This window comes from Aedes aegypti, chromosome 2 (genome assembly GCF_002204515.2).
Source record: "Aedes aegypti strain LVP_AGWG chromosome 2, AaegL5.0 Primary Assembly, whole genome shotgun sequence".
Taxonomy (NCBI): Eukaryota; Metazoa; Arthropoda; class Insecta; order Diptera; family Culicidae; genus Aedes; species Aedes aegypti.
The window spans coordinates 109,699,822-109,844,000 of record NC_035108.1 but is presented as its reverse complement, the minus strand read 5'-3'; the positions used below and the strand labels follow the sequence as shown (position 1 = coordinate 109,844,000).

At 39.1% G+C, this 144,179-nt stretch overlaps 2 protein-coding genes across 2 annotated transcripts; one reads left to right on the top strand and one right to left on the bottom strand.

Annotated features, from left to right (window-relative positions):
* The first annotated feature begins 43,558 nt into the window (after nt 1–43,558).
* LOC5567751 (palmitoleoyl-protein carboxylesterase NOTUM) lies at nt 43,559–113,565 on the top strand. Its single transcript, XM_021841911.1, has 5 exons — nt 43,559–44,928; nt 104,487–105,018; nt 105,082–105,378; nt 111,277–111,483; nt 111,548–113,565. Exons 1-5 carry the CDS (start codon nt 44,869–44,871, stop codon nt 112,558–112,560), a joined length of 2,109 nt encoding a protein of 702 aa, XP_021697603.1. The 5' UTR covers nt 43,559–44,868; the 3' UTR covers nt 112,561–113,565.
* Nucleotides 113,566–138,465: 24,900 nt separating this feature from the next.
* On the bottom strand, nt 138,466–139,916 carry LOC5567750. Its single transcript, XM_001657607.2, has 3 exons — nt 139,618–139,916; nt 138,857–139,117; nt 138,466–138,780 (listed from the first exon to the last, which is right to left on the bottom strand). The coding sequence occupies exons 1-3, from the start codon at nt 139,852–139,854 to the stop codon at nt 138,469–138,471; spliced, it is 810 nt and encodes a 269-aa protein (XP_001657657.1). The 5' UTR covers nt 139,855–139,916; the 3' UTR covers nt 138,466–138,468.
* Between the last annotated feature and the right edge of the window lie 4,263 nt (nt 139,917–144,179).

Here is a 144,179-nt window from a genome sequence, read left to right as displayed (position 1 = left end):
CGGAACGGGCACGATGAGGGGAAGACGAAAATCGATGCTCGACGCCATTTTGAAATCCAAGATGGCGGCATCTGGTCAAGGGAAATTGTTGAAAACCCATGCAATATGGATATTTTCGGAACGGGCGCGACGAGGGGATGACGAAAATCGATATCCGACGCCATTTTGAAATCCAAGATCTTGCGTATTTTCGTCATCCCCTCGTCGCGTCCGTTCCGAAAATGCCCATATTGCATGGGTTTTCAATGATTTTACTAATCCGGAGGCCGCCAACTTGGATTTCAAAATGGCGTCGGATATCGATTTTCGTCATATCCTCATCGTGCCCGTTCCGAAAATACGCATATTGCATGGGTTTCCAACAATTCTTACACTCCTGAAGCCGCCACATTGGATTGCTAAATATGGAATTTAGTTAATTTTCTATACCCATCGTCCAACAATTTTTATTATATTTTTATCAAATGATAAAGATAGAACTTCTATTATTGTTATTTGACAGATGTTGTACTGATAGTATCATCATAAAAATTTTTATGATAGGGATACTATCACTCTATCCTTTTTCTCTGATAGGAACCATTCTCTCATTGATACTATCAGGATGGACAAGAAGTGACAAGAAGTGGCTGAACTGGTAGTATCAGTTGTCTATCAGATAGATGATAGTATCATCGTCTGTCTGATAATTTTGATGCCTGCCCGTGAAATATATTTTTGCAATGAGAATACATATTTTTTTTAGCCGAACACATCAAGTTAAATTGCGAAATTTGTTCAAATATAAATGAGGACTTACGCATTTTTGGCCAAATCTCACCCCAACGACGGTACTTGCACATTTGTTTTCAATGTTCCACGATTTTTTTCTGGTTTTCTGGAGAAAATCAGAATAGGCCCTTTGCAAATCAATTTACTTATGACTCGACACAAAAACATCAACCTCTGATTGCCTGTAGAACAACAGGAGTGTTGCCAAAATAGTTCAACTATTAAAAGACGTATCTTTTATATGTTTCTCAGTATATTGAAGATTATGCCCTACAATCTACTAATAAGAAAGTATTAAAAGGCTCAATTGTAACCAATGCATGCTTTGTTGGCTAATTCCAATAAACTAATTAGTTGTGTTCTATTTTTTCGGTGAATTTAAATCGTGAATAATAAATACACCCCAATTGAATATGGTTTTCTGACAACCTAGTCCAGCAATAAAAATTCATTGCCGAGGAAATCAAAGTGCATTAATTTAAATTTGTGATTTAAAGCATAAAAAATAAGTATTTTCGAGTGCTTTATATACAAATCAAAAGTTCAATAGTGCATAAGTGATCGGTGCGTAGCTTGTGTGAAAAAATTGGCATTGGAGCTGAGAATTGGAACTTTTAAAGTGGTGAGTTTTTGTAAGCTGTTCTTGTGTTGTTTTATTCGGCAGCTCACGAATGACGATAATTTCGTATGCATTTATTTGATTTAATGATAAAACCCATATTATATAATATTTTTGTGAAAGATGTGATTTACATGGAAGATTATAGTTCAAGGAATATGTTGAGTACATTGAAGTTAACTCTTGTTCCATAGATAAATTTAAACAAGGACGATAAATTAGTGTTGCCGAAAATACCCTCAGGGTGCCGAAGCCATCATTTACCCTATTTTCGATCTGGAAATACGCGTTTTGCTCCGTTATTGGATCCAAAACAAATGGTAAGCAATCTGATTCGCGTTTAATATCGTCAATCCTACTATAGCGCACTTTTTTCTCTCTCAATAGATATAATCAAATCAAATCGCTGCCGTTTATTGCCTCGACACACTAATCAACATCGGGAGAACCGGAACTAGAAAGTGAGCTGAATCGTGTCAATCAAGTGCGTCGTCCCTATGCCTGCTTGCAAAAGCATCGGTTAAGAATACCGGAACTCCTGGAACTGATATTGCAGCTGCTGGATTGAGGTGGAATGATGTCAGGAAGCTGTCGGCTTGGAATCCTCTACTCAGAAAAAAAAAATCATCGGGTCGTGGGTAAAATAAAGAATTCCAGTGATACAAAGGCTAATATATGTGAGAAAAAAGTGCGATTAAGTGATCAATAATAATATTAATTAAAATAATAAATGCAGTTTTTATTTGTCCCAAATTAATAGTGAAACAAGTGATATGTGTTATTGAAACCCAAAAAAAAAAAAATACGATAACAGCGAAATTGTTGGTTTAGAAATGATACAAGTTTGTGACTGATTATTTGTAGACTGTTAAAATTTGATTAGGTTTTCGGCACGCATCTAATTGTTTTATTTTCTCTAATTAAATAATTTTCACCACACTTTCTTTTATGGTATTAATGTAACAGAAGAGTGCAGTATGTGGTTAAAATACTGTTTAGTACCGTAAGCCAATAATTACACATTAGAGTGATGCAAATTTTGAAATTTTTACTCCCCTATGCTTAAACGATTTTAATTATGGTAAATAGCATCCTCCCAAAATTTGAAGTGATTCGGAAGAAATTTGACTGTGCACACGCCATTTGAAGTTTATATGGTGATTACTATGGAAAACGCCAATCTTTTGTGTTCAGCCCTCTTACACGTCATCATAATATTTTAGGTAAAAGTGAACACACTCATCTTATGTGAAAACTTCCCAGCTACAACTTTGTCAAAGACCACTTTTTGATTGGACCTCACGATAACTTGCTATTCTTCATCATAAAGTTGGTTTGCATGTAGCATGCTTCACCAACTGTTCGGCAGGCAACAGTGGTGCTCTTGGTGGGAAGCATAGATCAAAGTAATCCAGGCTACTATGTTCTACAGCAAAATAGCAGTGTTGCTCTGAAAGTAATTGAATGATCATCTCAGCACGATTTGGACTTTGTTATCAATAATAACAAAAAATCCTTACGTCCCATCGAAATACGGTCTTCGGCAAAGTTGTAGCTGGGAAGTTTTCACATAGGATGAGTGTGTTCACTTTTACCTAAAATATTATGACGACGTGTTAGAGGGCTGAACACAAAAGATTGGCGTTTTCCATAGTAATCTCCATATAAACTTCAAATAGCGTGTGCACAACCAAATTTCTTCCGAAACACTTCAAATTTTGGGAGGATCATTTTCATCATAATTGACATCGTTTAAGCATAGGGGAGCAAAAACTTCAAAATTTGCATCAGTCTATTACACATACGTTATCTGGTTTTTGAAAATGAATATGGTTTAACTGTTCATACACTGTTTGTCTTACATTGGAGTTGGCGGAAAATGGATGGTTCAGCTACAGTTTGGTAAACCGTTCACGAAAAAAATGTTCGGGAAAATCGTCGTTTTTATATGGTTACATAACTTAACCGCCTATTCCCCACATTGTTATTTTCTCATTTACCGTTTACCAAACTGTGAGAACAGTTTGCCGTACGGGCGATTTATTGCTATTTTGCCCTGTATACGAAATTATTAGGATGCGGTCGCAAATTGTTGTGGACACTACGGGAAACTGTTCTGATATGGTTCATAGTTATGCGGGACGTGCTTTGTGTTTGCATATAGTAGTAAGAGGGAGTCAAACATAAATCTTCTCACTACTACAATTGCAGGTTTTATGACGGGGAAAAGTGATGGTTTAAATTGGTCACTTTTCTTTCCAATACTATTCATCTTATGTGGCCGTAGGAGCAAAGGAGCAGGACAACAACTCAACAATACGGGTGTCGCAGGTTCGAGACGCAAAATGAGGAATTTCGTCATCATAAAACGAGGATCAAAATGTGGCAATTACAAGTCCTCAAAAGGATGAAAACACTACCAAAACGAATATGTCTGATACGGAGAAGTACTATCTGTATCATTATATTTCATTTTTTGCATACTATAAGAGGTTTCCGTTTTCATTCATTAATGTATTTACCTCGTGTACCAGTTGCTTGGCCGCATACGCGAAAGCTCTCTGGCTGCGTACGCGAAAGCACAAAAAATTCGCCCTAAAAACCTGGCGAATTTTCAAATAATCGATTTTTATGGGGCTTTTTTGGACTAATAGCATTAGTTTGGACGCAGATTGACGCACATAGCGATTTGCGATTCTGAAAGGACTATTTTTTCACTTTCAAATGTAAGAAGAGCTTTTGGCCAAAAGCGGTCTATTGATTTTTATGTTTAAACTAATTAAACCATAAAAATGCATTTTATAGCTCCTACTCGAAGCATCGGTCTGTTTTGCCGGTAAACAAATTAAACAAACAAATGAAAATGATAAATCATGATAATAAGGAAAGGTACAACTAATTTATAATCAAATCTTTACCTGTATTTGTTGAACCAGACATTTTTCAACAGTTCTCACTGAATTCACAGAGTTTCTAACAGTTATAACAGAATTCAATAATATGCACTGAATTTAAACTTCTGATTCATGTCCAATCGGCGTTCACTGTTACAGTTTTATATCAAATCAGCAAATACTTTGTCTGTATTAGTATAAGTGAAATTTACATTCACTATAGAAGTGTCAGCACACATATTATTCTCGATAGTTTTTTTTTAAATTTTGTTCCTACATCATAGAAGAATTTGTATAACACGAAGAGGATTTTTATTAGCTATGTCGCGTATCGCGAGATTTTGAAAGGAACAAATACATTACATGGTAGCGCCACAAATGAAAGTTGCGTAACAAACGAATGGCACCGTTTACAAATTACGTAACGCTCTATGGAGAGTCAAAAGTTGGGTCAAACGTTATGACTTAAATAAGAATAAAAAAAGCATTTCCATGCTAAGTGAAGTTTGTGGGTGAGGTAGTATATCAAAAATTATATACATGGTCATAACGTATCAAATCCTACATGTTATATATGAAATAACGTTATGAAAACGAGAGAAAAGTCGTAAAACCGTAAAAAAATGATTTTTTTTGGATTAACTTGTTTAAACATAAAAATCAATAGACCGCTTCTGGCCAAAAGTTCTTAGTGTCATTTGAAAGTGAAAAAATAGTTCTTTCAGAATCGCAAATCGCTATGTGCGTAAATTTGAGCATGAGCATGAGCATAATGACCGTACAATTCGTAGTTGCTACTCCGTGATTGACCAGAACAATCGAAGTTGCACAGGGAATTTATGAATGGGGCTTGGGCTTAGCTTACCATTCTTCAATGTGCACAAATCGAGAGCTCAAATTTTAAAAGTCAATAACGGCGCCGGCCACGTGTTTACGGTCATCGGGGAAGGGAAGGAATGTTAGTTAGACAACCGTTGTTACTAGAGACCGAGTATACCTCTGCATCTCCACAGTTGTCATGGAAAGGATATTGGGTTAGTGGGATAAGGTAAAGATCTGGGAGTCACCAATGGTTGGTGATGCGATCCATGATATAATCACGCCTAATCGGATTTGCGATGAAATTCGATAAACGCATTGTACACCGAACAAGTGTTCATCACTCGCCCACGCAAGAGCAAGCGACTCGATCAATAGATCAAACACTACTAACGATCCGCGGCGCTATTTCATTTCACTACTCGACCGACGCGCGACATGTTTGATCCTGCCCTCGTCACCCGCTCCCGCAGGAGCAAGCGTCAAGGTCGAAAGATCAAACAGAACTCCAAATCGCTATGTGCGTAAATTTGCGTCCAAACTAATGCTATTAGTCCAAAAAAGCCCCATAAAAATCGATTATTTGAAAATAACTATTTTATCATAAGAGATAGCAAGTTGAAATGTTCAGCAAAAACATGTAGATTTGGTAGTTGAACAATTTTGTACAAGACACGAAAAATGTCAAAAATTGTAGAAAAAAGTTATACTAAAATTTTGATTTTTAAGGGTCATTTCAAGATAAAATTACATATCTTGTAATGTATAACTGATAGAAATTTGGTGTCTTAGACAAAGTGTCTTGAATTAACATGTGCTACAACTTTGCTGAAGACACCGACCGTCTATCTCGAACAGGTAAAAAAATATATTTTTTTATCTCACTTTTAGGTGATTTAATCACCTGGCCGCTAGTATCAAGAGAAGCGCTTTTACAAATCAAGAAACTTCTCTGAACAAACTTTTTCACTAAAACCAACAGTTTAGACGCTATTCTATTTCGATCACAAAATCGGCAAAAAAAAAATTGTGGGTTGGTTGTCTAATGTCAGAGGCGCGTTTACATTTAAAACCATGGGTAGGACACGTTGGCAAATATTTTGTGCACAGTGAAGCTAAGATAAAATTGTTAACCCTGGACATCAAACGCAGATATTGAAGACCTCTTGCCTGAAAAAAGAGACCTAAAAGGAATTAAAAATAGGTCGCAAAGATACCAAATAAGAACCAAGAAAAGGAAACCTATTAGGAGCCAGTACATAAGAGTTACTAACTCCTTCAAAATTTTAACCATTGATTCATCCATCGATATTCCTGGGAAAACCTCCAACATTTCTAGAGATTTTTCTTTAAATTGTTTTTTAGGATTTATATGAGATTTTTATAAAGATATCTTCAGTAATAGATCCAAAGATTCCTTATATTTTTTTTAAAAGAATTTCCTCCAGTAATTCTTTGAAATTCTCTTAAGCATGTCTCGAAAGTTTTTTTTTTTCAGTGTTTCTTCCAGTAATGTCTCCAGAGAAATACCAAGAAACGTGTTCTAAAAAATAAATCTGTGAGTTATTACTGAAGAAAATCGTAGAGTTTTCTCTGATTAAACTTGGCTAGGTTTTAAAGTCACCCTTAATAATTTGATAGGATGAATTATAGGAAAAATAATATAGTATGAACTGGATTTTGAAGATCGCATGTTTTTTCGAGTATTTTTTTTTTAAATTTTCGGTAAAACTACATTAGTGAAATGCAGGAAAAATTCCAAGAAAAATAATAGATTTATTCATAGAACCCCTCAAGGTGTTTTATATTTCTGAGAGGAAACGTGGATGAATACTTGAAGGAATCCACATGAACAGATAGATAATTCTTGCAGGGATCCTTTAAAAAACCGTTGGCTGTTTTATTTTTTAACACTCTGGAATAAACCGCTGTGGATGTCTCAGGATGAAATGCTATAGAAATCTTTGGAAGATTTTCAATTTGGTTGAAGGTTCAGTGAAAACATATCTGAAGGACATTCTAGGACAGTTTTGAAAAAATAAATAAATAAAAAAGTAATACCTGAAAACATTACTGGAGGTAATAGCTTTGCAATTCTGGAGAAAATCTTATAAGCGTTTTTTGAAACATCGCTGGAATAATTTCTGGGAGAATTGATAGAAAAATCTCTAGAAGAATTTCTGGAGGGAGCCCTGTTGGAGACTTTGAAAGAATTCTAAATAAAATCAGTATGATAATTCCTGAAGCTTTTCCTCGGGGAATTTAAGGCGAAATTGTTGAACCCGTTATAGTCTCCGAATGTTTCTTTGGAGCCTAAACAATTTTTCACCAGGATTTATGGCAAGCATAATAAGAAATAAAAACATTAAAGACCGTTTTGGCTAAAACAGATACTTTAGACACCTTCCATTAAAACAGAGTCATTTTAGAAACTTGCATTGAAAAAAACCTCAAGTATCTAAAAAGAAACATACTACCAGAAACCATCCATTGATTCATTCAAGAAAAGCGGTAGAGAATTGCTCTATTTGTTATTTTTTCTAACGAATCAAGAAGTTTCTTGTAGCATGTATTACAATTATTTCCTAAGGATATTCGCTATAGATATTCTCAATCGTTTTTCTAACGAGCCAGTACTTTTTGGGGTCATGCACAAAGCATATCCCAACTAACAATTTTAGCGCTATAAGCCAAGATTATTTGCTTTGTGCTGTATAACAGTTGAATTGAGGCAGCGAACGCAGCAAAAAATGAATGCTGTCAAAAATAGAACGATTAGCATTAATACAGCTGCAACGCAAACGTTTTGCAGCTACAAATCTTAGCTGAATAAATTTCGTCAGTTATCGCTTTTGCAGCTTTCAATATAGACTGTGATGGCAACAAGGACAGCGTCGAGATTTGTGGATCTCGAAGCGAAGCTGTATAATATTTATTCAACAGTTGCGAAATGGTTGAGAAAGAGCCTTCCGAAGATATAACACACTTGTCGTATAACTGTCGAGATAGAGCAATGATCGGTATGAATAAGAGCTGCCAACACAGCTTAAAAGTAGCTGAGTAGATTCGCCAGATTTGTTGGAAAAAGGATCGCATAGAAGCTTTCGTTCGTATGTACAGCGCCTTTACTCACAAGGGAAGGTCACGATGGTGTTACACGGGGTTTTCAACCGGACTATTTTTGTTAGATTCTACATGTCGAAATATGAAAAACCCCAAAGCCTTTCGGGTGATGGGCCAGTGATGTAGCCACGAGGGGCTCTGAAAGGGGCAATTTTGTATGTATATTACTAATTGAAAATTTGACAAAAATATTTTTTTAGTATCTATTGTGATGGTAGAGAACAGAATTGACATTAATGTATGTTAAAAATGTATTTTCCCTGCCATTAGCGTAACCAACATGGAATAATAATACCGAAACAAATTTGGTTTCATTAGTATAGTATACCAATACTAAACCTATCCCGATTGCGCCTGTGGCATGGAAAATACATTTTAAACATACATAAATGTAAATTCTGTTCTCTACCATCACAATATATATTTAAAAAAAAATTTTGTCAAATTTCCAATGAACTTAATAATATAATATACGTACAAAATTGCCTCTTTCAGAGCCCCTCCTGGCTACACCACTGGCCCATCACCCGAAAGGCTTTGGGGTTTTTCATATTTCGACATGTAGAATCTAACAAAAATAGTCCGGTTGAAACCCCCGTGTAACACCATCGTGACCTTCCCTTGTCAGCATAAAGCCGTATAAAGAGGGCCTAGAGAATGTTTACATTTGCACTAAATGTTAGTTGGGTATCACGCTTTACTAAGTATGAAAATGCAATGGAAAAGCTTATTGTGTCTTCCATCTTCCTTAAGAATAAGTACGACGTTAATCGAATTTGCTTTGCTACTGAACTTGTTTTTTTTATTGTTGAAACGTGGGTAGGACAATGCTTTGACTGTCCTACCTAGGTGTTTTTGTGCGTAGTACATGTCCTACCTGTCCTACCCACTTCCCGCGCCACTGTCTAATGTCTAATCGCTTCTGCTGCCAAGTTTGACAATATTCGATCAATAAAAAATGGCTTTTAAAAATTATGTTCTTTGCATAGTATAACATCTTATATAAAATGATTTATTACAATCAAAATGACATACATAAACAGCTGAAATAAATCGGAATATACAAAAACTATGATATTTTTCGAAACAGAAAATTGACTAAGCCTTCATTTGGATTTTCCACAGAAATGGAAAATTCCTCTATAAATAATTGAAAAATGGTATAGAACAGTTATGCTCAACATGCGGCCCACAAGTCGCTTGAGCGCCCCAAGATCCTTAACTGTGGCCCAAAATTTTGTAGAATACACAAATAAGCTTCTCATTACTTCAAATGAGTTTTGTTTGAGTTTTAGAAGTCGAGCAGGCATATTTTAAATCAATTATATTAATCCATCAGATTTTCGCAGGATCCCGCTGTGAAACCCTTACAGTCCGATAAGAATCTTCAGATGTCCGTTGAGAATCCACAGAAATCCGCTAGAGCTCTGAAGTAGCTCGCTAGAAATCGACAGGATCTTGCCTAGAAGTCAAGAGCCCTAGACCCAAAAGCTTGCTTGGAGTTTTGAGGACATTGCTCAGAATTCCGCTGCGATATGGCTGAAGATTTTCAAAAGTTCACAAGTATTTCCCGGACTACCAATAGTAATTTCTATATTCCGCCAGAAAGCTATTCAAAATCTTCAAGATTTTGCAAGAAATATTCAGAATACAAATTATATAATCACAATATTCCACTAGAAGCTTCCAGGACGTCTGAGATCTTACTAAGTATATCTCTTCAGGATCCCGCAAAAAATCCTAATGTCCTATACACTCTCAAAAATAATGAAAATTGCTGCGGACGTAATTCACATTATGACTGAATGACGTGATGATGTAAGTGATGAAAAGTAGAAGCATTAACCTAAGAATGCTAATGTCGCTACTGTTCGTGTTACCAACATCTAGTTTGCCACGCGCTGACAGCTTGAGTACCGGTCCTCAAAGTGTCAAATAAATTTTGAAATCATCCACTACAACATGGCATCGAACAAACAATGAAAAGATACAGTTAAAGGTGATAATAAACTTATTCAGTTTTGTGAGAACAGCGCCATTAGCGTTCTACTGCTAATATTTCTATTTGATGAAATGACGTAAACATGTGTTCTGAATGATGTATTGAACGAAAAATGTAATTTCACAACATAACGACAGTAGGTACTCGTCCTTGCGCAAACGGCCGCCCTGTAGTAGGCCGCTTCTGTCAAGAAATTCAAAATGATCGTTATAAGTGTTCGTGGAGGGAGAGAGTGAAAACCCGAGAGATCAAAGGAGCCGCACCCTCTCTAACCACCTGAACACCTGTGTGAAAACGGTCCCCGAACAGGTATAACGATAGAATAGCCTCCCATTAAATATCTTCAATACCTCCTAACAGCAGATACTAATTAGATTCGTTCCATGACGAATCAATTAAGTCATGATGTCCATTAAAGGTCCGTTTGCCGTCTTGCTTGACTGCTTGCTGTTTGAGATGGATGGAACGGAGAGAGGGCTATGCTTCTCTGTGGTGGAAGAGCCTGGTAGGTGGGATCCTTTTTCAGAACTTGCAGGCATGCAGGTGCCACATTCTGTGCAAATCAATTTTCTATGTGTTTTCCGAAGGATATTATCAGGCAGAATATGCAAGTTCTCAGAACTTACTTACATAGTTTTGTTTCGAGGTACAGTCAACTCTCTATACCTTGATATTGAAGGGACCATCGAGATTAGGGACGTTCCGATATTGCAAAGTATCGATATTTGATTCGATACGATTATCGAATCGAAGTATCGATACCACCGATATATTGAATCAAAATATCGATATATCGCAATATCATTTGATGTATTTGAAGAACGCAAAATTATTGTATCGCTTAGTTACCAAACGTTTGAGTTTCTTACGAATCACACACAATTCTTTAAGGCTATGTAGTTCGTCATTCATTTTGACAGCCATGTTGATTTTGCAGTTTGTAATTTTATATCTTCACATCTTAAATAATATTGGTTCAGAAAAGTTTCACTACTTGCGCTTACATGCAGAAAGTATGCTGATACTTTTTCAGCAATGTCAGTGCAAAACCAAATAATTTTCTTCAATTCACAATCGTGAGACGAATTAGCAACAATCATCGATGCCCAGTTCAAAATTTCAATGACAGCCTACCCCACCTTAAACCATCAATATTACCGTCATTTTAGTCGATATGGACATGAATATCTTCTTTTATGATACATCATATAACAATTGGTATATTTATGAACTGCTTTCAAATATTTAAAAATCATTTGTATTGCGAGAAAACCCTACAATTGTTATGCAAATATTGGTTTACGATATATCGGAAGGAAATTTCGATACCACCGATATATTGAATAGAAAATATCGATACCAAAATATCGAATATCGAAAGCAAAATATCGATATTCCGATATATCGGAAGTATCGGAACGTCTCTAAGTCTAGTACACGACACTGAAGACGGCCTTACAGTTGAGGTCGAAATACGCGTATCTGTCAAGGGATACAAACTCTAGTGGAATTAAATGGTATAGTACTAAATTCGGTTTTTTCATCTACTTATAGGTATTCTACTAAACAGCTCGAAGATTTATTATCATGTTTCTACTGCTTTCAGAATTTTTTATTGTTGGATGAAAATGCAATAAAACTTCAATTTTATCTGGATTAAAGCAAATAAGAAATTATATCTTACATGTTTGCTCATCATAGACGGTCTTTTAATTTCAATTAGTAATTTCAACTACGGTAGTTGAAAATAATGATTCTGCTTCTTTTCACCAAAAGCCGATTCCCCGAATACCCCGTTTCCTTGAATAGTCCATTTTTGATAAGCCAGCACCAAACACCGAAAATTCAAACGTCAAAAATGCAACATTGCGCTACATATTCGCAACCCGCCAACCTGCCAACAAAGAACAATCATTCCACCTGGACGGTGGTAGTGCTGTTTTCCAAACATTCCTGTAATGATATTTTTATTACAGACTTTTCATCGGCATAACTCGTGAAGCTCGTGTCGTAAAATAAAACTTACCGCGTGGCTAGCAGCTTATCATCCGAAGAGGTCTTCTTTGAAGCGCACCGCTCATGCTCCAAGTTCCAACATCGGGCTTGTCTGTCGTCGTCTCGTTGGTCAATCGAAATGATCATCGGATGGCCGCTTTCGTGAGCGAGAACTGAGCATCAACACTAAGGTGGCCCATTTTTGTATGGAAAACATCAACTTGTAAAAATCTTTTCTTCTTCTTGGCATTATGTCCTCGCTGGAACAGAACCTGCTTCTGCTCTGTTCAATGAGCACTTCCACAGTTATTAACTGAGAGCTTTCTTTGCCAAAGTTGCCAGTTTCACATACGTATATCGTGTGGCAGGTACGATGATACTCTATGCCCAGGAAAGTCAAGAAAATTTCCATTACAAAAACATCCTGGACCAACCGGGAATCGAACCCAGACATCTTCAGCATGACTTTGCTTTATAGCCGCGGACTCTAACCACTCGGCTGAGGAAGACACAAAAGCAGCATCTTAAGTTAAGTTTGTATGAAGGAAATTGACCAAAAGAACAAGTGGCGCGACAGTTCGAGTGATTTCAAGATTTCTAGCTCAATTCTTAACAAATCTCGATTACTTTTTCAAATCGACGTAAGTAACTTCCATACGGTTTTGAGAAAATTAATTCAGAAGAATCACAACCTGTTTTCTAAAACTGTTTTAAAATGAATCACCTTTTTGACATTTTTTGCCGTGTACATTGCTCAATTTTTGCATACAATAAGCTCGTATTCAAAAACTAGGGACTTCCTGTTATTTCCCACAAAAATTTTATTACAAAATGATTTGTTAGACCTATCGTTTTTTTAGGTCCCACTTGCCCCTGGATACCTTAAAGGTATTTGGTCGACTTTCGTTACTCAAACTTCATGCACGTACATATGCCCCCCTTAGAGTTGAAGGATTCCGCTAAAATTTTCCCAGTAGTTTTTGAGAATTCAAATGGACAAATTGGGTGGTGTAACTTGAGATTTTTGTAGTAATCATTATAGGCCACCCTAATCCACACATAAAACTAAAAGTGCATAAGCATAAAATTGATGCACTTTTTCACAACCCGATCCGTGGAGGGGCGGAGGCTGTGGGCGCGATAAAGATAGCTTTCCTCCACTCATCGCGGCCATCACCAGGCCTATCGTTTCTTCCTCTCTCTCCCAGTCAATGAAGAATCCGTGTCTCAAAGCTCATATTTATTGGCATTGATGGATTGGATTATGGCGAAACATATTACTATTTTATTACTATAAATACACTTAAAACGTTCATAATCGAGAATGTAATGCGTTTTTAATGTAACTTTTATTTAAATCTAATGTTCTCTCGTTGAGAGGGAGGATTTTCTCCGTCTCGTCGGCCGGCTAGTCAGTCAAAGACGAAGTCTCTACGTAGGTATGCCTCTTTCTCCGAGGGGCTTAGCGCAGAATCCGATTTGTGCGGGAGTCATTCCATGCCAAAATGGATAGAATGGTTTGAGGCTTAAATCGTTATTTGGAAGCAAATATTAATTAACTCATAACGCGTGGTAAAGATGGATAAGTTATAGGTGAAATGATGATAACAAATCTACGTGTTCAGGTAGGATTCGAACCCTCGACTCTTTTATGCTAGACGAGTGATTTAGCAACTAAGCTGTCGAGCCCTTTTGGTAATCCAATAACTTAGAAGGTTACAAGTTTTGAATTGAAATCCCCACAGATCACGCAGACCCTTCTCATAGCCCACATCCACCCATCTCATGTGTACTACGCAGAGCGAGTGCGATTTATTTAGTGTTGAAATTTTTTGCCTATCATACACTCATCGTTTCCACAACTGTATTGTAGATGTTTAGAGATGAGGAATCGCATTATCGCATATCGTTCGCATTCAAGTGACGACATGGTTACTCTTTTCATTTAATTTGTTACACACGCAATTTTAAAATAACTAGGGTAAATGATGACTTCGGCACCATGAGGGTATTTTCGGCAGCACTAACTTATCGTCCTTGTTAAAATTTATCTACGGAATAAGAGTTACCTTCAATGTACTCAATATATTCCTTGAACTATAATCTTCCATGTTAACCTCATCTTTCACAAAAACATGGTATAACATGGACTCGATATCGACTCATGGAACCATACTAAAAACAAAATATCATGGTTACTATGATGGTCCCTAGAAGCAGCTTTCCAAAGGATTGCTGTTCCATGACTCGACATTTCCATGAGTCGATGGTCCCTTCAATATCGACTCATGGAGGTTTCACTGTACTGAATTTTTATGCTTCAAATCACAAATTAAAATTAATGCACTTTGCTTTTCTCGGCAATCACTTTTTATTACGAGAATAGGTTGCCAGAAAACCATATTCAATTGCGGTGTACTTTTTATTCACACTTTAAATTCATTGAAAAAATCGAACACAACTAATTAATTCATTGGAATTAGGCATCAAAGCATGCATTGGTAATAATTGAGCTTTTCAATACTTTCCTTATCTGAAGATTGTAGCGCATAAACTTCAATATACTGAGAAACATATAAAATATACGTCTTTCATTAGGTAAACTGTTTTGGCAACACTTCTGTTGTTCTACAGGCATTCAGAGGATGATGTTTTTGTGTCAAGTCATAAGCGCATTGATTTGCAAAGGGCCTATTCTGATTTTCTCATACACTGAGAACAATATGAACGTCAAACAATGTAAAAATAGCCTGTAGAATTTTCAATTTCGCGTTACCTTCTAGCGATTTTTTGCGCATAGACACTAGGGTGCGGCTTATTTTCCAAAAGTTCTCAAAACCAAAAATTCGTGTGCTCTTATGAATTCAAATCATATTAAAAGAGAAACCGTAAAGTTTGAGCCAAAAATATTAAGATTTATATATTTATTTATTCACCGTCTTTGACTACAGTTCACACAGACTGAAAACTTAATATTATGTACTTTACTTAAATTCTATCTCTTACCCTATTAACAATTTGGGGCTGGCGCATGCGTCTTGAAGGTGAATTTTCAAGTTATAAAAAATTGCCCTCAGTGAAGTCACCATAACTTCGGTTATATCTCACCAATTTCAAAACTTTAAACATCATCATTTTCAAAATCAATTTTATGAAAACTTTGTACAACATCAAATTTGTCTTAAATCGAAATAAAAGTAGTTTACTCGAAATTTTTCTTTATTTTACTGGAAAATTCATATTTGTTTGACCATAACTTCATAAACACTCAACCTATTTCAAATATTTGTACAGTCGAAGCTTGTTATAACGACATGGCAAGGGAGCGTCGTAATAGAGAAATGTCGTTATAGAGAATAATGATAACATTAAAATCTTTTTTAAGGGACCGAAAAATGTCGCTATTAAAGTGATCGTTATAACGAAACAAAAAAATAGTTGTTTCCATACTGTTCATACAACATATGTGTCTAAAAATTGGTTTTGGCCTAGTTTTGTAACAAAAACTACCCAAAAACATGATTTTTTAAAGAATTTCTTTGGATTATTTATGTTTTTTTCGCCAAAAATTACATTTTTCCTATAAAACTTATGTTTGTAAAGCAATTTTTTTTATTACGAGTTGAATAGCGCATATATTTTTTTAACATGCCGTTTTTTTAAATATTATTGTTTCAAATTTATTCAAAAATTGTGGACAAGTCCTTTTCGAAGTTTTATCAAATGAGGAAACCAGTTTCAGCTTTAAAAATATTCTTTAACTGACAAAAATAAAAAATAAACTGACGTTTTTCGTTAAGAAATCATGGTTTTGTGCAGTTTTTGTTGAAAAACTTGGTCAAATCATTTTTTTAGTGAAATGTGTCGAATGAAAATTATGGAATTAATTAAGTAAGCTGCTAAACTATGTAAAAAGATTTGGAATCGGTTGAGTATTCCTGAAGTAATGGTCAAACAAAGATATTATTTTAGTAAAATGAGGAAACATTTGGAGTAAACTACTTCTTATTGAAACTAGTTTTGATTTTACACAAATTTGATATTCTACAAAGTTTTCATTAATTTAATTTTTAAGATAATGGTGCTGAAAGTTTCAAAATTGGTTAGAAATTACCGAAGTTATGGTGACTTCACTGAAGGCCATTTTTTATAATTTGAAAATTTGCCTTCAAGACGCTTGCCCCCCTCTAAATCTTAATATTTTTGGCTCAAACTTTGAGGTTTCTCTTCTAATATGATTCGAATTCATAAGAGTACAAGATTTGTTGGTTTTGAGAGGTTTTGAAAAAAAAGCCGCACCCTAATAAACAGTAGTGTGAGTAGCGAATAGGGGCATGTAAACGCAACTCTGAAAATCAAGTAATCTGATAATCGTGTTCCGTGGATTTTTCTTGCAGAGCACAATATTATGAATCAATTAATTCTAGGCTGGATTCGCACTTGCTGCAAGACCATGACATGGCAATTTTTACAGCCGAAATGCTGCCATAATGAGATTGAATACAAAAAATATTCGATAAAATAAATTAAAACGAAATTAGGCAGCGTCCATTTATGACATAACGTTAAAATGTACAATTTTCGACCATTCCCCCCTCCGCAACGGTCTTTGAGTGAAAAAATAAAAATGTGTTTGAGCCGCAACGTTTGAGCATACTCCCCCTACCCCTAGAGCGTTACGTAATTTGTGGACGGTGCCTTAGTCTGCATAAATTTAGTGGCGTTGTGTATTCAATTTGACTCTCTGCTATTCTATTTATAACTGCAATTCTGTTCTCAGTGTAGTCTGTATTTTTCTGCATTGGCCCTTTCAACGAGTAGAACATAATGAGTGACGTTTAATTTCAGGATTTGTCAACAAATACGGAATGTTACCAATACATAAATTAGTTTTTGCGCAGTATTGGATTGCCGAAGTGAACATTTTTGTTGCCGACAATAGTAATTGCATTGCCGATAAAAGAACAAGTGCCTCGTGACTTTGGTGAGGAAAAATAGAAGATTAAGAGAATAAAATAGTTTTTTGTGTATAATAATTAACAAATGAAGAGTGCTCAAGTGTAGTTAAGGTGTCTGCTTCTAATGAGGGATTCCACGGAGGCATGCAAGTCGATTCTGATCGACCATTTCAAAAATATCTGAAACTTTGCACAGTTTTTCAGTTCCATATAAATCGTCATTTTCCGATATCAAATCTTCAAGTTGAGTCACGACTAACTTTTCAAAAGGGTGTATGTGAAAATGGTTCAAAAATATTCAAAAAGCTGTACAGCAAAAACGGTTCATTCGATTGTTAGACAACTAAAGAAACAAAGTTAGACAACTAAATAAGGATTCCAAAAAAAAATACACATAGTACAAAAAAAATTTTTTTTGCATTAAAAAACATCATTTTTATCACAAAAACTCAAATATCTCAAAACCCTATCGGAATACCAACGTAATTTTTTGAGGGTAAACGGTCCATTATATTAGCTATCTACCATAAAAATTTGGTGATGGTAAACCAATAAACAAAAAAGTTATGACATTTCAAATATTTCACAAATTTGACACTTAGTGAAATTTTTTTTTTTCATTGTTAATTTTTTTTAGGACCGCAGTTTGTTGCTGAATTTTTTGTTAAGGGTACCACATGAGGTTAACAAGTTGTTTTCATGATATTTTATTTAATTATTCATAACTATTATAGCATCTATTAGAAAGTTAGACGCGATCCAGTGTTGTGATCTAAAGTCTTGGTAGTGTCATATTTTTTATTGTGCGTAACTGAAGAAAAATTCTCTCAATAGTGTTGAAACCTTTTGATAAAAGAAACCTATAAGAAATCTAATATTGAAGACAAAAGCTACAAAAAAAGTTTTCTATACAGGTATACGACTAGTTTACCTGCAAAAAGTTTACCTCGTAGAGAACAAGGCGGGTCTATACCCAGGTGATCTAGTATACGTAAAGCAGGTCGGTTTTCTCCACAAAGTTAAAATCTGATTACACCTGGGTATAGACCCGCCTTGGTAGAGAATAGACTTTGTTAATCATATTTGGGAGAAAGCGAGTAACTTCAACAACATCAAAAACATGATAGGTACATACCATGAACATACTCACGAAAAAGCTAAAAATATACTACCACTATGGTTATAAAAGATTTAATTGTAAAATTTTTCTTCAGTCAAGCAAACGACATCAAACTAGTCAGTAAAAACTTAAAAGTGATTTTGCTTATTAAAATCTAACGAGCAACATGTCGCTTTCTCAACTGTTGCAGGCCGTTTGCAGAAAAAAAGTGTTCGAAAGAGCTACGAAATCTCACCGAAAGCACCATAGATAAACTGAAAGCGGCTGGTTATGCTCCAATGTCTACATTGAATACAAATTTACGCATTTGTACGTCCTGCCGTTTAAACGTTGACAAACGGGCAATCTGTACATCATCGGTGGATCAGGTTGCAGGAAGTTCGAAAACAACAACAATTGAGGAATTACTAGATGCACCGACAACAACTGAGGAGTTACCAGAAGTACCAAGTGCAGATAGTCTTGCCACGGTACCATCAGCGACATCTGTTTCAACAAATCAATCAGAAGATGAGTGCATCCAGAAAGTCAACATCGAACGCTTCAACGAAGGGATAGCTGGAATAAAAGTGACTCCGATTAAATGGACGAAGATGGGTTACGTCAATTATCCCGAGAAAAAATACCGTGAAATAAACGAAGCTGTACGAAGAAACCTCTTCAAATTAGGACCTGAGGATGTGGAAAATTCATACTAGCCACGACAAGGAAAGAAAAATTATTGATTTTGTCGATGCTGCCAAGCTCGTGGTCTATTCAAGACGCCATTGATGAGTTCAAAACCAATAGAAATACAGCAAAAGAGGCAAAACAATTCAAAAATATCTGTCTTGCAACCAAAAATGCTAGGTCGAGTACTTCATTAACAGATGAGACAAAAGAAAAAATAATTCAATATTTTGAAGACGATGAAGTAAGTAGAGCTATGCCTGGCCAAAAAGATTATGTATCTGTAAAAAAAGATGGAAAGCGTCAAGCAATCCAAAAACGATTAATGATGACTACTTTGAAAGAAGCGTATACACGCTTCAAGGAAATTAACGAAAATATTAAGGTAGGTTTTTCCTCATTTGCAAGCCTTCGTCCAAGGCAATGCAAGCTTCTATCCAATTCAGGAACACATAATGTTTGTGTGTGCACAACACACGAAAATATTAACCTAATCTTACATAGTTTGAAAAGAATCAATTTATCAAAGGATATTAAAATGTTAACTGGTAGTCTTTTGTGTGAAAATACAACATCAAATTGCTATCTACGATCTTGTTCGGATTGTCCAGATTCTTCATCATTGGAAAATATTTTATTCGCTGAGTTTGAAGAAAATTATATTGATCAGTTATCATTTGAGCAATGGGTGACCACGGATAGGTGTGACCTTGAAACTATTGTAAAACCTGTAGATGAGTTTGTGTCATTTTTTTTGCTTGAAATTAGAAAGTTCAATTCCTCACGACTTTATTAAAACAGAGCAATCCCGCTTTTTAAAAAATACGAAAAATACATTACAAGATGGTGAATTTTTAGTCATTTGTGATTTTTCTGAAAACTATAGCTTTGTATTGCAAGATGAAGTGCAGTCCCATCACTGGAACGTACAACAAGCTACAATTCATCCATTCGTTATTTATTTCAATGGAAGTACGCAAATTGAACATTTTAGTTTTATTGTAATTTCCGAGGATTTAAGACACGACTCAGTATCTGTAAATTTGTTCATTGCCAAAATGATTAACTTTTTACGCGTTGATAAGGATAGAGAAATCAGAAAGATATATTTCATGTCTGATGGAGCAGCATCGCAGTACAAAAACCGTAAGAATTTTTCGAGCCTATGTCAATTTAAATCAAAGTATGGAATTGATGCAGAATGGCATTTCTTTGCTACGTCACATGGCAAAGGTCCTTGTGATGCTATTGGAGGAACCATAAAGCGCATGGCCACAAGAGCAAGTTTAGCCAAAGAACGTGAGCATCCAATTAAAACTGCAAAAGAACTATTTGATTGGGCGAATCGCAGAAAAGAAGAAGACTTAACAAAATTATCATTTTGTTTTACTACTACTGAAGAGTACGAATTAACGGCATCAGAGCTCATCGAGCAATATAATAACGCGAAAACGATCCAAGGAACCCAAAAATTTCACTGTTTCATTCCATTGTCAGAAAATAAAATTAAAGCAAAACTATACTCGAACAGTACTGATAATGATGCAAAAGTGTTCGATATTGTAAAAAAATTGAATAACAATAAATTAATAAATAAGTATTAATAAAATGTTTTCATGATCTCATAACGCATACCCAAATCCAAAACTTTTAAAGTTTATATATAACATTTAGAAACTCATCGATCATACTCTAAAAAAATATCCTGATAAAAAAAAAAATTATTTTCGTGTAATCTGTTAATTCATTTTAATTTATACATATATACATATACATATAATATTTATACATATACATAATATTTATACATATAATATACATAATACTAATGAATACATGAAAACGGCTTGTTTAATTCACGCAAGGCCCTTAACAATAAAATCAGCAACAAACTGCGGTTCCTGTAATAATTTACACCAAAAAAAAAATTTTTTTTCTACTCAATGTGAAAATTGTGACATGTTTGAAATGTCATAACTTTTTTGTTTATTGGTTTACCATTTTTTATGGTAGATAGCTAATATAATGGACCGTTTTCCCTCAAAAAATTACGTTGGTATTTCGATAGGGTTTTGAGATATTTGAGTTTTTGTGTCAAAAATTATGTTTTTTAATGCAAAAAAAAAAAATGTTTTACTGTGTGTATTTTTTTTTGGAATCTTTATTTAGTTGTCTAACTTTGTTTCTTTAGTTGTCTAACAATCGAACGAACCGTTTTTGCTGTGCAGCTTTTTGAATATTTTTGAACCATTTTCACATACACCCTTTTGAAAAGTTAGTCGTGACTCAACTTGAAGATTTGATATCGGAAAATGACGATTTAGATGGAACTGGAAAACTGTGCAAAGTTTCAGCTCAATAGAAAAAATTGAATTAAAAAATTTACCAAATTTTGGTGCTGTTGCTTGGAATCACTCAATTGTTGTGCTCTATTGTTGCGTAAAATTGCCCTCTTAAAAGTTCAGCTACTTAGGCTGCCGACAATACGTAAGTTCCCCTAAATAAGCTTAAAAAGCTTGTAAAAAGATTTGAAAGTTAAGTATTCTTAATAAAGAGTGGAAAAATTTGGGGAATGTAGAGTCAGTAAGATTAGTTTTGATTTTAGACAAACTTTTAGTTCAAACAAGCTTTACATAAATTTAATTTCAAGGGATGCTTATAAAAAAAGTATTCAGAATTTGATCTAGGGAATCCTTCAGCACTCCAACGCTACTATCTCTAGTAATATTTTTGCAAATATTTCATCCAGATATTATTCTTCCTCAGATTTGTGGAGTTGTTACTTTTGGATATCTTCCAAAGATTCCAACACGAGTCCACATTTGTTATATCCTTAATTTTTGACGATATTGGTTCAGTTCTTTTTTCAAGGAACAATACAAGAGATCTCCAGGAATTTCTACGTCAAATTTTCTGACAATTTTGTTACGGATTCCTTTCAGCAGCTTTCATCTACGGTTTCTCCATGGAATTGCTTCAGGAATAATTCGAGAAATTCCATTCAGAACTTAAATTCGATCAGGGATTTCTCATGAAGCTTTCTAAGCATTTCAACCAGGAATTATATCTGCAGTGTTGATTTAAGGTTTTACACAAGCAAATGCTATAGCAATCGTTCCAGTGTTTCTAACGATCAAATTTTCAATGATCATCTTTGCGCGAAGATCTTTTAACACTTCCTCAAGAACGGAACGAGTTCCGAAATCCTTGCATGAGATTGTTAAGAGTTTCTTCAGAAATCTCATCAAAGATTATTTTGTGATTCCTTTTAAAATGACATTCAAATTTTTCAGCAATTTCATCAATTATTCCTGAAAAAATTATCTTACAGTTCCATAGAGACATCTGTGGAAGAATTCAAGGATAAAATGATTTTTTTCTTGGAAAATTTTCTCAAATCAATTTCTGGAAGTATCCTTATAGACATTATTGGTTGAAATCTTAAAAAATCCTTAATGATATCTCTTTAGGCAAATTCTAAGAATTCCTTATAAGCATATCTGGAGAGATTACTGGTTGGTTTCTTGTAGATGCCGTAAACAGAAATCTCCGTGAAATAAAAAAAAAACATGTTCTGTTTGAGAAATGCCCACCTAAATTGTGCATTTCACCTGGAATGACCCAGAAGCGAACGACAACTGTTGGCCACTGGGCAGTCGAGGGCAGAAGGCTAAAAACCAGAAGTCGGAGTGCCGTCTCATCCCTCGCTTATGACTATCATCATTATGATCAATAGACCGCCTGTGCGCTTCATCACCAAGGAGAATAAGCACCAAACCGACATGAGGCTGCACAGTGGTTCGATCTAGAACAAATGACGGTCAAAACCTCAAAATATCAATTGAGTTATAATAACAGAATTATGTAGAACGCTAGTCGCTAGTGTTATCACAAAATAGAATTATTTTATTGATACTTATTGTTGAATTTTTTGATTGCTTGTTTAAAGCCATGTTGTAGAGAATGTTTTATTTTGATCGAAAAAATTAATTTGACACTTATAGACCCGGTACTCAAGCTGTCAGAGCGTGGCAAACTAGATGTTGGCCACACGAACAGTCGCGGCATTAGCGTTCTACGGCTAATGCTTCCACTGTTATAAGCTGAGAAAATATTATCCTTCGGAGAAAACTTCTTTGGTATTTTGAGGTTTTGACCATATTTGAACCACTTTGGCCTGATACTTCATGGCTATGGGTCTTTCTCGGGCCTCGACGGCCTTACTTTTGGGGTGCTAAGTTTGCCGCCGTTCTCGTTATTCCCTCCACATTCTATCGACGACCAAATGGCCGAAGTGATGGCTGGTTCTTTTATGGACATTGCCACGGCTCGGCTCTGCTGTGCCGCCATTCATTAGGAGCTTAAACGCGTTAGGTTTATCAAGCGTATAAAGTAGCTTAATGAATATACAATCAACTACTAGTTTTACGACTTAATTTATGTTTGGGGTTAGAAAGTGGCGGGATTAAGTGCGAGGTTCGGTTGGTTGACGCCGCGTGATGCTTCGGAGAGAATTCGGAATTACGACGTAGTGCTGAAAAGGAATTTCTGGCTCAAAGTTCAGTGCGCATCGTACTTCCGTACTGTACATACACAAATTCTTTCTGATGACTGATATTTTACACAAAACAGTACTTTCCCTCACTACTTATAAACGTACGGCTATATTCCATAATTGTTTGGACCAGTGCCTTCGATTTGTGCAAACTGTTGAAAGATCTTTTCAAATATTCACTGATTAAGATTGAAACAACGAAATAAAGAAGGAGGAATCTCTGAATTCACTACTTTTTTTGTTGTTACAAAACTGTCGCTTAATGTGCAAAAACGTCCTTTTTGTTTCTCCGAACTGCACGTTTTCTTCCGAGGGTGAAATGAATAGGGTAACTGGAGGTAATTTGCCCATAATGGGGCAAAACGCACCACCCTCCATTTGAACGAACGGAGTGTTTTAGAAGATTGTACCCCGTTTGGCATAAAGCCGTTTGGCATAAAGTCGTTTGGCATAATGGCCGTTTGGCATAATGGTCATTTGGCATAATGGCCGTTTGGCATAATGATTGACTTAAAATAAATATGGGCATTTTTTAAGCTTTTACTGAGACCAACACCACCGAGCCCATAGTGTTGTGTTGGGTCTCTACATCTCAGAACATAGAGTATCTTTGAGCTTGTTGCGTCATATTTGAAAACAGTAAATTGGCAAAGAAAGATCGCAGTTATTCATCAAGGTAACGTTCATAGAATATTTCGCTGCAGATCAAGCTCTGTCTCAGTTTGAACGTAACACTTGATGAAAATTTCTTGAGAATGGATTTTTTTTTTGCAAAATATCAAAAGTAGAGGGTCTTGTTTCCCGGACTCGAAAAAATCCCGGGATTTCCCGGGATCCCGGGACAAACATCAAATGTTTCGAACGATTATAGAACGGCCAAAACGGGTATTGATGCAATGTTTAGTTTTATAGCGTAGTTTCATAATAATCGAACCTGTTTTTGAAGGTTAAGTCGAATTAAAATCGACAAAAACAATGCTATCTTAGATTTCATTCAGCAATATTTCACCAATCTACAGTTGAAGTTAATGGACATTTATTAAAGTTAATTTGAAACGAAATTCAAACCAGGTTCACATAGGTATACGTATAGGTAGGTGATACCAATCTCTTTCAAATTTTACCAAAATTATTTACATTCTTGTGTCATATTCTATGAAATCTGCATGCTTTTTAATTATTGGCATGACAGCCACAGGTATGATAGTCCTGGATAAGTGTAAGGTATACCGGAAAAACTAAAAAATGTTACGGGAAAATTAAATGGCATCGATAAAATTTTAAAATTCAATCATCAAAGCATTTTGTGAGGGGGACCAGGTAGCCGTAGCGGTAAACGCGCAGCTATTCAGCAAGACCATGCTGAGGGTCGTGGGTTCGAATCCCACCGGTCGAGGTTCTTTTCGGGTTGGAAATTTTCTCGACTTCCCAGGGCATAGAGTATCTTCGTACCTGCCACACGATATACACATGCAAAAATGGTTAATTGGCATAGAAAGCTCTCAGTTAATAACTGTGGAAGTGCTCATAAGAACACTAAGCTGAGAAGCAGGCTCTGTCCCAGTGGGGACGTAATGCCAGAAAGAAGAAGCATTTTTTGAGAAACGACAAAAAAAAAATACATTTGAGAAACCCGCTTTAGTTTATTGAAAATTACGTTACTAATATACCAGAAAATAATAAGCATAAGTGGCCTTAAACCTCAATAAAAATGCTTATTGAGTGAGTTAAATACAATAACTTAAATACATTCTTGCATCAACAGCCACCAGAAAAACATGCAGCTTGTTTTGTGTCATTATTTGGAAATAATACAACATTATTTTCAAGTTCAACATGCAATTTCGGGAAATCCCAAGATTTTCGAAAATATCCCAGGATTCGGGATTTTTTAGATCCCGGGATTTCCCGGGATTCCCGGGACAAGACCCTCTAATCAAAAGCTCTAATCCAAAGATCTATCAATGCGACTGCAAAAAATCTTTTCACAGCATAGCTCAAATGAACAACACATCTTTAAAAGAAAATATTTGTGGCAAAACTTTTCAACGGTTTAGTATAAATTCTAATTTATAACACCATCTATTATCGAGAGAAGGGAAAATTTGCGATTGAAATAATATTTTTTCCAGCATATCTCGGAAGGAGATCACGCGTTTGCCCTAAAAAAAGTATATGTTGAATATTGGCAGGTTCTAAAGTAATTATCATTCTAACAACACATCTGGCATTGATAAAACAGCAAAATATAAAAATGATTAACATTTAGCTTTACTCAATAAAAAAAATTCAAAACAGTATACATATAAAGAACAGCCTATTTTTAAAAGAAGGCAAAATTTATAATTAAACCAATAGAAGAATGGACGCCAAAAACAATTGCGGCATAATAAAACAAAAAGACATAAAAAGGGCGTTCAGAATCATCGAAGTGATTGTGTTACTTTTCCCCGAATGCCATTTCTCCGAATGACTGGTTTCTTCGAAAAGTGGTGACGAGAAAGAACGATAAACAGTCAAAAGAAGGAAGTATTCTGTCATTCTCGGCTATACACATGCTGGCAAAAATGCTGAGGACGATAAAACTCGGAAGAACCTCCAATTAAATAAAGAAGGGTGCATATCAGATGGTTAGTTCGTTCACCACCCTGAAATGTACGACAATTATGAGTGCTAAAAACTATTCGGGGAAGTTTGATTGTCGGGGAAACGGGATATTCGGGGAACTGGCGTTTGAGGAAACGACATTCGAGGAAAAGTAGCACAACCCATCGAAGTAACAGCAGTAATCGATTTCTCTTTTCGCTGATAATTTTAGCAGATCAATGTTATCGAGTGCCGCCCTTTTGTCAGTCGGAAACAAAAAAATACTTAAAAAATACCGTCAAGCCACCATTCACCGAGCATTTAAAAAAAATCTGCCCTTAAAAAATATATATATATTGTACAAATCATTTAAACAAGCAAGAATACCACGATGAAACGTGTAATTATACCATAATTCAGGGAAAAATCTAAAATCAGCGATGCATAACAAAAAATTACTCAAAAACTATGTTTGCAAATATCATGTTAAGGTCGCCTCGTACCGTTCGGTAACGTGCACGCTGGTGCACCATTTACCGTGCGTATGGTTTTCATCATGATTTAATTTTGTATCTTAAAGAAACGTTGTTGGTGGAGCAAATATGTTGCTAGTAGTGTGTGCACTCATTTTTAAGGGTATTCAAATCTTACTTTACTATAAAAGCCATTAAAGTTGAAAAAAAATGCTAAATCATTATTTTTCATCAATATCGTTATAGGAGGTTTGACTGTATTATCCAAATCATTTTATATTTGCTCAAAAACTAAATATGAAGTAGTTAAATCACGACATAACAATAAATCCAACATTATCCAATAATTTCAAGCCTTTTATACTAAAGCACGGTAATATGAACCATATGTATGGAAAAGGGTCGATTCACCGTGCATTTGTGTTTCGACTGAAACACAATAACAAAATCTTAGTTGCACAAAATCTCATGGTTCATACGATGAAATACATCCTACTAGAAGTATCAACAGTGAAAACTTGTTGAAATTATGAAAAATTTGATACTCTAACGTTAAAATGAAAAATGTGAATTTTTGGCGTTTCTACTAAGAGTTTCGAAAAATCCCATTATTGAAAATAATTCACATGATTTTGACTGCCCAAACTAGGTTTTTCAAAACGGTTTGTGACAAAAACTACTTCATTTCATTAGTTTTATCTTACTTTGCTGACAAAAGAATAATTTTTGAGAAATGTATTAACATTCTGCCGAAATTTGTATGTGTGCACGGTGAATGGAGGCCGCACGGTGACTGGTGACTTAACGGTATACAATACCCGTCATAAATACGGACTCACTGAAATAAGTATTGCAACACTCAGCTGAATAATGAATCATTCCCAAAAAGTTTAGCATCACCTCAAAACAGGTTAATTCACATTGCCATATCTCGAGATCCTTACGACTTGCAAAGAAGCGATGTTCAGCAAAGTTGCTCAGGGGTTCAAGGACATCCGAAAAGCGAACAGTTTAGTTCGCGATTTTGCCGCTAGGTGGTGCTAGTGAGCATGTAAAATTGAGCATTTTGAACTAGTTCTAGCTTGTGATCCATAAGAGATAGAAAGTTCGGGTCTTCGGCAAAGTTGCTTAGGGGTTCAAGGACATCCGGAAAGGGAATAGTTTAGGTGGTGATTTTGCCGCTAGGTGGCGCTACTTTGTGAGAGATATTTGGGTTTATTCTACGAGTGAGGTGAGAATTGTTGGTCTCGTATAGCGAGGTGACAATACTCGACTCGAGTGAAGTGACTCTCCGTTTGATTTGCACAGCGAGTTATCATTTTGCTCAGAATTCAACCCCATTAATTAATAATAAAAGTTGTTTTGATCCACAATGACGATCCCCATCTCCCACTAATCCTCATCTGTGGGATAGACAACGTTTGGAATTTCTATAGAAATCGTCATGAAAATGGTGTATTCATAGAAATAACTATATTAGGATGATAGTGTTGTCTAACACAGAACACCAATATTTAACCTTCCGTCAGTCGCTCAAAAAAAGTTACACCAGCGGTCGCATCGTGTACTGAGTACACGCGGAGCAATTTTGATTGTACATCCAAAGCTAGGCAAGATAGAATATGGATGTCTTCTACAAATTTCTTCAGTCCAACAGTACCAATTGGTCAGTGGACAGAAAACACTTTGGAAACATCCTCATCTTCCTGTGACCATCGGATTGTGCCCCGGGGGAACCGATGTAGTGGACATTTCGCAATGCAACATCTCGTACACAAATATCTCAGGATCTAGATTTTTTAGCAAGATGGTGTCTTCGGCAAAGTTGTTCAGTAGATCAAGGGCTAACATGTGATATGCTGCTTGTTTCGAAATTCTGCCACCAGATGGTGCTAGTGAGCATTTAATTTTTGAAACACCGATATCTCAATATCCTGATTACCTAGAAAGATGATGTCTTCGACAAAGTTGTTTAGTAGGTCAAGGACTAACATATGATAAGCTACCTAACAAGAAAAACTGCCACAAGATGGCGCTAGTGAGCATGGAATATTTTAATCACGGATATCTCAGGATCCCGATTTTTTAGAAAGATGGTGTTTTTAGCAAAGTTGTTCAGTAGTTCAAGGGCTACCATGATCTTCTTGATTTGGAATTCTTTCAATAGATGGCGCTAGTGAGCATAATATTTTGCGAACACAGATATCTCAGGATCCACGTTACCTATAAAGTTGACGCCTTCGACAAAAGTGTTGAATAGGTCAAGGTCTAGTTTGTAATATGCCACCCAACTTGAAATTCTACCACCATATGGCACTAGTGATCATGCTGTATTTTGATCGCCAATATCTTAAGATAATGATATTTTAGCAAGATGGTGTTTTCAGCAAAGTTTTTTAGTAGATCAAGGACTAAACATGTGATATGCAGTTTGATTCGGAATTCTTCCACAAAACGAAATTTCGAATTAAATTATTTCAGGATTCTGGTTAGGAAAATAAAATTAGATTACAAAGATGGTGTCTTTGATGAAGTTGTTCTGTATGTCATGGACCAACGTGTTAAGTGTAAAATATACCTACTCAAAATTCTTCCACATTCAATTCAAAATGCAATGGGCTGCTAGATTTCAAATACTTCCATCAGGCTAGAAAAAGAGCTCCTGGTTTATTTTTTTTCAAAAACAGAATCTCAAGTTCCCAATTATTTTAAAACTTAAGGTCTTCATCAAATTTATTAGGTAAGGAAAGTGCTCACATGTTATTGGAAATTATATTTTGAATTATATAACCCTGTGCCAGTGAGCATTTAATTTTCTGAACATCTTATGATACTGATCGTTTGGGCACACAATACACGTTTTGTCAAATGTTAAAACATTTCGCTACAAGTAAATTAATAGATAAGCACAAAATAAAATTAAACATATAGGGTTCATTCTACTTCAAACTCTAGATTCAAGTTAAACAATATTATTTTTATATTTAGTACAAAAGTAGGACGCAAACTTCTCGTTGCTGGTGATAATCTAAATTCGTTGCTGCACATCTCGTGAGAGCACACTCTCGCAGTGCTGGTCGGGTTTGATATTATGGCACGTCTTTTTCCTCCGGAAAATCAGCTTGAGAGATAGGCTTATGATTATCGCCGTGACCGATAATTTACTGGTTGTTTACAAATAAATTCAAAGTGCTCTTTGTGCTAGTATAATCATAATATGGTAATACTAGCACAAAGAGCACTTTGAATGGATTTGTAAACAACACAGGCAATGACCATCACATTCGAGGTGATTCGAACAATTTTGTAGTGTACGTGCCATCCCGTGAGTCGCCATGAGAAACCGAGTTTCTCATATCACTTTGCACTAACACACATCCATCTTTGTTTTTGTGTAACAGCTTTCTGCCGCTCATGAGCCTCTGTACGTGCCATAAGTTCTTTTGTTCTTTTAAATTTACTGTGCGCCGTATATTGGAGCTGTCTCGCTCTCTCTCACGGGCAACTCGAAAACAGCGCGCACAGAAAGAGTCAAACGTTTGATAGCATGCATAGGCTCATTAGATATTTGATAGGCCTTTTCATTTTTTTTTTCAAATGGAAGTAGAAATGAAAAGCCACGTGTACTAAGTCTAGCACCAGTTTTAAGACTATTATTCGCATTATTTAAACCAATAAATGTGCTTTAAATATACTGTTTGAAAGCAGAAAAATACTACGTTTACTGCAGTATGCTATTGACAATTTTATCAGAAAATTCAGTTGAATTCACAGAATAGATGTTTTCTAGAAAACCTATTACGCCTTCATAATATTTGATCATTATTTTGTATAATTGTTTACCTTTTAGAACCACCGACACGTTCGGCATTTGCATAGATTTATTGTCACAGACCTTCCGAATCAGCTGATTCGAGACGTCTCGTGAAAAAGCCTATTGCTCAATTGTAAACACCATTGACAGTTCTTTGATTTCAGCACAGACAAAAAAGCGTCACATTCTCATGAACACCTATGATCATTTTTTAAACGACCGATTCGTATATTTGCGACCAACTGCAGGCTGCAATGATTTTGATCGTCATATTTTTAAATATAGTCAAACCTGTATTAGTCGATGTTCCATAGTTCGATATCGACTCATGAAACCATACTTAAAACAAAAAAATAATAATTACAATAATGCTCCCTTTTATCAGCTTTCTAAAGAATATCTGTTCTATGAGTCGATGATTTTTTGAGTATCGACTGGAAATTTGACTGTCCTTGAAATTCTGAAGTATATTCTGATGGGATTTCATGCTGAAGAGCACCGTTTTCGAATCAAACGGTTCATTACATGTTAAACATGCTTCAGTCGTGGACAGAATAAACAACTTAGTTAAAGACGTCATTTTCATGATTAAGCAATCACGATCCTAGATATTTTGGTTGAAAATTTATCATACTCAGTGGCACCATCTAGTGGAAGAATTCTCAAACAAGTGTGGCCCATCACAAGTTTGTACTTGACTTACTTGAGATATTCGCAATCAAAATACGCCATCTGTTGGTAGAATTTCAAGTTGGGTGGCTTATTACATGCTAGACCTTGACCTATCCAACACTTTTGTCGAAGACATCAACTTTATAGGTAACCTGGATCCTGAGATATCTGTGTTCGCAAAATATCATGCTCACTAGCGCCATCTATTGAAAGAATTCCAAATCAAGAAGATCATCACATGGTAGCCCTTGAACTACTGAACAACTTTGCCGAAAACACCATATCCGTGATTGAAATATTGCATGCTCACTAGCGCCATCTTGTGGCAGTTTTTCTTGTTAGGTAGCTTATCATATGATAGTCCTTGACCTACTAAACAACTTTGTCGAAGACATCATCTTTCTAGGTAATCATGATATTGAGATATCGGTGTTTGAAAAATTAAATGCTCACTAGCTCCATCTGGTGGCAGAATTTTGAAACAAGCAGCATATCACATGTAAGCCCTTGACCTACTGAACAACTTTGCCGAAGATACCATCTTGCTAAAAAATCTAGATCCTGAGATATTTGTGTACGAGATGTTGCATTGCGAAATGTCCACTACATCGGTTCCCCCGGGGCACAATCCGATGGTCACAGGAAGATGAGGATGTTTCCAAAGTGTTTTCTGTCCACTGACCAATTGGTACTGTTGGACTGAAGAAATTTGTCGAAGACATCCATATTCTATCTTGCCTAGCTTTGGATGTACAATCAAAATTGCTCCGCGTGTACTCAGTACACGATGCGACCGCTCGTGTGACGGGCCCGGTAAAAAAAAGTTACACGAGCGGTCGCACTGGTGTACTGAGTACACGCCTAAAAACTTAGGTAAAAAACACGATGTTTTCGAATACTTTTCGTTGATTTTTTCGAAAAAAATTTTCTCTACAAGCAAGAAGAAGAGTAGATCTTGGAATAGGACCAACACCCGGATCAATTTGAAGGGATTTTCAACGTGTTTTTCGACTTTTCGCAAAGTGCGTGTACTCAGTACACTAGGGCGACCGACGGTGGGTTAAGAAATAAATGTACTGTTTGGAATGATACTAATAAAGAGATTAAAAAAAAAAAAAACAACTATATTCAAAGCCAGGGAGATAAATTTGGTTTGTGCAGCGCCACCATAATTTTTAATCATATTTCATACTCTAAGTTGGTCCATAACCTGGGGTGACTGTACATTCTTCTGATAATATTCCTAGGAATTGTTTTGAGAATTCTTTAGGAGATTACCAAGTGGTTAACCATCCTGGTGGCGACACAAGAATTTCGGAAGCAGATTCCCCATACTGGTCATCAATTTCCTTAGAAAGCTAACTGTTAGTTTCGTCTGGGGCTCCCCTAAGTTATCGGATGTTTTTCGCGGTTTAAACTGGTTCCCTGAAAGCTTCGTGAATTTGAAGTATGATTAGCTGGAATCGTGATTGTTATCTCCAGGATATCCAGATCTGGAAACTGGTAGATTACGTAAAATCTTATCATATGTATTCCACAGACTTTTTCACTTTTAACTCAAATAGTGTTTTGTAAAAATATCGACATTATTTGCGATTTTATCTTTCATTCAACTTGTAACACCAGCAACATTGAACTCTTCAGTGAGTTTCTTCCAACTATTGTCCACTAGTACACGATTCCGGTAGCGGAAAGGAGAAGATTCCTTAATATTCTCTCTTCAACTAATTGACTTGTCCGAGTAACGTGAACGATCCGACGATTCAGATTGAAGGTGACTTACGGTACTTACGATTCAAAGCCATGTGCTGTCCGCTACGGTCCACGGTTGTAACACATTGTTGTTGTTGTTCATTGTTTTGTTCACCACGTCTCATTTTTCTTCGTCAGCACAGATTCTTTGAACGCTCCATGTTTTTTGTTCGCCCACATCGACATCAATGGAAATAGTCGCTAGGTTCATCTGCCATTCTCAGCGCTATCCCACTGCTATTTACTCATAATGCCTTGGTCACTCATGAGCACTCGCTGTAAATACTGCTATCACATAGACTGCCACTGATGATATCTTACAATACGCATTAGATATACGCATGCCTATCAGTCTGAACGTACTGTTCAGCCGGGAGCGGTTTCACATCGTCCACAGTGCTGTCACCCACACAGGGCCAGCGTATTTAAGTATTGATATAGACAGCTTCAATATCAAGTATCTCTACTTCCTCTAGTGATTCGCCGATGACTACGAGCACCACGTCATCCGCGAAGCCGACGATCTTCACACCCCGGGGATGCTCAGCTACAACACTCCGTCATACTTAGTATTCCAGAGGGTCGAGTCAAAAATAGAACCCTGTGGGACGCCCACCGTGACTGTTGTGCACTTTTCCCAGCGTCTGTTTTCATAGATCAGTGTACGATTTTGGAAGTAGCTCCTCAAAATCTTACAGAGTTACTCGGGGACCTTCAATCTGTGCAGTGATTCGGCGATCGCAGCCCAACTGGCACTGTTGACGGCATTTTTTACGTCTAGAGTGACCACTCCGCAGTACCGATTGCCTCTCCACTTTTGCTTCCGCGCCGTCTCCATAGTATCCACGACCTTTTGGATGCCATCAACGGTGGATCTACCTTTTCGAAAGCCGAACAGCATGTGGCACAAACCGTTTTCTCCCTGCGTTTGTTTCGTAAGCCTGTTTAGGATTACTCACTCCAGCACTTTGCCAACTATGTCTAGCAGACATATCGGTCTATATGCTGAATGATCTCCAGGAGGCTTGCCTGGTTTAGACAGCAGCACCAGCTTTTGTCGCTTCCACATGTCGGGGAAGTTACCCTACTCGATACATTTTTACAGCATGATCCTACACGGGGGTGCGTAGCAGCTACAGAAGAAGACTCCGTTAATTTTGGCAATAACGAAGCCTTCATCTGCACGAAGTACCACTTCTTGGAAAGGATATCTTCCCACCGTCCATATCGCCACTGATTTTGCGTTGTCTCCTATCCAGTTCCCATCGCCGGCCGGGACACGGTATGGCTCCGATATGATAGCCACATCACACTTGTACTCCGGCACAGATTGGCTCAGCAAGTGTTGTGCTGTGTCACAGTGGTTGAGGTTAATTCGAATTACCTCCACTGTGGTTTGGTAGCAGTCGCCTTTATGAAGGCCGGGCATCGTAGGCCTCCTGTAACGTGGTTGTTATTCACTCCGTGCACTTTGGAGGCTTCCGGCAGGCTTGCGCCATGTGGCCTTCTCCGCTCCTTCTGCATAAATTACCTCTGTCAAGCCCCATGCAGAATCTAGCAAGATGAACGTACTCGTGGCATCTATAGCTACTACTTACTTACTTATTTGGCTTAACATCAATTATCTTGATAAAGCCTCGCCAACAATATTTCGCCAATTCCCTCGGTTCATGGCCGCATCTCTCCATACTCGACTGTGACCCACGCTCTCCAGGTCCTGGTGTACATGGTCAATCCACCTAGCTCGCTGCGCCCCACGCCTTCTTGTTCCGACCGGATTCGTAGCGAACACCATCTTTACAAGATTGTTGTCCGGCATTCTTGCAACATGCCCTGCCCAGCGTATCCTTCCAGCTTTAGCTACCTTCACGATACTGGGTTCGCCGTAGAGTTGAGCGAGCTCGTGGTTCATCCTTCGCCGCCACACGCCGTTCTCCTGCACGCCGCCGAAGATCGTCCTTAGCACTCGGCGTTCGAAAACCCCAAGAGCTTGCAAGTCCTCCTCGAGCATAGTCCACGCTTCATGCCCATATAGGACTACCGGTCTTATGAGCGTTTTGTACATCGTGCATTTGGTGCGGGGGTGAATCTTTCTTGACCGCAGTTGCTTCTGGAGCCCAGAGTAGGCACGACTTTCGCTGATGATGCGCCTTCGTATTTCCCGACTAACATTGTTGTCAGCCGTCAACAAGGATCCGAGGTAGACGAACTCGTCCACCACCTCGAAGGTATACCCGTCTATCGTAACACTGCTTCCTAGGCGGGCCCTGTCGCGCTCAGTTCCGCCACCCAGCAAGTACTTTGTTTTCGACGCATTCACCATTAGCCCGACTCTTGTTGCTTCGCGTTTCAGGCGGGTGAACAAATCTGCCACCGTTTCAAATTTTCTCCCAATAATATCCATGTCGTCCGCGAAGCAAACAAATTGTCCGGATCTCGTGAAAATCGTGCCTCGACTGTTAAGTCCGGCTCTCCGCATGACACCTTCAAGCGCAATATTGAACAACAGGCACGAAAGTCCGTCGCCCTGTCGTAGTCCCCGCCGAGACTCGAACGAACTGGAGTGTTCGCCCGAGATCTTCACGCAGTTTTGCACACCGTCTATCGTTGCTCTGATCAATCTTGTGAGCTTCCCGGGAAAGCTGTTCTCGTCCATGATTTTCCATAGCTCTATGCGGTCGATACTATCATATGCCGCCTTGAAATCGATGAACAAATGGTGCGTAGGGACCTGGTACTCACGGTATTTCTGGAGGATTTGGTCCGTTGTCGAGCGGCCGTCGATGAAACCTGCTTGATAACTTCCCACGAACTCGTTTGCTATAGGTGATAGACGACGGAAGAGAATCTGGGATAGCACTTTGTAGGCGGCGTTTAGGATGGTGATTGCACGATAATTTTCACACTCCAGTTTGTCGCTCTTTTTGTAGATAAGGCATATAACCTTGCTTCCACTCCTCCGGTAGCTGTTCCGTTTCCCAGATTCTGACTATCAGCCGATGCAGACAAGCGGCCAACCTGTCCGGGTCCATCTTGATGAGTTCGGCTCCGATACCATCCTTGCCAGCGGCTTTGTTGTTCTTGTGCTGTTGAATGGCATCCTTAACTTCTCCCATCGTGGGAGCTGGTTGATTTCCGCTGTGCTGACGTAGCCATCGCCTTCGCTGTCCTGACCTTCTGTGTCTGTGTTCTCTGCGCCATTCAGGTGTTCATCGTAGTGCTGCTTCCACCTTTCGATCACCTCGCGTCCGTCCGTCAAGATGCTCCCATCCTTATCCCGGCACATCTCAGCTCGCGGCACGAAGCCATTGCGGGATGTGTTGAGCTTCTGATAGAACTTCCGCGTTTCTTGAGAACGGTACAGCAACTCTATCTCTTGGCATTCCACCTCTTCCAGGCGGCGCTTTTTGTCCCGGAATAGGTGGGTTTGCTGTTTCCGCTTCAGTCTGTATCGTTCCACGTTTTGCCGCGTACCATGCTGCAGCATTGCAGCCCGCGCTGCATTCTTCTCCTCTAAAACCTCCTGGCACTCCTCGTCGAACCAATCGTTTCTTGAGCTCCGTTCCACATATCCGACAACGCTTTCGGCAGCGTCGTTAATGGCTGCTTTGACTGTCCTCCAGCAGTCCTCAAGAGGGGCCCTATCGAGCTCGCCCTCATCCGGCAACGCCTGCCTCAAGATGCTGCGCGTACGCATTGGCGACATCCGGTTGTTTTAGCCGCTCGAGATTGTACCGGGGCGGGCGTCGGTACCGTACATTGTGGATGACGGATAGTTTTGGGCGCAGTTTCACCATCACCAGGTAGTGGTCGGAGTCAATGTTGGCGCCACGATAGGTTCTGGCGTCGGTTATGTCGAAGAAGTGCCGTCCATCGATCAAATCGTGGTCGATTTGCGATTCTGTCTGTTGAGGTGATCTCCAGGTGTACCGATACGGGAGGCTGTGCTGGAAATAGGTGCTACGAATGGCCATGTTCTTGGAGGCGGCAAAATCTATCAGTCGTAGGCCGTTCTCGTTCGTCAGCCGGTGGGCGCTGAACTTTCCAATCGTCGGTCTGAACTCCTCCTCCTGGCCAACCTGAGCGTTCAAATCTCGTATGATGATCTTGACGTCGTGGCTTGGGCAGCGGTCGTACGAAATCAATTTTGACGGCTTGAGAGTGATTGAGTGATTTTGCATAAAAAACTCAAGCATGAGATTTGCGAAGCAGATCTCTAATGAGTTTGCTCCCGTGGGAGAGCTCAACTAGGGTGAGACTAGACCATTCTCGAAAATTCTGAAGTTTCTCATATTCTCAAGTACTCTTGAATTCCAACAGAAAGCTTTTGGCTTCTAAACTTCCTCTTGTGTGTGACAGTCCTCAAAATTTGAAGAGATGTCTCAGTCTTCCAGTAGGGAAGTTCTGCACTTTTTTGGCCATAATATCCTCCTGAAGAGGGCTTTGTTGAAGGATGAAATGATTTCGAATTTCATTCTTTCAGATAGATTTTAACAATTTAATTTGGAGTCATTAATACTAATCATTAGGCTGTTACAAATTTTATTTTTTTATGTAAAACCCCCTTTGAAATGACGTCTTTGTTTGATTTTGAAGAAGAGAAAAACAGATCCATCATTTTCTTGGCCCCTGGTATTTAAACTTTTTAAAGTAAAAGCAGGTAAAATGATGATCCAGTGGGCGATTGAAAAAAGTATAAAGATAAACTTTATAAATAACATCGCAAAAAATGAACTTCTTTTTATTTTTGTTCCTTATTTATTTTTGCCACACCTTGTACCTTCCAAGTTGTTTCGGATAATAAAGATAATTAATATTTGTATCAGCGCTATTAAGCTTACGGTCCTCGCCATGTTTTGAATGCATTGAGATGGCCCGCATAGTCCGTTAGGCTGAGGACCACTGGTATAATCCATCCTTACTCGGGGAATAGAATAACACGACTGTCAGCTCGGTGTTGCAATATATTTTGTAATCGGTAATCCGTGTCCTGCCCGTTGTTCTGCGCTGTGACCAGTATACCTCAATCAGGATTTTACTGGCATCCATCCTGATGTGCCGGTTGGTCACTTGTTCAAGGCTACTTGCAGATCTGTGTTTTTTTGTAGAGATTCACCAGATTGAATGAATTACGGAACATTTATAGGGCGTTGCATACCTCTAGGCGTTTAACGCTATATGGAAATGGTCCCTGTTTGTAATAATGGTTTTCGCTAAGAGATTTGAGACCAAATAATGTTCTACTATAACTAGGCTGTCATGGGTCAGCGACGCACTCATTATGACTTTATCAAGTAGTGGTCGTAGAACAGATTGTTTGTAAGCATTGCAAAAATAATAAAATCTTGTAAATTTTTAATATATGCATAAAAATCCTCAAATAGACTTGATTCCAACGACAAGAATTTTGACATGAAGTGTCATACTAATACTCTTTACTTTTGCATTCGTTTTTCTTAACTGATTGACAGAAACTTCGTTTAATATGTTGGGGGTCTTGCACTATCGAAGTTACCCGCATTATCAAAGTTACCCCGTTTTACGGTACCTACCAAATCAGGATGTTTGTGTTACCCTACACAGAACACATTGATATAGTGAATTAATGTTATGTTTGAAATGATGCTTGTTAAAGAAATGGAAAATAAATGCAAAAATGTTTTCATATATATAGACTTGGAAAGCTCTGTGGGAAATCCACAAATAAAACACCGATTCTAAATTAGATTTTTCCCACTCCATCCCAGCCGTACCCAACTGAAGACACAAAAAAATTCAAATGTAGCGACCGCAACCACCTTACGATGACGATTCCGTTGCGTCCTTCCCTTTGCCACATGTTTGGGTCGCATCGCACCACTTTCCGAGTTCCCGAAGCCGATCGTCTCTCGCTCCCTTCCACCATCCCCCTTATGAGAGCAGCTCAGTGGTCCAAGTCCAGTTCAGTTGCGGTAGTAGGTACCTACGTAGTGTGTAGCACATAGTCAGCCAGCCTGGATCGAAGTGTGGCGGCGGCGGCGGCTTCTTTTGATATGGCGGCAAACATCAAACGGCTCCGTTGTTTACATAATAGTGGTCTTTTGATACGGAAACAATAGACTGACAGGATGAAAGAAACCGCGCTCCAGTAACAGCTGTACAAAATCGCTCTCTCTCGCTCTGCTCTCGGTCCCTCTGATGACGGTTGGTTGGGTATCTCCTGCAATCCGCAGCGCTCTTGGGGTCTTGATTTGGTTTTTTATTTTATTTATGTTTTTCTACCTCACTTAAATTTCTTTCGTCGGCCGGGTCGTCCACGTTCCACTCGTTTATCTCTGAGTCTCTGTTCGATGGTTGCGGAGTTCTTTTTTTTCTTCTGAATTCAACCTCGATTCGCTATCCTTTTACCGGGGACATAATGTAAAATACGATGCGTAGATCAAATTCTTTCCGATTGATGATGCGCTGGGAAATAGAAGTAAAAGACACGAGTTCAATTTGATTTTATCGCGCTATCGAGGAATGGGCTTACGTTGCTATACTTGTCCCAGTTCTCTGGTGAACAGATTGTAATGCAACCCACAGACGCTCAGATTGACCAACATTGACTCCGCCCCCAAGTTAGTTAAACCGATTTATGTTAATGCAACCAGAGAATACGAGCAATAATTTAAGTGAAAAAATCTGGCGGCCATCTTAGATTTTGACGCCATTTTAATTTTAAGTAATAGAATGAGTTTTTTAAATTGCTAGCAATTTTTGAATTTTAAAGCTACCGCATCGCTCACTCTTCTTGTTCTTCTTATTCCGGGTGTTACGTCCTAACTGGAACACAGCCTGCTTCTCAGCTTAATTCGTTATAAAAATAGATAATTAAATAGGAGTTTTCTTTTATGATGCGTATTTGATACCAGAATGCTACTTCGGCATATATGCAAGTTCAGGAATAGCATTCATTCTTTCATTAAATTGGTCCAAAACCATTGATTGAAATGAACAAGAATGAAAAAAATCTGATTGTTTTGTAAATGGATGCCTCATAATTCAACATGATGAGCGCTAGGATGATAAAAAACATGCGACCGCCTAAAACCAAGATGGCGTCGAATTCTAAGATGGCCGCCAGATTTTCGAATTTCAAAATTATACTCCTGAGTTCTGGCATTACGTCCACATTGCCACATCTGCCTCTCAGCTGTTCAATTTCACTGTGTTTTCACATGTATGTTAGGCGACAGTTAAAACGATACCTTACAGCACAGAATATTAAGGTCCTTTTTAGCTCGAAAACTTAAGATTTCCTCTATAAATAAATGCACTTTGGCAATGTTACACATTAAAACTGAATAGAGGTAGCGGTCATCTATTGTGACGGCCATCTTTAGATTCCGGGTTGTTTAGCATGAATTAATCGATCCAAATCGGCAAAAAAATAATTCTGGGGAATGGTACTTTCTGGCAAATGGTTTTCTAGCAAATATCGCACAAATGTATCAGAGATTTAAAACTGACAACATACATTACTACATTACGAAAAAGGACTAGCGATTGGAAACTCGGTACGTGGAACTGCAAATCTCTCAACTTCATTGGAAGTACTCGCATACTCTCCGATGTACTGAAGACCCGCGGTTCCGACATCGTAGCGCTGCAGGAGGTGTGCTGGACAGGAGCATTGGTGCGAACGTTTAGAGGTAATCATACCATCTACCAAAGCTGCGGCAAAACACGCGAGCTGGGAACAGCTTTCATAGTGATGGGTGATATGCAGAGGCGAAAAACGAAGGATTGCATCGAAAACTACAGGACACTGTGAAATTGGTTGACAAGTGGGCAAAGAGCGTCGGTTTCGGTATATCTGCGACAAAGTCGAATTGCTTTTATTGCAGTCCGAATGCGCGTCGAGAACCGGCAAAAGAGATTACCATCGATCGAACAGCCGTTCCGAGGACCAATCGTCCGAGGATCTTGGGAATTACCCTGGATCGGACACTTACATTTAAGCCCCACTGCATAGCGGTAAAGAAAGCGTGAGAGTCGCGACTACATATACTGCAAATGATCGGTGCCAAACTGCCCCATGGCAATCGTTCTTTCCTGCTGCAGGAAACAGGCACTGGTCACCTCTAAGCTGATCTACGGGATCGGACTGGTAAGTCGAGGAGGACCAGCATCTCTACAGATACTCGCACCGGCGTACAACAAAATGGTCCGGTATGCTTCCGGAGCGTTCGTGACCAGTCCAATCAACTCAGTCATGGCTGAAGCGGGTACTTTACCATTCGACCTTCTGGCGGCACAGTCTACAGCGCGGCCGGCCATCCGAATCGCAGCAAAAAGTTCTGATAACACCAACCTTCCTCTGATCCGTCGTATATCAGACCGTTTGGTTGAACTTACGGGAACAACGCTCCCTAATGTCAGCCACCTTGTACGACAGAGTGCCCGCGAGTCGCATGCGCGAAAACCGACGATAGTTTGGGATGTTAAGAGGTGATCCACCGGAAAAAGTCCGCCCGGTTGTGCAACATCTGCTTTCGACGCGCTTCCATTAATCGACCGTGGTATACACCGATGGTTCGAAGTCCCAGAACACGGTAGGTGCTGCTTGGCATACTACAGGTCTGGCTGGTTTGTACAGTTTACCGGAGCTGTGTAGTGTCTTTTCCGCAGAGGCCTACGCCTTAAAAATGGCAATCTCAATTCCGAGCACCCCTGGATTCAGCAAATTGAGCGAGTAGCAAGGACCAAGTCGATCCGATTCTGCTGGATCCCTGGACATGCAGGTATCAGCGGCAACAGCGAAGCCGACCGACTAGCCAATGATGCTAGGAGGCAACCGGTCATCGATACTCCCATACCTGGAGAGGACGCGTTGAGAGCTGTCAAGCAGCTAATACTGTGCAAATGGAATGACCAATGGTTCAACGCTCGTGATTCGAAGCTTCGGGAAGTGAAGCAAGATACGCTTCAGTGGACGGAACTCGGCAGCGTAGCCGACCAGCGTGTGCTTACATGGCTAAGGATCGGTCATACGCGGCTTACCTACACATTTTTGCTAAAAGCGGAATCCCCACCAATCTGCGAATGTTGTGGAACAATGGTGGACGTGTGACACTTAATTCTGCAATGCAGAAAATATGAAAGGGAGAGGGAGGAGAACATTGTGAGCACGACAAGCTTGAGAGACGCCCTAGCGAATGAAGAAGATGCAACGAAAAATTTGTTAAAGTTTCTACATGAAACAGAGCTTTAAAAAAATTGTAATGAAACAAGAATTGTTCTATGAATTGTAAATTTAAAACCACTTTAGTTCGACACGAATGCACCCTGGTGTAAAGTGTCGTTAATACAAAAAAAAAGGTGTACAAAACGCTCATAACACCGGTAGTCCTCTACGGGCATGAGACATGGACTATACTCGAGGAGGACTTGCAAACTCTTGGGGGTTTCGAAAGCCGAGTGCTTAGGACAATCTTCGGCAGAGGCATGCAAGAGAAAGGTGTGTGGCGGCGAAGAATGAACCACGAGCTCGCCCAACTCTACGGTGAACCCAGTATCCTGGAGCTGGAAGAATACGCTGAGTAAAAATGCCGGACAACAGCCCTGTAAAGATGGTGTTCTTCACGAATCTGGTCGGAACAAATGCCACAGTGGCTAGGTGGATTGACCAGGCCATGAACCGAGTAAATTAGCGAAAAATTGTTGGCGAGGTTTTATCAAGCTAATTGATGTAAAACCAAATAAATAAATAATAATCGATCACCCGGGTAAGCGATAACCCTAAAAGTGATGCCGATGCGTAATTGCGAACCTCAGTTGTGCTATAGTATCGTAAGATAATCGATACCATTGTTAGGTGGATTATTCGTAATAAATGATTGCTTCCACGTCGATAGAACGACATAATAAGCATCGTATTCAGATCATTTCATGCCCATTCTCTACGCCTACAGCGAACGAATTCCGACAGATCTCGCCGTCATCACGCACAAAACCACCCTCCCATCATTGTCCTAATCATCTACCGAACCGTCCTTCCCTCCGTCGCTTCTCGATCATAGAGTAATGATCATATTTCATTCCGCCCGTGTCCGGAGGGTTGGCACCCGTGCGCGATCCATCCTGAGACCGAGAGGCCGAGAGAAACTATTCCAACCTTCACGGTTCACTACGGAGCAGTTGTATACCAGTCAGCGTTGACACACCTCCGCCCACCGTCCCCGCGGCCACAACTCCACCACTCAGAGGCCAAACGAGCAGCATGATCGAAATCTCACCACCAATTATTAACAGGGCGTAATTGGCGGCAAAGATGACAGAGAGCGGGAGTCAAAAAGAAAGCCGCCGCCGCCGCCGCAACCGCAGCACCATTCGATCCCGAGACCCCGATTACGGAGATTACGACAGATAAATACGAATGAGATTGCTGAGGAGAGCGCGGAAGGCGAGCGGGACGGTGCAAAACGGAAGAATTATGTTTACGGTCGGAACGTGTTGAGCATAAGAGAGTGAGAGAGCTGAGCGAGCGCGAGAGCCCACGGGCAGCATAGAATGGGTGAGCTCATTCCACGTATTTTTTCACCAACACTACAGCGGGTGAAGCGTGGACGCGTGAGCGGGTGATTCGTGCTCTCCGGCAGTTCTGTGAGAGAGTAAGGTTTTCCTTTTGCCGTGCTCTCCGGCATGCGGGAAAAGTGTTCGAATTTCGAATCGAGGAACCCTTGAGGAGTGCAGCGCAACATCCAGCGAAACACTTCCCAGTGATCAGTCGTCGGAGTGAGATGTTCTGTGCGCTCTGCTAGCGATTGAGGATCTGTATTCGCGGTTTGAAGATTGATCAAAGGTAGTTGTTATTGTGACTCGAAAGTGCTGCGGGAAGAAGGGAATCGACCGACCGAGCGGACTTTGTGGTAAAGTCGGTGGAATTTGAAACATTTCGTCCGTGACCGTGGAGGAGCGGGACCGCGTGTGAAGCTCGCGATTGATACGCAAATTAACTGCTGGCGGCGGCGGCGGCGTTTTTTGTTTTGTTGTCCGTGGCCTGTTGCGGAAGAGACAGGTGAAGAGAACGCAATACGAGAAGCATTGGAGAGTTTTTCGCGCCTCGAAGGAAGAAGGTACTTCTGATCTACACGCAGCGTGGAGAAAGAAGTTCGGTTTGCGGTGTGCGAGAGTTTGATTAATTAAGTGTGTCTTACGCGTGTACGCCTCGTGCTTTTGGCGGCGAGCTTTTTGAAAATTTTCGGGCAGTTTTTATGTGTCGCTCCCTTGGCCAATCAACGGAGACTGGCGAGGAATCAAAAAAGTGTGGTAGAAGAGGAAGGTGAAAGAAGAAAGTGGTCAGGTGGCCAAAAAACAAAACAAGCAAAAAGAGCCTATTCGGAGGTTGGACCGGCTTTTGACGGCGGCACAAGGTGTGTAAAAAGTGTAAAATGATTTCGCATTCTTTGTGGTCGCGGGTCGTCGGACGTCGCGCGGTAATTGAAGTTTAATGCGAACAGCGACTGCGACTGCGTCCATCCATCCCCGGCTAAGGCTGATAAAGGTCGTCGGAAGAAGAAAGTGGGCTCCTCTCGTGCGGTCGTCGGGCAGTGGGCTACGTGCGAGATGATCTGCCGCGGCTTTTGCTGAAGTCTGCGGTGTGAAGAATTCGTATTGGAATGCGATGGATATGAAAGTGGAAAAACAACGCGAGTTTGGCAAGGAAAAGGTCTTCTGGGTGTGAACGGGGCTTTCGCTGGTTACTAAAAGCAGAAACGGGGGCGACATCAAAGTGCAACGACATAAATTCCTACGCAACACCACACACACATAAATTACACACAAATTGGTGATCAAAGTGCGTCCGAACCCCGGGAAAGGGAGGAATTGAAGTTTGTTTAGCTGTATAAGCGGGCGTTATAATTGGAAAGTAGTAATTCGAGATCAAACGGTAGATCGGTTGGTGGGGATCAAAGAAGAAGTTCTGAACCCGAAAGAAAGTGTCGGAAGGGGAGCAGTGTTTTGATTCGTGTTTGGCAAAGGAAAGCAACGTTCGTTCGGCGAGAACGTGATTCCGAGGAGAATGCTGAGACGGTGCAGTATGATGAGGAGGAAGACAGGCGCATGTGGGACTTTATTGCGGGTGAGTACACTGAGAAGTCGTGGTGGTTTGTTTTGGTAGTCGAGTCTTTGAAGGAGTGGAGTTCAAAGGGGTTATGGTTTTAATTGTTGGAGATCAAACTTGAAAATTTGTACCCTTTTATGTGTTTAATGTTCGAAAAAGTGAGGGATTCTACAATTAGTCAAAGTTCAATCAAAGAGCCTTACTTGAAAGAGGGGATTTTATTACTTGTATCAACATTGGAAGAGGTCTAAATACTTCCACATCAAAAACGGTAATAATGGTTTTTATATATTCCATCTGTATACTAGATAGTTCGAGATACATGTCATCTAACAAGTGTTCAGGAGTCCCAATGATGTGAACACAATTTTGGATTTAGGATATCATACTTTATCCTCAATGAAGTATTTTTGAGCTACTCTGAATAAGAACATTTTGTCAATTTTATTCAGTATTAAATATAGATATATCTTTAACAAAGAGAGTTTTGCTCACGTCTATAGTGTCTACCGGAGTATCGCCCAGAATGCAAAATACAGAACTGACGGCAGGTTTCTTTTTAGAGAATTGGTCACTATTTCAATGCAAGTCTGTAAAAGTCTCTGTTTATAATAAAAGGTCTTCAAAGTATAATTTTTGGGTGATGTGGTCTCTAAAGTGATGTTTTCCAATTTCTTGACATTATTGTTTTCTGATAGGCGTATTGCATTAATATCATGCAAAACAAACACCTTTGACATTTGAAGCTTTAGTTTCCCTATGCTTAAACGGTGTCAATAGGGTCCTAAAGCCCTGTCCCAAATTTAGTGCCAAACGCTTAAGTTTAGGCCAAAAACACATGTTTACTCATTTTTTAATGTTTTCCGTTTGTTTTTTTTTTTTTAGATTTTGTCACGCCCCTTGGCTTAAAATTAAATTTTGGGTGTATTTTGCTTTCCGTGTCCCTTCCGAAATGTCAGATAGGAACAACCCCAGTGATAAAACTATAACCCCTGTGGTGTTTTTGTCGACTAAGCGAACGCCAAACATGATCAAAAGTGTCAAGGTTCATTTATGGACCCAATTTTTAAATTGAAGTTTAAATATTTAAAATGGTTTAAACCACTATTAGTACATTTGCCCTATTAACCATGAAAAATATCGTTTGAGCATAGGGGAGCAACAATTTCAAAATTTCCATCACTCTATTCTCCAGTCAATGGATTGAATGTATTCAAAAGCAAAGAAGTTGTTTTAGAGAAAACAAAGGTTGCTCTCTTTTCTCTATCAATAGGAGAATCTTCAATTCATCGGTTTTCTGATCCATTTTTCTCAATGATTGGTGTTCACACTGTCACAGTAGCTTCCAGGGACCCAAAAAATAATGTTGGGGTGCAATTTAAAATTCGTGCAGTTTAATCATCATGGAAATCTTGGATAAATTTTCATGAACCTTACGAAGGAGTGCTTGTAAAAGTCTTTAAGCTTTTACCTAAATGTATGTCCAAGTTTAAACATGTTTGAAAACCTGGACATTTGAGATCCTTAAAGCGTATGGATTCTGCTCCAATTGCTATTAAGGTACTTGAACAAAACTAGTAATTTTGAGCATAGAGTGCACGGCTATCCTATATATCACATTTCAGCTTATAACTTACCTTCGGTGAGCTTCTAGAGAAATCTTTAACGGATTCTGATGCAACTGCTCAGCAAAATCCTGTGGATAACTTACTTAGCTCCGTGGCAGACTTATCCCAGTGACTACTAAGGATTTCTCATAACACCATTTGTTGAATTTCAGCGGATTTTTAGGCTAGACTAACAGAAAATACAACGAACGGTTAAGAGAAGATTCTTAATAAAATTCTTGACAGATTCTTTGTGGGATTATCGGTTAAATTATTGAAATTGTCCTGATCAAAACTCTTGGTGGAAATTCCTTTGCATATTTATTGAAGAAATCACCGCATGAATTTCTGGTGCAATTCATTGAGGAGTTCATAGAAAGATTTCTTGCAGTATCTGTGTATGTAAAATAAAAATTCCTGGTACTATATATGCCGAAATTCATGAAAAAATAACTGGGAATATCTTTGAAGGATTTTCTTCTAGCTGTCTTTTCTGGTCAAAAATCTCGGAGGAATTCCTAGAAAAATAGGAAATACTGATTAAATGCTCGTGAACTCCTTAACGAAAATTCTAGGAAAATCTGTGATTCTTCACTTAATAACTTCTAACTAAGGGAACTAAGGACTTCTAGTAGAAATATTCTTAAACAATCTCGGAATTCTTGGAAAAGTTTTTGGAGCTCTTTTTGAAAAAAAAAACCTTGATGAGTTCTTGAAGAAATCCTGAAGATTTCTTGTAGGAGTTCCTAGAAAAACTCGTGATGAAAGTCTTGGAAGAAACCTTCGGAGCAATATTTGAAGAAACCTTTTTTTATAAATGTCTGAACAGTTTTCTGCTTAATTTCAAAGATATATAAAAAAATATGTTGGCTAAACCTTTGACACGAGAATGAAATATTTAGGGGAAGTGGATTTTTCACAAGGGTGATAAATGAAAACCTTTTATGGAGGAAAAACAACTTTTAATGAATTTTCATCACGCACGGATGATTGAGTGTTCGGATAAATTGAAGTGAAAACATCAACTAAAATTAAAATTTTGAAAATTGAAACTGATGTAACTATTAGTGATGTCAAATCTGATACCTTTAGATTTATTTTAGAATGAGTTACAATTATTTACAATGAACCAATACTAAGTGAGTGTATCACATGTATAATCACAGGTCGTAAGTTAATCTTAAAACTAAATGGAATACATTAAAAACTACATCTAAATCACAGATAAAAGAATAAGAATGAGCAGAGCACAATAACGGAACGATTTCACACAAGGATAAAACCGAAATTTGTAAGTAAAATTGTTATATTCCATTCACTGGAAAATAATAAAATAAATTTGTTAGCTTAAAGCTTACTCGCATCTAACTCTGAGTTTGCGATCTGCTCATAGAAATCGGCTATCGATTTTTTTCTATTTTTTTTAGCTGTGCAGAGTCAATTTCGCTCTTGAAAAAAAACCTGTTTTACTTTCCAGATTTTTGGTTTTCAAGGGTTGTTTCTACTATTTTCTACTAAACTTGCAGTTTCTTGTCAAATTGATGGTTATGCAATAGATTATTCTGTCAAATCAACAATAAATCAAACCTTGTTCGGTCACTCGCGAGTAAATGTTCGTGAACTTTTTACTGTTTCTTTTGCTATGTCCTTCCGAGCAGGTGGGTGCAAACATGTTTGTTTGGCGTTGATTTACACTCGTGAGCAGGGATGCCAAGTCAATTTTTCAAAAATCTGGATAATTACAAAAATTTGTCTGGAAAAGTCTGGATCTCCTACATCGTACATGGAGAACCTTACAAATTATTTACAAAACCTTACAAATCCCTTACACATTTTATCTGGATCATCCAGATTTTTGTAAAATGGGGCCTCAAAAATCTGGAATATTCCAGACAAATCTGGAAGGTTGGCAACGCTGCTCGTGAGGTGCTCCGTGATACAAACATTTTCATCGCTGACCAGGGTTCCAACGTGTTTATCTAGGAAATTTTCCGTTAAAGGCCGTAAAAGAGCTGAAAAAATCGAGTTCTGCAACGAATTGCATACAACATTGTTTGCTATTTTTTTCCCTTTTCTTCAGAGCCTATTTAACCATTGCGTCCATTCTCTAGGAAAATTGTGGTATGACCCATATTTGAATCAAATATCATGTTATAACTAAGGTGTGATTGACATTGATTGATTTTGCGCACGATTCCATTTAGGCTCGACTAGTTTTATAAAGTTTATAAACATATTGAGATTATTTTGCCAGATTGCTAAGGGCTCTAATAACTCTTTTCTAAACATTGACCTTCTTTGATTGAACATAGCTCCACAGCTGCAGAGTATATGTTCAGCAGTTTCGTTTTCGGTTTGACAAAAACGACATTCAGAAGATTGGATTTTCCCAATTTTATATAGATGATACCTACTAGGGCAGTGACCAGTCAACAGACCGGTTATTACCCTAAGATCCTTTTCTTAAATTTAGTATAGCCTGTACTTTAGAACCACTGGGCCTTATAAACCTTTTTGCTTGTCTTGATCTATCCTTGGTATTCCAGTTGAATTCTACCATAGACATTTCCCATGATTTAAGTTTTGCTCTCAGAGCGCACTCTGAAACTCCACAAAATGGCTCGGGACCAATAAAATTCATTGAAGAACCTTGTCTTGCTAAGCTATCGGCCGTTTCGTTTCCATCAATTCCACAATGGCCGGGCATCCAGTATAAAGTAACTTCGTTTCTACTGGCCAGTTGTTTCAGAGCAAGAATGCATTCCCACACTAGCTTCGACTGACAAGTGAATGCCTTCAGCGCATGTAGAGCTGCTTGGCTATCCGAAAAAATATAGATTTTAGCAAGTCTGTATTTCCTTTCAATACAGATATTCGCACATTCTATAATTGCTTGCATTTCTGCTTGAAAAACAATGGGACTGTGCCCTATAGGTATTGCTTTGTTGATTCCAGGACCAAAAACTCCGGCTCCTGTATTTTCACCAATCTTAGACCCATCTGTGTTGAATCCAATAGAACCTGGACGTAAACTCGGCCCACCAGGCTCCCATATATATCCGCTTAATTTAACTACTTTCAAAGGAGCATCATAGTTTGCCTTCGTTGTTATCCAGTCTTCTACTGGCTTGTTTGCTATTACGAATAAGCCGTTCAATCGTATTGCATCTAGGATCACAAAAATACAGTCGACTCTCCACATATCGATATTCTACATCTCGATATCTCGCTGTATGTCGATGATTCCATCGGACCCTACATTCTGCATACAATTTCTCTCTCCAGAAGGTATATGGTACGATAGGAGTGACGTCACATGTTTACTATCACACTAGATATTTACATCAGTAAAGAGCCTGCCTTGTTGATTTTTATGCCGTGACTGTGAAGCGTGGAAGTGATCAAGACAGAGGCTGTAAGAGGCTGCATGCAATTTTATACCAAATTGTACACTTGATACTCATGTGCTGGACTTTTTGGGAGTATACTAGATGACTCTACTGCCCTCATCTACGTCTTGCTAAACGATCCGATGCCAAATCAGATTCGCATAGGGTAAGTGTACCAGTTTTGGCCACCCTAAGGAAAAATATTGTTTATTTATAAATCAAAAGACCTTTGGTTACTGTCTGGACATTAAACGAAAGCTTTCAATCCATGCTCAGCAGGGAAAATATAAAAACTAATCAGAAACTTTGTTTTTGTATTAAAAATGGTGGTGGCGAATACTGGACCACTTGCACCAGTATTCGCCACGATTTTAATTTCGGTTCCTGAATTCGCCACTTACGTTGATTTCTTATGGAGGGTGGCGAATTCAGGAACAGGTGGCGAAAAATAGGTGCAAAGGAGCAAAAAGTTTAAGGAAAATGATTTTTTTCTATTATTTTCTGAGAAAATTTTGCGGTTTCCAAGAATGTTTCCGTATCATCTCAAAGCAATTTAGCAAACACTAAACAATTGGCAACCATATATGAAGTAAAACGGTATAAAATCTGGGGTGGCGAATAACTGGTACATGGCGAATACCGGTACACCTTCCCTACACGAATCGTATTCGGGTAGTCCAATGGATGTAGAGCAAGTAGCGAGGCACTGGCAAATACAAAGCAATTCGACAAATGGCTGTAAAAACCATTCAGATATTTAGTTGGCGATTCTCAAAACAGTTCTGTTTCTTTTGCTAAAAAAAAGTAGGCCGTTATAATGCTCATTTTATTGTTGAAAAGTAGGCTAATAAGCAACGAAATAGCAAAACAGAGTTTTTGCAATTTCTCATCGTAATATGTTGGTTTTCATCACGCCAATCTGTCACGAAACGGTCTACTTTCCTGCATTGAATAAGGCAGTATGGTAATGTTCATTACGCAACTGATTTCAGTTGCGTAATTTATCAGATTACCGAATTCAAAACAATTCTTGCAGATAATAGGTTAAAAATTCATGCTGGGCTTCAACCACCAATTTTTCAAGATTTTTTCAGGAAATCGGTTTGAAATTCCTTACGGTTTTTTGGTTTTACCAAAGTAAATCAAAGTAATCCAATATCTTTGTTTCTCTAATTCCAAGATACCAGAAGCGCGTACACATTCAAAACTATGGGTAGTACAAACGTACAAACTCTTTATGTCCAGGGAAGCACAGAAAAGTTTTCAAATTTATGTAATCCTAGACAGTACATAAAGTGACTGTTTTCATGTCGATCATCAACACAAGACTGAGAAAGCTTCAAGATCATTGGTTAGATCCATTTCATCAGTGATTTATTATTTGATCATAATTCTGATCCATTTTCTCTGACCAGTTTACTTACTTATAATATTATATTCGTACAAAATCGACCCTTTCAGAGCCCCTCCTGGCTACACCACTGGTCCATCACCCGAAAGGCTTTGGAGTTTTTCATATTTTGCCATGTAGAATCTAACAAAAATACTCCGGTTGAAAACCCCGTGTAAAACCATCGTGACCATCCCTTGTTAGATACATTTGAGAAACTATAATAAACTGCGAAACTCAACGTTCAGCAAATTTTTTGTGAGATGTCTTTAACAAATTATCAAAATGTTGTTAATCTGTCTGTTCGCGCACATTCCAGCGTCTGTGGGGTCGTGCGATGGCTGATCCATTTGGGGACATCCTTTTCATAATTAGTGGTAGTGGGTTATTGGATGCTGGCTTTCACTAAGTTCTGCGAGCTTATCTCATTCGCACAATGACAAAAACAGGAACGTATCAACGAACGAACGGTCAGTTTATTATGAACGGAACTTATGAAACTTATTTTCTGGTCAGGTACGTAAAACGAATGTGTATTTCAGAATTTGTACTCAATTTAACTACTCGTGCTGCCGTTTTATAGTTCTCCGAGGTAGCTAAAAACCGAATAGTGGCCGAATATTTATAAAATGGCCCTCATACACTTGTAACTACTATTATTTCGGATGATAATAGCTTCACGATAACAGTGGAACTTCCCTTGACATTTACACAAAAATCATCTAGATCGACAAATATTGGCGTCAACACTGTCCATTTTTCTTTTCTTCTTCTTCTTCTTCTTTCTGGCGTTACGTCCCCACTGGGACTGAGCCTGCTACTCAGCTTAGTGTTCTTATGAGCACTTCCACAGTTATTAACTGAGAGCTTACTATGACAATGACCATTTTTGCATGCGTATATCGTGTGGCAGGTACGAAGATACTCTATGCCTTTGGAAGTCGAGAAAATTTCCAACCCGAAAAGATCCTCGACCGGTGGGATTCGAACCCACGACCCTCAGCTTGGTCTTGCTGAATAGCTGCGCGTTTACCGCTACGGCTATCTGGGCCCCTATTCCTCTTTTTTTTCTCTTCTTCTTCTCAGAATAAATTGTGAAATAAAGATGGCCGAAGTAGCTTAACAGAGCTTATAGGAAGCAGTTACTAATTTCTGCATTTTCGTGAATCGCAAGTCAGTCCCTAATGTAAGAAGTTAGCATTAAGGAAATGTACAAAAAAGTTTTTGCGCATTTTTGTCCAATTTTACAGAAAAAAAGCCGTGCTGTATCATGAGAGCAACTGAAAGATCATTGAAAGATACGTTGAAAAATGATATCAACTTAATTCGACCTGTGATTCATATCAGTGGCGCAGCTAGAAACATTCGGGATAAATGTAAAATTACTAAACTAAGCTAAAGTTTCTTGGCAAACGATTCAACATGTAGAAATTCCTTCAAATATTTCGCTGGAATTTCTTTCTGTTTTTATGAATCGTAAGAAATTAGATGTAATCATTTTCTAGGAATTTTTGTGCATCCGAGTAATCGACGCAATGTCGCTCAACTGTCGCGTCGGCATACTGTTGAGCGGAAAAATGTGCTTCGGGAGTTATGTAGAGATTGTTCAACAGATTTTTCCAGACATGTCTTGAGAAATAAAGAGTATCATTGTCCATCGCCAGTAATACTATGCTCGTGCTATGTATAAAAACGAGCTTTGTTGCGTATACTCAGTACACGATGTTACCAGTCTTGGGTTAATCCATTCATTGTTCCAACGAGTCTCTTGATAGTTCTCCATGCATATATCAGTAATATATCAAGAAATACTTCCAGGAATGCTGAACACAATATTATCCGAGCACATCTACTACTGTATTTAAATTTTCTGTAGGAATGATGTCACTTCGTGTTGAATCATGGGTAGGACAATCCTTTGACTGTCTTACTTAGGTATTTTTGTGCGTAGGACATGTCCTACCTGTCCTGTCCTCTTCCCGCGTCACAGCAAGATACGTTAAAAATGGGAGTGCCCGTGAATAGCGATATTCATGCTTTTTCTCGTATTGTTCTAGATGGAATTATGGTCACTTGCCAGTCGTGTTACTGAAAGTAGTCTGAATGAGATCTCACGTTGAATATATTATACAGGCGTAGATGCAGTGCCCGATTTGCCATAATCGGTTTTTTTTTCTGGATTGTTACACGGGATGCAATCGATTTTTGTTGTATTTTGTGAAGAAATACTAAGGAAGGCGATGGAACGCCCTACTGAAGCAAGAAGAGCAGTCCAAAAATAATGGTATAGTCAAGTTACTACTTAAGGCTAAGTAGCCCGTCATTCGTTTTGGCAACAATGATGACTTTCCAGCTTGCATTTCAAAGTGATAAAACTCAGTCTTGATAGTTTATATTGACATGAAAAAGTATCACTGTAAGCGCTTACATGCAATTACATGAATTAGCAACAATCATCAACAACGCGTACAAATTTCAATGACGGCCTACTTCGCCTTAAATAGAAAATCTATGAGAAGAAATCGATCACTGCAGATCGCCGTTATGATACTAAACGCGGAAGGTTACAAAAACATAAATAATGTCAATTATCAGTTTACAGAGAAACAGAGGAAACGTCAAATACGAAGCTAAACAATACGTGCACCTCTGTGTTGTTTCTTCTTCTTCTTTCTCGCGTGTCGTCCCAACTGAGAGAGAGCTTAGTATTCTATAAACATTTCCTCAGGTATTAACAGAGAGCATGTAGCATGGCTTTGCTGAATAGCAACGAAATTTACCACTAGGCTAACCCAACAAACATTTGGAATAAGAGTTTAAGAAACCATTTTAAAGCTTATTTCAGCTGAATAAACTGTTGTTCAGCTACTAATGTTACTTGGGAAGGAAGGACCTCACTACTATTCGTTTAAGGATTTACAATGCTTAGTTGGGACTATTAATTCCTACTTTTGGCTACTCCTTGATACTGCATGAGTAGGTCTTTGGAACTGTTCGTTTGTTTTGACCAATTTGAAGACCGCAAACCCTAGATCAGGTTGAGGTCATCAACATTTCTCTACTTGTTTTTGTTGTTTCTGAAGGTCCCACAATATCACCTGGTCATAACGAGAATGTCAAAAACATACGCACCCCACCGACCGATACACGCTAGTTTGATAAAAACAGGACGTCGCCGCGCGTCATCATCATTGATCTTTCGTTACGCAAGTTGATAAACGCCGCCGTCGCCACCGCCTGTACAAGAGAAACCGGTCCTCCGACTGACAGGCAGGAATGTCTCCTCCTCCGCGCGTCGTTTGGTATGCGACTGCGAATTTCCCACTCCGAATCATGGACGAAGACGGCGACAAGATTGCGGACTTTGAAGCTCGGTGTGATTTACGGCCGCATTGTGAATGTCACCCGCCGCAGTGAGAAGGCCGCAACGCAACTGATGGTGTGTAGCACAGTAGTCAGTTCCAGATTATGCCACTTGAGAAAGAGTACTGCAGCAAACTTACTCTACGACCATTGCTGGGCTCTGTCCAGTGTGCGCGACCGACGCACATAGGAGTGACCAGGACAAATTTGTGACCATATTTCCGATCGAGGGTCCTATTGTAAAGGAAATTTTCTCGACTAAGTGAAAGTCAAAAGATCAAAAGTGTCAAGGTTAAAATTTGGACCTATTTTATAAATTCAAGATAAAATGTGATATAGCCGATATTTGAGCGAAAAAAAAATGCCAAAGTAGTAGCAAGAACGCACTCTATCGTGTTATTAATTGAAAACAAGATTTTATCAAAAGTTTCAGGAACCAATGAGCTATGATCGTGTTTTAGTCAATATCAGGATCATTGAGGGCAGAACGTAATTTTGACCATGACTGACTCCTGTGTGCTACGGAACGAAAGCGCATCCACCCGAGCAGCTGGTGTCGTCGATGCGGTTGTGGTTTCGGGGCCTAAGAGGAGCGATGCAAAGACGGATGAGAGCAGGAGGCCGGTAAGAGCCCAGGAGGAAAGGTAGCAAGAAGCATAACAAACCAAAGATCAAAGAGGTTTTGCCGCCGCCCCTGTGCTGAGGAATTAAAGTCTCGCTGGTTCTCTCGCGTGCTCCTTATTGCAATGGCAGTCAGTCAGTGGTCGGTCGTCCGTCCGTCGCAGTAGGAAACAGCACTTTATTACCTGCAGGTCACCTTTTCTTGTGGCGGATAAAGGTGAGGCTCCTCGCGTAACATTTGAAGGGGTCCTATTATGGTTTGGTGGATTTTTGCTGCAGTAATTATTGGACTAGAGTGTTTCAAAGGGTATTCCTTAGCCGTAATGTTTGCGGCTATAAGGCAAATCCGTAGTAAAGGCAGGATAGTCGAGCATGTAAATTTCCTTGATAGACCGTTATTATGAAAAAATGTCCGTCAAATCTGAGTACAGGGCTTTATTAGGCCATTCTGCACCTCTGAACCAATTAAAAAAACCCTAGGAGGATTCTTGAGAAATCTTGATTTGAAATTTTTGACTAAAAATTTCCATATAATTCTTTTTAAAATTTGGCAGTAGCACTGAAAAGACCTACAAAAACGCTCAAAAAGTTGGCCAAAATATTGAAATTTATTTCTTAGATTTCATTATAATAAACTAAGCTTACTGGTTCAGCCATGTAAAAAAACATAATTAAGCCACTCCTGTAAGTTAAGTCAGTTGTAAATATTTCTAATCATAACAACAGTAACAATTTCATACTAGTTGCAGACAGTTTGGCCAACTTTTTTTTTGAGTTTATTAGGTTTTTTCAGCGTTATTGTAAGTTTTGCACCTTATCGGGCGCGACGATTTGTAATCGCCGGGGAAACCGTCGCCAATATCGTCGCCAGCCAACCAGCCGCTGCAAAATTGACTTTTCATCAGTCTTACAAACACAACGGCAAGTCACCTCCTTTGATTCGTTGCTGGCGGCGATTTTGTCGGTCTGTTTTAAAGATGGCGGCGCATTTTTTTGTCCATGAAACAATCAATATTGCTAAATTTGAATAAGGATTCTAGGGAAATATTTAGTCGAATATTGAGCATTTTGCACCTTATTATACTACTGTGCAGAAAATTTTTGCACAGTGAACATTTGCACACCTCACACATTAGTTTAGTAGCATGCTTGGATACTAACTTTTTTCGTCTTTGTTTTGATTTTGGGTGCCAAAAACTGACTCATCCACCGGAGAATTTAATTCATTCAGCACAGAAATGCAATCCGAACATTGCCATAAACGCCATCGAAAGAATACTACAGAGCTCAGTGCAGAATGACGAGTTAACTTCGTTTCTCAACGTGGAGTACTTGGGTGAACCGTTAGAGAAAGACGTAGATCAAGTTGCTGAAAGTTCTTCCGTTAGGAGGAATGCCGAACCTCTAAACGATTATGTCCTGAATCTGCGGGAAACAGATCTGATTCTGGAGACAATTTGGATGACTCAATTAGTTTGGATCCAGCATACAATATCTTTTCGAAGGAAAACTTCCCAATGAGCTTTACAGCTGCTGGCTATTGGCCGTTCGAGCTTTCAAAGACCATGCAAAAGGAACAATGTAAAATAAGTCTGGTAGTGGTATGTAGCTGGCAATACGGTGGAGATTTTTTTACATCAATCCTAATTGCTTTCTAGTGAACATAACCATAAAGAAACTTTCATGCAATTTATTTGACTGCTTTGAATAGGGTCCTAAAGCCCTGTCCCAATTTTAGTGCCAAACGCTTAAGTTTAGGCCAATAACACATGTTTACTCAATTTTCTAATGTTTTCTGTTGGTTTGAGTCCAAAAAACATTTTTTCAGATTTTGTCACATTCCTTGGCTTAAACTCAAATTTTGGGTGTATTTTGTTTTCCGTGTCCCTTCCGAAATGTCAGATAGGAACAACCCCAGTGGTAAAACTAAAACCCCTGTGGTGTTTTTGTCGACTAAGCGAACGTCAAACATGATCTTAAGTGTCAAGGTTCATTTATGGACCCAATTTTTAAATTAAAGTTTAAACATAATATAGTCGTTATTTGAGCGGGAAATATTGCTAAAGTAGTTGCAGTAGGATGCTCTTTCTTGTTATTGAATAAAAACAAAATTTCATTAAAAATTTTAGGACCCAATTGTTTTGAAACGTCAATAGCTTTCAAACCATAGGCCTGCTAAGTTAGTGAGTGTGCAAATTGTATCCAGCACATGAATAATTTCTCTAGAATCTAAAAATTCGTGGAATGGTCAATAATTCCAATCAAGATTTCTTGAGATTCCTCCCAGGGATATTTTTTAAATTGGTCCAGGGGTGCAGAACGGCTTCAGAGACCTAGCCCTGTACTCAGATTTGATGAACATTTATTTTTCATAATAACGGTTTGTCGGGGCACGGTGATAACGTAAGTAATAAATATCTAATGCTACATAATATTTCACATGTGTAGTTAATTGGTTTTCGGAACAATTCAAATAAGAAATCTTTTGTCATTGTCAATTTATTTCTAGTTTGTAGTGAAAAACGTTAAAAAATCATCAATTTGTAGCTCATCCGCGCCTCATGGTAAAAATTGTAGAAATGCTCATACACAAAATTCAAAGCTGAGATCTTTCGTAAATTTTTAAATATTTGTATGAGAATCGAGTTTGTAAACATCTCATTTAATTTTCTCAACGCCTTCTTTTAACAGATAGGACTGACTTGCAACTAACAATAGTTTGGGAACCACAGCGAATTCGATCAGATACGGAAGAACTAATTTGGATATTTCTCCTAAGTGTTTTGTTTTATTTTATTTACCATATCATCATAAGACAATTAAGATATATGTCCAAATTTTCGTCAGGTGTTACTTCAAATATTTCTTTAGGAACTCATCCAGCAATTATTTTAGGAATTCTTCAAAGGATTTGGTTCAAGTTCAAGTATTTAACCAAGAAAACTTCCGAGGATACCCCCAGAATCCAAGTACTTACGTAAAAACTCGTTTACTTGTACAAATCACATCACTTCCGCACAAAACGGTAACGGACATCGTTTGAGTGACGAGTTTCCTCATATAAACCGCTATTTTCTGAGTTCATCACTGCATTCTGTTTCGTGTATACGGAACGTACAAAATAAGTCGAATCAGCTGTCAAAAGAAGTTTGTTATCATAAATAAAGTCGCATAAGATACCAAAAGAAATTTCAGTAAAATCTATACACTCAATTGCATGCAAAGTTTCAACATATAAAATATGCAGCTATATAGCCTCCGCTTTTGTACGTATAAGGCCTTTTGAACAGAATTTTTGCACATATAAGCATCGCATAAGAATAACGCAAAAGTTGATTGCGTTATACGTATATCCTGGTTATCTGGGACCCCTTTCGAATATTACTCTGTAAATTCCGCTTATGCAAGGGAGCCGGATCCTATTTTTGGCACGTTTGGGTCACTTCGGAAGTTTTTTTTTAGTCGCTGAGCTCGGTTTTGGCCACAATGTGCGTCGTACTGAAGTCCTTCTTATTGCAAAGTTTCAAACTAGATGGCCGAGTCAAATCCCTTTCGCCAAAGTGAACTTTATAAATGCCCAAGTAGTTCTTGGTTCTTCTCTGGACTGCTGTCTTCAGTACCAACTTTCCGCTTCAGCAATCTACACTAAACTGTCAGGATCGATCATTCGACACGCATAGACGGAGAAATATTTTTACCTAATTTTTGAGTTTACTTTACCCAAAATAAAGTGTATCAATCATAGTTTCCATCCAAAATCTCTCGGTTTTCTCTTTCTCCCACACGAATGTTGTCAAAAATAGAGAGAGCTGCATCTACCCAATGGGGGTACTTTGGCCCAATAAGCCAAATTTGGGTAATTAAATTAAATTTCTAATTAAATTTAGCCAAAATTGAGTTATTGGGCTCAACTACGGAATTGCGTTGAAACAACCCAAAATTGAGTTGAATTCCGTCTCCGTGTACAAAGTCCCGTACGCGTCTTTCCGCACGGAGAAATATTTTTACCTAATTTTTGAGTTTACTTTACCCAAAATAAAGTGTATCAATCATAGTTTCAACCCAAAATCTCTCGGTTTTCTCTTTCTCCCACACGAATGTTGTCAAAAATAGAGAGAGCTGCATCTACCCAATGGGGGTACTTTGGCCCAATAAGCCAAATTTGGGTAAATGCAACTTTTCTTATGTTTGGGTCGAAAGAACTCAATTTTGCGTTAAATCAACCCAAAATTGAGTATATTTTTCTAATGGAATTAAAGCCAAACTACCTAGCGAGGACCTTGGAAATTTAGCCAAAATTGAGTTATTGGGCTCAACTACGGAATTGCGTTGAAACAACCCAAAATTGAGTTGAATTCCGTCTCCGTGCGAGCTCTAGCTGTCAATTCTGACACGCCCAAATAAAACATGCACGATTGGATAAAATATACCCATTCTTATCAAGCATGCACGCTCAAATGAAACATGCACGCTCATATAAATCCAATGAATATTTTTTCTACATCAACTCTAGCTACCACACAGTCGTCCAGGAATTGTTTCAAGAACATCTTGAACTTTTCTTAGGAATCTGCAGAGGAGTCACTAGTGGTTTCCTTGTATCCTGGAAACAGTTTAAAGCTACAATTTAAGCAAAAACAATAGTTTCATCAGGACTTTTAACAAATTTTTAGAGCTGCTCAAACACTTGTCATACCATAAATTTTGATTTCTCGGGGATCCATGGGAAACTTTCAGAAAACCAAAAGGAACCGCCACCAAATTTTTGGATTACCAAAGTAATATCGGTCGCAATAATCACGATTTTTGCCAATTTCGTAGCGTTTAAAGTTTTGTAGTGATTTTGTCTCCTATCGCTGTACCTCAATGATGCCAGTGAATCCAGTGAAAAAAACCCTTCAATTTTTTCCAAAGAAATCACGAGGAATATCCCTTTGTTATTCTTCCACGAACTTAACTTTTCAGGTATTCCATTATCTGCTGTAAAGAGATATATCTGAGAATACTTATGGGGATTTCTTCAAGAATTATTTCCATACTTTTCAAGTCCATTTTCCAAAAACTCCTTTACCAGTTTTTACTGAGTTCCTCCTGGGATTCTCACGGAAAATCATTTTTAGTAGTTCTTATTCAACAGTTTTTTTGCCTCAAGTTGATTTATGCATTCTGATCTTACCACAAAGCTTCTTGGAAGATCTCAAAGTGCTTAATCTCTTGAAGAATTCCACCCGAGAATGCTTTTAAAATTCTTTTAGATAGTTTAAACATTCCTCCATGAAGGTCCTTTACGCACTTTTTACACATAAATTCCAATTATTAGCTTAACATCTTATCTGAACAACTGAATTATATTTTATCTTTTCTTGAAGAACTGAAAATTCCTCAAAGAAATAATACCATACATTCTAGGAGTCTCACAAAAATTGATATCACGATCACCAAGCAGTGATGCTTTCAAAAAATTCTTCAGATGGTGCACTAATAGTTTTTACAACTTTGCCTTTGAAATTCTCTTCAGATTCATTCATAAATTCTTTGTAAAGTTGATCTAGTGTTGCTTGAAAAAATCGCACAAAAATAGCCCAGAACTTCCTTAAAAAATAATATTCCAGGTAACTCTAAGGATTCCTCCAAATATTCTACAAGATTTTTCGAGACAATTGAAAAAAATACAATTGGGAAAACGTTCTTCGCAATTTCCAGAAATAATCTCCACAGATCTATCTTCATTATTTTTTTTAAATAGATTTATCTTTTAAATTCTAGTTATTCTTTAGATTTGCTTGAAAATAAATTTGATAATGATTTATTCCTTCAAAACTGTTTTGTAGAACAATATTTTACAATTTCGTAGAAAATTTCACAAAAAATCTAGATATACCTAAAATATTTCAAGCAACTTTTTTCGGAAAATATTATTATTAGGATTCTTCAGCCATTCCATGAAAAACCGATCTTGTGGGTCACCGAATTCCGTGAAAATTTGTTCCTTATCTGAAATATGGATACACGTGTTTTGGGATTTTTTGATTAGGGTGACCATTTCCGAAATAGGATGACCAAAAAAAAATCGCGATTTTGCAAAAATATTTATTTTTTAAAAGATTATTGCTTTTGAACCGCTTGACCGATTTTAATTTTTGTTTGGACAGAATGAAAGCTAAAGAATTTGACTTTTCAAAAAAGAAGATAAAATTTCACAAAAACTATTTTTTTTTCATGAAAAATAAACAAAAATTTCCGTTTTTCGTCTTTTGAAAGCCTTGGGACAAAAGGGGCTATTGCTGTTCTTTTTTTTTCTTGAAAGTTTAGAAATTTAACGTATGCTGTCCAATTTTCAGCGATGTTTGTTTTTTTTAGTTTTTGAGATATTTAAAAACAATCAGTCATTTTTCATCGACACACACAGTAGGTCTCAGCGCATTAGATATTTTTTAAAATCATAACTTTTGAACAAGTCAACTGATTTCCAATCTTTTTTTATGGAATAAAAGCTAAAGATTTCAAATTTGCATTTTTTTTCAGGGTTTAATATTTTTTCTGAAAACTTGAAATCCTAAGCTTTTATTCCTATTTTATTGTTCAAAAGTTATGATTTTTCAAAAATAAAAAAAATCTAATGCGCTGAAATCTATAGTGTGTGCTGTAAAATTCTCTTTCAAGAAAAAATGTAAAAAATTGTCCCAAGGCCTTCAAAACGCGAGAAACGTTTTTTTTTATTATTTTTCATGTAAAAAAAAAAACAATTCTTGTAAAATTTTATATTTTTCTTGAAAAGTAAAAATTTTTAGCTTTTATTTCGTCCAAGAAAATTGATAATCGGTCAAGCAGTTTAAAAATTATGATTTTTTTTTTAAATAAAAATTTTGCAAAGTCGCGAATTTTGCTGGTCACCCTATTTTGGAAATAAAAAAATCCAGAAACACCTCCCAAGTAACAATTCCACAGCAATTTGGCATTCGTGTGGATTTATCAATGTTCTATGACAGTTACGTGAATGCTATAACAGCTAGAGGCGACATTTAACGTTGCTAGAAGATGATATTTTGTAAGTCAGCTCTAAGTTATATTTAAAACCTTTTGGAGACAAAATATAAAGTCAAAATGTTGTGGCTACAAAATCAGCTTTATTGCAGCATATGATACCTCATTTAAACTGCTTGAAGTGGCTGAATGACACTTATTTGTTACGGCTATGATAAAAGATTGATATAATACACCTTGTTGTCATAAAAGCTGTTTTTAAACTGATTAACTTGCACTTGAATATCAATAACTTACCTTATCATACCTCTTAAATCATTATTGGGGCTCCTAATATGCGATAACAGTTTTAGCATTGTGAATTTATAACCCACCACACTATCATTGACATTACGTCATAAATCAAAAATACTTATTCTTAATATAAGAACGCCAAAATAATGCCCGTTTTCATTATTTTTGCGTATTTTCTTCAAAACAGCACTCGAAAACTGTCAAACTTTGTTAAATGCTGCTTAGTTACCATGAAATGTGAAAAAAAGCTGAATCATCTTTGATCAGCATTTATTAAGGCAATTTTACATCCACAAATGCTGAACCATAACAGTGTGCCCTTATTCGTGTATTTATAATCACAAAACAGCATTTGTCGATGAATCAATCAATTATGGTCCCACAATATTAATTTCACTGCGGTTGCCACAATTTCACTTTTGTCAACACATATTATCTCCATGAATTCGCTCATAAGATGCTATGGTTTGATGATTAAACTGTCTAAATATAATTCAATGCACAATTACTGCGCAATCAAACCAACAAATGTTGAATATGTTTTATTCTTCACCTGGCGGTTTGTTTTAGCAAATGCTAAATAACTACAAATATACCGCTTTCAGAGGGGGCACCCGAAATTTCACTTCTTTTTCATCACATTTCACTGTAAATCTCACTCGGCACTGAAAATGTTAGCATTTGAACAAGCACTACGACATAAATTATCACAGACGTATTTTAAATCTTATTTTGTTTTGTTTACGTTGGAATAAATCCGTGAAAATCAACGTTATGATAAAATCAATTTCAAGATGAAGCGACATTCACCTAGAACAGGTGGCCTCAAAATAGCTACCACTAATGCTATTTTGCTTTATTTGTGTGACATAAATATGCACTTCATAGCCTCTTTCAGAGTGGGCCAACTAGTCACGTTCTAATCTACGAGAGGCTTTGGAGGATGCGATGAAGGCAACAGTGCCTTGACCGTGGTTTTATGGGCGTTTATTTATAGCACCCTGGAAGTAATTCGTAAAACTAAAATTGTTACTTGGGCTATCTTTATTTCGGATAAAGAACAAAATAGCAAATTTTCAAGGAATTCAGCGACCCACTAGATCGGTTTTTCATGGAATGGCTATCTTACAAAAAAAAATCACCAGGAATTCATCCAAGTATTTTCCAGTGATTTTCACTTTGAACTTAGTGATTCTTCTGGGGATTTTCAAAGATATTTTTCAATAGATTTACAAAAGGATTTCGCAAATAATTCTTGAACTTCTCAAAAGGAATTCCTGACGATGTACATCGCACATAAGAACGGAGGTTTTTCAGCATAAGCTACAAAAGTTCTTATTCTTTTTTCTTCGTTTTTTATAATTGACCATGATTGTCGTTAAAACTCCATCAGTTTTTAATGAAAATATAATTTGTGAAAGAAACGTGAAAATATGTGCGGTATTTTAGAGGAACATTCCCAAAGATTATTATAAAATTCGTAATGACAAAAATTACGAAAATAGGAAATTTCTGCATTACTTTGTGTTAGTGTTACTTTTTATAGGAATATGAGAGGATTTTTTGTCCTTATTTTGTCAAGAAAGCATCATTCGAAGCAAGGAGAACCAACATATGATTAAGGGAGCACTCTCTAGAGAGACTACTGGATAATTAAAACCTTTCTAATGATAAAAAATAAACTACTCAAAAAGTTCTTTAGAAATTATTCTTGACATCTAACAGAATTCCTTCTTTGACTTCTGGATTGCCCAGAATTCTGCCAGGAACTCTAGGAATTCCGCCTTGGAATGGCACAAATATTTGATTATGCATGGGTTCTGTCAATAACTGGTAAAACTATTTCAAAAGAATTGTTTTAACGAAAATCCTTTCAATTTTTTGTAAATTTCATAATGAATCTCTTCCCCATTCCCAATTAATTTGCTAAAGGTTTTTTCATAGATTTTCTTACCATTATGAAGATTTCGGAAGCAGCAGTATTCCTAAAGCTTTTCAACAAATTTCCTCCTTCGTGTATTAAAAGAGACATTCCTAAAACACTTTTCGTAGAAAATTCCTGTATAAACAGAGATTCTAAGTAGAATTTATAGAAAAAAAAAACAGGAGAATTTCAGATGTAATTTGTAATATATTTTGAAAATATTTCTGAAGGGCTTTTGATGAGCTTCGCGAAAGAACTAAATAAACATCACTACTCCCGAGCTATAAAATAGTTTGGAAGACGTTAAAACGTAATCCAATTAATTGTCATTTCCTTGTAATTTTATGACATATTTCAGCGAAATAATTCAACCAAATCGTCATACAAAAAGTGAGTGTTCGGAATATGAGTCTGTTCGGAATTTGAGACAAAACGGTACTTTGGTCGATTTTGTTAGACTTTTCCACACCAGGTTAAATTTATGCCATATGAGGTGCATGACACTAAAACTGTAGTTTGTCTACATTTATTTTAAATATAGTACGATCGTAATTTGAAAGTATGAACGTATTTCATACTTTCAAATTATGATAATGTTCGATCATGCTTGCGTGATCCAAACTATTTTGCCATATTCAAAATAATTACTAATTAGGCACAAATTTAAGGCAATACGTGTGCTTTTTCACGATTTTCAAACATTTCTACTTTTTTCTCTGATAAGTGCAGAAGGATAAACAAATTAGAAAAGCATTTATTTGAACAATGGTAAGATCTCATCACATAGATGCGAAAGTGTCATTCATAATTATTTTGCAACACTCCATCTTGAAAACGCTGCCTACCGCTCTACAAACTTCAGAGACAATTTCGATCATAAACCGATCGTTTTATCTTAGCATACCGCCGTGTCGCATCGAATCTGTTTCCAATCAAAATCCATTGACCTCAACGGCAGAACTAGCAGCAGGGAGTCTTTGAACGCTTTGAAGTCACCTAGCGCGTATAAATAGGCGGCAAATGCGCAGTTCTGCTTCAGCTGCTGCTGTCCTGTTGGATGGATCTCCCTTTGAAGTTCGGTTTGGACGGTTCTGCTTGCTGTTTTGAATCGAGATCATCAAACGGACAGGTATTACGGACAGTCCGCTGTGGCAGACGTTCCATCCAGGCGTGGGCCCCCGAGATGCAGATTTAATCGCCCCAAGCACGTGATTCACCCGCTACCGTGCAGTAGTGTAACATCAGTCCCTACCGTCGACAATTGCGTATAGTCCCCCCCCCCCCCCCTGTTTCCGAATCCAGAAGCTATACGAGAGTCAGCGTTTGGCGAGTGGGTCTTCGCGATCAGCAGCGCGGGCGCGCGGGAAACTTGAAAGGAATGTTCGATAAATACGCTATTCGCTATTTTCTCTTTGATCTCTCACGGCGCGCGGCAGCTAGCAGCAAACCAGTCAAAGAGTTAGCGAGCGGCGCGCTCGACTGCTTGCCACGCAGCAGCGCACGAAGCAGACAGGGCAGACCTGCTGCTGGATGTTGTTGCTTTGTAGCGGCGGTGGAATCCCGCAGAGAGCTCCACTTCGAGGGGAAGGTGGTTTAAAATGCATATTTTAGGTTATAAACAAAGTTTTAAAAGATACTTGTAACGTTTCACTGTAGTACAACAATAGTTTGTGTCTGAAATTTTGGAAATAGGACAAATAAGTCCAGTACGCGTGGTACTACGCACAAAAATCACAAAAATACCTGGGTAGGACAGTTAAAGAATTGTCTTACCTATGATTAAAAAAATAATTTTCATAGTTTTCTCATGTCTAATGAAGCGTGTCATGGTTTGTGAATGACCCCCAATAGTTTTGACTCGTTTGCAAATCTTGACACGTTAGCAAAGCTAATAGAGCAATTGTCTATGGTATATCTAATCAATGGATAGTTTTTGAAAATAAATCTTCAATCAACCATGTATTTGGGAAAATCCTCATGAGCATTTCTTGATGTAAATCTTGAGAAATTTCTGGAACATCCATAAAGAATTATCAAAAGATCTTTGAAGAATCTCAAGTAATGGATTAAACTAAGACCAGTAGCATTGTGTTATGCACCGCACGAGTGTGGGAGTGATAGCGATTTCTGATTAACGAGCGAGCATTCTAATCTATTAAGGCCCAAGTAAAATTGGAGCAAATGTCAATATTAAAAAAGTAGGTTACGGAACTACTAAGGAATCGAACAAAATGAAAAACAAACATGTATTATTTGCAAAATTAAAAAGCTGTGTGTTTCTGTTTTTGTTAATATAAATCGAGAAAATTGGAAAGCCATTTTACTTGAGTCTTAAGCAGTAATTTCTATATGATTCCCACATCACAATCTCTAGAAGTTCTTGGCTGATTCAGAACTACCATAAACATTACTGGAAGTAGTTCCTAATTACTTCGTAAAAAATAATTTTATCAAACCCACTGATGTTTTGTGGCATCATTCATTGAGATTTTTTTGCAAATTTGTTAAAGAAAGTTTCTGCGCGTTGCAATATTTTTCAAGAATCTTCAATTCTCCTGAAACCTTTTTCAATTAGCTTTTGCAACTACATAAATCCAGATTTTTATCATTTTTTTACGTTTTTTCTTACGTTTTTTCTACCCAACTTGTATGAGAAAAAAAAGTCAGTCTTCTAAGAGTTATATTATTTCTTTGTGTTGAGCGAAAATCACAATAGAATTTTTCAATATTCTCAACTTAATACCGAATAAAATGTCACATACACCCTTTCGCGTGTGGGCCCCTCAACCTTAAATATAGTGCCAATATTTGTCCTACCCATGGTTTCGAACGTGGACGCGCCTCTATAAATAATTATTTTGACACTTCCATTGTTGTAACCCAGAAAGCAATTTTAAACGGATTGTGCATTTTGAGCTTTAGAATGAAACATTAGACGAACACGGTCTTTTGTAAAGTTAAACAACTATGTATTAGATGTTAGGTGTTATTGAAAATTTGAGTGGTCCATATTTTCATAGAAATGGTATAACCAACTAGCGTATTTTAGAAATCATAGTATACATAATTCATCAAAGTTGTAGATCATTTAATTTCAACCAACTTTTCCGAATTCAGTTTTGTTGTAGCTCTTAAATTGATCGATCTAGAGTTTTTTTTACTATGGTAGCATAGGTGCACTAGCGTTTTTAACTTTAATATCTCATCAAAGCAGTTTATAAATCACTTTTAGAGCTTCAAATAATGCGTAATTTAGTGAGTGAAGAAGCTCGCTATCTTTTCCCTTTTGGGAGTTATCGTTTTTTTTTCTAGCAGAAACATGCTTACTTTTTTTATGAATATCTAAAATTGAGTCAAACATTTGAAATATCTTTTGACGGCACTCTAATGACAAAATGAATTTGTATATTATTTCAAAAAATTACAGATGTGATATTTTTATAACTCTTAAAAATGCCTGAAATGAATCTTTATCAGAAAAACTTCAAGAACTTTTGAACTAAAATAGATATCAAAATTCCCTTTGATGGAAATTTGCGATTTCTTATTGTCTTAAAGTCGTTCATAGACTTTTTTTGCAAGGTTCTGACTTCTCACACCATCTCACGATAATGGACTTCTGCCTCATAGCAATTTTCAGCGATAAGCTGCCTTGCGATTTTATCCGTCAGTAATTATTAATGGAATGATTTTCGCTTATCCTCCATCGAAACTCTAGGGAAAATAAGTGTGAGCGTTAAAAGATGTTCACGTGAGGAAGCGAAAAAGCATTCTCCTTACGTGCGGAAGATCGTTGAGTTCGTATCATTGATTCGAAAATTCAGAACCCTGCTATTTTTCCAAAAAAATAATATTAGAAAAACTGGGGCAAAAATACATATTTTTCTTGGACCATCCTACGTTGATTGGAGGTAAATGCTCTTAAAAGGTCAAATTCTGAGCAACAGAAAAACTATTTTTTTGGCGAGGTGTTTAAATTTGACGTTCTTTAACTTTACCTAAGTTTATATAGCAAATTTTTTTGCTAATACGAAAGTTGATATTATTATTTATGTGATATTTTGGACCATTCTAGATTTAGATAACACTGAATGAAAGGCTACAGTTTTAGAAACAGTATTGCAGAAGACAGTTTCTATCTAAAATTTTATTTCAATTTAGATTGCACGTTTGAACTTAAAATTAAATTCAGGATAAAAACGGTCTTCCACAAAATTGTGTTATAAGTGTTATCTTAAACTAATAAGAAACGATAAATATTTTCAAAATAGTTATTTTGTCATATATTTTTTATTTTTAGTCAAAGTAGTTTATTAACAACATTTAGAACATTTTTTTCTTTCTTTTTTTTTTATTTAGGCGTATATTACTGGTAGGATCAACCAGAATACATTCAAACAAATTTTAATGCAAAAAGATTTTACGTATCTATTATAGTTCAAAAATTATAAAAGTTTAAACTAAGAAAAATATACTCCCCTTGAAGCTCATAAGGGAATATGAAAGGGGGTCATAATAGAAGAGGGGGTCATAATGAGCTTGAAAGGGATTCAAAAAGATTTCATATGGAATTTTAATTGTTCAACATAAGGAACGTTGCAAAACGGTCCAAATCGACATTTTATCTGGAAAATGTGTTTTCTCGGTTCTCGTTGATTTTAAACGTATGATTTCTTCAGAGAAATTGTTCGTCCCGATTTTCTAAGAAAAAAGTTTTATTGGGTGGTCCATATTCAGGCTTTAATTTTGATTCAAACTTTTTTGATTGAAAAAAAATGTGAGTACGATCTTCTGCGAAACTTTGGAAAACGTTTTTATGAATAACTTTGTTGAAGACACTTTTGATCTAACTCTTCATTTGAGCTAAGTAAATTGAATCTTCAAACTTAGGGTGGACCCGAAAAATCAGTTTTGTTGATCGAACATTTTTGTTTTCAGTTTTACGTGAATGTGGTCTTCAAAAGAGTTGTAGAAGAAGTAAAGTTACATATTTTTGCTGAACGTTGCAAGTTTGTAATTCTTGTGATTTTGATGTTTTGCGCGAATTTGAGTGAAAAACTATTAAATCTCTGGATGCCTATTACTCATGGAGTCGGTTCGCTATTTTTTTTTCTTTTAGCAGCATTCGAGAGGCCATTTAATAGGAAAATTTCGTTGTCAAAACTATGAAAACGCCATTTTTGTAAAATGAGAAAATTCACTTAAAAAACACTAAAAAACTTGAAATTCACCTGTAGCTCACAAAATTTTAAGCTCAGCGACGTGTTGCCCTCAGAAAAGTTGTAGGTTTAAGCTAGATCTACAAATTTCCCATACACAACTTTTTGGACATAGTGAAACAAAAAATGTAGAAGTGCACACCTTGAACTTTAAAATCTTTTGAGTTACAGGCGAATTCCTAGTTTTTAAGAGTATTTTTGAAGTGAATTTTCTCAATTTATAATAATAATGTTCATACAGTGAAATTTGCAGTTTTAACAGCAAAATTTGCCTATTGTGTGCCCTTCGAATGCTGCTAAAAAAAATATCGAATCAACTCCATGAGTTATGGGCATCAGTAGATTTCATAGTTTTTCGCTTAAATTTGCTTATAACTTCAACATCACAAGAATTAAAAATTTGCAATGTTCAGCAAAAATATCTATCATTTTTTCCTCTACAATTCTTATGAAGGCAAATTCACAAGGTTGAAGGCACACACAATCAATTTTTCGCTCAAATGAACAGTTAAATCAAAAGCAGTCTTCAACAAAGTTTTTTGTAATAACACTCTCTAAAAGTTTGCAGAAGAGCACAGCCATAAATTACCTCAAACAAGAAAGATCGAGTCAAAATTAAATTTCAAATAACGGCCAACCTATTCAACTTTTTTCTTAGAATATGCAAAACTCAATTACGAGCGACTTCTCTGAAGACTTCATACGTCTCAAATTGACGAGAACAGAAAAATATAAAAATAATAAAATTTCTAGATCGTTCTTTACACTCCTACTGGAATTAGGTATGCCTTCCTTTAAAATTTTCCAAATGGTCAATTTATGTCTCTTAAACCTTCTCGGAAACTAATAAATTCCTCTTAAGAAATAAAAAGGGGGTTATAATGGGTTTGAAGTGGATCCAAAAATATTTGAAAAATAATGTGTATGTTAAAATGTGGATTAAGAAGAGTATTTAATCTGCTTGTTCCGCCATTACGCTCCCATGAAAAATTCCTCAAACGGCCCTAGAAATCGATTTCTTTCACTTTAAATTTGATTTAAAAAAAAATTAGAAAATCTTAGGAAGCGTATCGGTATTACGATATTTTAGGAATGCCAGAATATTATTATCGAGTGTTTCCCACAGCTTTTATAGAGTACGCTGCGAGCTCAAGATGACTGGCTGAAAAAAGGATCATTTATTTTACTTATTGATTTCATTGTGAAAAAAAAACTAAAATCTTGTACTATCAGTTACCAGAGCAAGATGGTGCAACGTAAAAACAATATTTTAAAAGTAACTTGATAATTGATTGCGTAAAAAGCTTATTTTGAGATCTGTGTCCGATATAATTTCCATGAAAGCCAACAATTTCTGTAATAATGTTCCGTTCAAGTGTAATAGTAAGAGATGGAAGTTCTAGCAATAATGTTAAACCAAAGACGTACCATGTGCCATGCAGTTGCCTAAAATTGTATCGCAGATAAAGAAATAGAATATAATCTAGAATACCGTGAAAAGTGTACTGCGAACTTTAAAACTTGGATATCTAGTGTAGTACCAAGAGACCGAGTGTATTTCTAAAAGTGGTAGCTGGACTAGTATGGCTTAGGATTATTTCATGAGAAAATGGGAGGAATTTCTGACTTATTGCTCTCTGTAACAATCATGATTTGCAGCTTGATTATTTTCGTGAACACCAGAGTTCGATAGCATGCTCTAGAGAAGGCAAACTCTTTGTGAGGGATTGAAAAAATACGAAGCAGAGAGGCAACGAAAAATGAACGAGGAAAATGCAGCACAAAACATAACAGAGGAAAATTCCATAAAAAAATAGTGCCATCACAGCTCAGCGAGGCCTGTTTTGTTCGGGAGGGTCACTCAAGATTTCTTTTAAAGTGTGAGTAAAGATAAGCATAGCAGCAAGAAAGAAAGAGTATCCTCGCATTTTGATGCACTATTGCCCGAATCATATGAGGATTTGTGTTGTGAATTTTAAGTTCAATTTTTACTCCTCAGGAAAACATCGAACCCGTCCAACCAGTGTTATATTATGGATCCGGCAAAAATAATGACAAACATTTATTTTTGATTATTTTTTCTCAATCTTTAAGCGTCGTGTCTAATATTTGAATAGGCCTTTTCATGTGACAGATCCGTCTATGCATTTGTTTACATCGGTGGAGGACCGGTGCTAACACGGGCCTGTCATTTTCATAGAAGAACTGTCAAAGTGCTTCCCGATCAGTTGATTTGAGACTTCATGTGAATAGGCCTATGGTGCGCTGTGTTCATAAGAATCGTAAGAATGCAGCGCCACACTTAAAAACTGTTTATAAAAAGCGGCGAGTTGAGGCGCTTCGCGAGTCTCACTGGTGCGATCCGGTTTGGTAGCGGCGCGACAACAATTTCTTTATAGATCTTTCACGCTTGTTCAGATCTACTCAAAAGTAAGTAGAATTCGACTCACTTCGGAACAAAGTGGAACTGCTCAAAAGAGAGTAACAAAATTGTTACTCACTTCAGAGTAACATTGTCATTTGTCAATATTAGAGCAACACTTACTCACTTAGTTTAATCTGAAATTTGCGAAAGTGAGTAGATGTCACTCACTTCAGGAAATTATTTTTTCGGAAATAAATGTATTATGTTATTTATAAAATCAGAAGAAATATACAAAAAGCATAACATTTATTTTATTATCTCATACTGTTCGGTCTCACCGCAACGACTCTCCCATTCACTATGTGAGGCATACTCAGCTATAGCAGCAGCGCTGCGGTGTGTATTCAATTTCTCTAGTTTCGCCCCAGCTAGCAGAAAGCAGCCCAATTCCTTTCATGCTTTTGCGTTGGGCTGCGTGATGCTAGCCTGTTGGCGCCTTACAGCATTGTAATGCAATAGACTACCGTACTACCTCTCGCATATATAAACGATAGCATTCTGACAGTAACATTAGTTGTAAGTTGTGATTTTAACGATTAGTACCCCCCACCGAGCAGGAGCACTGCCTCTCGGTGGTGGGCAATAAATTATTAGTCATCGTGAAGGAGAATATAGTTCGTTATTCGTCTGCCCATTCGGGACCAAAATTTACACAACGTAGGGCCTGGTCAACCCTGGACGAAACACATACATACATATATGAATAGTACATGATCGGATTGCAATATTGTTCATCGTAAAAATACCTATCGAGATCTGTATTCAAAATTTTTAGAGGCCAATGGGCGACATATGGCGATTTTTTCTTTGCAATAATAAGTTATCCCATAGTAAATCCCATACAAACTTTGAACGGCTGGCGCGTAAATATAGTTTCACCGAACGAGCTGAAATTTTACACAGTTGTTATGGGACCTAAATGCAATACAAAAGGTGGACTGAAGCGAGAATCTAAATTTTTCATAACCGTGTCCCAGGCTAATGAGCACATGTAAAACGGGGAGTTTGGCAAAGACAGTTCTAAGTTAATAATTATGGAAGTGCTTATAGAATACTTATAGAATACTTAGTTGACCCAGTGGGGGCGTAATTCCAACAAGTAGAAGTACTGTAAACATTTTTATTGTCTGTTTTATGGACAACAAAACGCGCCGCCAACATTCAAACAGACTGACAAATTCTTCGCCAGCAAACCAATCAAAGTAAGTGATTTGCCTTTCTGTTGGTAAGACTGATGAAACGTCAATTTTGCAGCGGTTGATTGACTGGCGACGATTACAAACCATCGCGTTCGATAAGGCGCAAAATTTACTATAATTTCAATAACCCCATGGAAATTTTACTCCATGAGTGCATTTCGAACCACTTTGCCCTATAATGTGTGTAAGAGTAATTTCTGCGTCCAGGAATACCCCGGGCTCAGCACAACGTGGTCGGATGCAATATAAATAGAAGAAGCCCGCCAATTTGAGAGAGAGTGAGAGAGAGCAATCATGCACGATGGTGATAAGGGAAAAACACTTGCGCTGGCTGGATACGATACGAGGGGATGAGAATAGGTTAAGCTATCGTCAGCCCAAAGCTTGCGTGAAGAAAACACGAAGGAAGGTGGAATGAAAACCTGACAGCTATTAATTAAATGGAAAAATTATTTAAATTACATTATAATTACCGGCAGTGAGCATACCAGCAATTATAATGCGATTAATCGAAGCGCACGCGTGCAAGAAGAGCTGAAGCCGATGTTGTTACAACACCGGATCTACGAAGTGCGTAGCAAAGCTCCTCAGGTCTAGAACCAATCAACGATGTTTGCCGCCTTTGCCTCCAATCGAAGAAGCCGCCGAAAGTTTGAATTTTAGAGCACGAGCTCATGGCCTCCTGCCACCACCTCGACCCATTCCTCGCGCACCACCTGTTCTTCTGGCTGATCTTGTTGTTGTAACCCATAGCAACCTAACCTAACCCATCTCAGAGATCACGATCACAGAGCTCCGATTCCGCCTTCCTTCCTGGCTGGATGCTTTTCGATCAGCTCGCTAACTGGACCACGCGTGTCTGCCTTGTCCACCACTGTTCGACCGACCGACCGACCGGCTCACTGCCTGGACTGGGGGGCTTGGACTCTCCTCACATCTCGCCCGACTCCTCTTGCACGAACGATCCCCGGGATGATGAACGAGCCCTTTCTTGGCGTTAACGAGCATCGCGTTGAAGGCAACATCAAAGGAGCCGCCGCCGAAGCCGCCAACCGCAAAATGAATTTGATAGGCTCGGCTAAAAGAGGCGCGATACCGCCACCATCACTTATTATTAAATTATGTATAATTTCAGATACAGTTTACTATTATTATTGTATCATTAGTGATATTTCTTCTCTCATTTTTCGCTCTTTTGCTCGGCTGTCGGCCGGTTGGTGTTATTGCTGCTGGCTGCTTCTGCTTCTGCGGCTGCCGCTGCTTTGGAGATTCGTCCCGACCTCTCCGCGGGCCAACTTCCTCAGAGCACCCCCCCTCTGTACTCTATCGACCGAATCCTACACTAGTAGCAGCCGGAGTTCGGAGGCTCAAAAGTGGTGGATCTTGTTCGATTCCAGAGCAATAATTAGTGATTTTGTTGCTGTTTTGTGGCCGATGATTGCAACGTTGGTTGCTGCAATAGTCGCTGTTGTCTGTCGTACCGGTGCGATCGATTGCAGACGCGGTGCAGCAGCAGTTAGCAGATGTTTTGATGCAGTTGCTGCTGTTACTGTTTATGTTGGTTGCAAAATGAAGACAAAGATCGTGAGTTTGGATGGTTCGCGTGGAACAGCCGTAAAATTGTTCTGCACATTTTGTGATTCTTAGATTCGGGCAACTTCACTATTCAATTACTTCAACTTAATTCATCCTAGACTATTTGACTCCCAGTTATTATATGCTATTATTTATGGTTTTCGAATATCTACCGCAAGATAGTATCATTTTTCAGAAGATTTCTCGACGATTCAAGCTGAACCAAGGCGGCGTTATGTTTTTTCATAACTTGTTTGTTTTCAGCTATACCCTTGACTATACCTGAATTTAGAACGACGATCAGTATAACCAAGTTGGACACAAGGCGTTGTCTGCACGCCGACTCGCTGAACTTTCACATTTTACCCTATGTCAAACTAAGGCCTGAGGTGCCTCTGCTCCGACGTCTCTTTTCGACTCGGTTCATGGCATCTTGTCGCCAACCAAGCATTCTGCTTAGAATTTGCAGATTGTCCTCAGCTTGATTAACCCATCTTCAAATGACCATCTTGACCACCTCCAACTGCTGCGCGTATTCTTGAGCTACTTCTGCGTTTCGGAGCTGCTCGAAGTTTGATCACGGCGTTTGGCTTCGACGTGAGTTACATACAGCAACTAGGTAATGGTCCGAATCCATAACCGCACTGCAGTATGATGTCGGAGAAGATTTTTCCATCGATTAGAACGTGTTCGATTTGGTTTTCGGTTTGATTGTCGGGTGATCTCCTATCTACCTTACCTTGATACCTTGATGGCTACAGCGTAGCGTCACGCCATTGCCGGGCGTATTGTAGAGCTCCATCTTCGTCGGTCTAGGGCGAAATTTCTCCAGTTGCCCCGAACGTTGAGGGTCGCCAGGTCCTCTTCCACTGCGTACAGCCAGCGTATTCGTGGTCTTCTCCGAAACCGCCGACCTCTACATGGTTCTCTGCTGAACATTATTTTCGCAATTCTTTCTTCCGACATTCCCACTGAGTGATCAGCCCACTGAAGTCTGCCGTATTTTAAACGCTTGGTAATATTCGCATCTGTGTACACTTGATACAACTCGTGATTCATGCGTCTTCGCCACACACCATTTTCGAGTTTCCCACCGAGTATTGTCCGCAGCACTTTACGCTTGAAAACACCGAGAGCTTTCCGGTCTGACTCTTTCAACTTCCACGCTTCGTGCCCGTAGAGAGCCACCGGAAGAATCAATGTTTTATACAGGGCGAATTTGGTTCCGGTTGCAAGCTGTGGGACCTAAGCTGATTACGTAGTCCGTAAAAAGCCCTATTCGCAGCCGCAACACGTCTTTTCACTTCGCGGGAAACGTCGTTGTCACATGTCACAAGTGTTCCAAGGTAAACAAATTCTTCAACAACTTCAAACACATCCCCATCAAACACTATTTCAGCACCTACATCACCAAGTATGACTCTATCTCTACCTGCAAGCATGTACTTCGTTTTGGTAGAATTAATGGTCAGGCCTATCCTCGCTGTCTCCCTCTTCAGAGGCGCGAAGGCCTCTTCCACTAACCTGCGATCGATTTCAATTAAGTCTATATCGTCCGCAAAGCCAAGGAGCATGTGCGACCTTGTGATAATAGTGACATTTTTCTGCACGCCAGATCTCCTGATAGCACCCTCGAGTGCAATGTTGAACAGTAAATTCGAAAGAACGTCTCCCTGCTTCAATCCGTCTAACGTCACGAACGAGGTTGACACGTCGTCTGCGATCCGAACACTTGATTTCGAACCATCCAGCGTAGCACGTATCAGCCTAATTAGTTTCGCCGGAAACCATTTTCAGACATTATCTGCCAAGCTCATTCCTTTTCACTGAGTCCTACGACGCCTTGAAATCAATTATCAGATGGTGAGTCTGCAAGTTATATTTGACCAGGATCATTCGCAAGCTAAACATCTGGTCCGTTGTCGAACGGCCCTCACGAAAACCAGCTTGGTATTCGCCGACGAAGGATTCCTCGAGCGGTTTCAGTCTGTTAAACAGGATGCGCGACAGAATTTTGTACGCCGATTTCAGCAGGGTAATTCCTCTGTAATTGGCACACTCCAGTCTGTGCCCTTTCTTTTAGATTGGGCGTACGAGGCCATCCAACCATCCGGTGGGCAATTCTTCGTCCTCCCATACCTTCAGAAGTACTCGGTGGATCGACTGATAAAGCTGCTCACTTCCGTGCTTGAGAAGCTCGACCGGGATTTCGTTCTTCCCAGCAGCATTACAGTTCTTCAGCTTGCTGATAGCCTTTTTAACCTCTCCTATGGTCGGTGGGTCCACAGCTTGATCGTCGTCATCTATGTTCATCCTGTTCCTCGCTACATTTCCATTTTCACCGTTCAACAATTGCTGACAGTGCTCCTTCCACCTGGCAGCCACCGCCGTTTTATCGGTCAGCAAATTTGGTGATCTCCAGAATGTCCAAATGTGTTCGTCGAAGTACGCAGGCAGGTTTTAGAGGAGAAACATAAAGCGCGGATGCAATGCTGCAGCAAGGAACGCGACAAAACGTGGAGCGATATAAAAGGAAACGAAAGCAGCAAACCTATTCCGGGACAAAAACCGTCGCCTCGAAGAAGTGGAATGTGAAGAAATGCATCCTTCCCGAGAAACGCGATAGTTCTACGAGAAGCTTAACGCTTCCCGAAAAGGCTTCGTGCCGCAAGTTGAAATGTGTAGAGATAAGTTGATAGTTGATCGAAAGGTGAAAACAGCACTACGACGAACACCTGAATGGCACGGAGAACACAGGCGCAGAGGGTCAAGACAGCAGATGAAGGAAATCAACCTGTTCTCACATTGAGGGAAGTTAAGGATGCCATCAACGAGCTCAAGAACAACAAGACAGCTGGTAAGGATGGTATTGGAGCTGAAATCATCAAAATGGGTCTGTCTGCACAGGCTGATTGTTAGAATTTAGGAAAGGGAACAGCAACCGGATGAGAGAGAAGGGCGACAAACTATCGTGCGATCACTATCCTGAATGCTGCCTACAAAGTGCTATCCCAGATTATCATCCGTAGTCTATCACCAATAGTAAATGCGTTTGTGGGAAGTTATCAAGCTGATTTCGACGACGGACCAAATCTTCACTGTACGGCAAATCCTCCCGAAATGCCGTGAATACCAAGTCCCACCGCATCACCTGTTCATCGATTTTAAAACGGCTTATGATAGCATCCACCGCGAAGTGCTATGGAAAATCATGGACGCGTACAGCTTTCCCGGAAAGCTCACTAGACTAATAAGAACAACGATGGACTGTGTGCAGAATAGTGTGAAGATTTCACGCGAACATTCCAGATCGTTCGAATCCCGCCGAGGACTTCGACTGGGTGATGGACTTTCGTGCCTGCTACTGAGCATCGCGCTAAAAGGTGTTAAGTGGAGAGCCGGGTTCGGTTTTCACAAGATCCAGCCAATTTATTTGCTTTGCGGGTGATATGGATATTGTCGGCAGAAAATTTGGAACGGTGACACAGCAGTACACCTGCCTGAATCGTGAAGCGACAAAACTCGGCCTGGTGGTGAATGCGTCAAAACAGATACATGCTGATAGGCGGAACCTAGCGCCACAGAGCCCGCCTAGGAAGTAGTGTTACGATGGACGGGGATACATTCGAGGAGGTTGATGAGTTCGTCTACCTCGGATCCTTGTTAACGGCTGATAACAACATTAGTCGTGAAATACGGAGACGCATCATCAGTGGAAGTCGCGCCTACTATGGGCTCCAGAAGAAGCTGCGATCGAGAAAGATTCAGCCCCGCACCAAATGTACCATGTAAAAAACGCTAATAAGACCGGTGGCCCTATATGGACATGAAGCATGGACCATACTGAAAGAGGACCTGCAAGCACTAGGAGTGTTCGAACGACGGATATTTAGGACCATCTTTGGCGGTGTGCAGGAGAACGATGTGGGGTGGTGGAGAATGAACCATGAGCTCGCTAGGCTCCACGTCGAAAGAGCTTTATCGATTTATACTTGAGCAGCGTTGCTAGTTGCCGAGCAGTTTTGACCCCTACATGGAAAATTTGTTAAAACTAGAGATTTCTCATCACATTATATTTTTCATTTTGATAAAATCTTGGAAAATTGAATTTTTCTTCATTCTAAACCATGATTGTTTCGGTCCCTTCATTCTGCATACATTTTCACTCTTCATATCTCGATATCTCTCTATCTCGATGTGACTTTCGTTCACGATTTTCTCTCCATATGTCGATATGCCCATTATTAAAGGTTTCTAGACTACATTTTAGGGATTCAAAAGAATTTGCTAAGACGTCCCTTCGATATCGAGATGTGGAATGTCGACTGTATAAAAACTCAAAATTTGTTTACATTTTGTCAATTTCGCCCTAAGCTCAAACAGCTCCCGAGATGCTAGAGATGCACTCCACTCGCCATCACACAACAGGTGCATCGCATCCCGTTTTCTCATTATCCTAATCGCCTTCGTCTACTACGACCTCTCATCCTTTGTCGGGTGTCTGAAATCGATGTGCCGGCTAAAGCCGGGCCAAGCAAATGCACGAATATGAATTTGCAAAATATTCGGCGGCGGATGTGAGCCCTCTTTCATTGAGACCGGGTTTCCTCTGTTACCCTTGCACCGACAAGTGGTCATGGCGGTACTGCTGCAAGGATCCGCGCGAGAAACGCAATGCTTTCCTTGTAATCTTTTATTTATTGTATTATATTTGCACTCTCTTATTTCAATCGGTTTGTGAACGACCTATACCGCCGCACAGTGGGCATTGTGACATTATATGGATCACATTTCACATTTTCGATAAATTGACTAAAATAAAATGGGGACAAAGAAATTTTATGAGGAGAGTGTCGGTCTCCCAAAGAACATTGTAATATCCACAAAACCAGTTGATTGGTAGATATCAATACCGACAAAGACTTTATAGAAATATAAGAGTTTTCTGAGAACTTACAAACAAAGGGAAAAATGACAAGAAACCAACAAGTAATCACGATTTTTTATGGTAAAACATTATTTTGCTGTTTGAGGGGTTAAAACTCTTTTAATATTCTGCATTTTTCATTTCACCAAATTACACAGCTTTGTCGAAGACATCAAAGCTTTACAAGCGTCTCATCGAAAGCGTCTTATCTCGAAAAAAATGTCCCGAAGACACCTTTGGACGAAAATGCCTCTTAGAGGTGTTTTACCGTGTATTTTCAGATTCGTCCCACTGTGCCGTCTCAATCCGCGTCTGTCGTCGACCTCACCTTTACCGCAGAAAAGTGGATGTCCAGAGTCACGCAAAAACAAAAATGCTCGGTTGTGGTGACGAGCGCGCATCATGCAACTCGGAATCGCAGTCGAGAGCGCTGTTTTGCATCGATCGGCGGCACACGATGAGCTGCGTTTTGTGAATGCACAAAAAAGTGGAAACAAAAATGCAACTTGCAATCCTCCAGACACAAAGAATTTGCGCACCCGACATACGAGTCATTGGACGATGAGTGGCGCGCGGGCAGTTGAACTATTGACGGGGATCAAACGCAACCGCGGTCCGGCTGGGGATGCAAATTAAGACTGGAATACGCAAAAAATGGTCAACTGCAAATTGATGTGTTTCTATTGAAAATGCATTAAAAACCCCTGAAATGCTGCATTTGAAATCGATACACAAGAATGGTTATATAATTGAAAATGGTAAACAATCCAACTCTCTGCTCAATGGAGGCGTAGTGAGCACTTCCTTTCGTTATCACGCCCAATGTTCTTGTTTTACAAACGAAAAGTTAAACACGAACAGAACCCGGGCACGCCGAACGCCAAACAGCTTGCCAAGCAAACAACACCACAAAATTCTTGTCTTGTATGTATATCTTGGAAAGTATCATAGGCAGTGAATAAATTGTCACCCAATACGCAGCAACAAAGACATTGTCACCTCCTATTCTTGTTGCAACTATTTTATTCCGCAACATGAGTTTGTCATCACCTGAATAGAATATGACAAAGATCGATCACAACGTGCGCGGCGATTTTCTGGGCTTCGCATTGCAATTTTCGAGAACTTTCTCCATGTTGGTAAACATTGACACATTATCAAACAGCATCCATAAAACAAATTAGGTTTTGTGTTTAAAATTACTGATTATTCGCGAGTTGAAAAGGTTGCAACAATATTGCGCTCTGTGATTGTCATGACAATTCTGCTTTTAATTGTGTCCTTATCCGCAACAGTTGTGACAAACGGTTGTGAGCGAGCTTGCTTTGTTGTTTGTTTTTCGTCTATTTTGATGATAATTTGATTCACTGATCATAGGAAATCCCACCAGAGGAAGGTAAGTCGGCGACATCCATGGCGGCGGCGGCGCAACAAACATAAGTAGATATTTGTGTTCCGAGTCATGTTGTAGGTGCACGAAATCTTGTAAATCGCTGCCGACAAAGGGAACGGGACCCGGTCCCCTCACCATCCACAAGCAAAGACAACTGTGTCGCGGCGTGATTCTTGTCTTGTGACTGCCGTGCCGCCTGTCTTCCTATGAAGCTGCCAGCGTTGGCTGCTGTTTCCCGCCTTTATTTGCCCGCCTACTACGCCGACCGCCATAACGCCTTCGGAAGCGGCTCGTTATCAGCGGCGAGGTGGTCCCCGAGGGAGTTGTGCCCTGCGTGGCGTTAATTCGCGTCAAGCAACTATTAGGCCTCACTCTCTCAGGGCTTGTCTTTTCCGAACGCACACACTCCGGTAATTGACGACAACCGTTTCGCGGAATGTAACCATCTGGTTTGTATCGAGATCGACCCCCACCGCACAGTAGCGCGCATTTGAGCGCAAGTCGATCAAAACCTCAAATGTGTCCCAAATTGAACTGATCGAGAACAATAGGCCTTTTCATGTGACAGATCCGTCTATGCATTTGTTTACATCGGTGGAGGACCAGTGCTAACACGGGCCTGTCATTTTCATATAAGAACTGTCAAAGTGCTTCCCGATCAGCTGATTTGAGACGTCATGTGAATAGGCCTATACAACACGACATTTCTCGAACACTTTTTCAAATAGACGCAAGTCACTCTCAACTCTAGTTGACATAATCAACTTCGAATATTTTTGATCTGATTTTAATTCCTTTTTAAAGTCCAAACGGGCTTCTCTAATATGAATACGCCTATAATACATCATCTGTAAAGGAGTTGCTCCACTATTGAACATATTTCTAAAAATATTTAAAAACGTGATGTTTTTTGCGAAAATAACACGTTTTGCACTCACAAACAGGAATACGCCCTTATCATAAGTGATACTGACAGCATGAGCATTAGAGTGGTTCAAAAAATCGTTTTTGCTCCACACCCCTCATTCGATTCTAGATCAAATTCTGAGTGTCCTCCCAAAATTTGAGCTCATTCGGATGAAAACTGGGACTGCACAAGCCGTTTATAGTTTATATGAGAATAACTATGGGAAAACCAAGCAATTCAGTCAATCGGTCATAGTGTTTGTCCATGTGCTCTTGGAGATTAGAACTACGTTGATACTGTGAGATACATTCATCAGCTACAACTTTGCCGAAGACCGTTTTTAAATTGGACGCCTCAGTAATTAGTTATTGATTTTTGAATGAGTTGTAAAAGTTTGTCTATAATTATTGGACTGTTCTGCAGGCATCACTGGATATATGCAGTAAAACATAGTAGCCATGATTTGTGCGTGCTATCTTTCGCGCCAGGTGCAGCAATGTTGCCTGTTGAGAAGTTAAATGAGCACTGCTGAAGAATTTGTGACTGGATATAAATCAATAACTGATTACTGAGGCGTCCGATTTGAAAACGGTCTTCGGCAAAGTTGTAGCTGATGAATGTATCTAACAGTATCAACGTAGCTCTAATCTCCAAGAGCACATAGGCAACCACTATGACCGATTAAATGAATTGCTTGCTTTTCCCATAGTAATTCCCATATAAACTTTGAAGGGCTTGTGCAGTCTCAGTTTTCGTCCGAATGAGCTCAAATTTTGGGACGACACCCAGAACTTGATCTAGAATCGAATGAGCGGTGTGGAGCAGAAACGATTTTTTGAACCACTCTAATGAGCATAGACCAATCCAATTGCCTGCGTAGTAGTGCAATGTTGACAAAATTTTCTTTGTTTGCTGTGAGAAAGTAAATTAGGCATTTCACGGCGAAATTCTACCCCTTTTGCTCTTCAACAAAACTTGAAAACAATGGTGCCAGTACCTGTCAACTTTGACAGGTACTGGCACCGTTGTTTTCAGATTTCCTGAAGGAGGGAAAGAGAGCGACCTTCTGATGACGTCACCGTGCAATGGGCAATACTAAAGAGTCTAAATTATAAAGAGACGAAATCTGATCATATTCAAAATAAATCAGCAAGCAACTATGCCAAATCAATTACGCAGCACTACCAATGTTGAATCCTACGCTAAAAGTGAGTCACAGGTTTTATGTGTTGAATTTTCACAGGTTTGGTTAACGAATTAAAAATTGACTGAATGTCAATGAACATAAACGCACGATCAATCTTACACAAGTCGATTTTCTCAGAATGAAAACGTGTCGATGTTTGTTTGATGTCGTTTGAGCTTTCGGTCAACGTCAGTTTAACAAAGAAGTGAATGCTCAGCAGCCATTCTGTTTATATTTACTTTCTAACAGCAGACATAAGCAATGTTGTGACAGTTCTCACAGCAAACAAAGAAAATTTTGTCAACATTGAACTACTACGCAGGCAATTGGGCTGGTCTATTATTTTCGTCAAAGCGTTACGCTATTTGATCATCCAGTTGTTTAATTGCGTCGTCATGTTTAGTCAGTTGGTAAACGTAAGCATTACTTTAATGCGACTATTTCACAGAATCATCAGGAATTTCTTCTCAGATTCCTCGAGGAACAGCTTCAGGAATTCTGCTAATGATTTCTTTAGAAACTATTACTGGCATACTGTCAGGAACTCATTCAGAGATCTCTCCAGAAATTCATCTAAATCTTAAATAATGAACTCGTTTCAAGGAATTCCCCAACTAACATTTCCACGGAATAAGTGTTGAACAAATGGCTTCAAATATATTTCAGCTAAATAAACTTTTACTTTGCTACGAATGTTTGTTGGGACTGGTAGGATATTATCCAAAGATTTCATTTATTTTAAATAACCCTTGTTTCAGAGAACTTATTTTACAATTTCCTTCTGAAATATCTCCCGAATTGAAAAATAATAATAATAATATTTATTTTAAATCCTTGACTTCTTTCTGGAGACATACCTGGAAAATTTGTGCAGAGTTTCTTGGGAAAGAATTTTTCAAAGAATGGTTGAGTTTCAGAAGGAATCTTGGAAAAAGTCCTAAAGAAAAAGATGATGGAATCATTGGGTAAATTCATGTAGGACTTTGGACGTTCGCGAAAGATTTCTGAAAGAATACTTGGAGGAATTCCTGATGGAATCTCTGATGTAACTTCTATTGTTATCCCTAGAAAAATTCCCGAAGGTATCTAAAGCGAAACTCTTGGAGGGATTCCTTAAAAAGTCCGTAAAAACCACTGAATTTACTCCTTTGAAGCATGGACAATACGATGGCCCATAATGATCAAAGTTCCAAAATTTTGATTTACACCTCCCCAAATTTGTTCATTTTGATACTCAGAAGCTACTGTGGGGCCTTCCTTAGCCGAGTTGTTAGAGTCCGCGGCTACAAAGCAAAGCCATGCTGAAGGTGTCTGGGTTAGATTCCCGGTCGGTCCAGGATCTTTTCGTAATGGAAATTTCCTTGACTTCCCTGGGCATAAAAGTATTATCGTACCTGCCACACGATATACGAATGCGAAAATGGCAGCTTTGGCAAAGAAAGCTCTCAGTCAATAACTATGGAAGTGCTCTTAGCACATTAGGCTGAGTAGCCGGCTCTGTCCCAGTGGGGATGTAAATGCCAAGAAGAAGAAGAAGAAGAAGAAGAAGCTACTGTGAAAATGAGAGGGATTTCCGTCAACTAAACGACCTTGAAGTTTGCATAGACAAAATTGACCAAATCTATGGGAAAACGCTCAAATTTCCTCAGTAGCTCTTGAAGCTCTGAGTACAAATGAAAAAATCAAGGGGGTGGTGTAACTAAGATTCTTACGGTTTGATCTTTCTAATACAAAAATGGACCACCTTAATAGCCAAATATCTGAATGAAAAGAGAAGTAGAAAATAATTAAAACAAAAAAAATAGAAATACGAGCAGTCATACTTGTGGTAATGTCATCACTTCTTATTCTTCTTTCTTGCGTAACGTCCCAACGGGGATTGAGCGTGCTACTCAGCTCAGTGTTCTCATGAGCACTTTTACAGTGATTTGGATTTATTCTAAGACTGGCGTGAAGTGTAGATCTCGTAGCGAGGTAACAATTCTCGACTTGAGTGAAGTGACTCGCCGTGTAAACAAAGTGGAGAGTCACTTCATTCGAGTCGAGTATTGTGACCTCGCTACACGAGACCATCAATTCTCGCCTTACGCAGTCGTAGAATAAGCCCAATTTACTGAGAGCTGTCTTTGCCAATTGACCACAAATTTGCATGTTTATATCGTTCGGCAGGTAACCAAATATTTGTTTTTTACCCTGGGAAGTCGAGGGGTGATTAGAACCTAGGACCCTCAACTTGTTCTACCTGGATAGCTAAGCGTTTACCACTACGCCTTTCTGAACTCTTCTCTTAAATTCACATTCGTATTGCTGTCAAGATTCAACGAGGAATAAACAGCTTATCTCCTAGTTCCTATTAGTTTTTTTTTTGTTTTCTTGGTACATCTGTTTGGTTCCTGTTTGATCTCTTTTTCAGGCAAAGGGTCTTAAGTGTTCCTATTTTCAAGACACTTAGCCGCTATCAGCCCTGCGATAATTACAGACATAAAAAATGCAATTTTCCGTTACTCAATGTAAATATATTGTAATTAAAATTTGGAATTCAATAGGATTGTTTAATAAAATTTAGTGTTTTATTATTTCCCTATAAGTTCGGATAATTTTTGCATAATTTGCATACTAAACGTCTTGCCCTACCTATCTTGGGTTGCCCACAATAGGCAAATACGATCTTTGTGCTGATACCTGCGTAGTTTTGAAAACCATCACTGTTGCTAGCTCTTTAGTATCACTGGTTCAGAGTACTCCATTTCCTTGAATACTACTCGCTCTTATATTTACAACAGCAAAGAAATCATCTGCTAACTGGTAATTTGCTATAACGCTATGCTCATGATTGATTCGTTCAGCTGCATCAGGCAGCATTGAACATTCTGCGAGGAGGCACCCATGCTGATAGCAATGCTGAGCTCATCTATCCCAAATATTGTTGGTATGCATCAAGTGAAAACAGGAAATGCATGTGTCCTTCCAGACAACCTGAGAGAAAAAAGTTGAACTGAAAAAAAAACTGTCGAAGCCTTCAATACAGTTAGTTGGTGTTTTTGTTAGCAAAAAATGCAAATAATTACTCTCCATGCCCAGATAACAAAACGGCACCGAAATTGATTTTTCAGCAGCATTTTCGACGAATCTTTCCTCAATAATACAATATTCAACTTACCATGGTATGAAAACTGAGATCTCGCATTTTCACTTCAGTTTTTGTTTATTTCAAACTTAGTTTGACAAAAATCATATCCACCGACAGAACGACAAAAGTCGGTGCACTACAATGTTTATTTTTTCATGACATTCGCTCTTTTTGTTCGAGCGAATCTATGCTGTCAGTTGATTAGATGGATTCGTCGATTTGAAAGCAAAAGGTTGTATGGACGAAGTGGTAAAATAGGGATGTTCAGTCGTTTTGCAAATATTATTAAGAAAAAACTTAATGAACGATTTATTAGCTTTCGTTGCAATGTAAATCTGGTTCGTTTACATTTTTAGACTTACGTCCATTTGAAAAAGTATTCGAGATTTAGCGCTACCGCGCGGGGTTGATGAGGACAAAGCCTAAATTTATTTAGTCAACACTAGCGCCATGCAGATGAAGGGTGGCTTCAAGAACTAGCGCTTTCTTCAGGGGGTTGGAAATATTACCAGTAGATGAAAAAAAACGAATTTTGTACTATACCTTTTGTATGTATTCTTTGACAGATACGCGTTTTTCGTCCTCAACTGTAAGGCCGTCTTCAGTGTCGTGTACTAGACTCGACGAGTCGAAGATTTATTATCAATATTACCAGGCAATTGGGCTCTCTCTGCCAAAAATCCACCTCTCTCTTTCAATCCTCCATGAAATTTGTAATCAACAAGGGTAGTGATCATTTCATACTAACTGAATCAATACAGTGCAGTCCTCTGGAGCAGCCCACTGCTAAGTAGCCATGTGTTTGTAGTGAGCTTCAAACCAGGTCCGTCCCACTCGGGCTCAGATTCGGTACCACTTCTAGTACTGCATTTGGTCCCTCGATTGTACAAAAGGTACCCAAGTTTGACAGATCGCAGTACACTTTTCACGGCATTCTAGATTACCATATGAGCCATAAAATTTTGGGCAACTGCAAGGGACATGGAGGTCTTTAATTTGTCTTTGATCATACTCAAGAGTAATTACTCACTTTGGCCAAATCGTATCAGTAATAATTTTCGAGAACTTATTCAAACAGTCTCAAAGTCAAAAAAGTATACAAACTTACTTAATAGATCTTACGTGTTTTGCAGATCAAATTCTACACGTTCCGCTTTAAACCAACTATTTTTTTTTCACTTTAAGAACGTTTAATTTTCCGATTTACAAAACGACTTAAGTAAGATTTTCAACTTTCGCAACCTAACCGCTACTTTCGCCACTCCGTTGTATGGAGAGACAAAGTGACTTAACCACGAATCAAAACAAAACATTAGTGGAGGCGATTTTACACTGGTACAAACACGTCGAAAGTAACTGAATGAAACAGCTTATCATTTTGTCATTTTTTTTTGTGGGAAATAATACAAACTACCTAGATTTTTAAACGCGAGCTGATTGTGTGAAAAATTTAAGCGATGTGCTCGGCGAAACAATGTTCAAAAGTTGATTCATATTAATACAGTTTTAGAAGACAGGTTGTGATTCTTCTTAATTAATTTTCTCCTAATCTTGTGAAAGTTGCTTACGTCGATTTGAAAAAGTAATCAAGAATTTTCGAGGCTCACCATAAAAAACCGTTTTTTCGTTCAGAATTAATTATTTCAAGCGTTTGCAACTGTGTGTCTGTCTAAATCAGCATAAAGTAGCATTGAGCACATTTTCCTCACACAATTATTTTCGCCATTCTAGATTGTTTTTCCCGAAAAGACTATTTGTTTACTAACATTGAACTGTCTTGGGGAACCACTTCCCAGTGGGAACCGAAGATGGTAGCTGGTTTTTCCCCTTGGGGTAGTATTGTGGTGGCAGAAGCCTGCTCTGGAAGGGCTCTGCATTGTTTTGATTTTGTTAGGGATTTTGACGTTTACTAGCCTTGTTGATTACAAATTCTACGAAGCAAAAAGATTGACTTTTGTGCAAATTTTGAAGTTGTGTTGTGTTCAAGCATGCACCACTGTGCACCGCTCTAATTGAAATATTACACTTTGAGCACGATCGACAGCTCGAGTTCACCAGTCCCTCGGTTCATCGGGAATCGAACGCGGATTGCATTCTGGATGCAAGCGATGGATAGCCATCGAATAATTAACCTCGTCCCGATCATTAATCATCATCTGTGTCTAGCCGTTCGTTATCTTTTGCCGCTGCTGTCATCGTAGCTAAGTCTCGTGCTAGGCTAGAGTTGCTAGAGAGCTAGACTGACAGACAGACAGAACAACAAGCCTGCCAGAGGACGAGATCAAAGGAGCCGACTAAACGCCACCGACAGCAGAGACAGAGAGAAGCAGCAGGCGGTGGCGGCGCACCAGTTTGTCGCCATCGGTGTTTGTGCGCGCTAAACAACCGCAAACACACCCCGCAGACTGAGTGAGATGCACAGAGCAATTACAGCGATTTGCACTGGTTTCGAGAAACCTTTAATTGCTTCGGGTGAAACTCAGCAGCACCAGCGGTATCGTGCTGGTACATCTCGAATTGTCTATTTTTAGGTCGATATCAATCGATGCGGTCGATCAACTGTTGTTGGTGTGGTTTTATCAAACCGTGAAGGTCAGCAGACTCTTTACCGTATTTAGTACCAAAGACATATAATTCGGGCTACAAATGGGTACCACGTCTTGTAGTACTAAATCGTTCCCTTGGAACTATGTACACCCATGTTTGACAAAACGCTGAGAAACATTTTTCATAGCGTTTTAGTGATCTATTACCCCAAAAGCCATGAAATTTAGGCAACTACAAATGACATGGGCGCCTCTTTTTCGTCTTTGGTATTATCCCGCCCAATCTTCAGAATGAAAAATACTTACTCGATATTCCGTATCTCGATCGAGTTAGAAAACCATAGAAAACGATTAGTTTTCATGGCTACCTTGATGGCCCCTTGGATCGCATTTGCACTGGTTTTGTATTCTATGACTCGATACCCCCTTAATTCGATTAAAACTTCAATATCGAGCTTTGAAGATTTCATTGTATTGCCTTGTACGACTTGTCGGGTCTAGTACACTACACTGAAGAGGTCGAAATACGATACGTATATCTGTCAAAGGATACAAACTCTAGTGGAATTTAATGGTAGAGTACTGAGTTCGTTTTTTATTTACTAATATTTTACTATTTTTTGCTATAAATAATGTTCTGAAACATGATTTAGGGTCTAAAACTCTATTTTGGGTATTGTCACTATTGTCGGTTCTCATAGAACTAAATTCTACAAAAATGCTGTTATTCATACATGTTGAGGTTTTCAACTTAAAAAAAAAAAACTAATGTTTAGGCAAACTTAGGCTTCCTTAGTCTTGTAAGCATGCTTGAGCAAGCTTGAGGATCCGAAGGAGAAATGACCGTGGAACGCATGGAAGGCAGATAACCATAAGGTTACGTCGGCATGTCTGTGTCAGAGACTATTACCGCTCAGAACCATATCACCACACCGAGAGCCCATAAATTCGAACTTCTGTGCGGAAATCTCACTCGGCACCCGGATCCGCGCAATTGCAGACTCACTTTGGACTCGCTTCGATACGCCATCAGAACGAGAGCAAACTCCGATGCGAGCGAGCGCAAACCGAGTGTAGCCCCGGCGGGAGATTCGGCGGCACCGCTTTCAAGTGGCGCAAACAAGACAAGTCCAAATTTGTTTATGTTGGGCCGGTCGGTCGAATTCCAATCGCGCGAGTGTCCGCGCAGTAGTGGTCCGGTTTCGAGAAGTCCTCCCCCCTGTCGGGAGACACGACGAAAGATATGTACAGTGACGGATGAAACTTTAGGACCACCTGTCTCCAATTTTTTCCTAATAGACAAATTGTTATATTTTTTAATATATTGATTTTGAGTCTAGATCTTGATCGGGGTTTGTAACTTGAATCAGTTCCAAAAACGAGGCAAGTTTAATTATTGACGAGTAACTTGCCTTAAAGAAGCCTTTGAGTCCTCTGCATTTCTACATGAAAACATTGAGAATTTGGATATGGAAAAGGTTTGTTTAAGGGATTGGTTTTGATAAACGATTGAAAGATAATTAAAAATGGATGTATGAGAGAAGCGAAGCTAGACTTTTGTTTGCATTTTACATTGATTGCTTAAATTAACTTACAAACGCAAAATCATCATAGTGATATGCTGAAAATTCAGAAATTCGTCAATATGATATTTTTAGTGACATGATCCTAAAGTTTTGCCCATAACTGTAGGTAACCAACCGACCGCCTCAGACTGTGATTTACGGCCCAATGGCGTCTGCCGCCTCTGCTGGCCTGAAACTCGAGCGCTCCCAAGCAAGCAGCTCTCTCTCCAGCTGATAATTAATTGTTAAGCAAGCAGGTTTTGCGGCAGCCGGCATCCGAGGCTAAGACCAAAAGGCGATGCGGAATGCCAACGCTTTGTCAAAGTAATGCCGACCGACTTCTACTCTGGTAATGGCGGCGGCGATGAACGATTTATACTCTTCTGAGTGATCGGAGTCGAAGTCGTCGAACGGAGAGGAGAAAAGAACAACAAACAGACAGAGACTCCGTCCGGAGACTGCGACTGGTCCTAAGTAAACAAATTCTCGGAACTAGGTGTGAAACCAGGTCCCAGTGGGAAAACGAAGAGATGAATGGTGCCGCGGTGCTAACTAGTCAACTCAGACTGTGTGTGGATTGATGTTGTTAAATAAATAAGTGCAAGTTGATCCGGATGCCTGTTAGGGTCGGACAAGGCAGCCGACACTCTGTGTAGTGGATGTCCATTTGTAGACGGACTCGGTGTTAGAACAACAGTAACATCGACAACAAACTGCTGGTTTAGATATACTCCGCGATGATGAGGCGGTGAAAGAGTCTGTTGTTGAGAGATCAACCGTATGAAGAACTGCTATGAAATTAGCATTGAGTTAAAGACTAACCTGGAGTCCATTTCTACGCATCTGATACGCTCAAGATTGACCAGAGCTTCCATAACGGTACTAAACCCGAACTAAACAGAATTAAGCTTTTTGGAATGTCAACACGAAAAAGACCAGCTACGAAATAAAACAGATCGAGATCTATTGAAAGTCGCCAACGGCGACAAAGCACAGAATACACTGTGTTAATCGCATAATGCGAAACCATACAGGTTAAATGTCTTTATAATTCCACCCTTGTTTAGCCTCCGGCTAGAGATTGAAGAATGACAGCTGATTGGTCCTAAGCTGCCTATTGTACGCTCCTTTTTACACTCTGCCTATGCTTTTATGCGACGTTTTTCCAAAGAATTTGGCGGAAACCTCTGGAAACTTCTGGCGAGAGCTTTGTGAAGGCTTGAGCGAAAATTTCTGGAACTTTTGTAGTTATTGTAGAGATTTTTGAATCTGTGGAGTCATATGAGGAGACGTCTGTGTAGCCTTCTGTCATAAACTTTGTTGATACCTCGTGAAGACTTCTAAATATTGGAGACATAAGTAGAAGCCTCTGTGGAGACTTTTGAACAAAATTCTGTTGACACTGCTGTGAAAAGCTTTGCAGGGCCTTCTTTAGAGATTTATGTGCATACTTTTTAAGATATGTTTGAAACTTTTTCATGTCTTCACTTTTGCTAGATTTTTATGTCTTAACACCTGTGTAGACTGCTGTAGCCTTGTGTGAAGATTCTCGAGGATACATCTATGGAAGCTTTCGATGAGACATCTGGGGAGACTACTGCTCAACTTCTGTGTAGGCTTTTGTAAAAACTTCTGTAAAGTCTTCTGAAAATGTAAATTATACAAGTATTGTATGGTAACATTTCATGTACACACATTTTAAAGTTCTTCAACGGTCTATCTTGGGTTTTGCTCGAATATTAAATTCGAATCGAGCATTTTCTTTACAGTAGAATCTACTATACTTTTTATATTCGATCTTGTTTTGAGTGTATTCACTACTAACTAGCTTTGCACTTACTATAATCGGAAATAACCGTAGGAACTTTACGCCACTCTCCGCTTTATAACCTGTTGTTCTCGATCACCATTCGAAATAACCGCATCGAACAGCCCCCTTCCGAACAGAGCCTCACCGCAAAGCACACCGAACCAGAACATAAAAATAGAGAACCATCTCCGGAGAGGAAGTGAGAGAGCGAAGCAAAAAAAAAACCGAAGAAAAAAAACGTAAACACTGTTTTGGCGGAATCTTTGATCAGAAGGCGAGCAAAAGGAGCCCCCGATGCCATCACATCAAACAAATCATGCCGACAATTTATATGTATGAGATGGGGCTGCTTCCTCCCCTCTCCCGCGCACGCACGCAGTTTCATTCGCTCTCACGCGCCGCCGTCTCACTTTCGCGACATTTTCCTCAAGGTGAGCAAGCTTGCGGTCGGTGCGCTCTCCGCTCATATTTTCTTCGGGGTGTTTTTCCACAGTTGAACTTGCTAATTTTGAAGCAATTCACGCTGAACTTTTCTGAATGACCTAACCAAAATTAAGAGCCTTTCTTTGTTTACTTTCTCTTTCATCGATAAGCTGTATCTAAGCTTCAGTTTTGCATTGGCATAATCAAAAGAGAAAAGAAGATCATCTTTAATTATTACTCAGATCGTTTTGAACAGTTCAGCGAGAATTGCACATGCTAGAATTAAGTCCATGCTTGAAGATGAACCTTTGTCGGCCATCATCTGTTTATGCGTTCGAGGCACTTTGGCAACACTGACCAGTTCGGATTTTCTCTCGCAACGGTGTCGGAACGCTCTCGCTCGCGATTCGCTCTCGGTTCGTGTGTCGAGTGAGAAAATACTCGTCGGAGAAGCAGATGTGACGCTGAAAGTGGTTGTTTTTCTTCATGTCTGCTTTGCGCAATCATTTTCCGCTCGCTGTGAGCTGTTTTGATGTACCAACAACAGCACAGTTAGCTTGACATTTTCGATAGGGTTTTATTACAAGAAATCTCGATTACTTTTTCAAATCGACGTAAGTAACTTTCATACGATTTTGAGAAAATTAATTAAGAAGAATCACAACCTTTCTTCTGAATCTGTTTTAAAATGAATCCCCTTTTTAACATTTTTTTACCGTGTACATCGCTGAAATTTTGCATGCAATCAGCTCGCGTTAAAACTCAAGGTAGTTCTTATCATTTCCCACAAAAATTGTATGACAAAATGATAAGCCGTTTCAATCAGTTACTTACGACGTTTTTGTACCAGTGTAAAATCGACTCAAGTAGTGTTTTGTTTTGATTCGTGGTTAAGTCACTTTGTCTCCCATACAACGGAGCGGCGAAAGTAGCGGTTAGGTTGCGAAAGTGGAGAATCTTACTTTCGTCGTTTTGTAAATCCGGAAATTATAGAACGTTTAATTTTAAAGTTTAAAGTGAAAAATCGAGTTGGTTTAGAGCGGAACGTGTAGAATTTCGTCTGCGAAACACGTAGGATTGATAAAGTAAGTTTGTTAACTTTATTGACTTGAGTCTGTTTGAATAAGTCTTCGAGAAATTTTGAATAGTATGCGCAGGTTATAAGTTCGGAAGAGTCATTGGCCAAAATAGGTAATAGGGTAGAATATTCCGATATTATGACCGGTTCAGGTCAATTAAAACTTTTGTTTAGTAACCAATTCTGCCTGATAATCATTTTGTCCTTCAAAATCGTCACATACCTGAAAAAAAAACCTTGAACCTTCATGTAAAAAGCCATTTAACGTGACAACTGATTACTGATTTGCAATTACGAGGGGGCTAGGGCACCATGGCCATTTCTAGAACAAAACATTTATGCTTTCGGAATGGGATTTTGTTAACTTTACGAGAAACAAGAAGATCAAGAAAGATTCAAAACCGATGTGAATAAACAAGTGGAGCGCCATCTTTTTACTTAAATTCATAACGGTTTTCTAACGTGACTTTTCCAACCACAACGAAAGCTTTCTCAACGATGTTTAGGACTATATAATTGATATATCTGCAGATCAAGTAATAGGACTTAATCAATTATTATTTATTTTAAAAATTACTCTATCGATCACATTGTAGACCTGGTGGCGTTTAAGTGCCTTGAATATAGGAACTTTAGAGAACTCTAGCATGAACAATTGGACCGAAAAGAGAATAGAAAGGAATCGAAAATGGATCAAACAGGAAGAAGACAAACAAAATGTAACCTAAAATGAACCAGAAGAAAAGAGAATCAGGCCAGACATTTCTTTTTTTTTTGTTCTTCATTACGTGTTACTGCTCGTATAAATCATTTCATCATTTTATCTAGGAATTTCGTTAGTATTTAAGTATTTTCTTAAAGATTCAGAGATAATTCCGAAGATTAAGTAATTATTTCCTGTGAGGCCTAAGGCCTAAGTCCTCCATGATTGTATTAGGTGATTCTTCCATTGATTATTTCGGTTCAATAAATTTTCTAGCGAATCTGGGATCCCTTTGAAGGAAATCAATTCCACTGGGTATCCCTAGTTGAGATATTAATGTGTAGTTATTCCCTTACACCCATCGTCATATTTTTTCATGTCTTTTTTGTTAGTTTTTTTTTTTTGTATTTAAATGTAGATGATTTCACTACCAGGGGCTCATTAACAGAGATTTTTGGTGTGGGGTGAGCGACGGGTAAAAAAAAGTCGCTAGAAGAATTTCTGGGGGTATTGGTAGAGGAATCTCTAAATTCTAGAGGGATCCCAGTACGAGTACCTGAAAGTATTTCAGATGAAATCTCTGGAAAAATCACTAGAAGATTTCTTGAAGTTTTTCCATAAGGCATGTGAAAGGAAATTCTTAATGAAGCTGCTGAATAGCTGCATTGAAGTCTTTGATTTTTTGTTCTCTGGCGCCCGTAGGATTCACTACGATCCTCATCAGACTCTGAAGAGCATTTTGATAAAAATAGAGACCTTAGAGACTATTCAGAGATTTTCATTAAAATAGAGACCTACCCAACAAACATTGGTGGCTGAATAACAGATTATTCAGCGGAAACATGCTTGAGAGTGGTTGATTCAACTCTTATTCCGTGAAAACGTTTCTTGAGAAGTATGTAGAAAAAGACCTGCTACCGGCCCTGCGGCAATTTCTTCAACTCAAAATTGTTGAATTAATCTGAATTTAACCTGTAAACATATAAAATCTACCAAAATGAATTAAATATAAAAAATGACCATTCTATACGCAGAAGTAGAAAAGTCGCAAATGAGTTGTCCAATATTGTAAATCTCCACTAAAGTCTTCACAGAAATTCCTACACATTACTCACTGATATCACAAATGTTTCCAATATTTCACAAGTATTTACTAAGGTCTCCACAAAAGCTTTAAAAGGAGTTTCTACAAAAGTTACTCAGTGGTCTCGCAAAAACAAACTTCTCAGAACTCTTTACAGAGATGTCCGCAAAAGTCTCCACCACTGTTTCTAAAGAAGACTTCCCAAAAATCTTCATAAAAGTCTCTACAAATGTTGCATCTATGCTTAACGTGGAATTCTTCACAAAAGCTGTTACAGTAGTTCTTACAGGAATTTTTTTTCATAAGTCTTATCAGAAGTCTTTCCAATAATCTCCAGAGAAATCTTTTGAAACGATTCCACAACAGTCTCAATAGAAGTTCCACTAAAAGTTCCTATTAAAACTTCTATAAAATCTCCACAGAAAGTTCTGCAGAAGCCCTTCACAGAAGCAGTGGTCAACACAAATAATTTCATAAGTTTTCCTCTCAATGGCGGAAAATTCTCAATTCTCGCAAAAGTCTTTTAAGAGATTTCCGCGAAAGTCTTTAAAAAGGACTTTCCAGAAATTGTCATAGAAGTTTCTGCAAGTATTGCATCTATGGTTTCTGTAGAAGTCTTTACAAATATGTTCACAAAAGTCGTTACAGAAGTTCTCACAGAAATGTTTACATGAGTATCCAACAAAGTCTTCACAGAAATCTCAAATATACAGAAGTCTCTTTAATAATCTCCAGGGAAATCTTTTGAAACGTCTCCACAAAAGTCTCAATAGAAGTTTCACGAAAAAAAAACATTCTTCTAGATAAGTCTTCACAGAGGTCTCCATGGAAATCTCCACAGTGGACAGTCTCGTTGAAAAACGTTCTTCAGACCAGTTGAAAAAGTGTCCACGAAAGGTTTCACATTAGTTTGTATTGAAGTCTTCAGAGTAGACTCTACAGTGCTAGCCACCGAGGTTACTACAGAGGTTTCCACTGAAGTCCTAACTGTGGAGACTTCCCAGAAATCTTCATAGAAGCCCCTACAAATGTTGCTTCTATGTTTTCTGTGAAAGTCATTACAAGGGTGTTCACATAAGTCGTTACAGAAGTTCTTACAGACGTTTCTACATAAGTCTCCAAAAAAGTCTTCACAGATATTCACAGAAGTCTTTTCAATAAGCTCCAGAGAAGCCTTTTCATATGTTTTCACAAAATCCTCAACAGAAGCTCCAATGAAAATTCCAATTAAAGCTTCTATAAAAATCTCCACAGAAGGTTCTGCGTAAGCGCTTCACAGAAGCATCAACAGTGGCCTCCACAGAAGTCTCCATTGTAGTCGAGGGAAAATTCCCAAAAGAGAAGTCTTCGCGGAAGTGTCCATGAACGTTCTAAGGTTCTCACAAAAGGTTCTACAGAACCTTTTACAGAAGTCTCCACAGAGATTTTCACAAAACTCTTCACTGTGAAAATCTTTTAGAAACCAGAAGTTCTGCAGAAGTCTCAACGGACGGCTTTTGTTAAACCTTTTCTAGACCATTTAAAAAGTGTCCACTGAAAATTTGACATAAGTTTCTTTCGAAGCCTTGAAAGTATACTCTATAGTGGTATCTACTAGCGTTGGGCGATTTTGAATCGATGTTCCGAAAATCGATTTTTGCTTTCTGATTAATCGATTTTTTGAATCGATGTTTGGAGCACCTAGAATCGGGTGAATCGATTCTCTTCATTCGAATTTTTGATTCGATTCATTTTGTTGGAATCGTTAAATATTTCTTAATGAGTTTGTGAAAAAAAAACAAACTGATTTGATAGAAAGATGTTGAAATCGAATGCAATTGCATTTGGTCTCATTTAAAGCTTCATAAATGTTAATTTTCAGCCGATTCGAATCGATTCGAAAACATCGATTCAAAGGTTTCGATTAAATCGGTGAATCGATTCAGCAGCTCAAATGTGAATCGATTCAGTAACATCGATGTTCTGGGCAAATTTGCCCAACGCTAGTATCTACAGAAGTCACTAACGAGATCTCCACAGAAGTCTTCACAGAACTCTCTGCCGAAGTTTTTACATTAGCCTTTGTGGAAGTCTCTACAGAAATCTATTTCGAAGTTTCTACAAAGTTTTACTCAAAAGTCTCCATAGACAAAAATGGTTGTTGGAATCCGGACCATACGTTTGCACATTTTTGCAGAATGTCTCCAAAGAAGTGCAGAGAAGCTCTCACAGAAGTGTTTACAGATATCTCACTCTAGTCTTTATTTAGGTCTTCACAGAAATAGCACTAATTTATGAAGTATCTTCAAAAGCCTCTTCAAAAATTTCTTAGCAGAGATCTCGGCAAAAATCATCAAAGAAAGAATCTTCGCGTATTCCGATAAAAGTTCCCACTGAAGTTTCTATAAAAATCTCCACAGAAGGTTCTGCAGAAGCCCTTCACAGAAGTATCAATAGTGATCTCCAGAGAATTCTCTAAGATTTCTCATTAGTTTCTTTTGAAGTCTCCAGAGTAGCCTCTATAGTGGTATCCACAGAAGTCACTACAGAGGTCTCCACAAAAGTCTTCACACAGTCTCCACAGAAGTCTTCAGAAGTGTCTACAGACATGTCGTTTTAGTCTTCATTTAAGTCTTCGGAGAAGTAGCACTAATTTATGAAGTCTCTTCAATAGTCTTCTCAAAAATTTCTAAGCAGAGGTCTCAGCAAAAATCTGTGTAGAAAAATTTTTCGCGTATTCCAATAAAAGTTCCCATTGAAGTTTCTATAAAAGTCTCCTCAAAAGGTTTTGCAGAAGCCACAGAAGAATCAATAGTGGTCTCCAGATAACTCTCCTCTGAGGTGAACACAAGATTTCTTCTTGATGTAGGAAAATTGTCAAAAGACTGTCCATGAATATCTTCTCTAAAGCTTACACAAAAGTCTAAACAGAAACTGTTACATAAGTTTCGACAGAGGTCTTCATAAAAAATCTCCACAACGGAGAGTCTTGTTTAGAAACCAGAAGTTGCACGAAAATCTCCACAGATGACTTTTGAAAACCCTCCTCTAAACTATCCAAAAAAGTGTCCACGGAGCATTGAAGGAAGTCTCCACAGAAAACAAAAAAAATGGTTGTTGGAATTTGTACCATACACCAAAACCTTTGCACATTTTTGCAGACTGTCTACAAAGAAGTTTCCGAGCAGCCTTCACAGAAATAACACTAATTTATGAAGTCTCTTTAATAGACTTAACTGAACTGAACTGAAGTCTCATAGAAAAAATCATCGCGTGATCCAATAAAAGTTTCTATTAAAGATTCTATAAAAGTCGTCACAGAAGGTTCTGCAAAAGCCCTTCACAGAAGTATCAACAGTGGTCTCCAGAGAATTCTCCATTGTGGTCAATATAAGTTTTCTCCTCGATGTAGGAAAATTCTCAGAAGAGTGTCCATGAATGTCTTCTCCAAAGTTCACACAAAAGTCTAAACAGAAGCTTTTACATAAGTCTCGACAGAGGTCTCCATGAAAATTTCCACAAACGTCTGTAGTCTTCAAAAAATTTTCCCAAAAAAGACTTCATAGAAGCTTCTACAAAATTCTCTATCGAAATCGTTACATGGGTCGTGGTAGAAGCATCGACGAAAGACTTTACAGAAATCTTAATCGAAGTTTCAATAAAATAAAGTTTTGCACAGAAGGACAGAAGACACCTCGAAAATCTTTACAGAAAAATGTAAAAATAAACATGAGCTTTATTAAATCTAATACGACCCTAATCTAATGTTTTTATCTAATGGATTCAACATTGCAAAAGGATAATGTTGACTCAAAATTGATGTCTCTATAAGTGTTGCATTTACGCTTTCCGTCTTGAAAAAGGTGGTCGCATAGGTCGGAACAGAATTCCCAACAGTTGTTTTTACATAAGACTTCTTAAAAGTCTTCACAGAAATCTCGAATTCACATAGGTCTTTTGAAACGTTTCCTCAAAAATTTAACAGAAGTTCCTATAAAAGTTTCCGTTCAAGTCTCCACTGCAGAGCCTAGTAGCTATTCGAAGAAATATTAACAGTGGTCTCCAGAAAATTATCCATTGTGGTTATTATCACCTAGAATTCTTCAAGTTTTCCTCTTAATGAAGTAAAATTCTCAGAAGATAAGTCTTCGCAGAAGTGTTCATGAAGGTTCTACGATTCTCACAAAAGGGTCAACAGAAGCTTTGAGATAATTCTCCACAGAGGTCTACATAAAAATATCTACAGTAAAGACTCTCGTTAAGCTACCAGAATTTGCACAGAAATCTCCTCAGACGCCATGAAAAAGTGTTCACTGAAGATTTCACATTAGTTTTCGTTGAAATCTTCAGAGTAGACTCTACAGATGTGGTATCCACAGACGTCATTATAGAGGTCTTCACGGAAATCTTAACTGAGGGCTCCACAAAAGTCTTCATTCCGTTTCGACAGAAGACTTCATAGCAGCTTCTACAGCATTCTCCATACAAATCTTCACAGGAGTAGAAGCATCGACAGAAGGCTTTCCATTAATTGTCATCGCAAATTCCATACAATTTTACTCAAAAGACTCCACAGACGACCCCTCGAAAATCTCTACAAGAGAATAAAAAAATGTAAGCAAACGATTTAGTTTTTCTACACAGAGTTTTTGTTTTTAATCGAATGTGTTCCTATTTTTTATCTAATGGATTCAAACTAGCAAAAGGAATTTGTTCACAATTCCAAATTTTAAAATTTTTATTGAAAAATTTGAATGATCATCGTAGGATATTTTTGGCGTTTCAATCCGTATCGAATCTTCTTCATGCATTCGAAAACATAGTTCAAATGATCAACCAACAAGTTCTGTTCGAAAAACATTTTCATAAAAAAAATCTCTCATTGGACCCAGGATCGTCATTGGAGAGCGAATCACTAATTAAGAGAATTTTTGCAAAATGTCTCCACAGAAGTTACTTAAAAGTCTTCACAGATGTCTTCAAAGGGATCTTCACAGAAGTCTCCACATTCGTCATCATGAAAATGTTCTCAGAAGTCTCACCAAGTTATCAACAGAAATCCTTTCAATAACCTCAAGAAAAATTTCTTCAAAAATTTCTGCAGAAGTCTTTACAAAAATCTACACAAAGTATTCAACAAAAGTCAATACAGAAATCACTTAGTAAGTCTTTCCGAGAATTCACACAGAAGTCTTCACAGAAGTTTTCTTTGAAGTTTCCTCGATTTCCTTTTTCTAAAATTTACAAAAAATCTCCACAGAAATCTCTACAAACTGCAGTGGAACTTCCTATGGAAAGATCCATCTTTCTAGTGCACCATGTGATTGAAATTGCAAAGAAATCTCCACAAACGACTTTTGAGAACCTTTTCAAAACCATCCAAAAAAGTGTCCACGGAAGATTTGTTATTAGCTTCTATTGAAGTCTGTGGTGGATACCAGAAGTCACTACAGAGGTCTCCAGAAAAGTCTTAACTGTACCCTTCACAAAAATCTTCACACAGTCTCCATAGAAGACATTTTAGACGCATCTATAGAATCCTCCACCGAATTCTTTACAGGAGTCTTTGTAGAAGCATCGACGGAAGACTTTACAGTAATATTTTTCGAGAGTTCCATAAAGTTTTGCTCAAATGTCTTTACAGAAGACACCTAGAAAAAATCTCTACTGAGGAATTTAAAAAATAAACAAAAGAAAAAGATTTTTTTTCATAGAGTTTTTTTTTCGAGAAGTTTTTAGATGATCCTCCTCAGAGGTCTCCATAAAAATTTCCACAATAGAGAATCTCGTTTAGAAACCAGAAGTTGCACAGAAATCTTCACAGACGGCATTCGAAAAACCTTCTCGAAACCGTTCAAAACAAAAAAGTGTCCATCACAGGTTTCACTTTTGTTTCTAGTTATATTCACAGAAGTCACTACAGAGGTCTCAACAGAAGTTTTAACTGTGGCCTCCACACAGTCTCCATAGAAGGCTTCATAGAAGCTTCTACAGAATTCTTCAGCGAAATATTTCCAGGAGTCTTGGTAGAAGCATCGAAGGAAGGCTTTACAGGAAACTTCATCGAAGTTTCCTTAAAGTTTTTCTCAAAAGTCGCAACAGAAAAAAAAAACCTCTAAAATATCTACAGAATAATTTAAAAAAGTTTGCAAACGTTTAAATTTTTAAATATAATTATTTTATTTTAATTAAATGTGTCCCTGTTTTCTATCTAAGAGATTCAACATTGCAGAAGGACTATGTAGGCTAAAAATCCAAAATGACAAATTTTGAAATCTCTATTCAAAAATTTAAATGATCATTTTGGATATTTTTGGCGTTCCATTCCGACTTTTGGATCAAAAAGCACACTGTGTTTCCTTATCGTACATTTCGATCCATATCGCATCTTCAGACAGGTGAAAATATAGTCGTGATATTGTCGAAGTTTCGACCATCTACGTTCAACGTGAAGATGCATCGAAGCCAAACTTCGAATTTTCAAGAGCACAAATCTAGAGAACCAGACAACTGTTTGTGCTGAAAATGCTACTCACTGGTCATCAGCTGGTGGTGACCAATCGATTAAGTTTTCAGCTCAAACGGGTGTTTGGTTCTCCAGATTTGTGCTCTTGAAAATTCGAGGTTTGGCTTCGATGCATCTTCACCTCAAGTGATCAACCTTTCGAAAACAATTTTTAATCAAAAAATCTCTCATTGGAGCCTGGATCGTCCATGAAACGCGAATCACTACTTCTAAGCATTTTTGCAAAATGTATCCACATAAGTTGCTCAAAAATCTTCACAGAGGCCTTCACAGAAATCATAGAATCTTCATAGAAGTCTCTGCAGAATTATCCACATTAAGTAGTCTTCACATAGTTATCAACAGAAATCCTTTCAATAGCCTCAACGGAAATCTCTTCAGAAATTTCTGCAGAACTCTTTACAAAAGTATATTCAGAGGTTTCAGTAAAAATCACCATAAAGGCTTCACAGAAATTCTACAAGTCTACACAGAAGTCTTCTACAGAAGTTTTCTCGATGTTCCTTTAAAATCTCTACAGAAGTTTACATCAGGCGCCACAGAAGTCTCTACAAAAATCTACAACCTACATAACTACCCATGGAAAAATCCATCTTACAATTGCACCATGTGACTGCCAATCCCTATTTGATGCAGCAGAAGCTACCGAAAAACTGCATCCCTCAACTCCAGTAGCCGGTATCCGTATCGAAAAGCGTCATAACCATAATAAAAATTTGCACCCGGTCTTGAGCGTTCGGGCTCAGGCTTCTTTCTTGAAAAAGAAAAACAGAGCATGAAACCATCGCCACGAAAGCTTTGGCGGCAAGGGGCTTATTGTCCTGGTCAACTTCCAGCAGGTTTTGGTTAATCCACCTTTGGGGTGATGGTGATCTTTGTCTTTCAAAAGAATCTGTGTTAATTTTAAACACTCTCCATATGGTTCGGCATATATTTCGAAATTTCTTGAGACGCTTAGCCATAACCCACGTAAATATCTCGGGCTATAGATTTTTCTTATATTCTGTTGTAAAAAAATGAAGCAAATTGGTATAACCGTTTCTGAGTAATGATCGTATATGTATTTGGCACCATTCTGGGCGTATAAAAATCCTAATAACTTCGAAAAAACTAAGTATTGTAACAAAACTTTATTGCCTGAGAGTTTGAGTTGACTTTCCACGTGAAATTACAGCCCTTCCGTAGCGAATTCCGTAGGAAAGCCAAAGAGTTGACCATAAGAAAACCTCAAAGGCCATTAGCGTTGTGTGTGTATGTCACGATACGTTCCAGCTACTGGTCGAGGGTCGATCGATGGTAGTTAACAGCGACAACAACACCAAAGAAGAAGAAGAAGAAGCCCAAGAAGCAGATGGACGAAGAGAACCGGAGAAGAACACAAGGTGCCGCCTGTAGGATCCGAAGATCGCCACGACTGCTACTGGTTTAAGTTCGCTCCGGGTGTGCAACTCCGGGAGCATCAATCGATCACTGGACTGGCGGCCTTCGGTGCCGCCGCCGCCGCTTGCTACCGGTTGATCCCTTTGATCAATGTCGTCGTGGCTTACTTACTTACTGCGATCCTGAGCGTGAAATTATGAAATTCTGTGGGCGTACGTGATCCCTGAGGGTGCGATCGTCTTCCGAAGCACAGTGAGATTTGGACGTTGAAAATAGTGTTTGAAGATCAAAAGGATGTTCTTAAGACAAAATTTTCTGTAAATTTTTGTTTTTAATACCAACATTTATATATTTGCTACATTTAGCTTAAATGCCAATACGATTTCTTAAATTCAAAAAATAAATTGAAATTTTTATCTAGCTTGAGCCTTACATACTTAACATCATCTGACCAATTTATTGGAACCCCTCTCATCGTGACAACATGTCTACTTGAAGGTTTCAAATAAAGAGCTTTTGGTTTATGTGGGAAAATTATTAGTTGAGTTTTAGAAGTATTAAGGGAAGTCTTCCGTTTTTGCTAGTATGAAGAAAAAATATCCAACGAATGCCAACCCTTCTTTTGACCAATTTTCCCCGCACTTGACCCTTATTTGACGAAAATCCCACAGTGCGGCGGCATTGCTTCCTCCCATCAAAGTATTAAGCCGCATCAAACAAATCGATCGGGTTCGTCGCCTGACGCCGTCAAAATCTCCGTCACCGGACGATGATTGATGTCTTTTGTATCTCTCGTTCTCTCCCTGCCTCTCAACCGTCACGGTTCGGACAGCGTTCCGGGCATGTTCGAGATTCCTTCCCTCTCTTTCTGTGTGACCGCGCAGCGTCACAAATTATTTAATGACAGTTTGATTAATTTTATGATCGATCTCTCTTCCCCCCTTTGCAGACCACGCTGGCGGTGTGTTTGATGGTGGCGCATTTCTCCGTCCCATGCCAGTGTCGAGCGGCGGGAACGACGGCAATGGCTTCGGCAGTTAACCAACGACATCGGCAGGCGAATATTTCCATCGAAAGTAACTCGATTCAACGGTTGGCCAACGGCGAAACGGAAGCGTCAAATGGGGCGTCATCGGCTGAGGCGGCGGCTGTCAGTTATGGGGAGCAGAATGGCGCCTCCTCGGGGACAGTTTCCGCCGATGGCGACAAAAGCAACAGCAATCAACTTCCACCGGTAACATCGGCACCAGCTGTCGTCACCGTTCAGAAGGAACTGAAGCGAGTGTTCCTGTCCAACCGGACCGTCACCTGCAACGACGGTTCCCAGGCCGGATTCTATCTACGTAAATCGCCCGGATCCAGACGGTGGGTCGTGTTCTTCGAAGGAGGCTGGCACTGCTACGATCACAAGTCTTGCCGGGCCAGGTGGCTCAAACTGAGGCATCTGATGACGTCCGCTCAGTGGCCGGAAACCAGAGATGGTAAGTCCTGTTTGGCTAGACCTAATCGTTGAATCGAATTAACATTGATGATTTGTCCCACAGTTGGAGGCCTTCTATCGCCGCTTCCGTCGGAGAACCCGTACTGGTACAACGCCAACCACGTGTTTGTTCCGTACTGTAGCAGCGACTCGTGGAGTGGAACCAAGGTCAAGCCCGATACGAGGGATGGATTGAGGTTCATGGGATCGCTGATCGTCCGGCAGGTGATGGCCGATTTGATTCCGCTTGGATTGGGACACTCGCAGGGAGCTGATTTGCTGATGGCTGGGTCCTCTGCCGGAGGTTTGGGAGTGATGCTCAACCTGGATAAGGTGCGCAGCTTTCTGCAGAATGAGAAAGGTGAGTTCAAATGTATTTTCTTGCTTAATGTTGGTTTGAATAGAACTATTCTTAGAATTTTGGGAATGCTTATAATTGCCTTTTGTCAATATCTAGAAGCCATTTCTAGAAGCTCTCGAACTTTGTAGAAGTAGCTTATGTAGAAGTTTTGAACAATTCATTGGGAAGTTATAAAAGCTCCTCCTGGGAGCTTTGGGAGCTTCAATTAAAATCTGAGGAAGCTTCAACTGGAAGCTTTGGAAATTTATGCTGGAAGCTTTGAGAGTGTCTGATGGAAGCTTTAGAAGATTCTGTTGGAAGCTTTGACAGCTTCTGCTGGAAGCTTTAGAAGGTTCTGCTGGAGGCTTTTGAAGCTTATTCTAGAAGCATTGAAAGCTTCTTCTGGAAGCTAAAGCAGCTTGTTCTGGAAGCTTTGGCAGCTCCTTCTGGAAGCTTTGGCAACGCCTTCTGAGAGCTTTTGAAGCTTTTTCTAGAAGCTTTAGTTGCTTGTTCTGGAAGCTTTGGCAGCTTCTTCTGCAAGCTTTGTAAGTTTTTTCAGGACAATTTGGCAACTTTTTCTGGAAACAAGCAGCTTTTTCTGGAAACTGACAGCTTCTTCTGGAAGCTTTGGCAGATACTTCTAGAAGCTTTGGTAGCTTCTTCTGGAGAATTTAGAAACTTCTTCTGGAAGATTTGGTATCTTCTTCTGGAAGCTTTGGATGCTTCTTCTGGAAGGTTTGGCCGCTTCTTCTGGAAGCTTCGCAATTTTTTTTTTCTTCTGGAAGCTTCGAATGCTTTTTCTGGAAGCTTCAAAAGCTTCTTCTTAAAGCTTCGAAAGCTTCCTCTGGAAGCTTCAAAAGCTTCTGCTGGAAGCTTTGGAAGCTTCTGCTGGAAGCTTTGGAAGCTTCTGCTGGAAGCTTTGGAAGCTTCGGCTGGAAACTTTGGAACCTTGGAAGCTTCTGCTGGGAGCTTTGGAAGCTTCTGTTGGAAGCATTGGAATCTTCTGCTGGAAGCCTTGGAAGCTTCTGCTGGAAGCTTTGGAAGTTTCTGCTGGAAGTTTTGGAAGCTTCTGCTGGAAGCTTTGGAAACATCTGTTGGAAGCTTTAGAAGCTTCTGCTGGAAGCCTTGGAGGCTTCTGTTGGAAGCTTTGGAAGCTTCTGCTGTAAGCTTTGAGGCTTCGGCTGAAAGCTTTGGAAGCGCGTCTGGAAGCTTTGGAAACTGTGGAAGCTTCTTCTGGTAGCTTTATCAGCTTCTTTTGGAAGTTTTGGAAGCCTCTTCTGAAAGCTTTAGAAGCTTCTTTTGAAAGCTTTGGAAGCTTCTGCTGGAAGCTTTGGGAGCTTCTTTTGGAAGCTTTGGAAGATTTTGCTGGAAGCTTTGGGAGCTTTTTCTGGAAGCTTTGGAAGCTTCTTCTGGAAGCATTGGAAGCTTTGGCAGCTTCTTCTGGAAGTTTTGACAGCTCCAGAAGCTTTGGAAACTTCTTCTGGAAGCATTGGAAGCTTCTTCTGGAAGCATTGGAAGCTTTGGCAGCTTCTTCTGGAAGTTTTGACAGCTCCAGAAGCTTTTGAAACTTCTTCTGCAAGCATTGGAAGCTTCTGCTGGAAGCTTTGGAATCTTCTGCTGGAAGCTTTGGAAGCTTCTGCTGGAAGCTTTGGAAGCTTGTGCTGGAAGCTTTGGAAGCTTCTGCTGGAAGCTTTGAGGCTTCGGCTGAAAGCTTTGGAAGCGCGTCTGGAAGCTTTGGAAACTGTGGAAGCTTCTTCTGGTAGCTTTATCAGCTTCTTTTGGAAGCTTTGAAAGCTTGTTCTGGAAGCTTTGGAAGTTTCTTCTGGAAGCTTCTTCTGGATGCTTTGGAAGCTTCTTTTGGAAGTTTTGGAAGCTTCTTCTGAGAGCTTAAGAAGCTTCTTCTGAAAGCTTTGGAAGCTTCTGCTGGAAGCTTTGGGAGCTTCTTTTGGAAGCCTTGGAAGATTTTGCTGGAAACTTTGGGAATTCTTCTGCAAGCTTTGGAAGCTTCTTCTGGAAGCATTGGAAGCTTTGGCAGCTTCTTCTGGAAGTTTTGACAGCTCCAGAAGCTTTGGAAACTTCTTCTGGAAGCTTTGGGAGCTTCTGCTGGACATTCTGAAAGCCTCTGCTGGATGCTTTGAAAGTTTCTTCTGGAAGCTCTGGAACCTTCTTCTGAAAGCTTTGGAAGTCTCTTCTGGAAGCTTTGGAAGCTTCTTTTGGAAGCTTTGGAGCTTCTTCTGGAAGCTTTGGAAGCTTCTTCTGGAAACTGTAGAAGCTTCTTCTGAAAGCTTTGGAAGCTTCTGCTGGAAGCTTTGGGAGCTTCTTTTGGAAGCTTTGGAAGATTTTGCTGGAAGCTTTGGAAGATTTTGCTGGAAGCTTTGGGAGCTTCTTCTGGAAGCTTTGGAAGCTTCTTCTGGAAGCTTTGGCAGATACTTCTAGAAGCTTTGGTAGCTTCTTCTGGAGAATTTAGAAACTTCTTCTGGAAGATTTGGTATCTTCTTCTGGAAGCTTTGGATGCTTTTTCTGGAAGCTTTGGAAGCTTCTTCTGGAAGGTTTGGCCGCTTCTTCTGGAAGCTTCGCAAGTTTTTTTTTCTTCTGGAAGCTTCGAATGCTTTTTCTGGAAGCTTCAAAAGCTTCTGCTGGAAGCTTTGGAAGTTTCTGCTGGAAGCTTTGGAAGCTTCGGCTGGAAACTTTGGAACCTTGGAAGCAACTGCTGGAAGCATTGGAATCTTCTGCTGGGAGCCTTGGAAGCTTCTGCTGGAAGCTTTGGAAGTTTCTGCTGGAAGTTTTGGAAGCTTCTGCTGGAAGCTTTGGAAACATCTGTTGGAAGCTTTAGAAGCTTCTGCTGGAAGCCTTGGAGGCTTCGGCTGAAAGCTTTGGAAGCGCGTCTGGAAGCTTTGGGAACTGTGGAAGCTTCTTCTGGTAGCTTTATAAGCTTTTTTTGGAAGCTTTGAAAGCTTGTTCTGGAAGCTTTGGAAGTTTCTTCTGGAAGCTTTGGAAGCTTCTTCTGGATGCTTTGGAAGCTCCTTCTGGATGCTTTGGAAGCTTCTTTTGGAAGTTTTGGAAGCTTCTTCTGAAAGCTTTAGAAGCTTCTTCTGAAAGCTTTGGAAGCTTCTGCTGGAAGCTTTGGGAGCTTCTTTTGGAAGCTTCGGAAGATTTTGCTGGAAGCTTTGGGAGCTTCTTCTGGAAGCATTGGAAGCTTCTTCTGGAAGTTTTGACAGCTCCAGAAGCTTTTGAAACTTCTTCTGGAAGCATTGGAAGCTTCTGCTGGAAGATTTGAGGCTTCGGCTGAAAGCTTTGGAAGCGCGTCTGGAAGCTTTGGGAACTGTGGAAGCTTCTTCTGGTAGCTTTATCAGCTTCTTTTGGAAGCTTTAAAGCTTGTTCTGGAAGCTTTGGAAGTTTCTTCTGGAAGCTTTGGAAGCTTCTTCTGGATGCTTTGGAAGCTTCTTTTGGAAGTTTTGGAAGCTTCTTCTGAGAGCTTAAGAAGCTTCTTCTGAAAGCTTTGGAAGCTTCTGCTGGAAGCTTTGGGAGCTTCTTTTGGAAGCCTTGGAAGATTTTGCTGGAAGCTTTGGGAATTCTTCTGCAAGCTTTGGAAGCTTCTTCTGGGAGTTTTGACAGCTCCAGAAGCTTTGGAAACTTCTTCTGGAAGCATTGGAAGCTTCTTCTGGAAGCTTTGGGAGCTTCTGCTGGCCATTCTGAAAGCTTCTGCTGGATGCTTTGAAAGTTTCTTCTGGAAGCTCTGGTAGCTTCTTCTGAAAGCTTTGGAAGTCTCTTCTGGAAGCTTTGGAAGCTTCTTCTGGAAGCTTTGGGAGCTTCTTCTGGAAGCTTTGGAAGCTTCTTCTGGAAACTGTAGAAGCTTCTTCTGAAAGCTTTGGAAGCTTCTGCTGGAAGCTTTGGGAGCTTCTTTTGGAAGCTTTGGAAGATTTTGCTGGAAGCTTTGGAAGATTTTGCTGGAAGCTTTGGGAGCTTCTTCTGGAAGCTTTGGAAGCTTCTTCTGGAAGCATTGGAAGCTTTGGCAGCTTCTTCTGGAAGTTTTGTCAGCTCCAGAAGCTTTGGAAACTTCTCCTGGAAGCATTGGAAGCTTCTTTTGGAAGCTTTGGAAGCTTCTGCTGGAAGCTTCGGAAGCTTCGGCTGGAAACTTTGGAACCTTGGAAGCTTCTTCTGGGAGCTTTGGAAGTTTCTTCTGGGAGCTTTGAAAGCTTCTGCTGGAAGTTTTGGAATCTTATGCTGAAAGCTTTGGAAGCTTCTGCTGGAAGCTTTCGAAGCTTCTGCTGGAAGCTTTGGAAGCTTCTGCTGGAAGCTTCTTCTGCAAACTTTGGAAGCTTCGGCTGGAAGCTTTGGAAACTTCTGCTGGATGTTTTGAAAGTTTCTAATGGAAGCTATGGAAGCCTTGGAAGCTTCAAGCTTTCTGAGCAGAAGCTTTGAGAACTTTTATCAAGAACTTTGAGAGCTTTCTATGGAAAATTTGAGACTTTCTATCAGAAGCTTCGAGAGCTCTTATCACAAGCATTGAGAGCTTCTCTCAGAAGCTTTGGAAGCTTCTATGAGAAGCATTGAGAGCTTCTATCAAAAACTTCGAGAACTTCTATTAGAAGCTTTGAGATCTTCTATCAGAAGCTTTGAGAGCTTCTAGCAGAATTTTTGAGAGCTTCTATCAGAAGCTTTAAGAACTTCTATCAGAAGCTTCGAGAGCTCCTATCGAAAGCATTGAGAGCTTCTCTCAGAAGCTTTGAGAGCTTCTAGCAGAAGCTTTGAGAGCTTCTAGCAGAAGCTTTGGGAGCTTCTATGAGAAGCTTTGAGAGCTTCTATCAGATGCTTCGAGAACTTTCATTAGAAGCTTTGAGATCTTCCATCAGAAGCTTCGAGAACTACTATCAGAAGCTTTGAGAGCTTCAAGCAGAAGTTTTGAGAGCTTCTATCAGAAGCTTTAAGAGCTTCTATCAGAAGCTCTAAGAGCTTCTAGCAGAAGCTTTGAGAGCTTCTAGCAGAAGCTTTGAGAGCTTCTAGCAGAAGCTTTGAGAGCTTCTAGCAGAAGCTTTGAGAGCTTCTATCAGAAGCTATGAGAGCTTCTATCAGAAGCTTTAAGAGCTTCTATCGGAAGCTTTGAGAGCTTCTATGAAGAACTTTGAGAGCTTTTTATGGAAAATTTGAGAGCTTCTATCAGAAGCTTCGAGAGCTCCTATCAAAAGCATTGAGAGCTTCTCTCAGAAGCTTTGAGAGCTTCTATCAGAAGCTTCGAGATCTTCTATCAGAAGTTTCGAGAACTACAATCTGAAGCTTTGAGAGCTTCAAGCAGAACTAAAAGCTTCAAGCAGAAGCTTTTAGAGCTTCCATCAGAATCTTTTAGAGCTTCTAGCAGAAGCTTTGAGAACTTCTTTGAGAAGCTTTGAGATTTTATATGAGGAGCTTCTAGAGCGTCTATGAGAAGGTTTTGGAACTTTTATCAGAAGCTTTGAAAGCTTCTATCAGATGCTTTGAGAGCTTTTATTGGAAGCTTTCAGAGCTTCGATCAGAAGCTTTAAGAGCTTCTATCAGAAGCTTTAAGAGCTTCTATCAGAAGCTCTAAGAGCTTCTATTAGAGCTCTAAGAGCTTCTATCAGAGCTCTGAGAGCTTCTAGCAGAAGCTTTAAGAGCTTCTATCAGAAGTTATGCTTCTAGCAGAAGTTTTGATGAGCTTCGAGAGCTTCTATGATAAGCATTAAGAGCTTCTATCAGATGCGTCGAGAATCACTGTTAGAAGCTTCGAGAGCTTTTAGCAGAAGCTTTGAGAGATCCTAGCAGAAACTTCGAGAGCTTCTATCAGAAGCTTCGAGAGCTTCTATTGGAAGCTTCTAGAGTTTAAGACCGTTTGCATAAAGCATGATTACGATTTAAGCTAAGAATATTTGACCTTTCCTAACCGACCTTTCTATTGTTTTGCAGGTCTCAAGGTGGCCGTCCGAGGCGTCAGCGACTCCGGCTGGTTTCTCGACCGGGAACCGTACACACCGGGAGCCGTGGCAGCATCGGAAGCCGTCCGTCAGGGCTGGCGCATGTGGGACGGAGCCCTGCCACAGGCTTGCGTAGCCGAACACCCGAAGGAACCGTGGCGGTGCTACTTCGGCCATCGGCTGTACAATACGTTGAAATGTAAGTTCTCGAGGAATTCCCTGACCTGAACAGTAAACCTAATCGAATGTTCTTCATCTTTCAGCGCCCCTGTTCGTGTTCCAGTGGTTGTTCGACGAGGCTCAGATGCGAGCGGACCACGTGGGCGCTCCGGTTACACCTCAACAGTGGGACTACATCCACGATATGGGTGGTGCTCTGCGGGAGTCCTTGAACAACGTGACGGCAGTGTTCGCCCCGTCCTGCATAGGGCATTCCGTGCTGACGAAGCGGGACTGGATGAACATCAAGATCGACGACGTTAGTTTGGCAGATGCCCTTCGGTGTTGGGAGCAGTCGGACGTGCGGGATCGTCAGGTTCAGAGGCGTCAGTCGAACCGCAATCCCAGTCCGCAGAAGATGCGCCGGAAGCATAACGGAGGTCGCAGGAAGAAGCAACAACAGCAGATGGACGATAATCAGGGAGGAAACGGACAGGAGGAAGCTCCGAAACCCAAGTTGACCAAAGAAGAGCGACAGAGAAGACGAGAGGAGCGACAACTACAGCGGAGGTTGAACCGGTTGAACAACAAGAACAACGGACGAGAAGGAGGCAAGAATCACACTCGACACCAGCAGAGATTAGACGAATCCCATTCAACGAAAGTTCCTAGACTAGAGCGATCGCCAAATAGTACCGGTAAAAATAGTAATAGTAGTGGAAACTCCAACAAGAAGCAAAATCAGAACGAACGCCATCGGCTTCGGAATCAGAACAAGAAGCGGTTGAACCACAAAAATCGCAACCGCAAAAACATGAACAACCGGAAGAACCAACAGCAGCAGCAACAAAACACGAATCCTTTCGGGCTGGATCTAGCCGAACCAAAGAAATGCTCTCTGAGGTTGCTGGAGCGATGCAGTTGGCCGCAGTGTAATCACTCCTGTCCGACGCTGACGAATCCGCTGACGGGAGAGGAGATGAAGTTCCTCGAACTGTTGGCCTCGTTCGGGCTGGACATGGACGCCGTCGCGACGGCTCTCGGCGTCGATATGCAAACCCTGAACAACATGGACCACGCGGAACTGGTCAATCTACTGACGCAACAGGTCACGTAGCCCAATGGACGTCTTCCCCAACTCCCCTGTAAATAGCTGAACAAATCGATTAGGTAGACGATAATTTATTTTTTTCTGTAGTGTAGCAAGAAATTTGATGAATTTCAAATGGTTACGTATTTCGAGCAAGATGTGTTTCTAAGTTCAAAATTTTTGTCGGCCTCGCCAGGAAGACAAGCCCCCCCTTCGATTCGGTCCCTATTTTCTTCAGAAATGCAGCTCACACTTTTGTTGAGATTAAACACAAGATAGTTGAAACCCTGTTCATAGTGCTTGTACATATAACTACCTAAGCAATGCAAAGAGCTACAAAACAAACTAAACCAGACTGAATCACTTACGTTTAGAAGCATTATTTATTTGTTCGTTTGTAAGCCCGTGTACAATATAGAAGCTTTACCCAGAGATGACATTTTTGTGCGACAGGCAACCCAGTTCTTAAAATGATAGATTTTTTAGGTCGAGAAGTAGTAAGCAAAAGTTGTATTTATGTTTTTGTTTTCGAAAAAAAATGGAAAAACCCTAGACTGTACATACTAGCCACGTAAGAAAACAGCGAAATGACTACCTCACCGATTACTTAATAGAGAAAAGGACAAACAATAGAGCAAAAACTAAAACTCGAATAGCAAAAAGTAATAAACCCGGATGAAACACAGATCAACAGTCGAAACTCGCAGCCCGACGATGGTGAACTGCAACAACGGAATCATATATTGTACCTGCAATTAGTCATAGTATTAGAAAGTATTAGAGATATTTGCCGTGGACCGTGCGTGCCCTTTGCGGAAATTGTGAGACTCATTTTCAACCTTCCGAAGATCTGCTACTTTAGGACATGTTTCCCACCAGTCGCACGACTTGTACCGCTTTCCGATGACTATTTTTTATATATTATATTGCTTTGTACATAAATTTATTTATAGGAGTCGACAGATTAGGGATGTACGAGTAATAGAAGGAGAGCGAACTGTAATAAGTATCATGTTGAAAATATTCAAAAAATGCCAAGTGAAGATATAACACGATGATGAATAAAAATGTATTGAACCAGTATTCCAGTGTGGTCTAGTCAGCCGTGTAAAATATCACATTGATCTTATTTTCATCTCAATACCGTCTTTTATTCTTAAGCTAGGTTGAAAATTTACCTAATCTTACCGTTCCTGTTTTTTTTCTTACTGTCGACTCTCCACATCTCAATATGTCTCCCTATGTCGAGGATTTCTTCGGTCCCTTCATTCTGCATACAATTTTCCTCTCCATATGTCGATATTCTGCTTATCTCGAAATATCCATATCTCGATGTGTTCTTGTTGATTTTCACTCCCGATTTTCTTTTCGTTTGTCGATATGCCCATTATCGAATGATATTAAACCAGATTTTTATTATTCAATATACTTTGGGAACACGATACGAATACCGTAATCCGGGGGCAAATTGATCACTTTTTCACAACTTTTTGACATGTTTTCTTTTGGAATTAAGAAATTGTCAAATTTATTACAGTAAAATCAGTACTTCATTTATCTCTATCAGTTTATGTAATCGACTTTTTCTGAAATATTATTTAACATTTCATAAAATTAGTTTTAATATCAAAAATTGAAAATGACACATTGGGGCGAAATTGATCACTATAAAATAAAGTACCGTAAAACGGGGTAACTTTGATAGTTTTTTCGAAGAAAACTTGAATATTTATGCATGCTGTTTCAAAGAATAATAATTTATATTTTTAAAACAAGTACTGGCATCCTAGCTATCGATTGCAGTCGATAGATTTCCAACAGATTTATTATGAATAGATATATAATTTTTCATGTAATCGAAAGTTGGTTTTCTGTTTTGGGGTAACTTTGATAATGGAGTATGAATCGAACAAAATTGAATGAATAACGAACATTTGTAGGGCATTGCATACCTCTAGGCGTTTAACGTTATATGGAAATTTCTGACTTAGATTACAAAAATGGTCCCAGTTTGTGAAAATGCTATTCGCTAAGAAATTTGAGACCGTATTCAAGTTCTATGATAACTAGGCTGTCAAAGATAAGTGGCCAACTATTCAAAACCACATCAAATATTGATCGTAGAACAGATTGTTTGTAAGCGTTTCGAAAATGCTAAAATTGTGTCAATTTTTAATATTCGTATAAAAAGCCTCAAATGCACTTGATTTCAACGAAAATAGCTTTGACATGAAGTGCCATACTAATACTCTTTACATTTGCATTCGTTTTGCTTAACTGATTAACAGAAACTTCGTTATTTCGTTTAATATGTTATGGGTCTCACACTATCAAAGTTACCCCGTTTTACGGTATATTTTAGAATGTGAAATTTCCCTATCTGCTAAATTTGGGTCTCCTGAATCTAAAAATGATGTCGAAATTCTTACAACTCGTGTATATCGTTATTTTATTGCCAAATTAAACTTTGGAAATCTGCACAATGCGCCTAAATGTATGCAATTTTCTTTGAAATAAGCACTTTATTGAACAATAAACGGTTTTATGGGCAAAAAACTATTCCTGTAATGTTGTACGATTTCAAAAATGAGTTCAGCAATTCACACTGAAGCTCACACAACATTTTGAACACTCAAAGTTTACATGTAGGCTAAGCACCAGCGGATTGATTAGTAAAGACATTTCCAACAGTATTGCTAACACCTTCAAAAACTGTGAATATTTCTCTACAAAACTGACTTCAATAAAAATGAAATTGTTTAAAATCATCATTAGACATCTATAAACTAGAAAATATTGGCAACGAAGTATTGAGCATCCTTGAAAGGAAATGCTATTTGGTACCGACGTGATCAAATTCACCCCAGTGATCAATTTGCCCCCGGATTACGGTACTGCTAGTTTATTATTTTCCCTTTCCGCCTGATATCGATATCGAGATAAAGAGAGTCGACTGTAGTATGTTTCAGTTTGGGAATCGAAACATCTAGCAAATGGTTCTACAATTTTTCAGGTTTCGTCAGATACGATATACTAATTTTACAATTCGATCAAAGATTCATTTACATTAAAAAAGAAAATCCTCGCTAAGTAGCCTCGGCAATTGTCGTTGGATAAATGTACGACTCGTGCTAAAACGATCCGCATTTTGCAACCTGTCACATCGTTACAATTTTTGAAATTCCGTTACATATCAGCCTACTTTTTATCGGAAGAAAGAACAACATAAAAATCTACTTTTCCCAACAGTGCTACTTTTCAGCACTGCTTCAAAAGAGTGCTGGAATGCAGTCCTCTCTAGTTTTGTTTTATTAGTTCCCGACCAGAGGAAAATAAAATTATGCATATCAAAATATGATATGCATAATTTTATTTAATTTTGTTTAGGGCTGTTATCCACAGAATATATTGAAACAAAAATTTAACATATTGTGTTATACAGTTAACTCTCCCTTACTCCATATTGAAGGGACCATCGAGTTAGGGAGGTATCGAGTTACAGAACACAAAACCAGTGCAACTGCAATCCAAGGGACCATCGAGTTAGCCATGAAAACCAACTTTTACTATGGTTCCCTAACTTTATATCGAGATACGGAATATCGAGTAAGGGAGAGTTAACTGTATTCCTTTTGAATTTTTTTTAACAATTTTAAAAATTCTTTGTTATATCAAAAATTTACAACATTTGAAAACTTTCATGTTCTTTCATTTTATGTTCTTCTAGACTTATGGTTATTTGGCTTCATTTTTTCTTTCATTCAATCGAAGGGGTGAATCACTCCTGATGCATCTGATGAATCGAAATAATTTCATGCATTTAAATGCATGAAAATGCACACTCGACAAATTTGCAATGCATGGCTTGCTCCACGAATGGACCTGTGCACTGAATGAACTGCATGAAAATTTTGACTTTTAAGCGGTGCCGTGTTTACTACGATGAACTCCACTTTTCGTGCAATTTGCCATGGAAACCCATGCAGTTTCAAAATATTGAAAAGCTGTCATAAGTTTTCACCGCGATCGTGTTAAGCTCGTTTGGGTCGTTCCGGTGTCTGCGGTTTGTTCCGTTTTTTCCGCTGCGGTCGTGTTTATGTGTTGCTTTGCGGTAAGTTATTACCCTAGCAAAGCTCGCGGTAAACTTCCAGTAGCAAGGGACCCCTCGAGCTGGGTCTTAAGGCTGGATTACTACCAGGCAATAGGAGGGGCTTCGCGACCAACGTGCAGATACTGTTACCTTACTTGGGTTATGTAAAAAGTGTAATTTAAAAAGAAAAATAATGTGAAATTTATTGGAAAACTGTTTCTTATGTGGTGTGGGCTGACTTTATTGAATTGAATATTGTACTGTTGATGCTGCTTAGCCTGGTGTATCGATGCCGTTGGACGAGCGCTCGTCGACGATGTTTCTGCGGCCGGCTGGATGGGCCTCCGTTGGGTTTCCCCGCAGGGTGGTGGTGGTAGTCGAAAAATTAACTTGGTGGATCGGTAGTAGATCGACTTGACGGAAAGGTGCGATCTACTTGTCTCCCTGGCATCTTCCCTCTTTGGCTTACATCGACAGAGCCCAGGACAAGGCCGGAGAGACTCTGCCGAAAGGGGTCCTCCTTGACGTTTAGGGCACCCTTGGGGCCCGAGGAATCGCTCCTTAACGGTTATGGCCTTGCAAGACCAGAGCGGCACTAACCTTTTTCTAATAGGCGTAATGGCCAACTAGGGACCACTAGGCCGAACCGTGTGCTTCGCCAACTTTCGTTGACGTACAAAATGTTGGAGTACCGTAGGGTACCACAAAAGGTCTTGTGAGGGTAACGGGGAAGTGTTTTAGAATATCATAAGTCAGAAGGGCTTGTAAATTTTTTATTGGTGAATTATTTTAATTGAAGCTGATGTTGGAAGAACTAATATTTTTATTTTGTAGATATGATCCAGCCAGTTAATTCTCAAGCATCAATACGTCTATCTGTGTACGCTCGAAATCTTCCAAAGGATAACCCAAATATATTCAAGCGTTGTATACAGAAAATTAAAAGTATATCATTCAATGATCCCTACTTGCTCGATTTGAAAAATACCGAGTTGCCGTTGAATGTGACCACTGGCCATGTGGTAGAGTACTTATTAAATTATAGATCGCCGTTTACGGGAAATGCTATGCAAAACAACCGTAGCCTGGAAGGTTACAAGAAATATGAAGCAGGATACGTAACTTCGGTGAACGGGCAGAAGATTAATAACGCGTACATTGTACTAGCCAAAGTAAGTTGACTTAATGAAAGTAATAGTAATTTACGGAACTAGTTGCAGAATGATGATTTTTACAGCACGAGTCGTAAATTTATTATACGAGGCTTAAGGCGAAGTAGGCCGTCATTGAAGTTTGTACGCTCGTTGATGATTGTTACTAATTCGTTTCACGATTTCGAATCAAAGAAAATCAGTTGGTTTTGCACTGATACAGCTGAAAAAGTATCAGCAGCTGCTGGGACTTGTTTTGATTTGTTAATTCTTGATTTATACCTACCTAATTTATTTTTATTTCAGAACAAAGTGGCACCAAACCAGCAGAGCTTTATGTTTTATACAAAACCCATGGTGAATAAAAGGTTAAAATTATCGAAAGATACAAGAGATCGTCAGCTCATAGGGGTTCATTCATTTATTTCATAACGCCGAAAATGGCCATCAAAATTTACAAGCCCTTATGACTTATGATATTCTTCCCCGTTACCCTCACAAGACCTTTTGTGGTACCCTACCGTACTCCGACATTTTGTACGTCAACGAAAGTTGGCGATGCACACGGTTAGGTCTAGTGGTCCCTAGTTGGCCATTACGCCTATTAGAAAAAGATTAGTGCCGCTCTGGTCTTGCAAGGCCATTACCGTTAAGGAGCTATTCCTCGGGCCCCAAGGGTGCTCTAAACGTCAAGGAGGACCCCTTTCGGCAGAGTCACTCCGGCCTTGTCCTGGGCTCTGTCGATGTAAGCCAAAGAGGGAAGATGCCAGGGAGACAAGTAGATCGCACCTTTCCGTCAAGTCAATCTACTACCGATCCACCAAGTTAATTTTTCGACTACCACCACCACCCTGCGGGGAAATCCACCGGAGGCCCATCCAGCCGGCCGGCTGAAATCTGACATGTACCATTCCGATTTGGATGAAACTGCGCAGATGTATTAAGTATTCGCTCTAACGAAGGTACGGTGCTGCCATCTGGAAAAAGTTTACTCTATGCGTGAAGCGTCGAAAATTTAACCCGGCAAGGTATAGGAAGTGAAATTTAAAATGCTTAGGGTATCCGTCCTATTATGGAGGACTTAAGCACGGTGTTAACATTAAAATCGTATTGCAGTGTCCAAAATCTAAATATTATGGTATTTTGCAATGTTAAGTGTTAAAACTATCCTTTATCTGGAGTATAGTGAAGTAAAAAAGTAATTTTTGGAATCATACATATATTTTTTGACATAAATCTGAAGTTCTTCCTCTGTCCTATTATTGCGATATTTTGTCCTATTATTGCGGTATACCGAAAATCATAGATTTTATTACATTCAATATACATTCAATACCACACAATGTTCGAGCATTGAAATTATGCTTCCTCCATGTTAATGACACTGCACGGTATTATCAGTTTGTGTGACTTTGGACCTATCTATGAGGGGTCATGCACAAATTATGTCACGCTCCAAGGGGGGGGGGGAGGTCAAACGAAGCGTGACAAGCCTTACAAAATTTTCAAAAGACTCATTCAAAAAGTGTAACAAAGGGGGGGGGAGGGGGTCGAAAAAGTTGAAATTTAGCGTGACATAATTTGTGTACCATCCCTGAGGAAAACTAATTCATTACTTTGTGTCACGATTCGAAAACAAATCAACAGAATCGAATGATTTTCTGCCGGTTTCGTCTCCTCTTTCGTCGTTGGTGGACTATGTTAAAGTGAATAGACAAGGTTCTTCCATCTGAGACCACTAGTCGCTATATAATTAATGAATTTGTTGACTTTAGTATAACCTACAATTTTGATGCTTTTACAAATATTTCCCACTAGCAACACAATTTTAAAGGATTGCTTCCTTTTGATCATCCTATAACTTAGTTGTTCAACGTATTTTTGGCATGTGTTCCGATTTTCAGTCAGTTTACGTGATTTTTTTGGTAAAATATTGCGTTTATTTGCAGAATATTTGTAAATAAGAGGAACTACAGGGTAAAAATAAACATAAACCTTTTGTTTGACTAAATAAATGTATGAATAACTCAAAATTATGTCCTAGTTAGTATCCCAATAATATAATTAATGTTTCCAGCAATTACAATTAAAAATGACTATTGAAATAACGAATTTTTGAATAAGATTTACAGATACCGCAATAATAGGCATAAAGCTATTTTCATTGTCCTATTATTGCGGTATATGCTTTTTCTCAAAAATATAGAACTTTTATTCAAAATTCAATATCTATCATGTAACTACATCCATACTGAACTGATATACCCGCTACATATAATTGTTTTGGTTCTAAACTTAAAAATTTAAGCTTATGAAAACCCGCCCGTAGATAGAGAGACTGGTTAAAAATATAGGCTTTTCTTGATGCATCATTTAAAACTGTTCTTCCAACGATCAAAATCGTTTAATGCTTTAAAACATTCATCTGGTACAGCTTGGGAATGCTATTAGCTTTCATCATCATCAATAATATTAATAGAAAATAGAGTTTTCGATTAATAATTACCCTATATAAAATTAATTACAATAGCTATTTAAATTTTTTTCAGTACATGATAATAGACTATTGATGAGCTACATTATAGACACATTAGTTTGATTTTTATATTTTTTCCTCAATATTCTGCGGATTATATAGCTTATCATAAAACTAACCTCGTACACTTAACAGAATTTAATTGAATTTAGTTTTGAATTTATTAGAAGCACTTGAAATTTTTCTTCCTATGCTTTGCCATGTAAGGAAATCGGAGCTTCACGCATAGGGTCAACTGTGGTAATTGCCTCCGTCATCGCGAATATGAGACGAAAATTATCTCATATAATTGGGGATCGTTTAGAATCGAGAGTAACTTCTGATAAGGGCGTATGTATTTTTGGCACCACTATTTAAAAAAAAATTGTACCTTGGAAACCGTTTATTATAGAGAAAAAGTGTCTGAGGAGGGATGGTAGACAATCAAATAGGCTTTGTAAAAAAAAATTGAACTGAAACAAAATACTTTTATTTTCATGAAAAAATCGAAATTAAACCTTAAAACACAAATTGCAATAAATAGGTATCTTCGATTTTTTTCAAATTTTTTCTGTAAAATTTCAATGTAAAACCAGATGTTTTAAGCACAGTTTCAACATGGTGCAATCTAATATAAAAAAGTTTTTCTAAGAGCAACTTTTGATGTATTTCTGAAAATTCAATTTCTGACCGTAGAAAAGACGTTTTGATGCTGTAATATGATTCTTCATCCAAAAACAATTCAAAATGATAATAACAATGATCTTCCTAAAACTAGCCGTTTTCTAGACATTTAGGATTCAATTATATTAATATCATAAAACATAAGAAAATACGCCCGTTTCTTACATTATTTCAGATGCTCCATCAACAATGTTACGTTAATCTCTTCCCACATTAATATCCCATCTACTTTTTCTTTGACATTTAGACGGTTGGATGAACTGTTCGAAAGATACAGGATGATTGTTGGAATATTGTTGAGAATTAATATATGTATTACCACAGACAAACAGACGTAACACTGGATAAATTTCCATCGCCCACGAATTTAACGATCAGTTTGAATTACAACAGTTGTCAAGTTCACAACCAGAGGCGCGCGCGTCGCTTTCCTTCGTGTTTGACATCTCACACTACCGCCACCTGTTGGACATGTGGCACAAAAAGTTTTTTCGTTCAATAAGCTCACTAGATGGTGGTAGTATTTGTGGTCGAGAGAATTTTGTGAAAAATGTTCTAGGTTTTACTTCTGTTTGTCTGTGGTATTACGATGGAAGATGATAATATGAATGATGTTAAGGAGGGGAAGAAGGAAAAACGCCTTTAAACTTCTTAACCTTAATTATTTATTCTCACGATTATTGTACATAATTTTAATATATTTATTTGTTTTAATATATATTGGTATAGAACAGATTTTAAATGTCAACTTATTTGATTATGTTTTTACTTTTCTATAAACATTATAATAGCTTACTGCCTCATCACTTGAATACAGTTTTGCTGCGATTTTGTTTTCGGAAATGGGTACAAAGCAATGGAATTTCTGTGTTCCTGGAATTTGCTTTGCTTGTTGATGTATGTTACTTAGTTCTTCTGATCCTTGTTCGTAATCTTCCTGTGACACAAAACAAAATGACAATTTTGTCAGGTATTCTTCTCTCCGCTTACTAGCCCACTCAAACAAAGCTTTTGCATTAGTGATTGGATGCACATGCTGTCTTGCCAGACTAGCTCTAGTAGCCATCCTTTTCAATGTGCCACCAATGGCATCACATGGCCCTTCACCATGTGCAGTGGCAAAAAAATACCATTCTACGTCAATATCGTACTTTGATTTAAATTGACATAAGTTCGCATTTTTTTTTTATTTTTATATTGGGATGCAGTCCCATCTGACATAAATATCATTCGTTTGATATGCATTCGTTGTTATTAGTTTAGATATAAAAACATGCACTGCTACTGTATCGTGACTCATGACTTCAGACACAACAACAATTTTTCACTAAAATATGACACAAATTCATCCACTGGTTTTACTAATGCTTCCAAATCGCATCTATCGGTAGAAATCCACTGTTCAAAACTAATTTCAATCAAATTGCGTTTTTCTAGTTCGTCTAAAAACCATTTTTCAAAATCATCTAATTTTGGACAGTTATTGCATTCACGAAGAAAACAATATTTTGATCTGGTTGATAAGCTACATACAATTTTTTCCATGTAATTATCGTATTCAAAGTCCAACGAATATTTCTTCAGACTGTGAAGCATTAAATTCACATTTTCGTGAAATGTGCAAACGCACACGTTATGTGAACCAGAGGTACTCAATAATTTACAATTTTTGGGTCTGAGGGATGCAAACGACCTAAATCCAATTTTTGAATTAGGATTGATTTCAATAAATCTGAAGTAAGTTTCTCGCAGTGTCATCATTAATAATCTTTTTTGGATACGCTGACGCTTATCATAGCAACCTTATCTATAATGCTGCAAAAACTTCAATTCCGCGAACTAGCAACAAACCCGGCCGTAAAGCCCTTCCATGGTGGTCAGATGATACTCGGAAAGCCGTTAAAGCTCGCCGAAAAGCTCTCAGAGCAGCCAAAAGGTTACCTGCGAACGATCCTAAGAAAAATGATGCGCTCCTTCGCTACCGAGCCCTCCACATCAAATGCAGGCAAATCATAAACGATGCAAAACGAAGCAGTTGGGAAGCCTTCCTTGAGGGCATGAATGCTTCTCAAACATCCGCTGAACTTTGGGGCCGTGTTAATGCCCTTAGCGGGAAAAGAAAATCCACAAAGCTGACGATTCAAATTCAAAACTCTTTCGTGTCTGATCCCCCAGTAGTTTCAGCAGCACTTGGCGAATATTTTTCGAGCCTATCATCCAGAAATAACTACAACGACTCCTTCATACGACGCTTCCAACCGAATGCCACATCGATCCTCAACTTTCACGTCCCGGACGACCTCAACAATGACCCAGTCAATTCATCCTTCTCCCTGCAAGAGCTTAATTTTGCTCTTAGCAGCTGCTCTGGAAATTCTGCCGGCCCTGACGGTGTTGGATATCCATTACTCAGAAGGCTCCCTCTAACAGGACTTGTCAAACTACTCGAGCTAATTAACCAAACATGGGTCTCCGATGTCTATCCAGATGCATGGCGAGAATGCTTGGTGATTCCCATACCGAAAACAAATTGTGCATTACGAGATCCAACCAAATACCGTCCTATTTCCCTAACATGTTGCCTATCAAAAGTGATGGAACGTATGATTAATCGGAGACTGCGGCAGAAGCTGGAAGCCGAAGGTCGGCTCGATCTCCGGCAACATGCTTTTCGTCCGGGATACGGGACTAGCACCTATTTTGCCTCTCTTGGAGAGGTGCTTAGTAAGGCATATATGGAAGGATTACACACGGAAGTAGTTTCGTTGGATATATCAAAAGCCTTCAATCGTATCTGGACGCCACTAGTCCTCCAACAACTACTTGAGTGGGGATTTACGGGTCATATCGTCAACTTCTGCAAACAGTTCTTAAGCAACCGATCCTTCCGTGTGTCAGTTGGTGACACAACCTCACAACCCTATCCTGAAGAGACCGGAGTGCCACAGGGATCCGTCATCTCCGTGACACTCTTCTTGATAGCGATGAACACAGTATTTTCGGTACTCCCAAAAGGCATCTACATTTTTGTCTATGCAGATGACATACTGTTGGTTGTAACAGGCCCCACTCTTGGACGTACTAGGATTCGAGCTCAAGCTGCGGTCAGCGCCGTCGTAAAATGGGCCAAATCCATTGGATTCAGCCTATCTGCTAACAAAAGCGTTCGCTGTCATATATGCAAACACCAACATCGAATCGACAAGATCCCTATTCGTATCGAAGGTAACCCAATCCCAACCAAAAAAACCGTTAGAATACTCGGCGTTAGAATCAACCGCACTCTTTCATTTAGACAACATTTCGAAGATGTCAAGGCCAGCTGTCGCACTAGACTGAATCTTGTTCGCATTATCTCACGCCCTCATCGCTCCAATAACCGTGCAATCCGCTTTAAAGTTGCTGAAGCCATCGTAGATAGCCGCCTACTCTACGGTATAGAGCTAACCTGCATCGCCACCAAACTACTAGTAGACACGTTAGCCCCAATTTATAACAGTTACATCAGAATAGTATCAGGACTCCTGCCATCTACACCTGCAGACTCCGCTTGCGTTGAAGCCGGTCGCCTTCCTTTTCGTCATAAAGTATCTGCAACAATCTGTTATAAATCTGTTGCCTATGCCGCTAAAACCTCCGGTCGGTATAAAATCTTCCTCCTTGCCGAAGGAGACAAGATTTTCCGCAGAGTGGCCAACATGGATCTCCCCCCGGTGGCGAAAATACACTGGCATGGAGAAAAAAGTTGGCAATCGAAAAAACTTAACATCGATGATGAGATTAAAAGGCAATTTCGCGCAGGAGACAACACAGTGCAACTTCAATCAACTGTCCGTGAATGGCTTGCTATAAACTATCCGAACCACCAACATCGGTACACCGACGGTTCTCTCTCACAACGTGGTGTGGGGATCGGAATATCTGGCCTATCTACGCCCACTAGCTTCAGCCTACCCACCAGGTGCTCCATTTTCTCCGCAGAGGCAGCAGCCTTGTTCATCGCAGCAACAGCATCATCGGACCAACCAGTACTGATACTGACGGATTCCGGTAGTGTAATATCGGCTCTGCAATCTGAATACCCAACCCACCCATGGATACAGAGCATTGTAGAACATACTTCGACCAGTACAACCTTTGCTTGGATACCTGCACATTGCGGAATCCCGGGGAACGAATCCGCCGACAAACTCGCCGGTACTGGACATTCAAAGCGTAGGTACTGGAAAACAGCCCCAGTGGATGACATCAAAAAATTCATCCGCAAACGTATTTTCAACTACTGGGAGAACGAATGGATCAACTCCAGCCAGCCCTACCTGAGGAAAATCAAGCAAAGTGTATCAAACTGGAATGATCTAACCTCACTTCGAGAGCAACGTATCATTTCACGACTAAGAACCGGACACACCCGACTATCCCACAGCATGGGAGGGGCTGACTTCCGCATTCTCTGTACGGTCTGTAATATGAGGAATACAGTGGAGCACATATTGTGCGTATGCCCTATGTACAACCACCAAAGAACTACCCATGGTCTTTCAGGCAGTATCCGCGATGTTATGAAAAATGATACAGCAGGGCTGGCTGTGGTTATCCGCTTCTTGAAAGATGCGGGACTTTATAAACTGGTATAAACCACATCAGCTGCAGAACATCCCAGGCACCATCCGTCTACATTCTGACTACCAAGCGATCGATGCAAATGGATAAGGAGATGGTTTAAGTTACTAGTGGTAATAAGGAAACCTCTGTAAAATCTGGCGAGACCCCACGGTTGGGCTCGGAGGCGAGCCCTTAAGGCTCGACTCGCTTTCTCCTTCATGGAGCGCCCCTCAGGCGTTCCTTATACTAGTGATGAACTAGCCTTAAACGTTAAAAATCACTATAATAAAGAAGAAAAAAAAAAAGCTTACCATCCTTTACCTTGGAAACAAAGTCTCTTTCGCCGGGTAATGATAGGCTGACATCATCGTCGTTAAAGTATTGAAGAACTTTATGTTTGACTTCATTATTCAAACTTTGCCCACATTTGCTATCTGGTGTAGACAATACTCCTTTTTGTTCAGCCAATTTTTTGGCTTCCATCGCCATGTACTTGTTGATGCCCAACTCTGTAACCATTTTTTGGACAGACCACGACTTCGGCAAAACTGTCAAAATACGGAACTTCTCGGGATCATCTCGTCATAATCCTTGGATTTTTGCTCGCGGACTGCTGCCTCATCTTCTTCCTCAGGAAAGTTGAAAATGCTTCTTCGCATACCGTTTGTGATTTCCTTGAATTTTTGTTGGGGGTAACTGATCTGTTCGAGTTTTCTCAACGAAACCGGTGACACTCTGATACCAGAAATTCCCATGTTGAAGAGCTCGATGTTATGAATTCTGGAGTAGTCTGGTACATCACTGTTTTAGATGATGCTGACACTATCGAGCTTGCTGATGGTATCTCCTCTAAACCATCCTGTGATGGTAACGGTTGATTATCATTCGATGTTGCAGGTTGGTCCTCACGATTGTTGACTTGCGGATTAAAACGATACACAGACACACGGCATGAGCCGCAAATCTTCAACGACGTATTAAGAGGAACTTCACATTGCATGGCAACTAGTTTTTGAACCATTTCTTCGGTTAAAAAACGTTTCGATGATGAACATTTTTTGTTACTCTTCGGGAACGGTCTACAGCACTTGTACACTTTTGTGAGATCCATTTTGCTCTAATATTGAACTTTAACTGTTTATCTGTTTAACTGTTAATCGCTTCTATATGCTATAACTAGGTACCTAGTGTAGGGAATATTTGTAAATTTGTACGGTCATGATTTGCCAGCATGGCCAGGTATACGCTTGTACGGGTAAGCAAAATGGGAGGGACTTCGAGTAAGAGAAAATTGAGAGTGAGGGTAGATAGAAAAGTTCGATAGAATCCGCTATAAAAGACAGGGCTATAAAAGAAAGGCTCTGGGCATTCTTGTGTAGATTGTGGTCGAGATGTGACGTACGGTCACGACAGATAGGAAACGCATATAAAAAATCTAGTTCAGGCACTAAGAGAACAAAGAATTCGTTGAAGTATGTGCGATACATATGTTCCAAGTAACAATGAAAACTGAACAGCAAGAGTATTTGCTGAATATTGGCTGATCCATGGTGTACAAGGCTGAACACTGTGACAGCTGAACAATAATTTGAAGAAATGCTTATTAAACACTCTTATTCAGCAGTATACTCAAAGCTGAATATTGAGTTGAACAAACTATTTTTCATCTACAGTTTTAACTTTTGTTCAGCCAACCTGAATGATATTGATTAAAGGTTATTTAAAGCTTTAATCAAATCAACAGCCATTGTCGAAAAATTGTTCACCTGTATGTTGATAAAAATATACATACCGAAATATATACCTACATTGGGTCGAACACTAAATTAATTATTATAAAACTGTTTCATCGAACAACACCATTTTCACATCCCGAAGCAGACATGCTGTAAACGCACACGGGCCTATCATTTGTCGAAAAAAAATCCTGAATCCGGCATCGATGACCTTGTGTAACGACAAGATAGAACACTACACTCGATGACGCAGATTTCTTCGTAACATTTTTAATTAACTGTACGAAATCGAACTTGCGTCTACAACAATTGAATAGCAGAAATTAAAAATTACCAAGGATTCTATTTTGAAACAAAAATCACAACACACTTTGACAGCAAACTCAAGTGTTTTTGCATTGCGCTGTTATCACTTCTTCAGCCTCAATGCAGCCTTCAATATAGCCCTTATTCAGACAAAACAATATGTTAGTCCCTTGCTGTTGATGATGTTCACACAGTCTCATGTGGAGCAGATGTCAAGGTAAGTGGTTATAAATCAGCGAATCTCAGTTCAAATCTCAATGACACATATTTACTAATCTTCATCTTTAAATTCCAGCACTTTTCTACACTATATGTTTGAAATTGTTAGTTGCGTTGATAAAACCAAAATCTATAAAACTGTAAATACTTTTTAATTTTTTTAGTTAATTGCTGAATAATGGATGAATAAGCGATCGTTAAGCTTTCAAAGGTTGCGATCTGTTCTAAAAGTAGAATTATGGTTATTGAAATAGGCCTGAATAAGCGCATGCTAGACCTTTATTCAGCCTTCTATATAGCTTCAATTAAGCTTAAGTCAGAATAAAATCGCCAGAATTAGATGTTTAACAGCTGAACAACAGTGAATGCAGGCTATGAACAGCTTTTGTTCAAACAAAGGCTGAATTAAATTAGCTATAAAAGCGTTTGAGCAGCTTCAAATTGTTACCTGGGATTTTCGTACTGATACTTACGTCGAGACTCGAACTCGAGTTCCTTGCGTTGAAACCAGAGCGCATACCACTGCTGCAGGTACGCGTAGTGGAATAATACATTATTATACTCAATATGGTGATTTTACGAATCAAGGATCAATCTATTCCCCTCGAAACTTATTATGAACATGAAGTTCTCCTAAGAGTTCACTTTAAATTTAAACCGAACTTAAATGTTTGAAAAAGTTCACGAGGAACTGATTGTAAACTTCATAATTTGACATTTCTCAGTTTGTTTTGGTTCCGAGTGATTTTGTAAATCGTTGTACTAATTAGGGCCTATGCTTATTCCAGGCTATCGACATCGATGGAGACACTATTTTCTATGGTGGCAGAGGGCTCGATTGGCTTGTCAGATGGATCGGGCCCGGGACATCCTGTCTACTGCAAATCGCTGCAGTTGATATAGGGCATGTCCATAGGCTGGCTTATTCAGAGGATAACTACACATTGGTTGATATATATAAGAAAGTGGATGCCGGTGAACGAGATGTTTTGACGTTGGATAACGTCTTACGGCAACATACTGGGGTACAATTTCGAAAAACGAAAAATCGCTCGCGTCACGAAAAGTGGTTAGATTTTGACTGTTAATAACTTACTAACGCCCGGATAGATTTTCAAGATTCTTGCACCAATCGATTGGAAATCTTTCTACGAATCTACTCCAATAATGAAAATTATTGATTCTCATGACTAAACTATTGAAAAATTGAGAAATATCGAAGCATGTCTTATTTTTCATAGAAAAGCACATTTTTCTTGTGTATTCCTGACACAGACATCATTGCGCGATATCTTAGCCTCTTTCGTCATTCAAAGGGAAACGCCCCTTTCGGTCTTCTTCTTACTTCTCTCCATTATTTCGTGTTCAGTCGAAGCCAATCAAATTCCACTTCACGCGCACGACCGCATTTTAATTAAATCGTCTTCGGTAATCTTTTGGTGTGTTTCTGTCTAACAATGGAATGAAAACCCAGTTCGATCGATTGTGACTACCACCAACCGTCCTTTTCAGGACGACAATTTCATTTTGAAAGAGAGTTATGAGAATTTTACACCGTTAAGAGCGACATTACTGGTGAATGGATGTGATGAATTCATATTTCGGTCAGTCATTTGCATGCAATCTTTCATTAGCGTCAACATTAGTGCTTTTCGAGAATCACAGGGCCAAGAAATCAATTTCCCATCGTGCTCTTGCAGGGCAATCTTCGACATTGTGTGCATGAGAGATAAATTGGGGACGGCACTAGAATGAGGATTCCGGTTTGCCTCGCATTTAGCGATGATTGAATAATGCCGTTGTCGTCGTCGTCGCTAACCACATGCATGACAAAGCGATCAGTATAAACTTGTCGATTTGAAAGCTAAAACTTATCAGTAACAGCTTCATTGATGATTTGATTTGGTAAGAAATTGTCGATCGAAACCAAATAATCGCACAGAGAAGACTGCAAAAATGCTACCGCCGCCCGACGGGAACCTAAGTAAAACTTTGTTTGCCATTTCACTGGAAAACTAATCATCCGAAATTTCAATTGGCAATTAAATAAATAAATTAATTAATAATAATAGGTGAAATATCTCTAGCCGTAACTCTTTTACGTGGAATGCATTGTTGTGGCTCTGAAAAGGGCCGTTTTGCTTGTGTCCCAATTCAATTTAAACTCGTTCGTCACGGATACGACGAGCGAGCTAGAAGGCTTTCGGGATGATGGTCACACGCTTGGAGTGGATCGCGCACATGTTGGTAGCCTCAAAGATAGGCCTAGCTCGCTTCCTGCAGGGCCATGACGGCCAAGCTCTGTAATCGCAGATCGGTCTTGAAGTCCTGAGCGATTTCACGGACCAGGCGCTGGAAAAACAATTTGTGGATCAGCAGCTCCGTCGAATTCTGGTAGCGACGGATCTCACGCAGAGAGACCGTTCCTGGCTGATAGCGATACGGCTTCTTGACTCCTCCGGTGGCTGAGACGCTCTAGCGAGCGACTTTCGTGGGGCCGCTTCCACCAGTGGACTTACGGGCAGTCTGCTTGGTAGAGCCATCGTCGTAGTGTTCTCTGGGCGGATTGAAACAAATGAATGATTGAATGTGCGCGGCTGCCGGTCCCTTTTATGACCTTCTCTTGCGAGCGAGCGAGACGGACAGTGAACAGCGAGCGAGCAAGAAGAATTCATCCATAGCGTACCGCATAAAAGGAGCCGAGCCGGCGGCCAAGCATCAGTTTTATTACAATCGTTGCCGAAGATAGACCGGACTCGGAAAAGGAAGCGCCAAGCGTCATCGCAAGGTTTTGCGTGACAACATCAATTGCATCATCACAAAACCACCGCCGTCTGGCTCGCCGTGGTGACGTCAAGCGTACCTTCGGTCTCATCTACGAGAAAACCCGCGGTATGCTGAAGTCATCCAGAATTCTGTCGGCTACGCTCTGAAGTGGTAGGGCCGTACGCTGTACAGATTTTGAGGTTAAATCACCTCCATCACCGAAACCAGAATTCAAAACTAGCACTGAATCCATCAAACCTGAGCATGGAATGGCGATCGACGATATCCAAACCCAACCGTCCTTTTCAGGACGACAATTCAATTTTGAAAGAGTTTTGAAAATATTCCTACCATGAAGCGCAACAGTATTGGCAATTCTCACAGCAACAGAACTGTCGGTGAACTAAATAATAGTTACTCGATTCTCACAGTTCAATCGGCCCTTTTCAGGGCTAACAAATGTGTACTAAAGAGTTATTTGTGTTATATTTGCTAATGTGTTTACCACATTCTTGCTATTATTCATCTCTGATTAGTTATGAATAATTGACAAAACGACAATTTGAGAATGTTTCCAAAGACGCTACTGCAGTGCTGTCGGAATACAATATATTTTCTATTGTTAAGGAATGATTCAAATATTTTGAATTAATTGATACAAACTAACAATGATTAAGTTTATACTTAAAAATCAATTCTTCAATATAACGGACTAAGCTTCTGAATACATGTAAAGTGATTATTTTGTATTAACACAAATGTCTATAATAAATCAGAATTGACATGCAACAAATAGTGTGAAAATTAATTGGATTTTTAGCAGTAGAAAACTTTCATAAGTTCGTGACGGTCCCAAGCCAGGAAATAGAAGAGGCTAACGTTATCCAACGTCAACTTGGCGGTCGTATCTTGGAAACAACCTGTTACTTTTTTTGTTGGTGACTATTTCGCACTTGTGGTGGTGGAGCTCTATGAAACCCTCAGACGAACGAAAAGGCATTCATATCGAAACATCTGAATTAAAAAATACTAAACAGGTACGTTCGATTAAATTATACCGTTGAAGGTAAAATGCATTTAAAGCTGGATTATGTTGAACGACACGCCACTATTACTGGCCCTGCGCTGCAGAAAAGGTACGGTACGGTTGTTGTCTAGAGTACACTCAATGTTTTTTTTACGGTTATGGCCAAGAAGTCAGGAAATGATGAGATTTTATTGATAAACTTTAATTAAATCTATAACAAAAGAATGTAAGACTAGCGAATATTTTAGGCGGAGTTAGCAACAAGTAGTATCATTCTTTTTCTCTCATGTTTGAAAGAAGTATCACGGTTTGTTCTTCAAACGAACTTTGTGTTGGAGGTTCGATTGAAGTTCTGTATAAATCTATTTGAACTTTTTGATTCCATTAATTATAATTGGTACTTCTGGGAGAATTAAGCATCTTTGACGTACATACGTACTTGTTTATCAGCGATAAAGTTCCACGGAACCAAATCTAAGCAAAATGTGAACTTCTGAGCTCGATTATTAAGTAATATCTGAACTTTTGGTTGCTTGGGTCTCTTTTCCAGGCACCACAAACCCCTTCGACTGCTAATTTCGTCCTGCAGCTTTCCGTGAAGGAATGCTGACTTCACGTCTAAGTGACGTATCGCCATCTTCTTGTACCCTGCCACTTTCAAGAGAATCCGCAACGTCGCCTGGCTGGCAACCGGGGCGAATACATTGGTTACAGGGTCGATTACGACCCTATAACGCTGCGAAAAGCCCTGGGCTACAAGGCAAGCTTTGAATCGCGATACATTGCCGGAACTGACTTCTTCTTCTTATATATCCACTTACAGCCAATGGGAACACGGCCGACCGGTAGCTGAACCAGCGACCAGGTGTCATTCCGCATCAACGCATCGTATTCTTCAGCCATTGCGGCCTTCCACAAATCCTGTTCACTGCTTCTTCGTAGGTATCCGGTTCTCCTTCAACTGCAATGGCTGCATCCACTTCGTAATCCTCAAATCGCTTCGGAAGCACTTCGCGCGTGCTTCGCTTAGGCAGTTCTCCGCACCTTCTTCCTCATCCGGATCGTAATAGTCCGAACACGACTCCTCCTTAAGTGTTGCTTCATCTTCCTTTGGCTCCAGTTCGGCCGAATCTTCCTCCGCTACTGGCTCTTCACCGCTGTCTACATCGAGCTCCACAAACTGTTCGCTGCCACCGGATACTGGATCACGCTGGTCCAGCGAACCATCTCCCAACTCGATGAATCTAGCATCCCGGCTGATCGTGATTTCATCATTTTCCGGATTCAGGAAACAAAACGCCTTCCTATCATCCCAATAGCCAACGAACAACAACTTTCGAGCTTTATGGTCGAACTTGCTTCGCTCCACGTCGGGGACGTGGACGAATGCTGCACTTCTGAATACACGCAGATTCTTCAACGAAGGCTTTCTGTCAAACCATTTCTCAACCGGAGTCAAATCGACAGATCGCGACGGCAATTGGTTCTGGAGTTACCCCGCGGTCATAATCTCCTCGCTCCAGTACTTCTTGGGAAGTCCTGCGTCCAACAACATGCACGTTGCCATCTCCTGGAGGGATCGATTTTTACGTTCCGCCACACCATTTTGTTGTGGGAAATAAGCCATTTTACGAAGCTGGTCAAATGACAGGAGACCTGGGAGAATTCAATCATCGTCATCAGTTTTCGTGATGATGATAGTTGATGACTGTGCGCATATGCTAGAGATCTTTTCATCCAGGCGAAAACATAAATGGAGAAAAATTATTAATATATTTCTGATCACATAAGTGCTTTTCATGTGCCTATATTGGTAACAAAGAGGTAGCTGACCCCCCCAAACATTAAGTACCGTAATCCGGGGGCGAATTGATCACTTTTTTATAACTTTTTGCCATAATCCCAGTCAACCAGAAGTCGCATGAAAGTTCACGTTATAACTCGTTTATTCATACAAACTACATCAAAATCGCAAAACACGGTGGATAAAATCGTCAGACTGATGAGTTTCCTCGCATAAAAAACTTTTTTGCTGAGTTCATTTGTACATTTTGTTTCGTCCCGTACACACGTACAAAGTAAATCGAATCAATCCGTAGCAGCTGTCAAATCAACATTTGTTTTCATAAGGTAAGTCGCATATGATTACAGGTTATTTCGGTAGAAAATTTATACACTCGCATTGTATGCTATTATTCATCACACAATATATGCACATATATCGCCTCCACTTTTGTACGTAGAAGGCCATTTCGCGATATCTTTTAAGTGAAATTTTGCACATACAAAGCCTCCAGGTGATTTCGTTAAACGTAATTTTTTTTTGTCTGGGATTTCCTTTGGACTTCAAAAATTGTCAAAATGTTTTCGGTAAAATCAGTATTTCATTGATCTTTATCAGTTTATGCAATCGATTTTTTATGAAATAAAATTTAACATTTCATAAAGTTAGTTTCAATATCAAAAATTGAAAATGACTCATTGGGGCGAAACTGATCCCTATATAGTAAAGCATATTTTGGTATGTAAAATTTCCCTATCTACTAAATTTTGGTCTCCTGAATCTGAAAATGATGTCAAAATTCTTACAACTCGTGTATATCATAGTTTTATCGCAAAATGTATGCAATTTCTCTTGAAATAAGCACTTGATTCAACAATAAACGGTTTTATGAGCAAACAACTATTCTTGTAATGCTGTACGATTTCAAATATGAGTTCAGCAGTGCACACTGAAGCTAACAAAACATTTTTAACACTCAAAGTTTACATGCAGGCTTAGCACCAGCGGATTGTTAAGTATCGAAATTTCCAACAGTATTGCTAACACCTTCAAAAACTGTGAATATTTCTATGCAAAACTGACTTTAATAAAAATGAAATAGTTTAAAATCATCATTAGAAAACATGGAATATCTGTGATGGCAACGAAGTATTAAGCATCCTTGAAAGGAAATGCTATTTGGTACCGACCCGATCAAATTCATCCCCGTGATCAATTTGCCCCCGGATTACGGTATCATCTTTTTAAGTATTTACGAACGATATACGAGATGTTAAGTTGTTTTTGACATAGTTTGTTACCAACCGTTTGGGTAACAGTGAGTTTGTGTGGTGGAAAGGCAAGCTGATGGTTTAGATTAGTTCATTTGTAATATTTTTTTTTTTTTTTTCACTTTGTATTGTATAAATTATTTATTTAAATGTCTAAGTGTACGATAAACGTTTGTCTCCACGGTTCAGTGTTTGAGTGATGTTTATTTTACGCTTAGTAGCTTAAGGTGTCTTTATTTATTAATTTTGTTGTTGATTCCGATTGCAGGTTTGTTCCTTATTTATTTATTTATTTATTTTTTTATTTATTTATTTATTTATTAATTTATTTAGTCATTTATTTTTTTTTTCATTTATTTATTCATTCTTTTTTGTATTTACAAATTTATTTATTACCCAGATTTTTTATTTACATTATTATTCAGATTGTTTATTTATTTTTTATATTACATAAATTTCATATTGCGTTATTAACAAAAAAAAAGGAAAACAAGTGTAAGGTTAGAAAATGTTAAGGCTTCGCATGTAGCCCAATCGGAATCTTATTTTTAAAAGTTTTGTAAGACACCTTGATAACTAAAACTTGTTTAGAGTGTAAGGAACTCATTGTTACCAAGACCCACTCATCACAATAAAAGAAGACGTCATCTTGTGATCTATCATCAAGGACATAGCAGGTGGAGAAGGGGAGTGGCTAGTGGAAGGACACCCCTACTATAAATGGGATAGCAAGATTTGGGGAAGCTCTCTTTTAATTTTTGTCCGGAGTAGTGATGAAGACGGTCCGGTTTCGTCCGTACAAAACGAGCCGGTGATTAGTTCCGCGAAGTGATACCCTCACTAAAGTTTTATCTTAAAATTAATGGTGTAAAATTGTACAGTTATAACGTCACAAACAGTTTAACAACACCTAAAGTTAATAGTACGGGTCAAGGAATGGCACCACCTCAGCTGGTAATAAGACACCATTTTCTAAAAACGCTAGTGCCAGAATAAGTTTAGCCTCCTTTGATCGTAATGTACATGTAATTCGAGCGAGTGTGGTGAAAAAGAACTGCAGTGAAAGTGATGGTCGGAAGTGACGAGAAGGGTACCGTAATTTGGGGTGTAGTTGATCAGTGGGGAGAAGTTGATCATTCACATACCCACATGTATAAACTGTCAATAGAGCTTTTATTCAATGTCAATTAGCACAATTTCTGTGATGTCACATAGCCTGACAGCTGCTCTTGATGTTCCTGAATTCGATTTGACATTCAAGATAATTATACCACAGAAAAACAGTTTTTTAAGGAAATGTTTGATGAACTGTTGGAGGGTTCTTCTTCAAACAATCGATTATTATCAAGGCTATATGAAGACACCATTTAAATAATGGTGTATGAAACAGATTCCAGATATGTTCTGTGAATCCTGTTTTGAATTTGCATTGTGGATAAAATATCATTTTCCGATACAAATATGTATATTTTTTGAGCGAGTTGTTAATTTCAAAGAAAACTGCATACCGTTAGGCGTTTAATGTGGTGTATTCTGTAATTGCCAACATTCAAATCTAAAACTGACCGATCTATCAACAAGTTGTAAGATTTTTGAGACTTGATTCATATTCAGTGACCCCAAATTTAGAGAATAGCATATTTCTTTATTTTAGGAAACCTATCACAATAATCGATCAACTTCACCCCGGAATCAAAAACTTAATTTTTTTATTTCTAAATATTTTTTTGTTATTACGAGAACATTTCGTCAAAATTTCGTACGTATAATCCGATAAACATCCAACCAGTACAGATTTTAAAAATATTTGGATGACAATACACGCATCCTACTAGGAGCTACAGAGCAGAATCGCTGAAAAGTGATCAACTTCCCCCCATTTTACGGTACCTTGGCATAAGGGAATCCCAGTAACGTTGCGCAAAATCGGTACTTTGTCAGAACATTTATCGGTGTCTGCTCGCTCGAATCCCGACCAAGTGATAATGCGCGCTATAGTACCACTCTCCGGACATTTTGGAACTAAGTCCATTCGCTATAAAGGCCTATACCGTCACCCCCCCCCCCTGTTATATGTGAATGCCAGCCAGTAGTCGTGTTAGAAGAAAAGGATTCCCTCCGTACAACTCCAGCGTCCAACGAAGTTTCGCTCGTCATCGCAGCAGCAACGGCCGCAACGTACCGATGAGCTCCATCCATCTTTACCCCCCCCCCCTCCTTTCCCAAGTCTCTGAATAAACGTGTTAGGGTCAGTGTTCCCTAAGTGGACAGTCCCCTATAGTCGCACTAGTGGCTTTTTACGGCCGTTTTGCTATGAATCTTTTCAAAATATTTTTTGACATGAAGGTCAGCTATTTATCTAAGTACCATTGATACACAGCTTAATTTTGTTCAAAAAATGATCGAAATAATTAGTTTTGCTTAAAATTTGAGCTCCCTTGCGCCTATAGTAAACCTATTGTTCCTATAGTAGCACTACTGAGAGAAACTATTTTTTATTATACGAAGTAATTAATGAATCAAGTACTTTTTTACATCAAACGAAAGCTTTTGATCCACACTTTCAAGGAAAAATATAAAAGCTTTGTAAAAATACGGTTTTGATTAGTATTTTGCCAACGCCGTGATGCTGGTGCTACTATAGGAACAGAAATTAGAAATAGTGCTACTATAGGCACATGTTTTCCTATAGTGGCACAAGCGATAATAAATGCAAACATATGAGTTTTCGCAGTTTTCATATTTTTCCCACAAAACCAAGATAAAAAGCTTTCAGATGATGTAAAAATAATGACGCTAGCGTTATTTTTCGATTTTATACGAATATTTTTTCTTTGCTATGCGGCTATTGGTACATCGACCCTAATTGTTAAAAATCTGTATATTCCAATTTAATTATTCTGTGTGGCCCGTCTGAACCTCAGCTATTAGAATTTAAGGTTATTTAGAAAAAATCTTGTTTTCCATGTCTTGCCATTGTTGTTTTGTCCGCCTCTTCACCACTCAGTTTGGAAATCCTCCCGGAACCCTCCTAAAACGACCCTGAGATCCAGGTTAAACAAAAGAGGCCTTGAGCGCCCACCCCAGAAGTTGCCGTCGGCTCTAGACCAGCAGCCTGGGGCTTTGGCAGGTCCCCTTCTGGGACCTCGCAAAGAGTATTGTATCAAGTTTCGTAATAGTTTGTGCTAAAATACTTTTACTTTCAATTTTTTACTTTCTATTCTAGCCGTCAACAGCTACCCAACGATTTTTTACGGTTTTCAAACACCACATTTTCAACATAGAGATAAGAATTCCTAAATATCTTTGCTGGTTAATACTATGGAAAGTCATCAAATCATAAACACTCTCGATCAGCCTACTCAAATCTGTGAGATTGTTTCTATCTATGATTTCAGTTTCATCACATACTAACAAAAAAAAACACACACACACACACTTGGTACTCCGATTCCTCAATGTCTGTTTTTGTCGAGTATTTACAAATTTTCGGTTATGGGCAGGGAACGTAAGAGCTGAAAATTCAAAAATCTGCTTAATTTTTCGCAAAGCTCGGTCAAGAACTCTCCATCCTTCCCTTTCATTTTTGGACAAATTACTGCAAAAATTCTACAGTTAGCAGTGAAGGGATTTCTGGTCGAATCTGTGGTGGAAATTAGGGAAATTTGTACTTCCTAGGTGAATTTTTATGATAAGGGCGTTTTCAGTCTCGTTTAATGTACCCTAGGATGTCCCGTTGCGCGGGTTTTTGTTTCGGTTTCATAAATAAAACATAACGGTAACTACCATTGACCATTGTTTCTATTTCTATCGTTGTTGTGTCTATCGTAACCATTTTGATTCTGATTATTATATCCTCCCCCATTCCTGGTCTGGTGTCCACTGTTCACGTCCTCGTACTCATCGTCATACTGATCTCCATTTCTCTGATCATATCCTCCGTTCGAGGCACCGTTCCACTGGTTCCGGTCGTACCAATCGTTTCTATGCCTTTCCGTAGTATCCGTCAGCGACCTGTAGGGACATCCATCCAACAAGTGGCTTTTGGCAAGTTCACAACCCTCAGTCCTAATGAACACTCGTGCTGGACATTGCTAAAGAAATAAGAATTTTAATTATGACTGTTTCATCAGCTAAAACAGGCTAAAACCACTGATTCCCGCTTCTCACCAAGAACAACTGCCCATCCAAGCAGTCGGCAAAAACGTCGTTCGCCTCTTCGCACAGTTCCGCTTCACGGCCCTCCCTGGCGCGACTTCCAACCATCGAAGTGATCCTCTTCTTGCACAGCTTTAGCGCCGCAGCAACCGTTCGCTTCCAATCTTCGTCCCCGTAGGCCCTCAACCTGGCCGGGCGAAAGATACGCACGCTGTTCACCTGGTTGTTCAGCATCTCCATGTTGATTCGGTAGACTCCACAGCTGACGCTGCACTGCAGGGTGAGAAACGGATTAACCAACAATCCAAACCCAAATATAAGGCATGTCGCATTTTAGACATATTGTCACGATGTCACTTATTAAAATCGAAACTTTGTCTTAAGAACAAACTTTTGATTTTGAAACAAATTTTCAGGCAAACCATGTTGTATGCTGTACCAATATAGACTAGCTGTTGTAGTACTAGGAAGAAAGCTTTGCAGAAGATTCCAAATGTAATTTTGAAAATGATTCTGGTGCTCCCTCCCTGGTATTTCTACTTACATAGTAGTTACTTCGAATATTCATTTTTGAAACATTGGAACAATTGTCGAATAAAATTAATTATAATTTTAGACATTTTTTACAATCAGGTAGAATCAAATTAATAAAAATTCTGAATAGCTATGGAAAATGAAATGTTGTATGTTGTTAATAGAATGTTAATTTAGTTCTACTAAAAAAGAAAAGGGTGGTAGTGTTGCATTACACAGAATATTCATTAAATACTCACAGCCTCATGTTCCTGCCTATATCCATCGCGTTGGACATTGCTGAACCGACACGGCCTCACCAGATATTGGTTAATCCACAGGGGACGGGTGCAGCATTCACTCGGTTCGGGGAACTGTTCATGCTGGTAGCATCGCTCATTGTAACCCCGGGATCTCCGGTTGCTGTCGTAGTAGTCGTCGGAATGGGTCAAGGCCGGACCCACGAAGGCCAAAAGTATCCAAAATTTCTGGAACATTTGTTTTCAGTGAAGTCCAATTCTGATCTTTGTCGTGGTACTAGTGAGCGAATTTATGTCAAGCCTCTCGGTTTTGTGAATTTATAATGGGTGTGGTTGCGCTATTCTAGGCTAGTCAATAGTGATGGACAGTGACGGATTGGTATCAACCTGGGTAATTCTAGTGTATAGAAAGTGAATTATTAGTTCACGTTGTAACACCAGTGATCTGAAGGTGAGTAATGCACGTTGTTTCATACGGGGTGGCTAATCAAATGGAGAAGCAATAAATCTGGGGAACACATAGAGATAGGAGAAATGCTCCAAATTGACGTGTTTCAAAAATGGTTTTGCTCAATATTATCAATATTACTTCAGCTGACTCATTAGTATTAGGGAAAGTGTACCAGTTATGGCCATAGTGGTTCCCTATTTGGCCATATGTGAAATTTCGATAACTTTCTTTTTTATATTTTTGAATGTTTTAGCATCTAGATACAGCCTTTATCTTACTGCTTAAACACACAAAACTGTTCAAAATGTGAAGAAATTCAAGTTAACACGTATGGCTAAATAGTGAACCACTATGGCCATAACTGGTACACCTACCCTATTTCAAAAAAACAATTCATTTCTTCTCTGTGAGTTATTCAACCCGTTTTATAAGATTTTGAACAATTTAAACAGTTTTTTAAACAATTTAAACAATTTAAACAGTAAATTTCAAAAAATCTCATGCCAAGAGCTGCTGAGTTAAGGTGAAAATGAATCGAAGCCAAACAACAAATTTTCAAGAGCACGAATCTGGATCCAAACATCCGTTTAAGCTAAAAACTTAATGGAATGGTCACTAACTGGTGATGACCAATCGATTAAATTGTCAGCTCTAACGGGTGTTCGATTCTCCAGATTTGTGCTCTTGTAAATTTAAAACCCACAGGTCAGGATCAATGGACCGAGCACAAGTTCACTAATTTGACGTTTGAGTGGTGCCGAATTCACCACTGAGAACAGCGTTGCAGTTGAAAATACTATATTAGAGGGTCAAATTAAATACACAACGCCACTTGATTTGTGCAGACTAAATTTGCATTTATTTCAAATATTTTGTGCATTCAATTTTACCATGGTACCATTTCGACAGTAAAAATTGGTTAAAAACTAGCAGCGAGCCAGAATCGAACCGATGATCTTGCGATTGTCAAACGCGAACGCTTACCGCTCGGCTATCGATGCGATTGCATTGAGAGGGAACAAAACGCAAACAAATAGCGTTCTTGCTAGCTCAATCGTGATTGGAATAGTAAATTTAAAAAAAATGCTCATGGTTCTCATTACTTCAACGCTTGTTTCAGTGACTGGTTTCCATGGCCACATAAATCACACGGCACCGCTAAAATATCAAATAGTGAACCCCTAGGAGGGAGAAACCGATACGAAATTTATGTGCGTCAAAGTGAACCGAGATTCTGCTGTCACGAACTGTCACTGTGAGATCTTAAACAATGGACAAACATGATAAAAGCGCGTAATTGATCAAAACATATTTTTGCATTTTATCAAATGTGACAAAAAAAAACGATTGAAAAGCTATTCATGCTTATTCAAAAGTAATGTCACAATACCACCTTTTATTCTGATTGAATATAAAGTACCGTAAAACGGGGTAACTTTGATAGTTTTTTCGAAAAAAAACATGAGTATTTATGCATGTTGTTTCAAAGATTTTAAATTTTTATTTTTAAAACAAGTACTGGCATCCTAGCTATCGATTGCAGTTGATAGATTGCCAAAAGATTTATTCTGGATGAATCTATAATTTTTCATATAATCGACAGTCGGTTTTCTGTTTTGGGGTAACTTTGATAATGGAGTATAAATCGAACAAATTGAATGAAATACGGAACATTTATAGGGCGTTGTACACCTCAAGGCGTTTAACGCTTTATGGAAATTTCTGACTCAGATTAAAAAAATGGTCCCAGTTTGTAAAAATGGTTTTCGCTAAGAGATTTGAGACCGAATTCATGTTCTACAATTACTAGGCTGCCAAGAATAAGTGACGAAATCATTTTGCCTTCATCAAATAGTGATCGTAGAACAGATTGTTTGTAAGTGTTGCAAAAATGCTAAAACCTTATAAATTTTTGATATTTGCATATAAATCCTCAAATGCACTTGATTCCAACGAAAATAGCTTTGACATGAAGTGTCATACTAATTCTCTTTACTTCTGCATTCGTTTTGCTTAACTGATTAACAGAAACTTCGTTACTTCGTTTAGTATGTTGTGGGTCTCGCACTATCAAAGTTACCCGCATTATCAAAGTTACCCCGTTTTACGGTATTCAAATACGCATCATTTTACTTCTTCCAATAAAAACCAAAAGGAAATGCATAGAAAACTTTGGCCCTTTTCCCATGTTTGTCCAGAAAGAGCGAAGGTACACATCAATAGAAAACTAACGATTTTCATCAAGTCTGCCTTGATTGTCGTTGGCAAGCTGGAGTTTTCTTGCAGTTAGAAATAACTTTGTGTCATATTTCGTGTGTAGTATCTGTGTCTCCCTCCCAGGTGAAGCCGTGCATAGCTCCATGGATCACGTGCGCTCATTATATTCCAATCCAGGCATGCATTGAGTCATGTGTCTTGTATGAGAGGATAAGCCATTTTACGAGACGTTTCGGAACAGCTGATCGCCGAAACGGCGTCAATTGACAGGAGACCTGGGATTAAATCCAGCGTGATTTTTAACAACGCCTCATCTTACCAAACGAGGACATGAAGAAAATGACAAAAAATAGATCCAAAAATGTTTGTTACTGCAACTTTACACCTAGTTATTGTATCAGCTACCCCTTTTTCACCTATATTTCACATAAAAAGGCATTTTTGTGATCAGAAATCTATATAAATAAAAATGGAATGGTGCTTGTATGTCACGAAATGGCTTGAGAACGGGCTAACAGATTTTGAAAATTCTTCCATAGTTATGTTCCTGAAGTGTTCCGACGTGTTTGTGTATATAAAAAGCAAAGGATATTTATCGGGAAAGTTGAAAAAAAAACAGGGCGCGGTAAATGGCTGGGCATGGCGTACCATTGGTACCTCGCGTACCTGCAGGAATAAAATAGACCCCTTTGTGCGGTCCTTAGCCTCTTGCCCAGCAACTCCTATCCCTACCTCCTCGTGGTACTGGCCGGGGTACGAGTAACCTTGGGGAAGATCGGGTAACCAACCCGGTGGGAACTTTGGTCGTATGCTGACAGGGAAGGGGGGGTTTGCTTTTGCAAACCTGGAGCGTCTGTACTCCACGTTAGGAGCGGCTCACAACAGCGTCTGTTCCCCATGTCAGGGGCGGCTGATCATCGTCCGAGTGCCAGAAAAGGACTCTAAGCTAAACTGCGCACTATGGCTCTCCGAACATTTAGGGGGAATGGTCCTCCGGAAATCTAGGGGGTTGGTGTTAGGCCCTGCGAGCCAGCCGTAAAAACACATCAGCACAGGAACGTCAACGAGAGAATACGGACCGGAACAATCGGCAAAGACCACAGCGACGAAAATGGACTAGCGATTGGAAACTCGGTACGTGGAACTGCAAATCTCTCAACTTCATTGGAAGTACTCGCATACTCTCCGATGTACTGAAGACCCGCGGTTTCGACATCGTAGCGCTGCAGGAGGTGTGCTGGACAGGAGCATTGGTGCGAACGTTTAGAGGTAATCATACCATCTACCAGAGCTGCGGCAACACACGCGAGCTGGGAACAGCTTTTATAGTGATGGGTGATATGCAAAGACGCGTGATCGGGTGGTGGCCGATCAATGAACGAATGTGCAAGTTAAGAATCAAAGGCCGATTCTTTAACTTCAGCATAATCAACGTGCATAGCCCACACTCCGGAAGCACTGATGATGACAAGGACGCATTTTACGCGCAGCTCGAACGCGAGTACGACCGCTGCCCAAGCCACGACGTCAAGATCATCATAGGAGATTTTAATGCTCAGGTTGGCCAGGAGGAGGAGTTCAGACCGACGATAGGAAAGTTCAGCGCCCACCGGCTGACGAACGAGAACGGCCTACGACTGATAGATTTTGCCGCCTCCAAGAACATGGCCATTCGTAGCACCTATTTCCAGCACAGCCTCCCGTATCGGTACACCTGGAGATCACCTCAGCAGACAGAATCGCAAATCGACCACGTTTTGATCGATGGACGGCACTTCTCCGACATAACCGACGTCAGAACCTATCGTGGCGCCAACATTGACTCCGACCACTACCTGGTGATGGTGAAACTGCGCCCAAAACTATCCGTCATCAACAATGTACGGTACCGACG

Bases quoted from the DNA above. Each gene is read 5' to 3' on its own strand.
- LOC5567750 (XM_001657607.2), bottom strand. From the start codon at position 139,854: ATGTTCCAGAAATTTTGGATACTTTTGGCCTTCGTGGGTCCGGCCTTG. The intron at 139,118-139,617 runs GTGAGTATTTAA...CTCACCCTGCAG, and splicing joins ATAGGCAGGAACATGAGGCT to TGCAGCGTCAGCTGTGGAGT. The intron at 138,781-138,856 runs GTGAGAAGCGGG...TTATTTCTTTAG, and splicing joins TGGATGGGCAGTTGTTCTTG to CAATGTCCAGCACGAGTGTT.
- LOC5567751 (XM_021841911.1), top strand. From the start codon at position 44,869: ATGCTGAGACGGTGCAGTATGATGAGGAGGAAGACAGGCGCATGTGGG. The intron at 105,379-111,276 runs GTGAGTTCAAAT...ATTGTTTTGCAG, and splicing joins CTTTCTGCAGAATGAGAAAG to GTCTCAAGGTGGCCGTCCGA. The intron at 111,484-111,547 runs GTAAGTTCTCGA...TTCATCTTTCAG, and splicing joins GCTGTACAATACGTTGAAAT to CGCCCCTGTTCGTGTTCCAG.